This window comes from Trichoderma evansii (assembly GCF_050947405.1).
Source record: "Trichoderma evansii strain SZMC 28006 chromosome Unknown GGI43scaffold_7, whole genome shotgun sequence".
Classification (NCBI taxonomy): domain Eukaryota; kingdom Fungi; phylum Ascomycota; class Sordariomycetes; order Hypocreales; family Hypocreaceae; genus Trichoderma; species Trichoderma evansii.
This window is the reverse complement of record NW_028145199.1, coordinates 1-120,470: the sequence shown is the minus strand read 5'-3', so window position 1 is coordinate 120,470 and position 120,470 is coordinate 1. Positions and strand designations below refer to the sequence as shown.

Sequence of the window (120,470 nt, the reverse complement as noted above, 5' to 3'; positions counted from 1 at the left end):
GCGTCGCCCTCGGCCGCAAGCCTCGAGCCTACGTCTAGCAAGAATAGCCGACTCGCCCTCAAAGACTCAGCAGGCTGTGTCGCATCGTATAGTTGCCTCGCAGCTTCGCGCGCTTTGCCCGTCCTTCCTGCAGTACCTCCAAGACATAGGCCTGGGGCCAGTACCCAAAGCAGCGACTTGCATACGATACAATTCTGCCACCTCACAGCCTGTCGCGACCTGGCATTGCCTGACCAGGTCAGATCGGCCCCCTAGTCTACGCCTTTGACGCTCCGAGCCACCCTTGACAACGGCCCACCGGACACTGACGCCAGCGTCTGCAGCAGCTGCAAACCCAGGACGTGTGTGTAGAAGGCAATTCGCCTATACTCAACGGCCGCCTTTGCCCTCGACCCTACCAGTTTAATGGTACATTTCTTCGTACCTGTACGCCCTCCTTCATTCACCCCTAGTCAGGACACAATCAGCAAGGGCACTGCGCGGATCTACCTGCTTAGACCTCTTTTTTCACCACCCCCCGCAATCCCGTCCCCAGATCGCTACAATATGCATACCGGCTCAGCTCAAGGCTTATAAGGGTCAATCCACCGACTAAAACCTCGAGGCTTGCCTCTGCCATGAGTTTGCTATTCACCTACATACCATCTCGATCATGATTAGCAGCAACACAGATTCAACTCGCTCCTCTACACCTCAAGCATTGGGCTCTAGTAGCACCATGCCTTCACCATCCAACAAGTCCCAGCGTCCAAACCCTAGCCACGTCCAGACAGCCTTCCACGCGCAGGGTCCCGAGGCAGCTCCCGCATCTGCCATCAGCGCGTCCTCTGGAGCTTCCAATTCACAGCATGGATCTCCAATCATGTCTCCGGGACCTACAATTCTCACCTCCAATTCCTCCATCCAGGCCTCACCCGAGTCCATGCGCTCCCAAGATCCAGACCAGGGCCCTTCAGAGGTCTTCCAGCTCCCTGAGTCCGTCATCTCACAAAAAGCCAGCATAACTTCACTAGAGCCCAGCGTGACAGGAAGCCCGAGCACTACTTCCGAGGCCGTCTTCAGTGTCAATACAGCACCTATTACCACTGCGTCGATAACTACAAACAATAGCAACAGCAGCACCGTCGGTACTTCTAAAAGCAGCATTATCCGAAACCTATCCAACCGAGCATCAAGGCGGCTATCCAAAGGGAGGCGACAATCCTCGGCCGCTTCCTCAAGCCGCGAGACTAGCGTTGGTCCCTGCTTGTGGCGGAGGCGCAGTGACAGCAATTCAACTGCCCCCCCTGAGTATGGCCTTACCGACAGTGATTCTGGGTCCGAAATAGCTATTGAAGATAACAATTCCTACCGCCAGCCCTACGTTTATCCCAGCCAAATTTCACCACCGAGGAGCGCGTCGGGCTCCATCAGCAGCGGCTCCAACACCACGGTTGGGCCTGTGGTACCATTACAGCTACGACAGGGAACGCCTCTCAAAAAGGTGTCCAAAAAGAACCGTTCCAAGCGTATACAGCTTATTTATGACCCAGCGACCAACAAAGTGAAGTGGGATGCAAATCGTCCCCAAAAGTTTCTCCATGTTGATGAAATAAGAGAGATTCGGACTGGTTCCGATATCCAGCAGTACGCTCGTGATTTTGGCGTTTCAGAATCAGTCGAGCAGTCAAAATGGTTCACCATCATCTACGCCGTGCCAGAGAAGTCCAAATTAAAGTTCCTCCACCTTGTAGCTGATAATGGCGAGACCTACCAAGTATGGGTCACGTTTCTCGAGGCTATGCTGAAGCATCGCCAAGAGGTTATGGCTTCCTTGATGACTTTTGATGAGAGGGCTATTGCCCAGTACTGGCAGACAGAGATGATGAAGCACAATTCCGAAGATCAGGAAGAGCTTGACATCACTGGCGTCATGCGAGTGTGTCAAAATCTACATATTTACAGCTCTCAGTCGACTCTTCAGTCTAATTTTCGACTCGCCGACGCTCGGCGAAACGAAAAGCTAAACTACGACGAATTTCTCGAATTTGTTCGCCTCATGAGACAAAGACAAGAAGTCCACCGTCTTATGCAAAGCCTTGCTGCAAGGCCCGATGTTGGCCTTACATTTGAGGAATTCTTCAACTTTCTTCGTGACGTTCAAAAAGAAGACGTTAGCGATCGGGCCATGTGGGAGAGAACCTACAACTCGCTTGTCCGTAAACATAGAAACGACAACATGAGTGCTACAGTCTCTGCTGATGAGCTAAACACCCTGTCAGAGACGGCATTTACCGGATTCCTGAGCTCTAGACAATTTAACATGCCCACCATAGACGAGCAGCGCGAGTTTACGCTAGATCGACCCATGAACGAATACTTCATCTCCAGCTCGCACAACACCTACCTCCTTGGACGCCAAGTTGCGGGCCAATCTAGCATCGAAGGGTACATTTCCGCCCTTGTACGAGGCTGCCGCTGTGTTGAGGTTGACTGTTGGGACGGCGCTGACGGCCATCCCTTGGTCGTCCATGGACACACGCTCACCAGTTCAATTGGCTTCCTTGAAGTCATGAAGACCATCAACAAGTATGCATTTGTGAAATCAAAGTTTCCGCTTTGGATTTCCCTCGAGGTCCACTGCAGCCCTGCGCAACAGGCTATCATGGCCGAAGTAATCAGGGAGATATTTGGCGACAAACTTGTTACCGAAGCTCTGGATCCAGAGTCTTCCAAGCTGCCCTCTCCCTCTGAGCTCATGGAGCGCATTCTTATCAAAGTCAAACAGCCACGAATGGCGGCCAGGAATGAGACTATGAGCAGCGATAGTCTAATGGGAATGCGGAAGCGCGGAAATAGCGTCGGCTCTCCATTAGCAAGATCGGCTACTGCCGAGTCCAACACAGCTGCCACCACCCAGTCTCTTCCTCAGAGCCCTATGATGGCGCCTGTCAACGGTAGCCGCAAATTTACGGGTAGCAGCCAAAAGATCAATACCATCAATGAAGGTCAGGTGCAAGAGCTGCTGGGAAACAATAGCGACTCAGATAGCGGAAGTGAAAACGGCTCGACCAAAGGACTCAGCAACATTATTCCTGATCTAGGCAAGCTGGGAGTATACTGCGCGGGCCTCAAGTTTTCCGGGTTTGAATCGCCACCAGCCAAGAAATTCAACCACATCTTTTCTTTCATGGAAAGCAGTTTTGCAAAGAATTCCAAGACTAAGGAAGACAAGATGCAATTGAACATTCACAACATGCGATACCTTATGCGTGTTTACCCTGACGGCACACGGTTGACTTCAAGCAACTTTGACCCGCTCACGTACTGGCGCCGCGGCGTCCAGATGGCTGCTTTGAACTGGCAAACCTTTGACATGGGTATGCAAGTCAACCAAGCCATGTTTGAGGGTGGCACCGATTCATCTGGATACGTCCTCAAGCCCCAGGAACTTCGTGACATTCAAGTTCTCCCAAACAACGAGAATGTCATTGCAGCTATTGCACAGGGCAAAAAGGAGCGGTCCGTCGTGTCATTCGGCATTGATGTTGTCTCTGCTCAACAGCTGATGCGACCCACCAATCTGGCTGCCAATAAATCCATGGACTTTTACGTTGACGTCGACGTGTTTCACGCAAACGACAAGCGAAACAAGAAGGACAAAGACCTTGAGCTGAGCCACGAGCCCGACTCGCCCCTACGATGTTCTACTGAAGTGATTCGTGAGAACGGCTTCAATCCCATGTTCACCAATGGCCAGTTCCGCTTCAAGGTTACAACTAAACACCCGGAGCTGATCTTTGTTCGCTGGTCCGTCAGGCAATCTAGCGATGCCAAAGATAAGCCTCCAATGGCTAGCTACACGGCTAAGCTCACCAATCTCAAGAATGGATATCGCACACTGCCTCTCCTCAACAATGCTGGCGAACAGTACCTGTTTTCCAGCCTGTTTTGCAAGATTGACATTGATCCTATTGAAAAGAAATTCATCGATGTCCCCCGCCCCGTTCAGGAAGGAGGTAGCAAACTAAACCTCTTGGGCGGCATTTTTGGGCGAAGCAATACCAGCCCTCGAAGCACCATTGAGAGGAGCAGCATGGAGAAGCGCAGTTTTGATAGCAACTAAGAGCTGAGCTGTCTTGTTGCCTAACTCTTACAATACAATTATGAAGGCTTCTCCTTGGGCAACAATACACACAGCCTTTTTTCATAACTTGATACGAGGCTTTGTTACGAAAATATCCCCGCTCTTACCTGACCCCATTCCCAAAATCAACGCCTATCTAATGCTGGCGCATTTCAACGCTGAGATTTTCAAAGGGGGGGTGAAGATTCTTTTTCTTTCTATTCTTCTAGTCAGGTCTGGGCTGGTCACTACCCGCTGACGCTTACTTTTTTGGCGATTTTATTTCAAATGGCGGCAGAAAAAATTCTTTGGTGACTTTATGCAAAGCTCACACGCCATCTGTCTTCTTTTCATCACTATTTTTGGACTTTTTTCTTTTTGTATTTTCCTTTTTCATGGGCAGCATGGCGCGCGGAACTAAAAAGCGAAACTGAATACCCACCCATTATCGACTTGGTGGAACATGAATAACACTTGTACACTTTCTTCTTTTTCGCTTTTTCTCTTTCTATTTACTTTTCTACGTTTGTTTTTATGATGGAATGCAAAGGACTACAACAGTGTCCGAGGGAATGCATACACCACTTCTTGTTATCTGGCTATGCACAGATAAAGCATTTGCATAAGGAAAGGGCACACATGAAAGGCATAACATAGACGGGACAGGCAAAGGGAGTCACTAGCTTTTTCTTTTTTTCTTCTTTTTTTTTCTATTATCTTGATTTATTTTTATGTTTTTTTGTGTCATCAAGTAAGACAAGGGTCATATTACTGGTCAGGAGAGAAACAATTTGGTTTTGTACAAACAGATGATACATGTGAAGAAAGCGTTCAGGGATTAAGTGTGAAAATGGATATGTTCATCAACGCTGATGCATACTACTGTCTTGTGTTGTGTTGGGCCATTTAGCGTTGGCGTTGCACTTTGTTGCACTTTATGATGTACTTTTTTCTTTTTCTTTTCTTTTTGGAACATCGGGAAGTCCGATCTGATGATACACGGGCAAACGGGGTGGGCGGAAGGAAAGGCACAGAGCACAATATGGTCAAGGTGGAAAGGGGGCATTTTTGGGAATGATGACAAGAGAGGGTCTGTATGAGTACCTATCTATGGAGGAGAGATGATTATGAGGGCATTTTTCAAGGCCAGTCAGTCTACTTTGGCGACAGGGCACATTTTTACGAAAGGGGGGTATGTATTGTTATTATTAGTATTGAAACGAGAGCGACAGCACGTGCATTGTTGCTGCGATTGCATGAAACAGCGGATTGGGGCGCATTACTGCGATGAGGACGAATTACTTGGCATATTTTGGAATATATAGCGAAATGTGGATCCAGCTCGTGTCTGAAAGAGGCCTCTTTTTTTGCTTGTGCTTTTTTATTTTGTAAAGTGACGTGAGAAGTTGTACTACCTATTGAGGCAGGACAATTTTTATGCAGCCGTCAAGCCAATAGTGTGACTTGCAGCGTATGCACTTTTGGCGTGCCGCACACGGGGCAGCAGATGATCATAATAACCCAGTTTGGCAAATCAGCATTTATTTCGAGCCGCTAACGGAGACGGGAAATCAGCTCAGCAGCTGTCATACAACTCCGAGTATAACGTGAAACAGAGAGAGAAGAGGATGGTAATAACATGACATGCCAAGTCCGTTGGCTACGTGGTACGTGTCATGGCTATGGGGAGTAGGCTGTCTTGGGGGCTTTCGGGGGATCCCACCAGCTGAGATATGTAGTAAGGAGACTGGGTGAGTTATTCATTGAGCAAGTGGGAAGAGAGATGATGTGATTTGTCGAGGCTGGAGTCGAATGATTTTGAGTTTCTGATCAAGTAGTTTAGTAGTGTGGTTTCGAGATTTACAACTACAAGTAGATACCAACTGGGTACCAAAATACAGTGGCTATCACTCTACTCTACAGTATCTATTTGCTCTACTTGCTCTATAGCTGAGTCTCTGTACTCTAGCCATCAACGTTTCTCTTTTACTAACAAGGGGAGTGAGGTGGTGGCGTGCAAGTCGCAATGGTGGCTTTGTGCTATTTAGGCGGCCCTGTATATCTCTAAAAAGAGGCATATACAATAAAGTAAGGGAAACGGAATGGGGACTCCGCTCCGCTATGGAGATTGAGAGGGCCGAGTTTTGAAGATTTGCACTCTTTGGAAAATATACGCACTACCAAAACAAGACGTATGGACTGATGGAATTAGGGGAGGGGCAAAGAGGGTAATACTCCCGTGGGTCTTCTGTATGTGGTGCCGTAGTGCGTGGCTTGGCACTTGGATGATGCTGTTTTACAAGGGAATTTTTGGTTTTTTAATTCCTTGATGCGTATTTTTCGCAAAAGGAATGTACCATCCGGGGAGATGTGCAGAAATGACGTAGGTCTGTTTTTTTTCGCATTGCGATTTTAAAAAGGAGAGAAGAGGGGTTGTTTTTTGGTGACATTTCCCCCCTCTGTGGATGGGCAATTTTATCGGCATTTCGATGGGCAAGGGAGAAATAGATTTGCGGAGGATTGGCGGTTTATCAGCGAGTGAGTGATGTGCAAAATCGAAACCAGATGTTTCATTAACATTAACATGGGGAGCCTAAGTCATGACATGCTTAGCTAATCGAGAGCAAATCTTCAACAGTCTACATTGGGTAATGCAAGAGAAAAAAAAAGTGTGTGTGTGGGAAGAGACAGTAGCAATGGGAAGGGAAAGAAAAAAAGGGAGAGTGGGTTTGCCTGGGGGTGTGTATTTAGAACAAGCCAGAAGAGGAAGAAGAGAGAGAAAGCACAAGTGCTGCTACCGCGAGTTTGAAGTTGCTTCGGTTATTACCACGTTTGGTTAAGGGGACACGAAGCCGTTTGAAACGGCAGCTTCAGCGGCTCTAGCGGAAAGTTTGCGAGCGCGGTGGGGAGAGAAGAAGGTTGAGAGGTGATTGGTGTGTGCGTATGGACGGAAGCTACACCAAAATGCATATACAATTCGCTTTCTACGCTTGTCTCAGCTGTCACTATGGATAATATCATGGTTGATGGGACTTTACAGGGCTCATTTTGAGCAATTTTCGATGGATTTTTTAGGGCTGTTTGAAACAAGACGAAATAACCTACTCAGAGACGTCACTTTTGTATTTTAACGTTGCATACGAGGGCGATACGAAGCGAGATTCCCGCCAAGGGGGAGCCAAAGCTTGTTAGCAGCCCAGTCTTATGCCAGTGTTGATTCTCTTATGCTGCGAGTGCTGTATTCGGGCTATGCTCCGAAAGCAAGAAACCATGTAAGCACTTAATAGCATTTACCCTTTTTCTTTGCCTTCTTCGTACTGTATCTTACCTTGTGTGTATGAGTGTGTGTATAACGCATGAATATACACGGCCAGGCTTTAAACCCGGCTGGTATTAGTCCTTTGTGATGTCAAAACTGCCAAAAGGAATGGAAACAGGACTAAAGTCTCCGGGATGCCGGCTGTGCTCCAATACTATTTTTTGTGCTTTTTGTGTCGTTTTTAAGGTTGGTAGCTTTGAGCTTTTTTTTTTTCTAATAGCTGGTCCGAGATACTTTCTTCGCGAGGAATCGCGGTCCGCGTTTTCTCTATTCCTCCGTGGCTTGGCTCTAAGCCCACTTCACTGCGCCGGGCCAATTCTTTCAAAAAGAGGGGGGAAGGAAATACGCTTAATAATGTCCGTTTTTTGTCTTTGAGCTCTTTTTTTTTTTCTACTACGCCGTGGAGAAAAAAACGGAGCATTTGGGAAATACGGAGAAGCTGCTCGAAAGGCATTACTTTGCGCAGTTTAGGCTGCCTAAACTCTAGGCAGAAGGGGACATTCTGTCATCCGTGGATGGTTACTAGGTATGAATCTTTTATGAGGGGGATCTACAGTGCAGAACGCCTTTGTGTCAGTCAATTTCAGTGGCAGAAACACAAAAATGACAGAAAACACCAAACGAAATTATAAAGTCAATAGTGATAAAGTCAAATAAATAAACAAACAACGTTTTCGACATGGGTTGACCTTACGTTTGAATCCCGAGCCGCCACCGTCTGGAGTCGCGAGACTGAGGGTTACGGAGTATCACCACTTGGTAGGTGCGAGAAAGAGAAACCAGGGAGCAGAGAGAGAAAAGGGCGTGTAGAATAAAAACGAGTTAAACCAGAAAGAGAAGAGAGAAATCGAGAGAGAAGAGGTACAAGATGGACCAAAGCCTGACAAGTACCTTTTCCACAGCAGTACTTGCTCTCTAGTACAGCATCAACAATGTGCTGGCAGCTGTTTAGCTTCCCCTAGCAGTATCTAGAGCTTCGTTTTAGCTCGGGCCTGTTAGCACATCCCGTCTGAAGTTTTTTCCCTCTTGGAACCAACCTGCTAATAAACGTGTCGTGCTAAGGGTTCGCTGCTATTTACTGGGGAAACCGTCTTTAGCAGAGGCAAAAAAGGTGGTGTGTGTGTAAACTTTTTTTTCCTTCTTCCTTTTTGCTGCGCGCGCTGGGGGTTTTTGGTTTTTGGGTGCACGATCCTTCCTGGGGCCCCATAGCGATAAAACACGCCAAGGCCGCTGGGAAAGCCTTACTTTTCTCAGCTCAGATGGCCACCCCGGGTTGATTTCATGGTGAAGAGGGTGAGGGTGATGGTGAGGGTGAGGGGGCCAATTTATTTTGCTAATACGATATATGGATGGTACATACTGCGAAGGCTGCTATACGCATTCATTCAACAAAAATCGTAATAATTCAGAAAAATACATAGGCAATGCAGATGCACACCCCTCTTCCAAAACAGACAAGTCCATCATCATATGTATTTTTAAAATCCTTGTATACTTGTCATGCGCGCAGTTCGCAGTGCTGAATCCACCGGACACAGACTGCTTCAAGGCGAGATCACCATGTCCCCAAAATTGCTATACATAGTACAAGTCATGTACATACACGACGTAGTAAAGAATCCTCGCATACCAGTCAGGAAAACAAAAAAAAAAAAGTGACAAGGGGGGGGGCGTATTATGAAGCTGAGCTGAGCTGAGCTGAGAGCAAAGTTCAAGTCAGAGCGCGGAAACGACGGGGGAAACAAATTTACATAGTACAATACAAGATTTAATTGCGTGAGCGCAAATGACGACGTTATTCGAGCATCATTACAGCACGTTGTGGTTGTGAAACAAAGGGGTGTGGGGAAGTACTTTCCAGCTTTTAGTTCGTTCGTAGCCAGGCTTTGTACCTTTTTTTTTACTTGCTTGCCCTGGCCCTGAGCCCAAACTAACGGTTAACGGTTTCCGTGGCTCCGGCTTCTGCTTCTCCCCCTGTTAATAGCAAAAGCAGCACAGCACAGTAGACTTCATCTCTTCCACTAAGCAGCAAACATGGTTCATCCATGTTGGAACCAAGTTTCTTTTCTTTTGCTGCGTACTAAAACTGCTACTACTTCTCTACTAGCAGTTTCGCCGCGTGTTCGAATCAGCCTTCCTGCGAATTCCCTCTAAAGGAAACCACTTCGGACCACACGCCCCCCTTAACCCCCCTTTTCTTGTCCACTATACGAGTAGTGCTGCCTATTAAACCATCTCCCCCGCAAATTGAGTTCTTTTCCATTGTGTTGAAGATGAAGAGTCATCTGATTTGTAGTTTACTTTTACAGTCAGCGTGTATCGGTCGGTGGTCGGCGCCGAAATAGCGTCCGCGTCGCGCATGAGGAAAACACGCGAAACTGGAGAAATCGTAGAAACGGCGCGAGAGCGGGGGGTGTGCGTGATGTGAGACTGGATGAGGGCTAACGGTGCCGAACAAGCGTGAGCTTTTATAACTGAAGCAACAGTTCGACGGCACTAGAGCCTCAAATTACAGCCATAGTAAGTGAGAGTCACCAACAAATAGTGAGGACATCAAGGTCGCTCGTGTTGCTCCTCTCGTAAGAAAAAGGGGGAGGAATCCGTCTCAGCTCATCTCACCATCCTCTAATAGAACAACATCATACTAGCTTCGTATATTACCCATACATTATCAGTTAACTCATATCAACGCTATATATCTGGTGCTCTAGTAATGATGCAGACATCCGTTCTCATCAAAAAGCATAGGTTGAGTGGTGTCAAAAAAACAACTTAGTCCTCCCTCGTTCCCCGTTTTTCATTCTTCCCATCTCCATCTCAGCTGTGTATTCCATATAAAATAGGCCCATTCTTTCTTTTCCATGTCTCTGGGACGTAATGATTAGGATCCTCCTCAAATCTTCTAACTTCCTTCCCCTTCCCCTTTTCTCATTTGCCGCTGTAATGTAAAAGCTGTAATAAGACAAGATGGCAAAATACAGAAAGAACAAGACGATTAAACAATTAAACCAAATTTTTCGAATAAATTACTCGCCGTGTAGAAAAACATGGGCATGATTTATCGAACAAGAACAGAACATATTAAAAAAGATCCAAATCAAATAAAATATTAGCAGAGGGGAAAGAAGATGCGACTTCAATCCACTCCATCGTCATTCAGCTCGGCGCTCGGAGTCACCACCGGGCTGCTGTGGCCGCTGCCTCCACCGCTCTGCTGGCTGCCCTGGCGTAGCATTCCGCTCGCGCCGCCGCGTCCCCACGGCCGTGTATTGGTCACCACGCTCATAGCCACCCGCTCCGCCTCGAGCCGGCTGGCCGCTGTTTGCTGGTGCTTGTTGCCAGTGTTCAGCTCCTCGTCGTCCGTGTCCAGCAAATCATCGTCGTGTGGCGCCGCATGGCCTCGCGGGCTAAGTCTTCGCAGGGGCACATCCTGCGACGCATCGGCGTACAGGTTCGGGTCTCTGCCCAGAATGCGGTCCGCCTTGCTCTGAGGCCTTCTCACGCCGCCATTTCTCGCGCCGCCGTTGGCTCCCACAAGAGGTGCGCGGCCGTGGTAGTTGCCCGTGACATCCGCAGTCGCAGATGGAATGTCCTCGCCGTGTCCCCAGCCTGCGTTAATCTCTCGCTGTCGCTGTTGTTCGCGTTCATTCCTCAGCCTCTCGCGCTCTGAAACCCATCGGGGGTTAGCCTCCCAACTCCAGCCATCGCCAGTCGTGTTGCAGATAGGGAAGAACCACAGGAGTGGGCTGGGTCCAAAGAGGTGCAGCAGGTTTCGCTTCCAGCCAAGGTCAAAAGCATTGGGCAGCTTCTCCGAATCCTGTTCGTCAAGGTACTCCTCATAACGCTTGCGGCTCTGGTATCGTTCCAGCTCCTCATACGACATCTGGACGCGAGGGGGCTCTTGCATCGATCGTCGCTCTTCGCCCTCTTCGCGGGTTGTGATGCCAGGAAGTGCGGTCGCATGGAAATCTACAAACTGTCTCGCTTGCGGGATTCCGTTGGCGAGACCCTGCGCCTGGTGAAGCGTCCTCTTGACCGTTGAAAGATATCTCGTCTTCTCCAGGCATTCAATCGTTGTCTGGTTCCTGCGCGCGAGGATAATGTGCCATGTTGTGAATGCGCCCACGACGAGGCCAATAATGCCACTCATGACTGCCAACATGATGAAGTTGACTGGCAGCAGCGTATCTAAATACTTGGAATCGTCCATCACCTCCACCCAAAACCATGTACCGCTGACCGCAAAGGAGTAAAAGGAAAACACCGTGGTATAAATCAAGAAGAGCAGAAAAGGCTTGTAGTTGCGCAGCCCGATACACGTCGCTAGCCAAGGGCAGTGGTGGTCCATCTTGAGAACGCATCGGCGGCATGTCGAGCAGTGGTGCGTGCGATCCGGCTTTCGCGCCTGGCACTTTTTGCAGAATCGAATTTCGCCATTGCTCTTAACTGTAAAGGACGTTGCTGCGCGATTCTGGCCAGCGCTTGTAGGCAGAAGACCATAGCCGTCTTCGTTAATTGTTGATCCGGGATCTGTAAAGACGGCTGTCGTGTAGGACCAGTTGAGCAGTAGATAGAGCGCGACACCAAAGAAGGAAGATGTTGAGCCTATGTCAACGCCAAAGCTTTGTGTCAGCAGTTTTCCCTCTTTTTCCCTCCTTCTTGTAAACTGATAGTTTACGTACCTATCCAGCGGCTCTTCTCAGTCTCCTTCCCAATCCTCACCACCACCCAACATGCCCACGACGTCAAGCTGTAGACAAACGCCAGAGGCAAGTATCTGGCGGTGGTGCAGCACGCCCGCTCGATTCTGCGCGCCCAACGGAACGCCATACTAGGGTTGTCGCTTAAGGACTCGTCTTCCATTAAAAATAGCCGGCAACCCGACGTCTCCGCTTGCGCTCGCTCGCGTCTGTAACGCTGGTTGTTGCTCCTATTCCCCCCGGTGCTGTAGCTGTGCGCTCAGGATATCGTGATATTGGAGTCGCCCGTGTCGATCGTCGCTGACCCCGTCTCTTGTGCGTCCAAAAGTCAGCCTCGAAATGGATTCTCAACCATTCGGCTCGGCGGGGGAGATTAGCTGCAATGTGTCAACTCGCACATTTGACGCCGGGGCTGTGCGATTGATTGCGTCCGTAATCAATCTGACTGGTAATCCTAGGGAGAAGCTCAATTCGTACACCTTGATATGCTTAGGTCATCCAGGGGCGCAGTTTGAATTTCGGGAATTGTCCCGAGTCGCCGGCTGAGCCGCTTTACCCTGTAGGGCTGCCAACACCCGCTAGGCGCTGTAGCTGTTATCGACTACAGAGACGGTAGAATACCCTGCAGCATTGTATACGATTCCCCAGTTGCTTTACAAAACAATAATAAGAACCAATAATATACTGCTCTGAAAGAAAGACGAATCTTTTCCATAATACCATTAAAATTAAACTTTTATTTATCAGATTCTTTAAAATGTTTTTGTTTAATGCTATTAATTCTGATGGCCGTTCTTGAGCGCCATTGTCTGGCGCCATAATAAACTTTAAATATCAGCTGAAAGATCTAGCCAGTTTTCATGTCCTCAAAACAAAAAAATAATAAAAAGAAAGTCTCTACGGAAAAGCAGAAAAATGCAGACATCTTCTACCAGTAGTCATCCTTATCATCAATAGTAACCACGGGATTCTTATTCTTCTCCTTCATGGGTTTACCACGGAGCTTCTGCTTCATCTGCTCCGAAGTCTTGTAAATGATGCTTCCGCCCTGGTACCGAGTTCTTTTTATATCGACAATGCCTGCCGTCAATTGGTCCATAAACGTCTCATACTGAGCAGTGTCCTGAATAGGGCACTTGGAGCCCTTAGCTTCAGCGTGCGAAGTGATGCCTGTCAAACTCTTGAATATCTTGAGGCAGCTTGGGCACCTGTATTTCCTATTTCCATGAAAAGGTGATTTGAGGTGGCCAATAAGACCGCCTGCCGTCTTGAATGTTTTCCTACGTAATATCATTAGCTACACACTATCAGACTTGTACCACTAGGTGATGCATTCTTACCCGCATAGTCGCTTTGGGCAGTTGAATCTCTCGGTGATGGAGCAGTAGCAGCTAGCCGCACTGAAAGATGGGTTATTAGGATCATCAGGATCCATACCTGCGACGACAGTGGTCACGCCAGACTTGAAAGCTGGTCGAGTAGAAGCTTGAGTCGAATTTTGTAATGGTCGAGCGGAAGCTTGAGTCGAGTTTTGCAGTGGTTGAGTAGAAGCTTGACTTGAGCTTTGTGGTCCATCTTTGGCATTGCGCTTGCTATCACTGAGCAGTCGCAAAGGAAGTTCAATTTGAGGTTGGGCTTTATGCTTGGTATCAATGTCCATTGTATCAACTCGTTTCACGGCCTGCTGAACAGGAGGTTGAAACGAAAATGGCTGTTTGTCCTTTTCATCGTTAGTCTCATCGCGGTGAATATTTAATTTGTTGGACGCAGCAGCTTTCGTAGGTTCAGTGCGAGTATCCTCTGTAGTTACTAGAGCTGGAAATTCCTCTTGGACCATCTCAAAAGCTTCTGGCTCCTTATCAACGTGCCATGCCGAGACTATGCTGTTTGCGGCAGCCGATGGCATATAACTCATATAGTTTCCCTTGACCTTCTCTCGAGTCAATTGCTCCAAGCGTCGGGGGAACTCAAGCTTCTCTTCTCGAAGTTGATCAAGAACGGCGGTGTCGAGACGAGGACAAAAGCCTCGCTCGATGTGGTCAATTAAGCTGCTCAGGCGTGTAAATGGGCCGCGGCCACAGCCGGGACACTCGAGATTTTGTTCAAGAGGATGGTCCTATAGAAGCGTTAGAGGAGTGTCTTTTCGGAAATAGCTATTGTCTGTTCTCATATTGACTTACCACTTGCATGTGTTGCATTTCTCCTGCCAGCGTCTTGAAATCACGCGCACAGATTTTGCAGTGGATATGATCTTCATTTTTGTCATTTCGTCTCTGCTGTTTGTGTCTCAACAGATCTTCCCATTGTTCGAATGGTTTATGGCAATGGTAGCAGAACAATGGGTCGTTGGAGAGAGGATCAATGCTTGAATCCATGTTGCTGAATATGCCCTTGAGGTGACAGTGCTATTCCGCGAGAGGATATACTTGACACAGTGGTCCAAATGAGATCAATAGATCAAATTTGCTTAGCCTTATTGGTCTTGAGAAGCTCGAGAGCTTTGATTGGAAAGAGGCGAAACAATAAGAGTGAGATATTGAATTGGAAGAAGATGGAAAAATCAGGATTATCTTTAGTATGGTGCTTTATAGAAGAGAGATTCTGCCCGGAAATGATGATAACGCCTAAGGCATCGGTGTGAACAAGGCGGTGACGAAGATGGCAGGCGCTTGGTGAATCGGCAGATGAAAATTTAGGCCTCAGTGCTATAAAGAAGGTACTATTGGCAAACCTATTGAAAGCGAATGCACAATAGAATGCCACGTGCGTGAATAGAAGCTTTAGAACAGATGAAACACCCCAACTTTGACATTTCGTTTCAGCATAGACAGAGTGTCTGCCCGTTTGCAAACTCGGGGTTAGAGTAATCAGTATAAGAGACCTGGCGTGTGAGTATGGCGAGATTCACCTTTGGTAGATTTCAGCTAAGATATGTTCTACTACTTATGCCTGCTATATCTACCCCTTCTACTAGCTGGTATGTCTACTATCGTACTACCAGCCACCATCTCTACTATAGCTACTATCAGCTACTGTCTCTACGTGTTCAGTGTTCTCCTTCTACTGCATGATATTAGGTACCCAGCAGGTACCTGTTAATAAACAAGAGATACTGTTCCTTTTCTTCTTCTTCTTCTTCTTCTTCTTCTTCTTCTTCTTCTTCTTCTTCTTCTATGGTATGGTATCCGTTTATGACATCTGCCAATACAGAATATTCTACAATGGACATCCACGTTCAAGAAATTGATCTTCGCAGCCTTGCTGATGCATTCCGCACACTCAGCGTCGCGGTAGAGGCCAACGGTGAACGCTCAAGGACTTTCCAACGTATGGCCAACGTTATCATTTTGACCGACATTGGTACTAATGAATAGCATAGAGGATCTCGAAAGCATTTCTGCCAAGATTGAACAACTTTCACAAAGCATAGACCGCCGTTTTACAGAAGTGCAAGCCAATATCGATGCATTAAGTGCCCGAATTTTATCAGTGTAAGCCAAGCACTCTCATGAGTTGATGGTTTGTTAATATTTTTTTTTTTTTCTTACTTAGAGATAAGAATGCCACAGCGAGAACCACAATTATACCGCTACGTGTGACCCGGCGGAGCTAGATCCCCTGTTCAGCCTGGAAACTGGCCAGCCTCTTGTTGGCTTCCCACGCACTGTGGGTGACATTGCTCAGCTAGACTGTATGTTTATTGCTCTACTACATGAAGATATTCACTAATGTTATATATATAGCTGACACCGTGAACAATCATCTTGAGCATCTACACATTGTGCCAGAAGGGGACATATCTGCGCGGCAACGACAATTGAGGATTGCCTATGGGTGCATCATACAGGGTATACAATGGCCAGGCTTTGATAGCTCTGATAGCTCTGATTGCTCTGATTCGTGAATTATGTATTCTATATTGAAGTTTGGTTTCAACTGAGGTATGTTTTACTAGCTCTAGTATCTCTGCTCGATAGTATGTCTGCTCGATAGTTCTATCTCTACTATTGCCACCGGCTACAATTTCTACAAGTTACTCTTCATGTTCCATCTCACCATACCCATCTTCGTCGCCTTCACCCCTTTCAAAGGCAGTTGAGCTGCCCGAGATATGGCCAAACCAACCAGTACGAGATGTGTGGGAACGAGTCTATAGGTAGGTAGCTACTAGATACTATCATCTACTACGGATACTCCAGCTACTGTCTCTACGTGTTCGGTGCTTTCTTTCTACGCTGTGGAGTAGAACAGAAGGTTCTTACCACCTCTAACTAGTATTTTCCCTTTTTAATTCATCATCATCATTATTATTTTATTATTTATTTTTACTGTTTAATTATTATTCAGTCTTTATTTCAGTTCAACTTCCCCTTATGTGCAGTCACTGCCATACACGCTCATCTGCCTGTCATTCAAGAACTTTTAATTTGGAGAACTCGACTGCGCGCAGCAGACATAGAACTCAAGTCCTTGAGATTCACATGACGCATCATTAATCACACCGTTCTTGCAGACTGACGGCGCTGATGACCTGCCAGATAGCTCACAATTACCGCCGGCCATTTCACAAGACGACGTGGCATCAGATTCTGCCATACATCCTGCCATATGATTAATATATAGCTAGTAAATTATAGCGACATTCTGATAGCCACAAACCATAGATTGAAAAACTGTTGATGTCAGTATTATGAATTAATAGTAACGGGCTGTGAGCTTACCCGAAGGCGGTAATAAAGGCCAAAGAGCGCATTATAAAGATTATAACAACTTACTTTAATAGAAGTTTGAAGATTTAGAAAGTTTGATGAATTTTCTGGCATATCTGAGGTAAACAATATGTAATTTATAGATGAAAATCTAATGGTTATTTGCGGGGCATCATTCCAAAGACTTCATGTATTTACGAGAGATAAGTGACATTGATTCAGACAAAACTTCTTAATATGACGTAGCTCTGATGTCTCTATAAGAAGAAGATCTACTGGCTTACTCTCGACATACTATCTGATGTCTCGGTAAGAATGATATCTGTTGGCTTACTATCCATATATTTGTTGGCCTAGAGCGAATGGGATATGAGTGTTACATATAGTATTTTGAAGATAGTTTGTGTCTTAGACATGTCGCATATCTGTCAATTATATATCATGTAATATGCAAGGCCTGCATTATGGCAACATGATATATGCGCCGTGGAATAAAATCGAAGGCTCTTGCTACCTCTGATGTTTCACTTTTTTTTTTTACGCCGCTTAAAGTCCAACTCCCTCCTATGTGCCGTCAATGCTATACACACTCATCTGCCTGTGATTCAAGTTTTAATGTGGAGTAGTCAACGGCGCGCAGCAGACATGTTCACCATCTCCTAGTGAGGGACATGGGTCACCAATGAAAAAATTGATTACACCGTACTTGCAGACTGGCCCCTCGCTCGCTCGCTCGCAGCTACCGCCGGCTTCTTGACATAGATTTCGCGGCTTGGCATTAGGTGTTGCCATGCATACTGTGAAATAATTAGCATATAGCGAGTAGACCATAACGGCATTCCGATAGCCACAAACCGTAGATTGAAAGACTGGTGATGTTAGTATCATTTGTTGATATGCGTGTAACTGGCTGTGAGCTTACCTGAGGGCGGTAATAAAGGATAAAGAGCGCATGGTAAAGATTATGTTGAGGCTTGGTGAAATATTAATAACTTGCTTCAATAGAAGTTTGATGGTTTGGAAAGGTTAATCGGTTTAATGGTAGCATCTGGGGAACTAACAAGCAATTTATAGACAAAAATCCAATGGCTGTTTGAAAAGGGCATTTGTGTCTTAGACATGTCTCACACTTGTCAATTATATCACGTAATATGCAAGGCCTGCATTATGGTAAGACGATATATGCTCTATGTTAATGCTGAAACGAAAGACTTATTCCTCGTTGTAGCACAAATTAATTTCTTTCATAAATGTTTCATTGCGAGCCATGGGGCTTTTATGACGAATGACATAGCATGATGCTTTTTTACTGATGCTAGTTCTACTCGATAGTCCCATCTCTACTATTGTCACTGGCTATAACTTCTACCATCTACTCTTCATCTTCCATCTCGCCATACCCATCTTCGTCTTCCTCATCCCTTTCAAAGGCAGTATGGCCCATCCTATCTTCTTCCTCTGAGCCGTTGTCGTTCTCGTCATCATCATTGTCACCGTCGCTACCAGCTTCAGAATCTTCACTATGGGAATCCATTCTGCCAAGGATACTGGCGGCTTCTGCTTCTGCATCGACATCTGCCTCTGCATCGGCATCGTGAGATGTAACAACAGACTGCTCTTCTGCATCGATATCTGGCCTCCTAGCACGGGGACGAACCCTAACATTATACACCTGGCTCTTCTTCTTTGATGGTTCTCGACCTCGAAGCTGTGTGAGCTCTTCGTTTGTTAGATGTAAATTAGGCAATGGCAGGTGAAACGTGGCCGAAGTAGACCGAACAGGAGTTTGATCTCCACATTGCAGCGTTGGTGCAAAGTCCTCCTTGGTGAGCTGTCGGCCAAACTGGATCGCCACTAGTTTCGTCTTCATGATGGCCTTGACTTTTGCCCACAAGCCTCCGTGATACCATCCGCTGCTGACATCCCACGTAGGACGCACCTCCGCATTATCCAAAAGCTCGCGAAGCAAGGGATCCGTGATATCGCACACCTGCCATACTTTACCATCGGTGTGATACGTCTCTCCGTCGAATGTGTGACTGGCTGATAACTCTTCTACAAACTCCTTCGTTCGGCCCATCTGGGCTCTGCGTAAAGACTGCCAGGTTTGGTCTTTACGAGCACGCTTCTGCTTCGGAAGCTTGAACATGAGGGTTTGATAGATGCGATATTTGGGATCAGTTCTGGGGTCAATTCCGTAGGGAACAACCCCGTCTCTCCACGGACCACCCTTGAACTGATAAGCCGCGTAATTTAGATACTTTTTCAGCTCGTTCCAGTTTCGAAGCTTGCCAGCAAGGTGATTCAGTAGAGATCGACGAGTCCATACGGGGCGATGTTCAAATGCTTCTTCGAGCTGTGCAATAACCTCCACCATGCGTGGATCTGTCATGTCTGGGGGAATTTGGGGACCGGCAGGAGCAGGATCTTCTGTCCCTATGAAGTGACCAACTTGTTTGACCGCCGTCGTATTGACGGTCCCGCCATCTTCCGTCAGACGGACATAGGGATTTTGCGAGTAAAAGTAGTTGAATGGCAAACTCATGTGTGTAAAGATGGGAGGCGGGATAATGTCCACATTCGAGCCTTGGTCAATGCCAGGGGTGAATTTGAAGTCTTTTATCTTTTCAACTGCGATACCAGTCAATATCAAATTATAAAGTGGGAGAATGGGAGATTCAAAATACCATCTCCGGGGAGCACTTGATCGACAAATCTCTGCGCAAATGATGATTTGTCCATGTCCCAGTAAAAGTCAGCCAAGCCCCTGAAGCGATGGGTGTGCTTGATCAAGCCCGCCGCCTCGACGTGGTATTTGCCGACATTGTCTTCCAGTTTGCGCCTTAGAAGTCTTGGATCATCATGACGACCAATGGAAAGAACATTGTCTGATGCTGGGGCTGAAGGGTCGATGCCTTGGAACTCTACGTCTCCTTGCCAGGGCTCATTTGTCCCGCGTTTGCGCTTCCTCCCAGTTCTTTTGGGGACTGTGACTTTGAGTACGATATTGTGAGACCTGGCATTGTGTGACATGATTGGTGGGCAAAAGGGCTCCTCTGGATTTATATACAATGGTACCGAGTTTCGCAGAGGATCTAGAACCTGTAATAAGAGCATTGTTTATGAGCAACTAGACACTCTCGTATGAGTCGCGGTTCAACACTTACATGCCTAAGCGAAGGCACCCTCCCAAATGCTCTTACAGCTCGGTCGATATTTTCAACTACCGCTGGGATCTCAACGGCAGTGAGCTCTCTTCGCGGAATGCCATATCGAGGGGCGCCATCCTCTGCGTCTCTCGCGATGCCTTGTGAGCCGGCGCCTTCTCCGGCCTCTTGACGAGAATCCATCCCAAAGAATTTCTCTTTTTTTCTCTATTTATTTGTCTTCCTCTGTATTTTTTGGCAAGATGATATATCCCTGTCAGAGTCGAAGCTTAGCTTAACAGGCAGATGGATTGCATGGCCGCAGATTTTGTCCTGGGCGCTGAACAAGACCCCTGCACCCGCTGCTGAAAAAGCTCAAGCTCAAGCTGCACGAAACGGTTTCAATCAACAACGGGAGCTGGAATGGGGTGGGATACAGTACGCGGCCGGGCCATGACGCACCGTATTGCTGCAACCGCTAAAATGAGGCCCCAGGTTAGGAGGTACGTAATTTACGCATCACGCGCTTGCTGGGGCGGTGCTTGAAACCTGGAGCTCTGCGCTTCCGATTGGCCAGCGGTAGTGCGCATCCTGACCTCTGCTGCAGCGGCATTACCGTGCCCAGCAGCAAAGGACACTGTACGAGGCCCTGTCCGCCGGCCTGGGAGCTTGGGCAATACAGAATGCCCAGGCCCCGGAGAGCAGCGTGGGCTGGATCACAATTCAGAAAGGTGTCCTGCCCATTGAGTTTGATTTGCACGCCTTGAGCTGACCATCGTCTGTTTTCTGAGTTGTGCTGGTTCCTTTTTGGCGCTGATTTCAATCGCCCCAGCTGCTCTCCATCCTCCTTCGCCTAGGTACAGCAAGCAGCTCCACTGCTACAGGTAGACCAGTTTAGTGAGCGGGTTACAGGTAGATGACACTGCCCCTACGGCTACCGGATCGCTGAATAGATACCCGCAGGACCCTAACAGCGTCCAGAGCCTTGGAGCCTCCTCGTGCGCTCAACCACGACCAGCAACTCCCCCGCGTCAACGCCTCGACGGCTAAACCTCCCAAGCTGCTGCGCCGTCCGTCTCTTAGCTCTGATCCAATCTGAGCCCGCCACTGACGCTTTGCAGTCTCTCTCTCTCTATCAGCATCTCTACATCACCTCGGTCGGTCTCTCCCTTGCTCTCTTTTGGCCGACATCGACGGTCCACGGCCACCACAGCATCAATCATCGTCTCTCGACACCGGCCCTGCGCGCCCATTCGACAATTGGCTCCTCTTGCTGAGCGCAGCTGGACCGCCCCCAATCCTGATTCCTGGTGGTTGAAGCGTGTCCACCACTTTGAGCCCCCCTGCCTCTTCCTCCTCGACCAGCTCCCTGCGACCCGCGTTCCTGCATCCAGCGTCCAGCGTCCAACTCGGCCTCGTCCAAGTCGAAATCGCCTCTCCCTACACCGACGTCGAGATCCAGCGGCCCGTCGCCTCTATCGACACGCGCCTTGCGGCTTGACGACGCCGTTCTCCCTCTCCGGCATAGCTGGCGTTGCCCCCCTTCGCCCGCCCAGCCTCGCCTCACCTCCGCTCCGCATCCCGACTGTGTTGCCTCGCCTACCCCACTGCGGCTACGGAGCTGGCTGGACGGCTTCCGGTTCTTCGATATAGTTATTCCTTGAGCGAGACTGAGAGACAGCTTCACACGCCATGATGAAGCGATTCAGCCAGAGAGTGAGTCCCAGTCCACCCCCCTGACGCCCGTCGCGCGCACATCGGCTGATGCAGGTCAATCATGATTAGCTCTCGCGAGGCAAAGATGCCGCAAAGTCCTCCAAGAAGAGTAAGGATTCCAAGGATGGGACTTCGTCTCCCTCGTCTCGAGATTCCAACCAGTCCCCAGTCCTGACCCCGTCGTCTTCGACATCGACCCTTAACGATCCTCGCAACAAGCCGCTGCCCCCCAACTCTGCCCTTGGTGATCATGGTGCCAACCAGCCCTCGGGCCTTGCTGGTCAGCAGGGCATTGATCGATTTGGACCGATGGGCAGCGCGTCCAGCCCCAACGGTGCCAGTGCTGGCGGCAGAGGCCCCCCAACTGTCGTCATCAGCCCGACTCCAGGCGTGAGTATTGCCACACACCAAGTAATGATGGAGAGTTCAAGGTTCTGATGCTAATTCATCTTCTTCATCCTAGCATATCCCTCCACCTGGGGCCACCGAAACAATGCCTCACGAATTGGCGCCCCCAAAGGCCGGCCAGAAATCCCTAATGATCAATCGTATGGATAACCGTGATGCTATCCCAGAGGGCCTGCGGACACCGAAGCGACAGCACTCATCCCGATTCGACATTTCCGCCCATCGTGAGCTGGAGAAGCTTCCAGGCTTCCATGAGGTACCGCCTAACAGGCGCCAGGAGCTCTTCATGCAAAAGATTGATCAGTGCAATGTCATCTTTGACTTTAACGATGCTAGCGGTGACATGAAAGCCAAGGAGATCAAGCGACTTGCTCTTCATGAGCTGCTGGATTACGTTGCCAACAACAGACAGGTCATCACTGAGCCTATGTATCCCAGAGTTGTCGAGATGTTCAGCAAGAATCTGTTTCGACCAATCCCGCCCCCATTGAACCCCCAAGGCGAGGCATTCGATCCGGAGGAGGATGAGCCCGTCTTGGAGGTCGCTTGGCCGCACATCCAGGTCGTCTACGAGTTTTTCCTGCGCTTCATCGAAAGCCAGGACTTCAACACCAACATTGCCAAGGCATATATTGACCACAGCTTCGTGCTTCAGCTGCTAGATCTCTTTGACTCCGAGGATCCCCGTGAGCGCGACTTCTTGAAGACGACTCTCCACCGCATCTACGGCAAGTTCCTCAACCTACGATCATTCATCCGACGATCCATCAACAACGTCTTCTTCCAATTCACATATGAAACGGAGAGATTCAACGGCATTGCGGAGCTTCTGGAAATTCTGGGCTCCATTATCAACGGCTTTGCCCTGCCTTTGAAGGAGGAGCACAAGATCTTCTTGACCCGAGTTTTGCTTCCCCTTCACAAGCCCAAGAGCTTGAGCATGTACCACCCTCAGCTCGCTTATTGTATTGTCCAGTTCCTGGAAAAGGATGCATCCCTCACAGAAGATGTAAGAAGACACATATACCCACCTCCTCAACTTGTAAAACTCTAGACCAAAATACTGACGTTAAAATTGATAGGTGGTCCTCGGATTGTTGCGATACTGGCCCAAGGTTAACAGTACAAAGGAGGTCATGTTCTTGAATGAGGTTGAAGACATTTTTGAAGTAATGGATCCTGCCGAATTCGCCAAGGTCCAGGAGCCTCTGTTCCACCAGCTTGCCAAATCTGTGGCCAGCCCCCATTTCCAGGTCGCCGAGCGTGCGTTGTACTTCTGGAACAACGAATACTTCTGCAATCTCGTAAGCGATAACGTGGAAATTATTCTCCCCATCATGTTTGCTCCTCTCTACGAAAACTCTAAGGGCCACTGGAATAGGTACGTTTGCCACTAAACTACCAGGCTATAATTGTGTTACATGGACTAACATACAGAAGGACAATCCACGGCATGGTTTACAACGCTATGAAGTTGTTCATGGAGATCAATCCTCAGCTCTTTGACGATTGCTCTCATGAATACACGGAGCAGCAGAACAGCGCCGCGGCCCGAGAAGCGCTGCGAGAGCGAAAGTGGGCTGCTCTATCCCAGCAAGCTGACGAGCGAAGAGCGTCACTGGGACTGGCCACTGTTGAGGACCCCGGCAGGGCTCGCGGAGGAAGCCTCCCACGGGTTGACGAAGTTGACCCTGCCGAGGACAACCAGAAGCGCCTCGATTCACTGAAGCTTCAAGACGCTTCCGGACGACAGAATACCCATGAGCGACAAGGTTCCGTGGGATCCAATCGAAGCAGATAGCCTCGTTGTGTGATAAACAGGTCCTTTTATCCTCGCGGTTTAGCCTTTGTTCGTCTTTTTTGATTCAGTCTATCCAGGATCTTCATTCTCGCCTCTTTCTCTATTCTTAGTGAAAATTTGCCTCAACAAAAAGCCTCTACTATATGGGCCCTTAGAAGTACTAATACATTGGTGCTGGGGATATTAAACTGCTTCACATACATGGAGGCACTTTGGATGGCGGATCAACGTCAAAGCTGGTTACTAAGGGAAACTGCCTAATGCTATACAAAAGGGAGCTGTAACCTGAAGTAATGTTGATGATTCTTCTCTTTTTTCTCTTTTTTCTCTTTTTCTCATGGTCACTTGCATTCATTTGCAGGCTTTTGCAAAAAAAACACCGATATTGAGCAGCATTCGTGTACGACAGAGGGTCGATACAATAATATTTGTTTTACTACTCTTTTTATTTCTCCCTTCTTCACAAGAGGGAGATACCAAAACATTGGGGAAAAGAGAAGAAATCCTACAACATTACCTTTCTTTCATTCTTGAAAATGGAAACAGACCAGAGATGAGGTACAAAAAAAAGTTGCGTTTGGGCTATAGAAAATGCCAGGTATGTTGACAAGGGGGAGAGGATGTGGAGGAGAGAAAAGGGGAGGAGGGAGCATACGCTAGCGAACAGCGGTTGCATTTGTTTCTTTCCATATTCTGGAAGGAAAGGAAAAGAGTGGAGAGAGAGAGCTTGGGACTTTGCTTATTTTTTCTTTTGTTGCCTTCGTTTCGACGTGATGGATTTCGGTTGGCTGGGGTGGCTGTTGTGGGAGAGGGAGAGGAAACATACGTGTTTTTTATTTCTTGTGCGCGTGTGTACTTGATTGTACTTGACTCGGATAGACTACTTGCCTTTTTATCTCTTTTATAGTTGAATTCTTATTTTTATAAGGCTTTCTTTTGTAATACGTGATGCATATTGTTCTCCCAAGGAGCCGTGAAGGCGGGATGGAGAACCACTACCAGTTACTTTAACTTTCATTAGAATCAGTTGATATAAAATCCGTTTCTAGTGCTTAGTGGCTCAATAGCCAAGATCATCCCATAATTCAACCAGGCAATACTACAAGTCATTACAAAATTTCAAAGGCAACTCTATTGCCAGGTCCCGGAACGCCCTGCGTCGCAAACTGACATCTCCAACACAGACATGAATATTACTAATATTGTCCTCTGTAGCCGCCACGGCCATATCCGCCTCTTCCTCGGCCCCTATAACCACCATTGCCGCGTCCGAATTGGTTGTTGTGCTGAGGTTGTTGCGGTGGTGGCGGTGGTGGTATAGGCCCACCGGGGAACTGGTTCATGCTCATGAAGTGAGCAATCATCTCAGGAGGGATCGGGGGTGGTGGAAATCCCGGCAGAGGGGGAGGCGGGAAGGGGAATCCCATAGCGTTGGGTGGTGGTGGAAATGGCATAAGCGGCATATTAGGCGGTGGCTGAGGCTGAGAAGAGCGGTCATCGTACTGACGTGATGTCGACCGATACCTAGAATCGGACCCGTCGTTGCTGCCATATCTTCCACGGCTTCGGCTTCGACTGCGGCTGTGGCGCCCGCGGCTGCGGCTGTCATCTCGACGACGGCTATGGCTATGACTCCGACTGCGACTGCGGCTATAGCTGCGGCTACGGCTGCGACTTCGACTCCTATCGCGTGCTGAAAGCCGAGGTCGCTTGAACGAAGGCGGGGACGAACTTCGAGATCGATCTCTGGAGAAGCTGCTTGATCTTGATCTCGGCCGTGATCTCGATGCGGACTGTGAGCGTTCTCCGGATGCTTTTGCAGACTTCTTCTGTCTGTCTCTCATGCGCTCGCAGAATTGGCGAGACCAGCCGTAGTAACTCTCTCCTCCAATTACTTCGCCCGTAATTTCGTCTAGGATAATGCGTTCGCCGAGTTCACTGAAGCCCGTCTGTAGGTCATCGCTTGGCTCGCTTTCCTTTGCGTAGATGTAGTCTGCGTCTTTCAGCAGCATCTTTACGGCATCCACGACTCGTTTCTCCGCACGCCCTGCCGCAAGCTGAATGGGACGGATTTGGTCGGGGACCATGGGCCTGGAAGAGTTTGGTGTGATGTGAGGCAACCAGGTACCCGCGGGAAGATCGTACCATGGGATGGAAGCATCGCCATGGAAAGAGGGTAGAATATATGGGGCGTCCTTGGCGAGTTTAAGGGAGCTCTCCGATAGCTCAAGATTGACAGCGGTAATCTCAGCAGAGCCGTTGGCGAGAGCCGTGCGGAGCTGCGTAACCACCTCTGGTGTGAAATACCCCTTCTCCTCCCACAAATCAATCAGACCTTTGAGCTTTGTCTTGTGCTTTGGGCAGTTGTCGAAAGCCGCTGCATTCCCAACCATGGCGGGCAAGACCCCAGCCCATGTCTCTCCAAGCTTGCGGTTGCTCTGGCGCACAATCTCGTGGTAGAGGACATCATTGACAATGTAGAGGAGATGCAGCCTCCGTCTCTTGGCGCTGCGGCGCTTCCCGTCATTCTCCACGGCTAGATTCTTTGACAGGACGGCCCAGAACTTGCCCAGGGCTGTGCAGCGCGCGGCGGATGGGACAACGTTCTCGACTATCCAAGCCTTGCATTTCTACCCAAGGAGGAGTTTAGCAAATTTGAGCGCGGATCGTGACAAAATGCTTGCGAGCAATGAGTCAGTCAAACCTGAACGTTCTGGCGGGAGCACTGGATGATGGCGTCGTCTAGCAGCGTGAACAAGGTGTCGACCGCGGCGCGGTTCAGCGAGGTCGGGTCCGCGCGAAAGAGTGTGGCAGACAGCGTCGCCTTGGTAATGGCCAGCTCGGGAGAAGCCATCGTGGCTAAGGGGAGAATGAGGCGCGACCCAGAAAGGGATGCGGAGAGTCTGCTCTCGCAAGGCCTTGAAGGGATAAAGAAAAGAGGTCTGGTTGGTCTGGATGAAGCGAGAGAGGCGAGCTGGAAATTATTCTTGGAGCCTCGGAGTGTCGCAAATGGCGGGAAAACTACGGAAGTGCTCCCCACCAAGACCTCGAGGGAGCTCCGAAGCTGCGGTAAGGACGAGCTAATTGATGCAAGCTCGTTTATGAGAGAGAGGTAAAAATGCATGTGATGGGAGCTTTTCCAGATGGTATTAGCCTTGATAGGTGCAGAAAGCAAGCTATTTTTGCTAGGTATCGGCAGATGATATCTGGCATTCAACCCTGGACAACCCCCGGATAGTGGGCATGAGAAAAAAAAAAAGATTGCGTCAGGCCTCTAATGTTGCCTCCCACCACATGTTTTTCTCTTTGTTGCTCTCACAATTGCATATGAAATTCTTATTTTGAGCGGTAAAGGTATTTCAATCTATTAAATCGAGCTTCAAAAACAGACTTATCCGGGTTCCCGATGTGTGGCGCGAAAACTATAGACATACAGCCCAGCAAAGGGCATTATTTTACACCATGATAGAATACAGCGGCGAGCTCAATGTCTCCTCAAAACTCTCCCAAGACCAGCTGCCCAACTCTCTCTCTCGTCTCCCATGACTTCCCGTTCTCTGCTTTTTCTAACTGAAACGGTCCCCTCTACGGGTACGAAGCGGTACAGCACTCTCGTATTTGCTCTTCTCGGTTACCTGATCGGACTCTGTCGCTGGCGCATGTCTTGTTGCCGCGGGATCGCTACTTGCTTCCTGACTCGGCGAGCCGGTATTGTCGGTTCTTGCGGGGCCACCGTTGCCGGAAGATACTGGCTCCCCATATTCCATGGCCCTGTTGGCTGCTTGCTTCTCACGATGTGCTTTGAGTTTGGCTACGCGCTGTTCCTTGACGTTCTGCTTAGCGAAGTAGTAGGCGCCGCCTCCGGCTGTAAAGGACATTTCATGTCAGCTGCAAGTATTGGTAACAAAGAAAGCACTTCGTCTGCCTACCGACAAAGAGGGAGCCCCATCCAAGCCTAAAAATAAAAAACCGTTAGCAATCGAAGGACTTATGTAGGCAGTGACAAGCCGGAATAAGCGGGCTGCTAGTAGTACCAGAAAGATCGAACCTAGAGGAATAGAAGTCAGCAAATGCTGCGCCAATGCCGGGGCCGAAAGGTACCTACGTTGTTCATCGTGGCGATTGAAAGTTTTGCGGTGATTCCAGGAGTCTGTCAAATCTCGTGGGCGGTGGAGACGGCAAGTTGCGAGCTGCGCTGATGCGATGCTAGAAGAAAGCCAAGTCGTTCGATCGAAAGCTTAGCAAGGCGGTGATGCACCTAATGGGCGCAAACTGGGCCAAGAGCCGGCCTGGCGCATCGGCAGCTTCAGCTGGTGGCGGCACCGGCTGTCAATGCTACAGGGCAGCCCTGAGGGCCAATTTTAGCGCTCAGGCGCCCCCGTGGTGGCCCGTGGTGGGGGGCCCGTGGACGCTATAACTCACACTGTACAGGGGCTACCTTACCGAGATCCAATTTACAGTGCCAAATTAAGAGTCCGGTTTCTGGATATGACATAGATCGTCATTTGGGGCGTTTCCTAAAGACACGCAAGCACCTCAGCAAAACTTGAAAGCTTTCCATTTCACAGCCAGGACAGCGACAGGAGATTTCCCCCCTTTTCTCGTGCGCTTCTCGTCGTGCATTTGAAGCGTCTTGATGCTCTTCTTGTTGATCCGCAAATCTTTCTGCATACCCAACAAGGCTGCATAGCCGGAACTCAGACTCGTCACCGCGATCCAATCGGCCCCTCGAAAATCCTCACCTCACTCCACCCCTTTAGACTGCAGCATTTCCCACGCCCGTCTATACAGGAATCCGAACACGTCCTTTTACAACGTCTTACTCTTGCGTCCTGCGAAGTACTTGTCCAAAATCTTGGAGCGCGTATGATCCATTAGGAGACCAAGCTGTGGGTGTAATGGGTAGTTTTGCCCAGAACCCCACCGTCCAGAAACCATGTCTTCCCCCAACATAGACCAAACAGAAGGCAACGGGCCTGATGGCTCTTCCCTCGTGAGTTCTTCTCCTCCTATGGCCAGATGCCATGATTCTAATAACCATGTTCGCTCTACCAGAGGCCCGTCTCGTCGCTCCTCGCCCGATTCGAGAACATGAATGTCAACCCTCCGTCGCAAACACAGCCTACCTCTGCTCCAGCACCTCCCCAGCCGCGAAAACTCTCCCCGGGGCCAAAGCCAGACAGATTAAAGACCCTCAAGACGGGGCAAGATTCTACATACGGTCCTCCTTCCCCGATCACTCCCGCCAAGCCGTCAAACCTGAAGGACCGCGCTTTTGCTACGGCGTCTCCTGTAAGCCGCGATAGAGGGGCACCGATCCCACCGCCTCCCCTGTCTACACGGCCGGCGCCGCCTGTTGCGTTGAAGCCTCAAGTGCTGCCTCACCCACCGGCAGTTACAGTTCAACCTCCTCTGTCACCCCCCAAGGGAAGCGCGTTGAACAGCGCTCCTGGTGAACGGTCACCGTTCCTAGGTCCGGCTGCGATTTCTACTTCCGCCACGCCTAGCCGATCTCCTACGCCGCTCAGGATACCGAGCCGACCGCATAGTCCCACCAGCAACGGTGGTGGTAGTGGTACCGCAACGCCGCGATCTCCAAGGCAAGGAATTTCGAAAGCTCCGTCGCCGCCGCCTCCCAGACGATCTGCCGAGTTAAAGCGCGAGAAGGAACGAGAAAGAGAATGGAAGCCTGCGCCGCCGCCGCCGCCGCCGCCCGCGTCACGATCAGAGAAGATGTTGATGAGAGCGGCTACTGGGATAGAGGTTAGAGGTAGGCCTGCTGTTCAAAGGTCCAATCGCTCTCAGGAGTCGTCTCCTGTTGGCAGCGCCTCGCGAAGCTCAGAACCCAGGGCAGAAAGCAATCCTCCAGAGCTGCCCTTGCGACCGAGGCCACAGCAACTGAATGATGCGCCGAGTAGGACGAAGCAGATCGCTGGAGCATTTGAGCAGCCTACCCAGCCTACCATCCGTCCATCCTTGTCTGTGCGGAAACCAACACGTGAAGGAGAGCCGAATGGCTTGGGTATTGTCAGGGCCCCAATTACTCCTCAGCTTACTGGGGGTGTTCGCCCTGCTTTGCCCGCACGACCTCAGACTACTGATATTCCCCCACAGCAACCAATGCCGAATAACGTGATAAAGGCGCCTCCAAAACCTCCGCGACCATCTGCTCCGAACCACGCGCAGGTTACTACTCCTTCCACTGCTCTTCCGCCACCTCCACCGTCTGCCGCAAACCGAGTCGTTTCCAACCCTGTTACCCAGCAACTACCCGCAAAGGCACATGGGCGGTCTATGACGGTAGACGTGCCGGCAGCAGGTCATGCTACTGCCGATGTCCGTGCGCCCCCGGCACCTGTGGCTACTGCCGTAGTGAGGCAGACGCCGGCACCTGCTGCGAACGAAGCGATCATTCCGAACTCCGACCCCCCTGCCCAGATTACGGCATACCCCGATGGCTCGAGTACTAACCGCCGGCCTCCATTCATCAAGAAGGGATGTTATGAGATTCAACCAAAGTACGATCCTCGCATCTTTGATGTTTGTGGGCAATATGTCTGCACTACTGGCCCTCTGACTCGGGTGTGGAGCATGCTGGATGGAGAACAAATTGTCAGCTTTGCACACACAGAAGGCGTGAAGGCCACAGCTGTATCGTTCAAGGCCTGCGCGGACCCCGACCAAGAAGGCTCCAAAGTTTGGATTGGCACTAATCTTGGAGAGATTATGGAAGTTGAAGTTGCGACGCAGCGCATAATAATGAGCAAACCGGGTATCCATGGAAAGTCGGAAGTTACCAAGATATACCGACACCTAAACGAGATGTGGACTGTTGACGAAGGCGGAAATTTCCACGTCTGGGGTCCCGATGGCGATGGAGAGCCTAACGTGACTAACTATCCTCATCAGTCTTTCAAGATTCCCAAGGGAGAGAATTTCTCAATAGTGGTTGGGGATGAGCTTTGGCAAGCGACTGGCAAACAATTACGGATATTTGCTCCTACTCAAGATAATTCCAGGCCATTTCAGGTTCTGACAAGACCAATTACAATAGATGGAGCGGGAGATATAACGTCAGGAACGCTGATGAAGAGCTATCCCGGCAAAGTCTTCTTGGGACACGCTGATGGGAAAATCAGCATTTGGTCTACATCCGATTATTCTTGCAAGACAATTGTGAATGTCACCACATGGAAAATCAATACACTATCGGGTGTTGGTCAGTACATTTGGGCAGGATATAACACAGGAAAAGTTTGTGTCTACGACATTGCTCAAACACCGTGGGTTGTTTTGAAGGAGTGGCAGGCACATGACAATACCATCTTAGGGATGAAGGTGGATTTTGCCAGCTCTTATCAACTGGATCAATTACAAGTTGTTTCTCTAGGCGCAGATAGCCGAATCAAGGTATGGGACGGCATGTTGCAAGACGACTGGCTGGAAGACGAGATGAAATCCAAGGATACGACATATTGCGACTTTGACGAGATTAAAACTCTGATATTCACATGGAATGCGGGCGCTTCGACCCCTCATAGTCTTCGGTACTCTAACGGCGATGCCACATTCTTCCAAGATCTTTTACAAGCGAGCGGCTCTCCGGACATCTTGGTCTTTGGATTTCAGGAACTCGTTGACTTGGAAGATAAAAAGGCGACAGCAAAGCGGCTGCTCAAGTCGAAAAAGAAGGAGGGTACAGACCAGGAACGAATGAGCCACCAATATCGAGACTGGCGTGACTTTCTACTCAAAACTTTGGACGACTACATGCCGGCCGATCATTTGTACCATCTTCTGCACACCGCACCCATGGTGGGTCTCTTTACCTGCATTTTTGTCAAAGCTTCGTTGAGGGAAAGGATCACGCATCTGAGCGGTGCTGAAGTGAAGCGAGGCATGGGAGGTCTTCATGGAAATAAGGGAGCAGTTGCCGTTAGATTCCAAATCGACGACTCGTCTCTCTGTTTCGTGAACTGTCACTTGGCAGCGGGCCAAACCCAGGCTAATTCCCGTCATAACGATGCGGCGGCGATTCTCGAAGCCAGCCTATTCCCTGTTGAACGAGATACCGAAACTCGGATTGACACCTTCAGTGGCGGTGGAGATGGCTCCATGGTTCTTGATCACGAACTTTGCATTCTTAATGGTGACCTTAACTACCGTATAGACACAATGTCGCGAGATACAGTAGTGAAAGCTGTGGAGCAAAACAACCTGGCAAAGCTCCTTGAGCGTGACCAACTGCTTGTCGCGCGTCGCCGCAACCCGGCCCTTCGCTTACGAGCATTCGAAGAACTACCAATTACGTTTGCACCAACCTACAAATACGATGTAGGAACAGACACATACGATACTAGCGAGAAACGAAGAAGCCCCGCCTGGTGTGATCGACTTTTGTTCCGAGGACGCGGTCGTGTGCAGCAATTAGACTATAGGCGGCATGAAGTAAGAGTGAGCGATCACCGACCGGTTACAGGAGATTTTCGACTTTGGGTAAAGAAGATTAGACCGAAGGATCGAGCAGCCGCCTGGATGCAATGCCAGCAGGGATTTGAAGACGTTAGGCAGAAGGAGTTGGCGGAAGATAAGTAAGCTTATTCTGAATGATTCTTTAACAAAGAAGTTCAAGTTGAGCATCGTTTACTAATCGGAGATGAATAGGCTATACTATCTAACGAATATTTGTGGTTTCGACGCAGCAACAAGCCATCGGCTAATAAAAGAGAGAGCATCGCGCAAACCGCATAGGAGCCCCAGCAGAAGCAGGGCAGCGTACTAATTTGGATTTTTATTCATCTGTCTAATGTATCGTGTGCTTCAGAGGGAAGCATGTACGACGGCGCTCGTGGGTTGGCGAATAATAGGCCGGCATTTAATACATATGAAAGACTGGGCATTTGCAATGATACAAAGGGAAATGGAGACTGGCCCAATGTTTTCTGGTGTCAGAGGCGCAAGAAAAAGATAAAAAAGCGAGATTTGATGAAAGGTTATGAATTGTTCTTATAGAAAGTCGTGCATATATAATTTTCTAGCGACTGGAGCGTTTCGGGAGAGAGCAAATAAGGGCGGGCTGGTCGAATCTAAGTTGGAGGGTTTTACAGTTTTGAGGGTACAGAGTAGACTAGACAATGGCTATATTTCTTGATTTCACATTAACAAAGAAGGGCTGAAGTGAAGAGCTGTATACTGGATTGATTTATTTGTGTTGGTCCGAAGTCTGTAACGAGGTATGTGCGGGGAGACTATCAAAATGCATACAATGGAAAATTCCAATTTAGGCGTGTCTTACAAAGACAAGATGAAAATGAGTTCAAGTGAAGGATGAGACGAGAGTGAGAGATAGAGAGAATATAAACAAAAAGAGGGCAACAATGCTATGAAAACTACCGCACAAGTTCAGCTATACGGTAGGCAGCTTTACAGGAAAACGAATACGAAAAGCGAATAGTGGCGTGGCCCGGGAGACGTCGAGGCCGAGAAAGATCGGAAAGACGCAGGGGGTCTGGAAATTAAAGAGAAGTCCGGCGGTCGGTCCGGGGGCTTCCGGGTATCCAAATTACTGAATTGGCCAGCAGTGTTAAATTAGCCTCTGTGCTGCCTTTTTTTTTTTGATATATCTGTGTCTTGAAATCAATTTGTTTTTGTTTTTCTTTCAATCAACTTATAATAAGAGCAGAAATACCATTCTTCTCGTCTGTCTACTTTCCGGTTCTCATTTGAATTTGGGCTGCATTTGAAAAGAAGTGAGAATCTTCTTGGCAACCCAACTACCGCGAGAGAGAAATTAGGGGGAATTTGTAAAAAGCCACCAAAAGGGGTGCTAGATGAGAATAGACCAGTGAATCTCTTATCGCCAATCGCATATACACACGGTCGTCTCACACCTCCTTTCACCGACCGGCAGTGAAGCTCTCACTTTTGCAACAACACATATACACGTATCATACAAAACAAAAGAAAAATGGCTACCGCAGCAACATCATCATCACAGGGGCCGAGGAAAACGCCCATCTCGGCACCAACTCCAGAGAGCAAGCCAGTGCTGCGACCAGACCTCACGGCAGAGCAGCAGACAAAGTACGAGGCGCTGCTGGAAAAGGCAAAGGCCTTTGACGAGATCAAGTGCGACAAGGAAAAGGACAAGTCGGGCCCCCTGACGGAGCGCGACCTCTCGTGGCTCACGCGGGACTGCCTGCTGCGCTACCTGCGGGCGACCAAGTGGTCGGTCGACGATGCGGCCAAGCGGCTGCTGTCGACGCTGGCATGGCGCCGCGAGTACGGCATCGACGACTTCACGCCCGACTACATCTCGCCCGAGCAGGAGACGGGCAAGCAGATCATCTTGGGGTTTGATCGCCAGGGGCGGCCGTGCCAGTACCTCAACCCGGGCCGCCAGAACACAGACAGCAGCCCGAGGCAGATCCATCACCTGTTTTACATGGTGGAGCGGGTGATCGACATGATGCCCCCCAACGTGGAGATGCTGAGCCTGATGATCAACTTCAAGCCCAGCAAGCAGAGACAGAACACCAGCGTGCCGATATCGACGGCTAGGGAGGTGCTGCACATTCTGCAGAACCACTATCCCGAGAGGTTGGGCAAGGCACTCATCATCAACGGTAGGTTATGAGCTACATGAGAAAGAAGAAAAAAAAAAAAAAAAACTAGAGCTAACATTGTCTGATAGTGCCTTGGATTGTTAATGGATTCTTCAAAATCATCACCCCCTTCATTGATCCCGTGACCCGGGAGAAGCTCAAGTTCAACGAGGATATGAAGCAGTACGTCCCCACGGAGCAGCTGTGGAACTCCGACTGGAACGGCGACCTGGACTTTGAGTACGATCACGAGACGTACTGGCCTGCCCTCAACGAGATGTGCAAGCAGAAGCGGGAGCAGAGACTGGAGCGATGGATGGCCGCAGGAAAGGCTGTTGGCGAGTCTGAGGAGTATCTCTCTGGCGGTACGGATGTGAGCATCACGGGATTCAAGTACGCAGCCGGAGAAAAGAAGGAGGAACCAAAGGCAGAGACAAAGGCAGAGGCAGAGGCGGAGACGAATGTGCTGGCGGAGAAGCTGGAAGCGGCAAAGCTCGAGGAGACAGTTGAGGCTCAAGCTTGAAGAAAACTAACGGGAAACATTTTTCGGTGAGACTAGCAGTAAGCATTGGTCGGATAGAGGAGTAATCAGTCGGGTTAGACAGAGGACTGTGGGTTAGACATGGTATAGAACGTTTGTCCTTTTTCCCCCCAATCGTCTATAGAACCAAAAAGACTGCCCGCTGTTGGCAGCCAATCTTTGGGATTGTTATACCTTATTAGCAGCAGTAATACACATGACTGCATAATAGATGGATACATAAGACACATAGAGAAAGCATTATATGCCGTGTTACAAGGGCACACACACACATCATCAGGTATGATTCGTCCAATAGCCAAGGCAGTCTGGGAGAGGAGCTGGACTGGGGCCAACAAAGCCAGAATTATGCCTCGGGCGTGAAGACGAGAAATCTGGAGACGGTAAGAACATGCCATCGACTTACATGCATGCTAAAGACGTATTAGCAGTACAAATACTCCTCTCTTGGAGCGTAGATGGAGCCCGGAGGATGCATATAAGATGCTCCATTAGCATTACTAGTAATCACATTCCCTATGACATGTCAAGTTTATAAGACGTCGTTGGGAGCGCATCATCCATCGCGCATGCACCCTGATTTGTCGATCCAGCCCATCGGAATTGCTATCCCCTTTAGAGGCGATCATCAAAGGTGAGCGCCCTATTGCTCAGCAGCATACGAGAAGTACATAAATAGCTGGCGCCCAACCTGAAAAAGCTCCTACGGATCAGCTTCCAACCTCGCTTAGCGGTGTCCGCAACTGAGCCGCACTGCCCCAGGGTGAGATATGCACGTTGGCTGGACCGTTTTCGAGGACCTCCGTTGGCCAGCTCACAATGGGACGCCAAAGAAAGAAGTATTGGCCGCGGCCTTAGGACCCGATAACGTTTCAGTCGTACACAAAAAAAGGTCTGCACACAAAATGTACCCTTTTTTGCGCACTTACACGGGCGGGCAGCGTCGCACTGAGCTGGCCTTGATGCGTTGGGCAATACCGAAGCGTTTCGAATCCATCAATCAAAGGTGCTTTAAAAGGCCACCGCACGACGCAGTCTTCAGTCCGTTTTGCATTGCATGAGAGGGAAAATCCATCCCGTGCCACTCTGACAGGTTCTTGCTGTCTGCTGCAAACTGCAAAAGCAAAGAAGCCCAACCAAGCGGCAGGTGATGCGATTTCGTTACAAGGTCAAGGGGCAATGGAAAAATAGGGACCGCAAGACGAAAATGCACTCACAATGGAGAATAAAACGCTAAAATGGCCAAAACCTCTCGCTACGGTAGAAGCAGTAGATGTAGTAAAGGCAACAGAGGCTGGAGAGGCGGTATAGCACCAACCTTTTCTAACCAGCTTAGGCCACCCTGCCCGCTGGTTGGCCGAGCACATGCGGATTATGGGTTAAAAGGATCCAGCGCTGAAGATAATCTAGGCGGGCTAGAGAGAGGCAAGAATGATGACGACGCGCTATTCCGAAGCCAGTGGCGCTATTACCCGCCGGCGGTTGAAAAGGTGGTGTACTTCGTATGCATCAGCTCGGAATCCGTCGCAGGGCTAACTCGTCTGAATCTATGCATCTAATTGCTCGAGTAAACGCCTTATTCAGCCGCGGGTTGCGTACCATAGTCTCGCGGCCTACTCAAAGGATGAGTTCGTCTGTATTATTTTCGCCACCCAGGAGCAGCACGGGACTGGCTCCCAACACTGTGGATAGATGTATATGCTCTGGTCTTGTGCTTGGACTCAAGTCTGGTTTTCAAAACGAAACATAAAACAGAAAAGAGGGGAGGAAGAGTCTCCGGGGTCAGGCATTTATTTGGGTATGGCTGGGCAGAACCGCATTCGTTGGGTCTAGTGAGAGGCCGCAGCTGTGATTCCCATAGGTAGTTTGATGTTGTAGCATCTATCATGCACATGAAACTGATAACCTCTCTGGGTGGCGTTGGGCCTAGCAAAGTTCCAGGCACGTCGTAAAGAAGGTAAACATCGGTCATCGGTGTCCGAGGACGTGGATCGAGTAACCGCCGTAGCTCGTCTTTAGCTTGCTCTCGGTTCCTGCTGAAAGTAGTATATATGTGCCTAAAGCCACCAGGATGACGTGTTGAGCTGGAAGCTGAGATCCAGCTTACTTTTTCTTTTATTCAAATAGTCAGCCTCCTGCCTTTCGTTGAGCCTCAATATTGGTTCACGCCTCTCAGCACTCATCATGACCCTAGTGTCTATCGTCAGCTCCTTTAGCAGGATGAGCCTCCCTCCCATCTTTAGCACACCCGTAGCAAACACATCATCATTCAATGCTTCATCTTTCACTACCACTATCAGAGGGGAGAATGCTGCGGAAGCAGGTAGCAGCTCGAACATTCCTTTCGGTGCTGGCGGCATGGTAGATACCATTCTCACAACGACTGGTCACGCGTCGCCTCTCGCACAACTTGTTCTCTTTATTTATCGACTTCTGGGCACACAGTTCGGTCTGGATCCGTCAATGGTACTGGCTATTTTAGGATTCGTATGGGGCGCATTGAAGATTGGTTCACAGATCTATGACTCTGTCCAGCGGTTTGTTGACGATTATCTCATGTGCGCCATGTACGTTTCTGAAGATGACCACATATATATGCATCTGATGAAATGGTTATCCCATCACCCCAGTATTAAAAACAACCAATATCTCATGGCTCAAACCGTCTGGAAAAGCGCTTGGGAAGAAGAAGATGAACTGGAAGATGCACTATTCTGGACAAACGGTGGCGAAGCTGATGGTGGCGATAAGATGTACCTGAATTTTTCTAACCAAGCAGCCAAATCGGTACGTATTTGTTAGTGAATAACTTTAGAAACAGTGTAAGCTGACGAAAATGCCTATAGAGTCCTAGATTTGTCCCTGCTATGGGTTCAACAGCATTTTGGCATAAGGGGACATATTTTAGAGTCCATCGAAAAAAGGAGTCGTTTGTCAATACTCATTCGTGGGGAGGTCCAATGAAAGATCTCGAAGAGGTTAAGATCTCGTGCTTCGGACGCTCAATAGGTCAGTGTGCTAAGTCCTTCCTCCCGAATCAGTCACTAACTGTTGTGAAGATCCTATCAAGCAGCTGCTATCAGATGCGAAAGGCCTGTACTATAACGATACTCGTCAGAAAACAACCATCTATCGCCCAAGGGTCAAGGAGCAACGGCGAGATCATAACATGTGGCAGCAAGTGGCACGGCGCCCTGTAAGACCCATGTCAACAGTTGTGCTCGACTCTTGCGAAAAACACGATGTTTTGTCCGACATTAACGAGTATCTGCACCCTTCGACACCACGATGGTACGCATCTCGCGGAATTCCGTTGAGGCGAGGTTATCTCTTCCATGGACCACCAGGTACCGGAAAGACCAGTTTTTCCTTTGCACTGGCAGGCGTATTTGGCATCGACATTTATGTCATTAGTCTGCAGGACGCCGGTGTGAACGAAGAAGATTTGGCGACACTATTCACTAAACTGCCACGAAGATGCATAGTCCTTCTAGAAGATATTGATACCGCAGGGCTACGACGAGATCTTAGCACCGAAAGCGAGGATAAAACAGAAGATAGTAAAAGCGAAGATAAGGAGAAGAAAGATAGAAAGAAGAAGAAGCGAAAGGCCGATACCAGCGACAGCGAGTCGGAGAGCGAACCTGAAAGAAAGCCGAGGAAACGAGGCTCTAGAAAGAAGGATTTCGGCAAAAGTAACACTGTGGCAGTGGAAGGTATATCTTTATCCGGACTTTTGAATGCCATTGATGGCGTCGCATCTCACGAAGGCCGAATTCTCATCATGACCACCAATAAGCCCGAGGCTCTCGACGAGGCATTGATTCGTCCTGGAAGAGTAGACGTTCAAGTAAATTTCAGCAATGCTAGCAGCGTCCAGGCTGGTGAGTTGTTCCATCGAATGTATGAGGCGTCACGCCTGAAGGAAACAACCAAGACGGTAAATGGCAAAGAAAGAGTGGAAGAGCTGGCAGAAAAGACGAATGAGCAGCCAACAGCCAGGAACTCTATTGATGAATTAGACTCCGTCACACCTGAAGAGATGAAAGAGATATCAGAAGAATTCGGCCGAAGAATCCCAGAAGGCATCTTCTCTCCTGCGGAGATTCAGGGATTCCTCCTCAAGCGCAAAAAGTTCCCGCGCCGAGCGCTGGATGAGGTATCAGAGTGGGTAGAAGCTTCATTGCGACAGAAGGAGGCGAATTCCAAAGTCTTGACTGTGCAGTGAAGTCTTTAAGCCCTTGAATCTGATTATAGTATATGGATTCCATCATTGATTGATGGATGGACGAAGTAGTTTGTAGTATCACACAGCTTCTGGTTCTCTCATAATATAGATGTTACGGGGATTCCGGTATTGGTGTTGGGGCTGTAATTGTCTTTTCTTGTCTTTGCACAGGCCATTTTCGGTATATTTTATTGTTTGGCCATAATTGTTATAATAACGACATTCTTGTTGAATTTGTCCAAATATGTGTAAATGTGATGAAGATGCAGAAAGTGACTTGTAATCGTTGCCCTTCCAGGCAGTCGCTCTTGAGCGGGCAGGAGGTACGTACAGCCAAGTACAGTCAGCCCCACGTCCTGAATCTCTCACAAGGTACAAGCTACATGCAAGTGCCACCGTCCCTCACATTAAATCATCGCCGCCGCATCTCGTTCGTTTCACCCACTTGAACACCCTGATATCGCAAGGACGGCAATGCGCCGCTATTCCGCCCGGTAATCGCTAGCTTCAGGATGTCGTCACTACCCTCAAGCGCCTCCACGGGCAAAGATTCCGGTCTTCGCGTGCCCAGCAATGGCAAAACCATCTACCACCGCCCGCTCAATCGCACCAAGACCTCCGAGCTCAGCCAGGCCAGCTTTGCCTTTCTGTTCTCCGAGATGGTAGCATATGCGCAGAAGCGCGTAAAGGGTATCCAAGAGCTGGAACACAGGTATGTCTCTTTGGTTCACCTACACCTCCTGATATCCCCTCCCGAATCAAGACTCCCAGCCAAGGCAATGATGGAAACTAATGTTGCCATGCGACACTCTAGACTCAACGTCCAGGGCCATTCTATAGGCATCAAGCTCCTCGATCTCCTCCTCTACCGTGAGCCTGTTCGGACCCAGCTGCGACCTCAGAACGTAGTTGCTCTCCTCCACTTCATCAAGCAGAACGTATGGCAACACCTCTTCGGCAGACAAGCGGACAGACTAGAAAAGTCGACGGACGCAGAGAAACCGGATGAGTACATGATTATCGACAACGAGCCGCTTGTCAACCAATACATTAGCGTACCCCGCGAAATGAGCCAGTTAAACTGCGCCGCCTTCGTCGCTGGCGTGGTAGAGGGGGTATGTGACGGCGCAGACTTCCCCGCAAGGGTGACGGCACACACCGTCGGAGAGGGCGATATGTGGCCTGGAAAGACTGTTTTCCTGGTCAAGTTTAGAAGCGAAGTGGTGGAGAGAGAGGCTTTCTTGGCGAAGAGTTGATTTTAAACGATTTGATATGGTTCAAGACTAGAAAGACGGAGTTTGAAAGAAGGGCACAATGGGACGGAGTTTTGGAGTTGATGGCATGGTCAGCAATCGTCTGCTTTGATTGATACGTCGGTTCAAGGCTACTGCAGGCTGTAGACGGATTCGATAATTTAATGTAGCTTGTTTGCACGATGTAGAATTGATGAGATGAAAAATCGATTTATAACCATAGCTTCCTAGCCATTCGTAACGCCATGCCAATCCCTAAACCTGTAGTTTCTACTCCCGCTTACTTAATTGAAAAATTACAAAGCCCCATCATTCTGCCTCACAAATTGAAATCCCTTCACCGCGGCAGTGCCTTTGACGCCTTGCTCGGCCCAGCAGCCTTGCTCTCTGAACTGGGTCCCTTTCTCATCAAGTCTGATAGGCCGAGGTCCTTCCACGAGGGCTCCTTGACGCGCTGCGTCGCGCGCTGGATACCAAAGGCGGCGTGCTGATCCGGAACAACATCATCCTCGTCTTCTGGGTTGATGGGCCGGTACTGAGGCGGGACGTAAATCTCGTCATCGGGGAGCTTATCCTTGCAGAAGTCCTCAAAGAGATCCGCGTCGCCGGAGCGATGCATGTGCACGTAGTTGAAGCACGAGTCTTTGTTCTAGGTTATACGTGTTAGTTATTCAGTGAGAGTGTGGTACTAGGTTTAATTAAGCGTACCATGGTGACAATATGTGAAATGTTAATGAAGCTTTGATGATGTTATTATCTCAGTAGTGGATGGAGGAATCCAGTATGAACCCAAAGCTCACTGAGCCAAGGGACTTTAATGTGGGGCAATGTTGTGAACACAGGGCCTACGAATGAACCAGCGATGGCTTCGACAGAGCTTCAATGTTGACATTAAGTCTAATGTAATATGAGTATATGCCTTTTTCTTTATATCACTAGAGGGCATAGTATCTCTTACAATGTTGTAAAAAAAAGTTTCATTTGTCAATTTTCATTTGCCAGCTTCTCTCTTCTAATATCATATATCCACCTTACACCTATCGTACAATATCTACGTCTTCTCGACCTTACAAATACTTCTCATGCACACGAATCGTTTTCTTGTTAACAAACTCATGGAATCCAAGCTCACCCAGCTCTCTACCAAAACCAGAATTCTTGACGCCTCCAAATGCAAGGCCGGGGTGGCCATTGAGTGCTGAATTGATAAACACCATGCCAGCATCAATCTGTGCAGCAACTTGCTGAGCGCGCTCGATGTTGGCGGAGGCGACTGCACCACCTAGGCCAAATGTGGTTGCATTGGCCAGCTCGATAGCCTCTTTTTCTGTGTCAACAATGTACAGAGAAGCCACAGGTCCAAAGGTTTCTTCCAAAAACAGTGGGTTCTGTCTTGAGATGTCTGTAATGAGCGTGGGCTCGAAATAGGCACCGGAACGGTCAATTCTCTTTCCACCGACTACAATCGTAGCGCCAGCGGCCTTGGCATCTTCAACTTGCTTCTGAAGTCTTTCTGCGCCGATCTCAGCGAAGAGAGGCCCGATGGTGGTAGACCTATCTCGAGGATCGCCGGCCTTCATGCCCTTGACGAGCTTGGCGAAGCCTTCCTTGTACTTTTCGCCTCGCTCACGACCAACAACGATGTGGCGCTTAAGAGCTACGCATACTTGGCCCATACCCTCCATTCTGCCCTCGAATCCAATACGAATGGCCTCATCGAGATCTGCGTCTTCGAGGACAACAAAGGGATCCGAACCACCAAGCTCAAGAACAGCCTTTTTCAGATTTCTGCCAGCTCGTTCTGAAACTGCCCTGCCAGCCCTCTCACTGCCCGTCATAGCTACTCCTCTGACACGGAAATCATCAATGAGAGTGTGAATTTGAGGGATGGTGGCGAGAATAACTTGGAACACGCCAGCCGGAGCTCCTGCCTGAAGGAAGAGTTTCTCCAAGAACAAAGCTGACCCCGCGACGCTGTTAGCCGGCTTGACCAGCACTGTATTACCAGCGGCGAGCTGAACGGCGGCCACACGAATGACTTGATAGTAAGGGAGATTCCAAGGCTCAATAGCCAAGATTACTCCAAGAGGCTCGGTGACTACCTCCATACCAGGAACGTGTCTGTCGGCAACAGGCTTACTGAACTCTTCGGAATTGTTGGCGTAATACTCTATGATTGAGATGACGAAATCAATTTCACCCTCCATTTGTGCAATTAGCTTGCCCATTTCCGTAACACCAATTTCTGTCATTTCCTTCTTGTTTTGGCGGATCAAATCTGCTAGTTTGGAGAGAATCTTGGCCCGCTCGGTCACAGGGGTGGATCGCCAGACTTTGGTGTAGGCATTGTGTGCCTTGTCGAGAGCAGCAGAGATCTCTGCGTCTGTTGCTGTAGAGAATGTCTTGACGGGTTGGCCATTGCTTGGATCAATTGACTTGAATTCGTCTGCTGTGGCTGACATTTTGCTGTTGCTTTATATGTGGATATGGTTGTCGTTATGAAACTGTATGTTGAAGGAGGGATATATGTGGGTTTTATAGCGTTTGAAGTTGGCAACTATTTATTTTTATACACTTGTTTTCTTGTTTTGTTGTTCTCGATATTGATAGTGGAAATAGAGTCGAATATCCCTCTGGTCCCTGTCTTATATAGGTAGACAAGCTTCTCTACACCAAAGAATGCCTTCCATTTCGTAATTCCGATAGTAACCTCCGCGCCACATACGCTCTCAATGAACTTTAATAATGCAGAAAAGAAGATCTAATCTGTCGGAGATGTCACCCTTGTATAATCCGGGGCTAAGATACTGGAATTGCAAAATAAAGTAAATCTTTACGGTGTAGGCGAGATACACGAGCTCCTGGCACCAAAGACGGCACTTGCCGGGCCCACCGCGGAGGAAGCCATGCGCAGCTGACTATCTTTATCGACATTCTCCAGACCCGGCACGATGCCGGAATTGATAATTACCCCAGACTCTCGCTCGGACTATACATATACAGCTAGCATGATTAGATTTTAAGCTGACCAACTTCGGAGTTAGGCGATTTTGAAGCAGCTTGTGAAACATGGTGCACTCGGATATACTATGCGTTACCTGTTGAGATGCCAAGCGTCATTGGTCATGTCATCTATCCGAACGTCTCCGTGAGTTGTTCTAGACTACCTATGGTGATGGTTTTATAACTGTCGTCTGTAGTAATAGGCTCAATTAAAATTTTAGCTGGGCGTTTTGACTCTATCCAAATGGGGCCAGGGATAGAGTTTTACATTAGCTAGAAACAGCCCGCCATCTTGTCGAATTAAAACGCAAAAAGAACAACTCCCAACCTTTATTTGTGCTTTCTTTAATTAAATGCCTTAATCTGTGTCCATGTCGGTTGCGTTGAAACCTTGCAAGATATCTCAGCATTGTATTATCGAAGTAGCATATATGATATCCCATTCCATGCTATAGATATTTTGTTCTATTCTTTTATCATTCTTTTTATTATTGCCATTGGAGTTATTGAGCTCGTTCTATAATACGTATATTATGCTTCAACAAATATGGCCATCCCTCATTCTGTTACGTCACTTCCGGCGGGCATGTTTCTAAGCAAGTTACTATATGCCTTGGCTACTACATTATAGCACTACATATATCTAGCTAAGTAATAAAACATCATTTGAGCTGATATCCTCGGTACACGTTATAGAGATGAGACGATTCGTTCTGTGTGTGCGACCGCCAAAAGAGGTAAACGCATAGAGACAGCGCTGTCTCATTACTAACGGCAGCTGTGGTGGGGCAGCGCCTGCTGTCTGGTTTGGTGACGTTTACAGGGCCTTTTTCCCTCCGCGAAGCTGCCACCCCGCCTGCCTGGAGCTTGACCCCACTAAGCAGCCTAATCCTCGAGCCTTCGAACTTGAACTTCGAACCTCGATGCTACTCACACTCCTGCCTCATATCACCAAACGGCTTCTATCTCGTGAGAAGCCCTCGCCTCGGCTTCAGCATTAAACGACTACAAGCTGCTGGTAGATGCACTGATCGGCACCACTCTACCTTCTGAAGACAGCGAGGAGCAGCCTCCGTCAGCTCACAATGGCCTCCATCGCCGCCTCTGCCGCCACGCCCCAGGCCGTCATAGGCCATGTCCAGAAGCTAGGCGATGCCGATCCCGACTTTCGTTTCATGTCCCTCAACGACTTGCTCCAGCTGCTCACGACTGCGAGAGATGATTTCCTTCAGCACGATTACAACATTGCCGCGAGAACGGTCGATGGCATCATCAAGACGTTGGACGATCAGAATGGAGAGGTCCAAAACTTGGCAATTAAGTGGTCTGTTCAGCCTCCTGGCCTACATCTTTTTACACTGAAGTTACTAACGCTTTATCAACTTGTAGTCTTGGACCACTTGTTGGCAAAGTCCCGACTCCCATTATTGCCCCCATGATCGATAAGCTCTCATCGTTGAAGCTCAAGAATTCTGTTGATACCGCTGTGCCAGCGTTAGCTCTACGAGCCGTTATAACCGCGCTTCCTCGACCTATCCCAGGCATTCCAAGCAGTTCTAGTGTTCAAGAGGCATACAACGCCATCAGCCGTGTGCTAATTCCCAGACTCATTGGACCCGGACCTTTGACACGAACCCCACAAGCGCCGAGAATCAATCTGCCTGCTGTCCCGACCGGGCTTTTGCAGGATGAGAATGGAGTCAACGCTGAAGCTGTCGATGTCCTAGTAGAAGTTGTGCGATGTTTCGGTCCCTTGCTGCAGCAGGTCGAGGTGGAGGCGATGCAAGAAGTCGTCTTGCTACTACTGCAAGGGGACAAGGCTTCTTCTGTGGTCAAGAAGAGGGCAGTAGTTGCTATATCTATGCTTGCCGTCTACCTATCCGACGCTCATCTGGCAGATGTCATTAATAGAATTACCACTGACCTGTCCAAGTCCAATGTCTCTCCAGTCACCCGCCGTCTCTATATTTCAATAATGGGCAGCATGGCCCGGTCAATTCCTCCCCGATTCGGCGTGCATCTTCAAAAGACAACTCCTTTCATTCTTGCCGCCTTGTCTGAAGCGGAGCTCGAAGAGCATACTGAAAAGATTAGTGATGGTGACGACTTGGGCCCAGAATTCAACGAAATTCGAGAGACTGCTTTGGTCGCGCTTGAGGCATTCTTGGCTTCTTGCCCTCAGGAGATGCGGCCTTTCACAGACGATGCTCTTACCTCTTGCTTACGGTATCTGAAATATGATCCCAATTATGCCGTGGATGACGACGAAGACATGGACGTAGATGAAGAGGAAGAGGAAGATCAAGATGACGAGTTCGAGGACGACGATGGCTTTGAGGATGACGATGATGATGCAAGCTGGAAAGTCCGTCGATGTGCTGCGAAAGCCATATACACTCTCATTTCCACCCGTGGCAGCGGCGATCTTCTAGACAACGGCATCCTGTACAACCAGGCTGCTCCACATCTTGTGAAGCGCATTGAGGAGAGAGAGGAAAACGTTCGTCTCGAGGTCATCTCTGCTCTGTCGCTGCTTATCCGCAAGACAGGCGAAGGCCTTCATACGGTAGATCTCACTCGAGACGAGTACGAGCCTGAAATGGTCTCTCAGATCCCCGTCAACCGTAAGAGGAGAAGGCAAAGCAGTGCTGGGGGCTCAAGCGCTGCCAAGTTTATGGCGGGCTCTGGTATCACCTCACCTGGCGCAGCGAAGATTCCTGCTCAAGGCCCACGAGCAGATCTCTCCAAGTTAACGCCAAGCATCGTCAAGGCCGCAACTAAGCAGCTGAAGGGAAAGACTGTGCCCACGAAGCAAGCTATTATTAGTATGCTGGATGACCTGGTATCTGTTCAACACGGTGGCCTTGTCGACTTTTTCCCTGAAGTCATCGGACCCATCGTTGATGCCATCAAGACTACTAGCACCAGCTCGATCTCGTCTTCTCTTGCCGCCGCAGGAGGCTCCGCATCTGCAACTCCAAGCACTCTGCGCGTCGCCTCATTGAAGCTTATAAGTGATATTGCCAAAACACATTCATCTTCAGTGCTTCAGCCATACCTGAGCAAGGTTGTTGCTGGAGTCGCGTCGGCCGTTCATGACCGCTTTTACAAAATCTCAAGCGAGGCAATTCGCACATCAGAAGAGCTTGTTAAGGCCATCACTCCTCCACGAGCTCGCGGTTCTGGGTCAAAATTCAAAGACGACTTGGACAAGCTCTACGAAGTTATTGTGGATCGTGGCTCTGCAAATGATGCTGATGCGGAGGTCCGACAACGTGCTATTCATGCTCTAGGAATTCTCATTTCCAGGACCTCTAGCGCAGAAGGAGCTGGCCTCTTGTCGGCTGAGAAACGAACTGTCGCTTTGAATATCCTCCAGGAGAGAATGAAGAATGAGACAACCCGTCTGGCTGCGGTTCGCGCCGTGGATAATGTTGCAGCATTTGCTGTCTCTCCGGACCAGTTAGAGCAATCGTGGATCCAAGACGTCGCCCTGGAGCTCTCGGCTCAGCTACGAAAGGCAAACCGATCTCTGCGAGGTTCTAGCGTCCAGGCTCTCAAGCACCTCGTGCTCTCAGCGGCTACTCAAGGCAAGCTAGAACCAGCTACTATCCAGGGAATTGTCTCCGCTCTGCTGCCCACCATCAAGAACAGCGACACACACCTCCTCGGCCCTACTTTGATCATTCTTGGCAACATGGTAAAGGATCATTCAGACCTGATTATCAACGAAGAGATGATTGGCGCGCTTTGCCAGCTACTGAAATCTCACTTTGCAAGTATCGTCCTCGACCAGCTGCTTGACCTGATCAGCCGCGTTGGCCAGAGTGGTGCCGGTGAACCGCTTATGCAAGGTCTTCTAAAGGACGTAAGCGTTCAGGGTGACCCGGGTGTTGTCGGCAAGGTTATAGGAACCCTTCTGGTGACTGGCGGTACCTCAGCTGGCGTTTCTCTTGATAGCTTCGTTACGGAGCTTCACGGAAGTACAGAACGTGGCGATGAAGCCGGCGTGAGCCTTGCCCTTGCTGTTCTAGGAGAATCGGGGATGAGACTCGGAGACAAGTCACCTCTCAAGCCTCAATTATTCCTGGACCAATTCCATTCAGAACCAGACAAAGTGTCGCTGGCCGCTGCCGTTGCGCTTGGCCGGGCTGGCTCTGGAAACATTCCCGAGTATCTCCCAATCATTCTCAAAACCATGGAGAGTGGAGGTAATACGCAGTACCTGCTCATCCAGTCGATTAAAGAGATCCTGCAGTCAATCTCATCGCAGTCTGCCGATCTTCGGGGCTACGCTACTCCCATCTGGGATCAGCTCCTAGCAGCTTCATCGAATGCTGACAACAAGATCATCTGCGCTGAGTGTGTCGGCCGCCTCGCCACCCTGGATCCTGCCACTTTTATGCCTAAATTACAGGTAAGTTACTTCTGGAGGAGCATATATTGTACAAAGCATTACAAGTATACAAGACATTGATGTTATTTTACGTAGACACTCTTGAAAGATCATTCATCAGGAATCCGAGGCATGGCAGTCCAGGCAGTCAGATATACACTTCCAGAGAGTGACGAGACATTCGATGCCATGCTTCGTAATGTCCTTATCGAAATGCTTCTGGTTATGCTGCAAGATTCAGATATGGAAATTCGGCGACTGGCCATGACGACGCTGAATTCAGCCGCTCACAACAAGCCAGACCTCATTCTACCACACCTAGGCGAGCTGCTACCTTTCGTTCTTAGCGAATCGGTGATCAAGAAGGAGCTTATTCGTGAGGTTATGCTTGGTCCATTCAAGCACAAGGTCGACGACGGCCTGGAAGTGCGCAAGGTGAGTAGATTTTACCATTCCCCAAGTATTTCTGCATGTCGCTGACATCAGTTTCAATACAGAGCGCGTACGAGACCCTCTATGCACTCATGGAGACGGCTTTCACGCGAATCAACAACATTGACTTTTATGACCGAGTGATCGCGGGTCTTAAGGATGACAACGACATTCGTCAACTTTGCAATCTCATGGTTACCAAGCTCATCGTGATCGACCCTGATGAGACAGCAAGACGGCTGGACTCGATCGCCGAGGCCTACCGTGGAGTCCTATCGATTAAGCTCAAGGATAACGCTGTCAAGCAGGATGTTGAGAAGCAAGAAGAAACTAACAAGAGCATACTGAGAGTAACTCTTCTTCTTGGTGATAAGATGAAGGCAATGACTGGAAACGCTGGCGCAGCAACTAGCAACACGGCGGCGGCAGGTGTCTGGACAGGTTACTGGGAATGGGCCAACAAGGAATTTGAAAAGCAGCTTAAAGGCCTTCGGGAGGAAAGCAGCCAGCTCCACACGAGAACCCTTTGAGCAAAATGGGTGCAGTATTAAGCAGTAGTTAGGCCATAATGGATTGACATGAACACACAGACAGCGATACAATGTAACTATAGCATTATGCTTTATAGGCACACGCAATCTTGTGCTCCCACCGAAATGTTACCACTATTATATGTCGCACTACTGCTCTCTCCCAAGAGAAAAATAGAAAAGTCTCATTGTAGGGATGTCATCACCAAATCCAGGCCCTCGGTATTGCGTGGACCCGAGTTTGTCTCTGACCAGTTACCCCATAATGCAAATGCGACGGCTCCGGGCTGGATAAATCCGCTGGGTGAGTCAAGGCGCCATCAGAATGTATCATCACAACTTGGCATACATTTTGTCTGACTTATTCTCCTACGTGCATGAGCAACGTCTCAGAAGATGTTATTATTATATAATAGGTGTTGGTAGGTAGGCGTCGTAAACTAAAAAAGGGTATTACTCAGGATGGCAAGGGTCCAGCTTATCTCTGCTAGGGACGGGCGGATTGCTCGGCAGGCTAAACTAGCTTCCTCATACTTGACGAGCGAGTGAGCGAGCAGTCATATATCGATAATATGCCTCTTCTTATAAACAAGGTTTTTGGCAAGTAGACATGGATTAGATTCTCAATAGTTGAACAGGGTATTACTTCGAGCCCAACCATTTTGACGTACATGTTCGTCAGCAAAATGCGGAGAGAGAGACTCAGCCCACTTGGTAAGGTAGGTAGAAGGAAATATACTGCGAATGCGACTGCTACTGCTTGCTACTGCTACTGCTACTGCTACTGCTACTGCTACTGTTACCACTACCACATGCTTTTGAAACTTGTAGTCTTACACGCCGATCAAAAAACGACCTTCTGTGCCGTGTAAATCCTTGAGTGCTACTTTAACAATTAAGGATTTTCTTAATTCAGGATTATTTCCTCCGGTAAAATCTGCAAGGTGGTCGTATTGCATATATGAACGCGGGAGCCTTATACAAAGTATTAACGCACGGGCATCGGGACCGCATCCTGGCTTGTGCGGACTTCCTAATCTAGCGATTGTCTCTACAGCCAGCGATTGTCTCTCAAACAGGCATTTTCAGGCAGCTCAGCCCTTTTCGTAGAGTAGGCTAGTAAGGGTATGAGTTATTAATCAGGGTAAGACAGCAGCGATCGTTGCCAGGTATTGTGCCAGGTATTTGGCACTATAAGTGCCCAGGTGATACAAAGTGAGGGGAAGGAAGAGAGACACCAAAAGGGAGAGCCTTGTCTCTAGGCGTATATGTCGGTAATCGATGATAGGTCGTCTTAGAATTACCCGAAAAGCGTAAAGATGCCACTTATGGAGGATGAACTAGTGTGAGCAGGGACCGCCATTGGACGTGTGTGGGGGCGAGGGTGTTACGAGATAGCAAGACTTTGAGGATGCTTGGATGCATCCTCCAAGGCGCCAACATGGTCTCAGGCAGAGAGGCGTTGTGGCTTGCACATGGTCGCCCGCGTGAGCGTCCTTTAGTGCGGCTGCACCGGGCGAGCCCATTGCGAGTATAAAGAATGAGGCGGCCGCTCTGTGGAATGTTGTCTTCATTGTCCTGTTTCACACGCAACCAGCAATAGACAACCGCTTATACATACCACATACCTGTTGCACCAAGCAAGATAAAAGAGCCCACGTCCACCCAACCTCTATAACTTATCACATCCACCCTCTCACACAGACGGTGCCCATACAAGACAAACAAAAGGAAAAATGGCTCGACGAAGCATCTACCTCGACCCTTACGGTGACAACGCCCCTCGAGGTGTCACTGGCGAGTCCAGTACCATCTACACATTCTTCCAGGGCGTTGTGCGTGAGGCTCAGACTTGGGTCTCACGTAGCAGACCTGGCGTCAAGGCGCCTACAATCGAGAAGCATACATCTTAAGAGGAACACGTCTCGCCTCGCATGAAGCGCTTCGCACGATCTTTATTGTCTTTCATTTATTTGATATCCATCGATGACTGGATGATTGGCCATCTCGCATTGACGACCAAGGCTGGTGTACCTGGTCCAAAATGTAGTACACATGTGCGGCGATAACAACCAGAGTTAGTCGCCTCTGTGAAACCAATGGCGTTCTTCTTTTCTCGCTCTCTTTCCCTCTTGTTTTCTTTCTTTTGTTTCGTCCATATTGGTTAGGAGTTTTATGGCGCATGTTTCGGAAGTTGGAGGGCAATTTTCTTGCATCATGATGTCCCAGGTTTATTGCCATGTTGATATCATTTTCGGCTGGTGCAGGAAGCTCCAGGCGTTGGAATCCGCTTGAATAAGAAAAAAAAAATGAACTTGGACAGTACGACGGCTTTGGGTATATCGTTCGAATATATCTTTATGCAATGCTCAGATGGGCAATGATATGAATCAAATTGAATCATCATATGTGTTTGTCATATTTAAGAATGAATTCTATCTCTCAATTGCACCGTGAAGCAGCAGGTTGGGATTCACCTTACCCACGCCACCACGGCTTAAAGACTTGGTGGATAGAAAGTAATCACCATCATGGAGGGTGAGGGTTAGGTACGGATTATCCGTATACAACCCCAAGATATACATGACACCACTGGTTTCCCCTGCCGGCGTATCAAAGCTGCGACGTGTCAAGTTGCAAATATCAAGGTTACATCGGGATCTGAAGATGCTTCAGCATCGGAGGGAGTATTTGAGGTATCGTCAACCGGTACAAGCGCAAGCCTCTTTTTCTTTTTCATAACACGCTTGTGACCAGCACTCTTAATGTGCCTATGCCAAGCCTGCTCTGTCAAGCAGACTGTTTGACATATGTCGCATGTCTTCTTACAAGGAATCGCTTTCGGCGGTGGCTCACTCGCTCGCGTGAGCACTTCACGAGCCAGGTCTGATAGCTCGGTGGGATTTGGCTGAGGTTCCCCAGAAAGAAACTTTGCAGTTATCTCAGCAGCAGGTTCTACAACTTTGGTCTTGAACTGAGAGACATCGGTACTGTCGACCAAGTACAAGCTTTCAAAAGCCTTGGGAACTTGCTCCTTGAGGCGTGGGATCTGCTTCAACCTGATCCACCGAGTCTGGGAGTTGGCATATCGGCGTGTCGCCGCCTTCATATCTTCCAATGCGTTGAACTTCAGTTTTTCAAGATCAGCTAGATCTTTTCCCTCTTCTTTCGCAGACATGTAAGGCTCAAACTGCTTGTAGCCAATGGATTGCCATATACCCTTTGTCATGTTCACAATCTGACCTTCGGCAGTCTTCTTCTTGTTCATGTCAAAAAGCTCTTGAACCTCGTCCAATAATCCAGCATCGAGCATTTTGTCTACTCGGCTGTCCAAGCGCTCAACAAGAGTTTCACGTTCCGAGTAGACCCAGAAAAGCAACTTCTCCCAGGGCTGGTTGGTCTCTGGTTCTTGAGCAGCCGCAGCTTTGCGCTTCTCTTGTTCTGCATATAACTCGGATGCAGGTCTGCCTGTATGTAAATATATTTCCAGTGATCGCTGGATCTTGCGCCTGTCATTCGGATGCCATCTCTCCGCCATTATCGGATCGACCTTCTTCAGCTCTTCAAGCAATACATCTGTAGGCTCTTCCAGCATCGGAAACGATGAAGAAGGATCAAACTCAATATCGTCAAGGATGACATCTTTAAAGAGGAGTGGGTCAACATAATATTGAGTCCCTCCAACAAGAATGGGCAGATTACCCCGACTGCGGATTTCACGAATGATTTTGGCGGCTTCTGACTTGTAGTCTTCTACATCCCATGGAGCGTGGTCAAGCGGAATATGGCCCAAAAGGTGATGCGGAATACCGCGGCGCTCCTCCACGCTGATTTTGTTTGTTATAATGGGTAGGCCATCATATAGCTGCATAGCATCAGAATTGATGATTTCGCCTTTGAATCGAGTTGCTAGTTCTACGGCTAACTGTATAAAGTATCAGAGCAATGAATCAACGCACGTTGTAGTGAGACCAGAGACGCCTACCTCTGATTTACCTGTGCCTGTAGAGCCCAAGACAACCAGCAACGGTTCGGCTGGAGCTGTATGAGTGGCCATCATAGATACATGGCGCCGCAGCGTTAAACCCTGGCGACCAAGCATTCGACAACAGACCAAATCAGGGTCCCATGCCCACCAAAAAGGCGCCAACCGATAGTAATTAGTGGCCAAACGGATCCTGCAATGTGTCTTTAATGGCGCGATTCCAGAGAAGCTTCCTTTTCCAGCGAAACGGCAGCCTGTCAGTTGATTCAAGCAGCACCAGAAAAATAATAGAACAAATTCGAAACGGAACAGTCATCCACCCCACTTCAGGCTCGTTGATCTAGCGAATCTCACGCTCTGGAGTGGCTCGAACTGGTTGGCTCCGCAGACCCCTTGCTGCGGTCGAGGCCAGCTTTCTTCTAGCCAGCGGCCGGTCACGTGCAACCCCATTCGTTTCGGGCCACATCAACATTTCGGCTTGAAGCCAGATCGCAACCTTCTCTCCAGCTCCCTTCATCTCTCTCTCCATTGATTAACCTTTTCTTCTTCCCCCGAGCTCATCCCAGCTCGACTTTTTCTTCCTTTTTTCTTTCATTGGATGAATTAGTTTTTTCTTTCTCGGGCTCCCCCCTCTGTCGCCGCCATGAGTTCTCGTGAGTTGCATCTTCATCTTCCCCCGCCAAGCTTCCGGCCAGCTTGCGTCGCGCGCGCACACGATCCGCCAGAAACGCGCAATTGATTGTCAATGGCACGCCGCTAACACGGGCAATGCCTCTGCAGTACGTTTTCTCGACCTGGTCAAGCCGTTCGTGCCGTTCCTCCCCGAGGTTCAGCAGCCGGAAACCAAGATTCCCTTCAACCAAAAGTTGATGTGGACGGCCTTGACGCTCCTCATCTTCTTGGTCATGAGCCAAATGCCGCTGTACGGCATTGTCTCCTCCGACAATTCGGATCCCCTATACTGGCTGCGAATGGTCATGGCGAGTAACCGTGGTACTCTGATGGAACTGGGTATTACCCCCATCATTTCTTCTGGCATGGTTTTCCAGCTCCTTGCTGGCACCCACCTCATTGACGTCAACCTCGACCTCAAGTCGGATCGCGAGCTCTACCAGACTGCCCAGAAGCTCTTTGCTTTCATTTTGTCTGCCGGTACCGCTACCGTCTACGTCTTCACCGGCCTCTACGGCACTCCCTCCGACCTCGGTGCCGGTATTGTTTTCCTGCTTATCCTCCAGTTGGTTGTCGCCGGTATGATTGTTATCCTGCTCGACGAGCTCCTGCAAAAGGGCTACGGTCTTGGCAGCGGTATCTCTCTGTTCATTGCCACCAACATTTGCGAGTCCATCATGTGGAAGGCCTTCTCTCCTACCACCATCAACACTGGCCGTGGCCCCGAGTTTGAGGGTGCTGTTATCGCTCTCTTCCACCTCTTGATGACCTGGCCCAACAAGCAGCGTGCTCTCCAGGAGGCTTTCTACAGACAGAACCTCCCCAACATCATGAACCTGTTGGCCACCATCCTGGTCTTTGTTGCCATCATCTACCTCCAGGGTTTCCGAGTTGAGATCCCCGTCAAGTCTAACCGCCAGCGTGGTGCCCGCGGCTCATACCCCGTCCGTCTGTTCTACACCTCCAACATGCCCATCATGCTGCAGTCCGCTCTCTCTTCCAACGTCTTCTTGATCAGCCAGATGCTCTTCTCTCGCTTCTCCGAGAACCTGCTGGTCCGCCTCTTTGGTGTCTGGGAAGCCAAGGACGGTACTTCTCAGCTCCACGCCGTTTCCGGTCTTGTCTACTACATGTCTCCTCCTCTCAACTTCAAGGAGGCTCTTCTCGACCCTATCCACACCGCTGTCTACATCGTCTACATGCTCGGAGCTTGTGCTCTTTTCTCCAAGACTTGGATTGAGGTTTCCGGCTCCAGCCCCCGTGATGTTGCCAAGCAGCTCAAGGATCAGGGTCTTGTTATGGCTGGACACCGTGACCAGAGCATGTACAAGGAACTCAAGCGCATCATTCCTACTGCTGCTGCCTTTGGCGGTGCCTGCATTGGTGCTCTCTCCGTCTTGAGCGACCTCATGGGTGCTCTTGGCTCTGGTACTGGTACTCTTCTCGCTGTTACGTAAGTCTCTTTAATATTCCAGAAAAATCAAAGTATAATCAAGCTAACATTACCTAGCATTATCTACGGCTACTTTGAGATCGCTGCCAAGGAGGGTGATCTTTCCGGTATGAAGGGCATGATCATGGGTTAGTTGAACCCATGTGGGAGAGCGAGAGGAGGTTTGATTCTCTAATAAAATCACTTTATATCCGTTATCAAGGGATATCCTTGATTGCATGGGAATATTAGTTATGTACCAATAGGGGAATATCATTTATAGGGGCTAAGGAGTATGAAACAAAATATAAAATGGAATGTACGATTGTTTTTCTTAATAGCGACCGAGTCGATAGCCTGAGCTGAGTTTCAGATCGGATGTTTGACAAGGATGTACGAGTACGGCGCCACGATTAGCGACTAGTTCACATGGGATAATAGCTAATATCATTGTTTATCCTATCTGAGACCTTTGTAAAATACCATGGACTATGTGAGCACAGATATGGGAGCCCCAGCCCAGTTTTCTATAGCTTTGGGGTATTAGCGGGGAAAGCTCGTGGCGTTTGTTGCTTTCTTGGAGAAATACCCGTGGTGATGGCGCTAACATGGAAACGGCACTTAGCAGCTGGGGCTAGAACCCGCTAACTTGTTTTATATGTTGTCATGCAACAACAAACTCGCCATGTTGCAGAAAGCCTGTCGTCATCGGCTCTCAGCTCCCGATTGTTTTTTTAGTGATCTCAATTGGCATTCGAGACATATCCATGCTTCCAATGGACTGCTTACCATAACTTGCAGACGGCCTCTGAAACCTGACGACTGGGAATAAGTGCTGCAGCGGACCCTACTATAGAGTTCGCGACAGGCAGCCTGCCGAGACACAAAGAAAATGCCAGCCAGGAACAAGCGTTTTTTTACGCGAGAACCATTCCGCAATGACGATCGATTGACGCTGCAACACGCCGAAGGGCCTTTTGGTTTTCTCAACCCGACAAGAGCCCATTTCAACCACTCGAAATTAGCTGCTGGCTCGGCGTCTAACAAGATAGCAACGCCACAGGAGAGCGGCGACGATGCAGAAGCCAGACCCAAGCCGCCAAAGCAAGGCGTCGATTCTAACGTCCCCGCCAGAAATATCAGGTTCCTGTGGCGATCGCGAGACAATCGAAAAGGTCGACATGCTTTGCTTGTCCAAAGACCGGCTGCTGGAGAGGATGCGCCTTTCGCGACACCGAGACGAACGTCACATCCCAAGGAGATTTTAAAAACGGTCATCAAGACCTTTACGCATTATCCAATCTGGGACATCTCGTGGCTGGTAGCGTTTATATTCACGTGGGGAAGCGCAGTTTGGGTCATAAACGTATGTTTGTCATTGGCCTTTTGAGCGCAGGTCATGAGCTGACGCAGTAAATAGGCCTTCTTCGTGTGGCTGCCCGTGGTAGCCCCCTCCACCGAATTCGACGGCGAAGTCTACTATGGCGGCGGTATAACGGCCTTTATCGGCGCAATCATCTTTTTCGAATTTGGCTCCATCTTGCTCATCTTTGAGGCGATAAACGCGAACAATTCGGGTTGCTTTGGCTGGGCCGTTGAACAATTGATCGATAGTGAGAGAAATGGCAGTCCGCAGCTACGAGTAGTCGCAGCTCGTAGGCATTGCCACCATCATCACCAGAATCGACGAAACTTTGTTGGCAAACCTTCGACGGCCACCTTAGCGGAAGCGCGTCCGGATTCCAATAGCGATGATGGGAAAAAGAAATGGCAGTGGTTTCCTTCCTGGCACGACCTGCGCACGCACTACCTCCACGAATTGGGCTTCCTCGCTGGAGCTTCACAGCTCTTTGGTGCTACTGTGTTCGGCGTCTCTGGATTCACCGCACTGCCAGGCGTCAATAACCACCTCACGCCACAATGGCGGCTCAATGCTGCATACTGGATCCCCCAGGTCATTGGTGGCAGTGGCTTTATTGTCAGCAGCTCAATGTATATGCTAGAAACGCAGCAGAAATGGTGGAAGCCCGCACCACATCTTTTGGGATGGCATATTGCCTTCTGGAACCTCGTGGGCGCGTTTGGATTTACACTCAGCGGCGCGCTGGGGATGGCATACAATAATTCTGGGGCCCAATTCCAGGCTGGATTGGCTACATTCTGGTAAGATTTTTATAATATGTCGACTTTAATCTTAGAGTTTATTTGCTGATTCATTGGCTTTTACTTTTTAGGGGCTCCTGGGCTTTCTTGATTGGCAGCTACTTGCAGCTTTACGAAAGTTTGAATAAGCATCCCGTGGAAGAAGTGACATCGATGAAAGATTTTACAACCGTAAATGGGTAGAGCGTTGCGCATTCGAGATGCCTAATGTGAAAGCTGTTTGGTTATGAAAGCAGACAGCATTAATGAAGTTATATCAGATTATTACATAAGTCACTAGTACTAGTTTGAAAACTCCTTCGTCAGCTACACTGCTCGTTTCGTAAATTGATGATTCAGACGTTATGCCCTGCATATGAACACAGTCGGTATGAGTAAGTTCAATCCAGGGTATCACTCGATGGACCCTATTTGTCAGCGCCAGAATAGTCAGAAAGACGGTGAGCCCCCAGCGTAGCAATGAGACTTTTGTCATGAACTTACGTGGGTAATACTCACTCTGTGCTCTGTGCTAATACTATCAATGAGGCTGAGGTGACAGCTGGCAATGCGAGGGCGGACAACATTGCAGGATGTAGTTTATCTTATTTTGCCGTTATTTCTCGTCAGTCAGGCTGACTACCCGGTAACCTACATCATCTGAGGCTTCCAAGATCTGATACCCAGTATCTGCACCTACGCTTAAACGGACCAACCATCGTGAGCGTTTACTCATAAATTGGGTGCCTTTATCACAAGGTCTCATGATGCACACCTCGCAGTGCTAGGGGCATTTGCGGGGTTATTGCCCGGGTCAATATTTCGAGATGATTACAGCAGCTATTACTAGTACTACTTTTGGACGATAACGCTTTGTAATACTAATCTTCTCTACGCTACATGTCAAGCATTTTGAAAAAGAGACCAATCGGATAATTCCAAACAGTGCTGGCTATGGCGGCGAAGCGAAAATGAATTGAGACATTACTTGATAGCACTACATCAGACATGGTGATACTACTACTTACCACTTGCAGTACGGGAAGCGGCTAATCCATGCACCAGAGATGCCTGCTGCTTTCCTATCTGAGCTGTATGACGCTGATCATGCTTCCGACGTACATACATAACCTTACCGCTGTAAAGATAGCCGAAAAGGCTTTTCTTTTTAGCCAAATTTCTTGAGCGGAATCCAAGCCGGTGTCTTATAGAGAGGATGATGAAACAAAGCTCCAAGTTCGGATGAACCCTTCGCGGAGCTTGGGCCCCCTCCAGCAGCAAACCGAGGCCATGTGGAGAGTGGCGTGCGTGCCGGGGTCTGCCATGCAGGGATCAATGTGCATGCTGTTGGCTGCATGTAGCTCGTGGCTGCCGCTTTTCGTGCCAAATGAATCGAGGCGAGCCGTGAAAGGTGTGGTGTTGTTGATTATACTGCAAATCACAAAGTTGCAGCAGCTAGCTTTCGAAAATTGGCGCTTTCGGTATTGCTTGCTGCATCCTGTAGGATTAAGACACCATCTTGGTTTCCGCGCACGCACACTCACAAAGGAATATATCCTAGCCAGACGTTACTACCTGTACTAGTAGTACAGAATATGTAGACCGGATGAGGCGCCGCCATAGCGGTGAGTCACTTCGGAAAACGAGACGGTAAGCAGAGAGAGGAGATGGAGGCTTGTGCTGGTAGATAGTCAAGCATACTTAAGGGGAAGGTGGAGATCAAGAGGTGGACTGGGCTCTTTGTTAGCGCTAGCGAAAAGAGTGTAATAAGAGGCGAAGAAAAGAAAAAGTAGATGAAGAGATGGATATACCAAGTAGAAGATTTGAATTGGAAGGGCGAGGGCGGTCGATTGGGCGGCAGGTATGCGGTATGATGGATTATTGCATTGCGGAATACCAGTGCTCGAGGCCATCTGATGGACTAGGCAAAACTGCATTCGTGTTCGATTTAGAGGACAGGGAGGGTATGTGGCGCCCTGGAATAACAAGAACTGGGGTAGAAGGGGAACGTTTGTCGAGCCAAGCACATCGCGTACAATCTGGTGACTCAATGGCTGAGCGAGTGAGTCGACGCTATTAGAAGATGATCTATGACTGGGAATGCAGGAGATGCAGCAGCGCAGATGCAGGTGATGATCGGCCTGCGAGATTGGTCACAGTTAGAGATAGAGCAGCAAACATATGATAGGTATGATGTGAGAGGTACCTCTGAAGTACTTTTGCGGCCCTTTTTAAGCTTCTGGCGCTAGTGGCTGCGGCCAATGCACGGACGGCGGATGAAGAGTACCGAGTATTTACTTTGTATCTCCAAGCAATCATGCGTATTAGACGCGAGACCAGTGGCCAGAGACAGCGCTCGAGGTTCGTGATCCAGTGGTCCAGCAGCACTTCTCACGAAAGTTTCACTTTTGCTGGCCTCGATTCCTGCGTGGATGTACCGCTGCCAGCATGTAATGGCATCACTGCTAGCAATCAAGAAGTCAGAATCTATCGTTAAGCGTACGGGATACGGAGTACAACCCTACCTGAGCTCTAGCGGGAGCATAACCTGGCTCCAGCGCCCCGAATCAGCCTAGCATGTGCTCTCGCGACTGCGCCGGATCTGCCTGTATATGAGTTCGTTCATGTGGCACTAAACCGCCAGCTACAATCACCTTATATGCCCAATAGAATCATCATGTGCTGGTGTGGTCGAATGCGTCTGGCACTAATGCACCTGCTGCCGTGTGACTCTTTCTGCGCGGCTCTCATCGAATTGTCTCTGAAATTGATCATCATCTCGGGTCGACAGATTGCCAGTGAGCGGGCGGGAGGAAGGATAGATATCAATGGCCGCTATGCCGTTAGTAAATTAAGCCTCGACTGATGTCTCGTTCGAATTTCCAGGATCCAGCATGTTGCTTTCTCGTTCGTCTTACTGCTTCACATTTATACTCTTGGCAAGCTTCTCCTAGAAGCATCGAACCTTGCTACAGCACTAGGCCACTATACTTTGTCTGGCTCGCCGGTGGCTGTACGAGGTGCTCCGCAAGTTTAAAGGTCGAATACAGGGTGCATCGCCCGTTGTCTTAGGTAAGGGCCGCTGCAGAATTCCCCGGTGGAACCGCTACCGCCACTGGGAGGAAATAAAGAAAAAAAATTAAAAAGTGCCTCCCTGTGGCTTCATGTGTTTTCCATCGTTCCCCACCATATCGCGCGCAAAGCTTCCAGTTCCCTGTCCGCCTTTTCCCCACTGATAAGTGCTCCATGCCCTATTAGTCTGGCGGCTTTTACGGCGTGCAGCCCGCTGGGACCCAGTGGCCTCGGTGCCTGCGCTGCACTACAGTCTGCGGCATGCCTGTGCGTGCGTCCGCGCTGTGTTCCCTACCCACAGGCGGTATTGTCGCTAGCGCTAGCAGTGCTAGTAGCTCCACATTGCTGTCGTCTTTTTGACGTCCCATCACGGCCTTTCTTTCTCTTCTTCCCCTTCCTTTGTTACTGGCCCTCTTGCTCTCCTTTCTTTTGTTCGCGCATTCGTTGACACTATGAGTGTATAGAGCGGCAGGAGGAACGCGCTGGGAAACGGAGACAAGTCGCACTGGCAACTGCAGTCTCTTTTTCCTTTTTTTACTTCTTTTTTCCCCTTCTTACACCGCCGACGTCTGCCCCGCGACATTCCCGGATTTGCCAGCTTCGGCGCCGCTCTGTCGCCGCCAGGATCGCCAAACCTTCCTACCTTGTCCTGGGGAGCTACCAGCTGTTTCGAAACAAATATATTCGCTAGTATCGTTACGGCTTTCTATCATAAAACAACACTGGGCAGCTTTACCCTTCCAAATCTGAACCAACCATGGGCTTTGCTCAGTGCTCGTGGCCGCCGTGGCAGGTCGATGACCTCACCCAGTGCTTCCAAAGAGAGTAGGTTCTTGATGCGCGCGCTGCCGTCCTGCTCTGGACTTTATGATTTCTGGATAATTTAGCTAATGGGCAAATCAACAGCTACCTCAGCGTCCTCTTCCCGTTAATAATCATCGGTATTTCTTTATTGCGCCTCTCATGGTCTAGCATTGGCCGTGTCGTGCGCAGCGGCAAGAATAAGGGTTATAGCTCTGTTTCTGCCTCTGAAGCCACGCCAAACCACACCGATATCCCTCCCCTCGACGACGAATCTGAAGACAGCGATGACGACGATCTCGAGATCAACGGTGGCCGCTTGGCTCTGGCCAAAGTAACTTCTAGGGGCTCAATTGTCCAAGCCGATACTCCTACTGCTCAGCGCTTCTCGCAATTCATCGAAGAGCTTGCTCTTGTTGGCCTCGTCGCCGTCAATGCAATTGCTCTCATCACTGGTGACTTTGGACCGGGCGGCCGTCTCGCTGCCATTGCTGGGCTTACAACTTGGATATACACCCTGATTCTTGCCACGCTACGTGTTGTGCTAGGTACCTCCAAATATCGAATCCCTTACATCTGGAACCACACCGCTACTATCTACGGCTGCAAATGGACACTAGCACTCTTCATCTTCCGCTCTGCCATTATTCACCCTTACACGAAGCTTTCTCAGACTCTCATCATTATCGAATTCGCTCTCAACACCTTACTATTCGGTATTGCTGCCACTACTAGGAAGGGCAACAAGACTGTCGTGTTGGAATGGGAGGATGGAATCGAGCCCTCGCGAGAGCCCCTCGCAAGTCTTTTCTCAATCGCCACCTTCTCGTGGGTTGATGCCATCGTCTGGCAAGGTTGGAAGAAACCCCTAGAATTGGAAGATGTCTGGAATCTCCTGCCCAAGGATAAATCCACTGCCATCATTGCCGACTATAGGCTCATGAAGAAGACGACCGCTCTTTCGTGGCACTTGCTCAAGTATTTCCGCAGTCTGCTATTCATGCAATGTGCAATGGCGGCCGTCGCTGGTCTCTTTACCTTTGCTCCTACCCTGCTGCTCAAGGCCATCCTTCAGTATGTAGAACGCCCCGATGACGCGCCTGTCAGCGTTCTCTGGCTCCTTGTAATTGGTCTCCCAATCCTTGATACTATTCGTTCGTACTGCGATGGCATGGCCCTGTGGATCGGCCGCAAGATCTGTATTCGCGTCCGTGCTATCATTGTCGGTGACATCTACGCCAAGGCGCTGCGCCGGAAGGCTGCCGCTGGCAAAGACAAAGTTTTGCTCGGCGACAACACCAAATCTACCAAGGATCAAGACGAAGAGTCCGACAACCAAGGTGCCATCAGTAAAATCAAGCGTGCTCTCGGCTTTGGCGGCAAGAAACAGAAAAAGGCCGCCAGCACCGATGACGCTGAAGGTGGTGCTAGCCCTGTCAAGGCCGCTGAGGGTGAAGATGAGCAGGCCAACCTGGGAACTATTATCAACCTCATGTCAGTCGACAGCTTTAAAATCGCTGAAATCACTGCCTACCTGCATTTCCTCTGCGCTTCAGCTCCCACTCAGCTGGTCATCTCCATCTTCTTGCTGTGGCAGGTCATGGGCCTCAGCGCCATTCCCGGCATCGTTGTCATGGTCTTCCTTTTGCCCGTGAATTACATGCTGGCTCGCGGCTTCAACATCACTTCAAAGAACATTATGGCTGCTACTGACAAGCGCATCAATGTGACAAACGAGATCCTCCAGAACATTCGTATTATCAAATACTTTGCCTGGGAACGTCGATTCGGCAAGATCGTGGATGAGAAGCGTCAGGCCGAACTCAAGGCTCTTCGCTCCCGATTCATGCTCTGGGCTCTCGCGGTTGCCATTTGGAACTCGGTTCCTGTGCTCATCACGTTTTTCTCTTTCCTGGTTTACACACTCATTGAGAAGAAGCCGTTGTATCCCTCTGTTGCATTCACGGCTATTTCTCTCTTTATGCTTCTCCGTGTTCCTCTTGATCTCCTCGGTGACATGTTCGCCCACGTCCAAGAAGCTAAGGTCTCCATTGATCGAGTTGAGGAATACCTTATGGAGGAGGAAACGGAAAAGTATAAGCAGCTCGGTCTGGATAACGTGGATGAAGAGGGCAAGAAGCACATTGGCTTCAGAGACGCAACTCTCATCTGGGGCGGCAAAGACAGCGTTGCTGAAGATGGCTCCAGGGCATTCCGACTGCTTGATCTTGATGTCGACTTCCAGATTGGCAAGCTGAACATCATTGCTGGTCCCACTGGCTCTGGTAAAACATCTATGCTTATGGGTCTTCTCGGTGAGATGACTCTTGTAGAGGGCAGAGTGTTCTGTCCTGGTGGACGCAGCCGAGAGGATGTTCGCCCTGATCCCGAGACTGGTCTTGCTGATACTGTTGCATACGTCGCTCAAGCTGCTTGGTTGGTCAACGCCAACATCAAAGACAACATCATCTTTGCCGCACCTTTTGATGAACAGAGATATAAGGACGTTATCGTGGCCTGTGCTCTTGAACGAGATCTCGAAATTCTGGATCACGGTGATCAGACCTTGGTTGGTGAGAAGGGCATCACACTCTCTGGTGGCCAGAAACAACGAATCTCCCTAGCTCGTGCTCTCTATTCAAACTCGGCTCACATTCTCTTGGATGACTGCCTCAGCGCTGTTGATTCGCACACGGCTCAATGGATCTTCACCAACTGCATCAACGGTCCCCTGATGAAGGGACGTACCTGCATTCTCGTCACTCACAACATCCAGCTCTGTGTGCCCTCATCCGATTACGTCGTCCTGCTTGATAACGGAAGAGTCACTGCCCAGGGACCTTCACAAGAAGTCATTGCTTCCGGCAAGCTCGGTGAAGAAATCCAGCGGTCTCGACCTGCTTCTCATAATGCATCTCGTATTCCGTCTCGTGTCCCATCGAGCGTTGGCGACGAGGAGACCATGGTTAATAGCAACGGTGATGCATCCGATGCCGCAAGTACCTCTAAGAAAGACAAGAAGAAGGAACAACCTCCACCACAGGAGGAAACAAAGGCAACTGGATCCGTCAAATGGTCTGTCCTCAGGATCTACCTCTCGTCCATGGGACCTTGGTGGTTCTGGCTTGTCGCTTTCATGGTTTTTGGCATGCAGCAACTCTCGACCGTTGCCACAAATGTTTGGGTCAGAGAATGGGCTAACCAATACATCGAAGAGGAGAACGTCAAAGTTGTTTTCGGCTCCATGTCAGCTACTTACGGCACTGAATCCTTCTCCAAGGGTTCTTGGGCATCTGTTGCCAACCTTGGCAGAGGACATCCTCCTCAGAGTGAGCCAAGTCTGCGTGTACCAGATAGCCAGATTGCGCTCGGTGCAACTGCCATGCCAGAAGTCAATGTTGCCTACTATCTTGGTGGACTTGCTATTATTGGTGCACTCGGCGCGGCGGCTGCCCTGATTCGAGACGTTTGGATCTTCTTTGGTTCTTTGACTGCTTCCAGGCGAATCCACGATCGTCTCATCACCTCCGTGACCCGAGCCAAATTCAAGTTCTTCGATGTCACCCCTCTCGGCCAACTCATGAACCGTTTTAGCAAAGATCTCGAAGCCGTTGATCAAGACATCGCACCCACAGCTATTGGCGTGATGACCTGTGCTCTCTCTCTTATCGTGACTATTGCCCTCATTACATTCATCACTCCAGGTTTCCTTATCGCTGCCTTCCTCATCGCGCTTCTTTTCTACGTTGTCGCCGCTTTCTATCTCCGTGCATCTCGCGACCTTAAGCGTCTGGAATCAGTTCAACGCAGCCCGCTCTTCCAGCAGTTTGGCGAAACTCTTAGTGGTATGACCACGATTAGAGCTTACGGTGACGAACGACGTTTCATCCGTGATAATTTGGCCAAGATCAATGCGCAGAGCCGACCGTTTATCTACCTTTGGGCCTGTAACAGATGGCTCGCATTCCGAGCTGATTTGCTGGGCAACTTTGTATCTTTCTTCGCAGGTGTCTTCATCATTATCAACCTGGGCAAGATCGATGCCGGTGCAGCTGGTATCTCGCTGAGCTATGCGATGAACTTTACGGAGAATGTTTTGTGGCTGGTTCGCCAGTATGGTATGAATGAGCAAAACATGAACTCCATGGAACGTGTCAAGGAATATCTGGACGTCGAGCAAGAAGCAGATGCTATCATCGAGGATAGCCGACCGCCAAAGAACTGGCCCGCTACTGGAGGTGTCGAGTTTGTCAAGTACTCTACTCGTTATCGTGCCGAGCTGGATCCGGTTCTCAGAGGTATCTCTCTCAAGATCAACCCCAGAGAGAAGGTTGGTATCGTTGGTCGAACTGGTGCTGGCAAGAGTTCATTGACTCTGGCCATCTTCCGTGCGCTGGAAGCTGATTCAGGAAACATTATTATTGATGGCATTGATATCAGCAAGATTGGTCTCCAGGATCTCAGAGAAAACATCACCATTGTGCCTCAGGATCCTACACTTTTCATGGGCACGATCCGAACTAACCTTGATCCTTTTGATCAATATACCGACGAAGAAGTATTCGAAGCTCTGCGACGTGTGCAGCTGATCGGACTTGATGAAGCCACTACTCCTACGACTCCTACGACTCCCGCTATTCAAGTCACCGCCGAAGGAGAGAACGCCGAAGGCTCATCTGGTTCAAGGACACCGTCAATCGCCACCAACAAGAATGTCTTCCTCGACTTGTCATCTCCTGTAACCGAATCCGGCTCCAATCTTTCTCAGGGTCAACGACAACTCCTGTGTCTGGCACGAGCCATGCTGAAGAAGCCAACCGTTATGGTCATGGACGAGGCTACCGCATCCATCGACTACAACACAGACTCCAAGATCCAGGAAACCATCCGGGAACTTACTGGAACTGTCATCACAATTGCTCACCGTCTCCAGACCATTGTCGACTATGACAAGGTCCTGGTTCTCGACAAGGGTGAGGTCGTCGAATTCGACCACCCCTGGGAGCTGATTAACCGAAAGGATGGAACCTTCCGAAGCATGTGTGAGACAAGCGGCGACATGGACGTCCTGGTCAAAGCAGCCAAGAAGAAGTGGGAAGAGACCCAGCTGATAAACGTTGGAGAGTAAACGAGCTTATAAAAAAAAAAGCCAAGCAGGGGATGAAAATAATTATTTCAATTGTTTAAAAGAAAAGAAGAAGCGTCTCAATTAGAGGTATATTAGCTCTGTATATGCAGTGTTGAGTGCATCAATGGGAGGAAGAAAAAAAAGTGATGTTCTAGAAATAGGAGAAGAAAGGGGGCCCGGGTTATAACAGATGACCGGATGAGGCCACCCTCGGAAAGCATATACAGGCGGCTCAAGCAGTTTTTTTTTATTACCGAGGAGTTGGATTCCTCGGATGCATGCTCTTAATTTCATTTTTATTATTCTCTCCATTGGAATACATGTGAGAGTGGGTAAGAGACACAAAACATTATGTATGAGCATGAATAGTATTTATATATTTCAAATTATCAATATTACATGAATGTATTATTGGAACAAAATCTTTTTTTGAGTCTGTCAGTGATGTTTGGTTTCATGATTTATTCATTAGAATACTAGCCCTGCTAAGGATTCACTCATTATGAACCCAAATTAAACCTCTGCCCTTTCCCGGCATGAATAGTATCCAAATTTAAAGATTTATGCTTGGGCATGCCCTTTTACCAATTTTGCGATCTACCCCCGCTATTTTTACGTCCAACGCCAATAGCTGGCTGGGTGTTCTTATCGTTCAATGTATACCCTGGACCATATTTACCATCGGGGGATATATCTCTTCGTAGTGGACCCGGAGCGTATTGAGCCGCCCGATCCATGGACAGTTGCTGCAAAGACGCATCTGTCATAGATCCTAGCCACTGTACCGAATAGTTTCCCGCCTTTATATTCTTGGCGTTGAGGAGGTCTCCCACGGTCGATACAATGAGCTGGTGGGCATTATCCTCGGCGGTAACGTCGCCAAAGACGTGGACTCTCTGCCTGGAGGCTTGGTCGGCCGCCATGTTACATACCTCGAGGCATTGCTTGGCAGTATCAATATCCTTGAGGATTCGAGCTTGATCCTGCTCGAATTCATGGGAACGTAATGATACCTCTGTATTTAATGACTTCGCCGATAAGTCGACGAGCCTTTTCTGCAAGTCTGTGATCATGCGCACCATCCTGTCTCTGGCTTCGCTGAGCGCGACGGCAGTCTGGAGACGATCCTGGTTCGACTCTGCATCCAGAGGCTGCATATTATCTTGCAAGCCCTGGATATGATTCTGCATTTGAGATCTAGCACTCTCGCAGATGAGAAGACACTGTTGAGCACTTTGCCTTTCCTCCTCCATCCGCTTGACGTCCAATTCAGTAGCGGCGCCAGGTCCGGAACGCGACTGGTTAGCAATGGCTTCTAGTTTGTCGTCCATGCTCTGAAGATGAGCCTGGAGATCGGCTGTTGTTTCTCGAATCATCTCATTGTACTGGTCCAATGCGTCGCGAGTCATTTTGACGTTTTTCCTGTTCAAGTAGTGTGAGATTTATATAAAAAAGAATAACCATCTGGACATTCATGATGGCAAATAATAGACTGATAGTAACTACAAGGAGCGACTAACATATTGAGGCTGCCAAGAGCAATAGCAATGGTAGATTTATAGCTAGATAGCGTGTCTTTGAAATCTCTGATATCGCCGCCCAAGTATCTGATCTGAGCCCAATCTCTGAAGCTCGTTCGTGAGCTATCAGTCGTATGTTTGGTGGACTTTATGATGATAGCATTAAACTCCTGGCATGTCTGGTGGCAACACAGCACCGGAAGCTTCAGCATAGAGACAATGGGCCCTTCGTCAGTAACGACGGCCTTGAGAGACTCAAGAACCTGTATAAGCGACTCGAGCTCAGAGCGTAGGTCTCGTATCGTCCGCTCATAATTTCGAAAGGACTGAATCGTCTCATGTAGAGTTTTGCCAGCTTGGATTGCGCTCGTTAGAAGCGCCAATACGCCGGACGACATGTTTAGAGGATCCATGCTCTCTGGCAAGTGCGGCGTTTGAGTCGTTTAAGAAAATAACAAATGTTCACTTCAAGAAAGCGATTTTGATATCTCGAGAGATAGGTCAACAGGACATGCAAGGGTATATATATGCTGGATCGTGAGATTGACGCCTGTTCCAACTCGCCAACCCTATTATCCAGTTGTGGGGTAAGGCAGCCTGGCGCGCGCGAAATCATACACCGAAGTGTGTAATGGAGCCACCTATGTGCCGCTGTATCATTATTGGACCAATCACTATCATGGACACATCTTCAGCGCCTGATAGCGGCCTCCCATCCTCGCACGTAGCAGTTGTTGGTTGTGTTGGTAATAAGAATAGCAATGCTGCTAATCGCAGACTTGGATCTCATCCGGGAATGGCATGGTGAGGTAGTGATGGCAGTGGGGTACGTTGAAGGATGCCCAATAGCCGGCGACGAGCTCTGCTTCAGAAGCTCAGTGAGTAAGCTCTTAGCAGAGACATCAGAATATTAATCCACGGAGCTTTTTTTGGCCTTTGTAGTCTGTCAAGGGTCGTATTTGCGTGAATCATTGTTTGTATGAGTATGTTTCGACTAATCTCGGTAGCCCATGCTGCTTATTGCCAGCTGCTCCGAACTCGGCTTAAGCGCACTTGCAACGTGATCCATGTTTCAAGCGGCCTTCTCTCGTCTCGCTTCGTCTCATGCTTCGTCGTTTCGACAGCAAACCCGGCCATTTCTAAATAGGGAATCATGCCACGAACGAGTGGAGGTGGAGGCGGAGGCGACGTAAGCTGCTGGGCTTTGCACATACAATGTGTCCTGCACTTGTTCTTTCATAGCGCCATTCAGCCGCAGTGGTGGACGCTATTAGTACTAGCCGGATATTAGCAGGCTTTGATGTCGACACACTTGTGCATCTTCACGCATCCACCGCCGTAAGGTACTTGCGCTTGGTCCCATCTTGGGCCTGGTGACTGGCTCTTTGCGTGTCTGCCCAGCCAAGCCGCCTAAGGGGCGGAGAGTAATAAGAAATAAAGCCACCCGCCAAGGCCAGGCAGTGTTTCTCTTCTTCTTTTCAACCGTTTTATCGTTAATCGAGATCCGTCGACTCTGGGGTTGAAAAGCGCTGATTGAAGAGCGCGAGTGCGAAAAAGAGAAGAAGAAAAGAGACCAAAGGTAGAAGGCAGCCAGGCATCGGCAAGCGTACCCACGCGCGTACGTTGTACCTTCCACCGACTTTAAGCTTCTTTTTGCTTATCGATTTCACGAAACTTATTTCTTCAGCGCCGATCTACTTTTTCTTATTTATTCCTGTGTACTTGGTTTTCTATTTACTTTCTAGTCTCACGACCAACATCTCCAGCATCATGGGCAAGCAGGATTTCCTTCCTCCTGCGTCTCCAGCCAATGGACCTGTAACTCCATTGGCCGAGTCTACAAGCTCCATCTCTCTCAATCCAACCTCTTCCACATATTCTGCCTCCAATCTCGGGAACCATCGCCAGACATATTTCGACGATGATCCTGCCGAAATCGCCGCCGACGATCTCCCTCCTCTTTATGACGAGCACCAGAACGATGCCATTCCCTTCATCGATCCTCTAGTCCCTACTGCTGGTCCTGCAGCTACCGGCCTGACCATTGAGCCATTCAAGCGTGATGCTCGCTCAGATACGGTCTATTATATGGACTCGCGCCTCGACTCCGATCCCAAGTTCCTCAACGAGACTCTTATCCACCTCTCACAATTACCTCCTCGGCCTTTTGCCCAAATCCGCGGCACTCACACCGAGACTCGTCGAAAGTCGGATGACAAGACTGAGCAGGTCACAGTAGTTGATTTTGATATTGAGATCGAGCTCACACATCTGCTTTACACCAACATTCAAGACCCTACAAATGGGGCTTGGCGGGAAATGCATTCCGTTGGCAACCTCGAGAAGGTTCGCCGTGGTACCATCTTCCCAACTCGTGCTCCCGGTTTCGGTGGCAGCGGTGGCATTATTGAGGATGGCGAGCCCACCGTCGAAGAATGGTGCCACCGCTTCTGCGCCAGCCGAGCTGGCCTCAAGAACATGGCCTTTGAGCGCCGTGTTACCGGCTGGGACTGGGACTACTTGAAGAAGCACCTGGAGCGCCTGGTCAAGGATACCAACTACCGCGGCCATACCAGCATCACTTTCCCAGTGAGAAATTCGCGCGTGCAGATTTACAATTCCTGCCGCGTGAACCAGATGCGCTTAACCAAGTGGATCGAGGTCATGTTTATGCTGACGCTCATGTTCCTTTTTGCATGGCCCTATCTGTTCTTCCGCACCAAGCGCTGGGAAACTGTCTATACTGAGTGGTCTATGAGCCGTCAGGAGCCAGATGGCACGGGCTGCATGGAACGTCGATATGCTTCAATGAGCGAGGCACAATGGTATCACATGTGGGCGAGGGCTATCCAGAAAGCCGTATTGGAACGCAGGCAGGGACACCTTGATCAGGGAGACGTCGAGAGGGCTGACCAGCCGGCCGACCAAGCCGGTGGCTTTGCTGGCATGGTGCAAGCTGGTGTTGAGGCCATGGGGGTTGTAAACAGATCATTTGGATGGGGAGGTGATAGCGGCAGTGCTGGGGGCTCACGCTTCAAGTTTGGAAGGCGTTGATTTAGCTATTGTTTCTATAGCTGCGGTGAAAAAGCAGAGGATGATGATAGACTGAAGGTGCGCCTTTTCATTGGATACTTGGATACTGGACTCCTCTCCTCCCTCAGTTCTCTATACAACAACTTTGTTTTCATTGGGTCACTCTGGAGTTATAGGGTAGCATGATGCTTCCAAAGTGGTAAAGCAAACGGTCAACTATTGTACAATCCTTTTTAGCTTATTATTTCCTTTTGTTTATTATATATAAACTACTGTCTAAGTACATTCTAAATTTATCCATCTATACATTTCTAATCGTTCTCTCATCTGTGTTCTATTCTCGTAAGTGGAAGATCAGAGCTATCGAGATGCGAGCCCCACTCGGTCCCTCTGGCCAATAACTTTGCCCCGCCGCTGTACTAATCTGCTTAAACGTGGCTGACATGCTATCACTAAGCAAACCGCCTTTCAGTTATCATCATATTTGCATCTCCCTCTCTGCCTTATATATCTGCTCTCAACTCACAAGAATACACATTCTAACATTTCTATCACCGAATTACGTCAGTGTATCATTGAATATCATAAAAAAAGGTCCAGAACCCTGAGTTACCCCCCTTAAAAACTACTTTTGGTCTCCACATCGCAGAGAAGATTCGGAAGGGGTGGGCAAGAAAGAATGGAAATCTCTAATCCGAGGAGGATTCTGGCTGTCAGCCTGGAAGGTTCAGAATCGCATCTGAGCCGTGTTCTCAAAGGTACCTTTATTATGCTTTCCCTTCTATGTTTCATGCCCTGTTCTTAAAAGAATGCGTCTTTTATTAGGCGAGGTCTGTTTCAGAGGAGAATATGAATTTTTGGCATCATTCATCATCAGCTCCCCTTTCTCTTAAAAGATCTCACATATTATCCATGGAACTCATATTTCGTCAATGCTAGATTAGACGAATTGCGTTTTTCTTGCAAGAGCCAGGCTAATTTCATCTCAAGATCTCACGGGCGCATCTCCTGAATCCTCATCAGCCTCACTAGCGGGCATCACACACGATCTGGAGCTCAAAACTTCATATTACACAGCTTCCATCCCAATCTGGCTGGACATTATTGCCTCACCTTCAGAATGGGCCTCGTCGTTTCTATCCGAAGAGGCCCGCGAGGTCCTTGCCGTTTTGGGCGGCCTCGTCCTTGTTTTTGCGATACCGAATGAGAAGCCCGCTGCTTTGACTGGAGATGATCAAGCTCCCAGTCTGATTCGACATGTGGGTAGTGTCGCTCAGAAAGGTCTTGGTGGATGGGAATGGGATGGAGTGCGGCTAGCTATTGGTATTGGAGAGGGCGACGCCGATGAGTGGGATGACCTATGTGCGGAAGCTGGACTGGAGTTTGTACAGCTGAAAAGCGGACAGATGGAAAAGAACGAATTTGGAGGTATGATTGATACTTTCTCACATCCATCCTTCTACTGTGTGTGCCTGCCAAGTACGGCACGGCTACTGATAGCAACGTCTCACTAACTGCAAAACGCACCAACAGAAAAGACAGGCATCCCTCGTGTCAGGGAAGCCCTTGAGTCAAACGATTGGGACCAACTAGATGGCGGTGATCCGCTATCCGACTTTGACGAGGCGCATTCTGACAAGTCTGATGGCGCCGAAGATTTCGACCCAGAGAGCTTAGACTTTGGCGTCGACCGTTCTGATTTCGAAGGCCTGCGTATGGCGATATGGGAGACGAGTCGTCGCGAAACAGGTGATTCCGAAATTGCCGAGCCAGCTAAAGCTACGCCGGATCAACCAAAAGCTACGGATGCAGCGGGAGGCTCCGCCGCCGACACAAAGGATGAAGGCCATGAACTTGGCGACGAGGACATTGCCAAGGTAGAAAAGATGATGAGAAAGCTTCAAGCGGCTAGGGACATGGGAGAGGGCATGAGTGAGGCGCAAAGAAAGCGGCTGGCAGCTAGGGCAGTGGAGGAGGTGATGCGAGAGCTTTGAAAGCTGCTGAGCTGATACATTTTTTCTTTTCTTCTCCGACTTACAGACTAATAAATGTTTCAGTTGCCGGAGATCCATAACCCCATCTTGGTTTTGATGCTGAATTAGCGGTGAAGTTTCATGGCATAATATGCACCAGCACGTGGGCAATGCTGTAGTACTCTGTTTACTTGGCGTGTGTTGGGCCTTTCCACGGATCATCGTGCTGTGTAGTTGTTATAGACTACCGGCATATCTCGCCAAGCCCAAGACACCTCTACACTCTTTACGGAATTTAGTAATACGGCTTACTACATCAAATACGGTTGGAGTGTAAATATTACTATGATAGCCGTGGCCAGCTGCAAGGGGCTCCCATCAAGCATCATGCCAAAGCGTGACAAGCGAGACATGCGCACGCCGTGCATTAGCCACAGCAAGGAAGGCTCTCGGTGACTTTCCTCCACATCTTGTAAGCATGTCTTGGCCGCTGGCCTAAAACGGTGAGAGACGCAAGGGGTCTGACTTGAAAGATCCAGCTGCCAAAGTTATTAAAGAGTAGCATCTTGTTTTTGCTGCATTGGTAGCGTCTCGAGGCTTGCGAGTCAGGCTTCTCTACCTCAGAAAGAGAGCTAAGGCTGGGGTTTGAAGTAAAATCATCCATCTTCAGTGCCAGCGTCATCGTGGTTTAGATTCTTCGTGGACAAAGCGGAGTGGGATTTGCCGTGCCCATTGCTTAGACTTGTTTCTCTAACGGGTCGAGGTCTTAGTCAAGGTGAGACAGACAGCACGCTGGTGGGTGACACTGTACACAAAAATGTTCCGTTGGCAGGAGTGGCAAAAAGGGAGGGAGGAAAAAAAAGACCAGATAGCTAGGTGAGGATTGAGGTAGTATGAAACATCATACGATGTTGAATGCAAAGTGGATCGCTCATGATCTCTGCACTTTTCACAATATTGTAGATGCGATTCTGTAATATATATAGTCGATCTCTGTTGCTAGAGAACAGATCGGTCTGCACTCTATATCGATTTCGTATACTTGAGTCAGTGAAGCTGTAGTTATTGCTGATACGCATGGCCGTTTCTTTCAAAAGAGAGAGATATGGCTTGACTCCACCACTTGTAAGTGCTGATATCCTAACCGGATTGTTCGTGGCTCAATTATGTAACTCCAATTGGAGGGATCCAGTTTGCCAAATGCTCGAGTCAAGCCGAAAGGTATTAATAGAAATCAAATCCGATAGTATATGCTCCGTAATCGATTGCAAACGGACCTGTAGTTTTTTTTTTTCCATGTTAAGGAGAAAAAAGACGGCTTAGGTTCGTACGCCTTAGCGGCCATTCCGACAATCGCAGTAGTCAGGCGCATATCGTGAATTTTTCTTGCCCCTACTCCGCGAAAATCCGAATGTGGCAAAAAAGTTCAAGCATCCTGCGACACTATCGGTCTCATCGCCTTCAGTAGCTTTGCCTTTTGTCTACTATGTAGGCATATAGAGTCTTGGCCGACGGCTAAAATGGCCCGTCCGCCGAGAGTTTGCGCAGGGGGAATTGGAGCTTCTTCTGGTACGAATGACTACTGTAGAATCTTTTGAAAACTGGGCGGGCGTAGCTTTGCAACTTCTGCCACCCAGACTTTCATAGCAATCGTTAAGCTGCTGCCTGCCAGTCAATGCCAAGGGAGACAACATGATCTTGTCAGCATGTATTTTTTTTGATATTGTTGAGCCTAAAGAAGATTGATAAACATGTAGGGCAAAAATGGTGATGTTTATTATTTACTTGGGCTCCGTCCCATGGCAGAGCCAGAAACTTGTAGTCAGTCAAGCCGACGGCAAGGTCTCGTCCCGACCAGCCGCGAGACACAAGCACGAAAGAGTACAAGCACACTGTTAGTGCTAGGACTTCGAGTAGTAGTACTAGCAGCGTACCTGTTGTAAGGGAGACAGCTGGGATCATGTGGAGAAGGATAAAAAGCCGTGCTTGTGATGGATCGATCGGACGTGGAAAGACTCGAAATAGGATGGAATGGGAGCCAGGGCACATGGAGCTTCAGTCGCGCTAGAGCTCTCTCTGGTTGCAAGCACTCTGCGCTTCGAACTTGCATGTGCATGAGCATGAGCACGTCGCGTTTGCTCGATGCTACTCGCACTTGCAACGATCTCTCCCTATGATTGTTTAGGTTTAGGACAAAGTCAAGACGGGCGGTTGGGCGGAGCGCCTCCCGACTACTGGTTGGCCGTGGCTGACGCTGAACGCCGCCAAGCGACAGGGTCCCAGAATCCTGGTCTGTCCTAGTCAGGGGTAAGGAGGCTGTGGAGCAGCTCAAGCTTTCTCCGAGACCATTGAGCAAGCTGCGCTGTGTTTCGGTTCGTACTGTGTGCCGTCTGGGCAGTCGTTGGACCATCGTATTTGAAATGGCGATATCTAAGTTTTCTTCAAAATGCCGGGCGGATAGACATACTTCCTTAGTAGCAGCACATTCACAGAGCATGCTCCCACGTGCGTCGTATCGATCACGTATCGGCTGTACTGTAGGCCACTTGGCTTTGGTGAAGGCTCCAGGAATAGGGATAGGGATATCCTGGCCTTCTCTGCGGTCTTGCCGTTGAGTTTCGTCATCTCTCACAGGCAGATGGTGCCACTGATGACTACTGTAGCAGTGCTCCGTCGTTACATGCGCCTCTCGTATGTATCGGCAGCCGGACGACCTGGTATGATGCCACCAGCAGATACTGGAGCCCGGTGCTCCGTCCTTGATGCTTGGCAGGCACTCCGACTCCCACACTTGATACCATCCTGCCGCGATCATCGGCGGCGAACGAGCAAGCGAGGCGGCGGGCATGTGTCAAAAGGGGGAGGGCTTTTGTTTGAGGTGCCCTCAACAACAGGCCCCTCGCCTGGCCTGGCTGGAGAGCATTACTAGTGCCCGCCGTGATGGAGCGGTTAAGGGGCGCACTGTACGCAGACGCAGACCCGCTCCGTGACCGCATCGGACGCTTCTGCAGGAACACACTTTTTCTGGGCTGTTCGTCCTGAGGTGTTATCGGCCTTTCTCTCAACTGGCACTTATCCCCAATTGCCATTAACCACAAAGAGCACCTGGGCTCGCATCTACACTAACACCCTTGTGGGATGAATCGCCGGATCTGTGATTCGGCCGCGGGTTGGATCATGTTCGCATGCCATGGACGAGTAAAGAGCAGTATTACTACCTCCTCAGGTAGCAATTCAGCTATTCTCCGCAGCTATACCACTAGTATGGCACTAAATGATGCTCCGTAGTAAACAAAGCTGGTGGTGAAAGCGCCTTTCGCCGGTCACCAACAGCTCGCCATGATGTCACCCCACTACAGCTCGAAAGTCATTACTGGATTGTGGCTTAGGGTTGAATGTTTGAATCGAGCCATGGCGGGCGAGAGCCACAAACTCTCGCACAGACGCACGAGTAGCGCCATGCATGCGTTAGGGCAACCAAGTGTGGTATGGGGTTAGAGCTGGGATTTGTCTCCCCATCTACCTGCTAATACCTGTTCCCGCACCGAACGTCTGCGAATGCTGTGCAACTTCGTATACTATTCGTGGATTGTACATAGTGTTGCTCGGTATGGAGAAGAGCTATTCGTACCGTCACTAGTCGTAGCGCTAGTAGGCATTTGTACAGCACTGCAGCTGGTAGCTAGCCACTAGCACGATAGTAAACTGAGCCGAAAAAGATATTCATCCGTGCGCCTGTCTCACTCGTTACAAGTCGTGTCTAGGTTGAGCTGCCGAGGTGAATGGCAGATGTAAATGGCAGATGGGTGATGGTAGAAGGATGCTAGATCGAGTAGCATTGGATGGCAGGCTTGTTAGGCGCTAAGCATGCACGGCGTGAGCCCACGAAAGATCCTGCCTGTTTCGCACCTCGGAAACGACTGATAGGATGCCGCAGATGGATGCGCCAGAGAGAGACTGAGAATGCAGGCTGACGCCTGGCTACTATAGGCTGCTAGGCCGTACAGTAGATAAGAATATCCTGTACCGAGAGTGTAAGCAACAACAGCAAATTCCTGCCAGCTGCTTGGCTAAGGATCGTGAAGCCAAGCTGTGCGTGCCTGTGTTCGTGTACGCTGTTGGCTTCAACGCTCGCATACTCCTTATAGGTACGACTTAGTGTACCGCGGTAGGACACGGGACTGTGCTGGGCAATGGCTTCTGATACAGGTACAATTATGTACTTGTGTTGCATCGTGGTCTTGGATTACCCCGGCTGATACGCTGTTGACCTCCGACTCGGTCGCTGGTCAAGCTGTGGGGGCATTAGGTCAAGCGAGGCTCAAGGTGACGATCTCTGGGGGCTAGACTGACTAGAGCTGCCACCTAGTCGTGCTACAAGCTCGAACAAATGCAGTAGCGCAGGCTGATCTGGATGCTCAAGCTCTCTTTTGCTTAGTTTGGAAAGCGACGGAGAAAAGGCCGACAAGCACAAGCACAAGCACATTGCGCGCCTGGTTAAGGTGAGTGGCCGCGCTGGCTAAGAGGGCGAGCTGGTTACTTCGTATACATACGAATAGTACAGAGTAGCAGTACTTGTGGTATCCATATCTGGCAGACGACAATGGCGGCCCATTGTCTCGCCGAAGGCACGCATATCCTCGCCCTTACGACAAACGCGTGAGAAGTTGAACTGGCGACGAAAGGGGAACAGAGGGAAAGGGGACAGACATGGAGGCCAGCCAGTGGAACACCAGATCGCCAGCGTACTGTACGGTAACGTGCGAATAGGCAGCGTGCACGTGCCCGTATCTGCTGCACTGTACGGCACTGTGCATGTACTGAGCAGTCTCGAACACCAAGCCAACCGGCGACAGCGAGCTTTGCATTCATTCTGCTGCGCAACAGCTGCTCGAAAGGGTTATGCATATACCGGCAATACCTCCACCAGCATGAACTGGCGGCGCAAAAGAAAAGCACTGGCTACTTGGGTACCTGGGTACAGGATCTGAGACGATGTACTTCGTGTTGCTGCGTACGGAGGTGCAGGTACCCTGGTGACGCTTCCAAGGCTCACATCTCCTTTTTTGTCCCTTTTTGCTCCGTCGTCTGGTGGGCAAAACCTCACCCGAATCGCTCCGTCTGGAGCTTGTGCCTGGAGCTACAGAGTCTTAGGGCGCTGCATACCCCGTACTTGTAGTATCAACTGCTCCAAGTATGCGCTCATCACAGACTAATCAGATGGATCCATCCGGGATAAGACCTACAGGTATCGCTAGCCGCGATTATGGCTGCTTTGGTGAAGATGCATGAGAACCAAGCAATAGTAGTCGTTGCAGCCGACGCCCGCTCTATGCCCAACGCCTTAGTTCGAGCAGTAGCCGGTACTTGTAGATATACTAACTCGAAGAGACGAAGCACGGCGGGTATAGGTTGCGATGGAGTGGAAAGGAGACGAGGACGACATGAGTCTTGTCAATTGCCGTGCTCTCACGGGCTCGCGGGATCTGCAGGCACGTCATTACGTGAAAGATCAGAAGAATAGACGAGTCTTGCCCATTGAATAGCCGATAAGACGGCGCGACGGGATAGTCTGGTGTATTAACCATACGAGGGTGTGGCTGACGAGAGCGCGAGCGGACGGATAATATCATTCTCGTGCATGTACGAAGCGCTGGCTGCAGACCGAGCAAACGCTCGCCACCTCAGGTACGACGTTGGTTGGACTGTGCGTTTGCTACTGCTCAACTGGTTCAATGTTGTAGCACTAAATGCTCGTGCATGTATACTACCTATCTGTAGGTACAGTAAGCCCGCGTCTTGGACAGCTCGCACTCGTGCAAGCTGGGCACTCGCAGCTTGCAGGCTTCACTTCAAGTGCGATCTCTGGGAAGCATGCGATGCGATGCAATGCATGCAAGGCAAGGCAATGCAGGTACCGTACGTAGAATCAACAGGAGGAGCTGCTGCATGCAAGGTACAAGTACTTGCATGGCGCTGGGCTGCACGGCGCTCGCCTCTGGGGACTGGACCTTTTGGAGAGCGCGCCACCTCGCCCAAACACCGACAACTGAGCTTGCACTGCTGCACTGTAGCGGCACTGTCAGATAGTTAGCAGCCACTAGCAGCGCTGGCCCAGATGCTGCTCTGAGAGGAACCGATGCGCTAAAGGAAGACAGGGTTGACAGGCCGACAGGGTTGCGATGGGTGCGCCAGTGGCTGGTCAACTGGCCAGAAGGGCACTTGGAGGAGCGGAACAGACGACCAGACGCTATCTGGGTACCTGCGCGGGTACATGCAAGCTCGCCTTCTTGGCGCCGTCAACTGCTGCTCAGCTCCAGAGCTCCTTGTTCCCCGCTGGTACCCCCTCCAGGGCCCTGTCGCCATCGGATGTCTAGAGCAGGAAAAAGCTCTGACCAGCCCGGCCATTGGCGCTGCGACCGGCGGATGCAGGGCCCGTTGGCCTATGCTGCCAGGGTCCGGCCGGGACAGTGTGGACGGGACTGTGAGTAGCGCTGCTGGCTGCCCGTGCCTGTGCCTGTGCCTGTGCCTGAGCTGGTGCCTGTGCCTGGCCATGGCTGCCGCACCCGAGGCCCTCGCTCGCGGAAAAAAAGACTGGCAGAGCGGCGACAGAGGCAGGCAGGTACCTGGCAGGTGCCTCGCCCAGCGCCTGTGCAGCAGCGTGCGGCGCCACCCGGTACCTGGGCGGTACGTGCGGGTGGCCTCAAAGTGTTTGCTAGTGGGAATAGCCCGCAGCGTGCCTGTACAGCCTGCAGAGCCTGCAGCGCAAGTGGCTGCCATCCCCCCCTCGCTGGCAGCAGCTGTAGCCAGTGGCAGCGCTCTGTTCTGCCCCCAGGCGCCAGGGGACCCCCCCTCCCCCAAACCCACCGCCGGCTCGCCTTTTTCTTCTCCCAAGTCTCCTGTCCCCCGTTCCCTCCTCCGTCTTCCCCATCACCATCCTCGCGGCCATTGTCTCCTCCTTTTTTTTTCTTTCCCTTTCTCTCGTGCGTCTTTCTTTTCACGTCACTCTCTTAATCTTCGGCCATTTCGGTTACCGTCACTCTTTCCGGGACCATTCCATTCTTTCGGCTTTCATATCCAAGGCCTGTCAATCTTTTTGCTGGGTAGACTCCGCTATTTGTATTGAGCATCAGCTTTGTTCCTTGCAAGGATCCCAGACCACATTCTTTTTTTTCTAGAACTCAACTCTGTTTTCTTTTTTGGCTATTACTCCCTGTCTTTGCCTACTACTCGCAGTATCAACTCCATATACGAACCCTTCGAGCGCCCATCGTCGCCTCTTTTCTCACCTGATTCCTTTGAATCTATATTCAAACCTTACTTCTCTGGGAGGTTCTGACAGTTGTGCTATTGCGACTCGTCTGATTGGGATAAAGCCCAAGAACCTTCCACACTATAACAACCCAAACACGCCATCGACTCTCGACCACGAACGGTAATACGACCTTGACGCGTCTCATCGCCATGGCTACCGAGATAGAGCAGCCGCTGGCTTTGACGGCCGGAGTGGTTACGCCAACTGCTCCTATCAGCCCGACTGGATCTATGATTCACCACTCGGCAACATCCTCAGACGGCACCCCTGGATCTGCCTCTAGACCTCTTCCTTCTCCCACCAGCGCCAATGGCCAGGCCAATGCGGCTCGCCGCCCACCGCGCAAAAGCACCCTCACCCAGCAGCAGAAGAACCAGAAGAGACAGAGGGCCACACAAGACCAATTGACGACTCTGGAGATGGAGTTTAACAAAAACCCAACTCCCACGGCTAGCGTCCGCGACAGAATAGCCGAGGAGATTAATATGACTGAGCGATCTGTTCAGATCTGGTTCCAGAACAGGTATTCATCACTGCGTAACGATTGGGTATTGCTCAACGGTAATGGGGCTAACATTTCTACAGACGAGCTAAGATTAAGATGCTGGCCAAGAAGAGCCTCGAAACTGGTGAAGACATTGATTCTATCCCTGAGTCTATGCGGCAATATCTTGCGATGCAGGCAATGGAGTCAGGAAAGGGGTTTGCTGGAAGTTACATGGGCCGCACTGGCCTGATTCCTTTTGGCGGTGGCAACATGCTCTTTGGCGGCGACCAAAGCGCGCAAGGCAAAGTTTGTAAGTCTATCGCGATCTTTCTTCTTTTCTCTAGCATCAACAATTCCCGGTCTGTCGCGCGCAACCAGCGGTACTAATTGTCCTCCAGTGATCCATCACCTTACTTGTCGCTCTCTGAGCATCGGCAAATGGACGCGAGTTGGACAAAACACCATGGACCTCATCATCTTCTACTCGCCGGACAAGTGCACCATGACATACTACATCAACAACGAGCAAGCTGGATACAAAATCGAATATCCCTTCTCTCACATCAAGAACATTTGGCTCGAGAACGCGGACAATGACATGAACAAGCTGGCTGGCATCTTCATTGAGCTCAACCAGCCGCCTTATTTCATGATGGACGCGACTTCATCAACGACGGGCTTTGATTATGTCAGTGATTTTACCGAGGACCAACAGGCGTCTCAGTGCTTGCTTCACCACCTTGGAGGCAACCCCAAGGTCTTGGCTAACCAGTTGGCTAAGCTGGTGTCTCTGGAGTCTTTTATGAACCGCCACAACCCTCACATGCGACAGGTTCATCCATTTGCTGATCCCCAGGCAATTTCTGCTTCAGCTCCTGTATCTCCCACATTAGCTCGACCCTCGTCACAGCCGAGCTTCGGTGCACCACCTATGGCCATGCCTCAGCAGCAATGGGGCATGGCTAATATGCACTCTGCCGCTGGTATGAGGCCCCCAGGCCACAAGCGACAGCGCAGCCGCTCTGTTCCAGGACCTATTGATTTTGCCATGTTTCAAAACCAGCCCATGCCTTCCTTCTATATCCAACCTCCTGGTGATATGGGCGCTCAGCACAATCCCAACATTTACGCTCCGGTGCCACAACAGCCCAACGCTGCCCACAACTTGAGGATTGACACACAAGCAGGCTTTGGCTTGGATATGCGGCAATACCCCATGTCAGCAACAACTGCTTCGCCATCTGAGTTCCCTCCAAGCCCAGGCTTCTTCACCCCTGGCCCTGAAGCTGGCGGTCCCCTGGCTCCGTCAAACTACAGCACTCCATATGGTAACGCGTTCCTATCACCAATGGTTAGCGCTGAAGCCAACATGCCCACAGCCGTCTCTCCCCTGCCATTCAATGGCCCTACCGAGCCTTCAATTGTCGAGCACTCTCCTCCCATGTCCATGATGGGCCGCCCAGGTTCCTCAGAAATGTACATGGGCCAAGACGGCTCATGTGCGGTGTCGGATGACGGCGTTAGTTTGAATGAGATGTACTCCAAGCACTCGATCAACATGCCGATGCACGAGTCAATGCACGAGCAATTGCATGAACAAATGCACGAGCCTTCACCAGGAAGCTATGTACAGCATTCACAAGGAGACATCGATATGGACCAGCTGGTTCATTTCGATGCCGTTGACCCATCCAGTCTATCACCAGAGGCGATGCATTCCATGCCTCGGTAATCTTGACGAATAATGGTGGCATTGCTGGCTTCGCGCTTCATTTGATCTTTTGTTGCCCTTGGCGTTGTTTGGATATATCATTACAACGCATGGAAGGGCGTTATTCGGTAAACCTATACCAATTGGAAACTGCATCGTGTCTCCCTGCGAGACATCCCAGGAGCTCATCTCGCCTCATAAAATTTTGTTCACCCCATACCTTTTTTTTTTTTGTTAGCTGCCTACCGGTGGTATAATATGTTTGGCTTGACCTACCTAACCTGCCATCGCAAAATGCGGCCATGATGAATCTGCATGACGGTATCATTCTTTAACATCGGTCATGCGTGTCCGGTACAGCGATCGTACGAGTTACTTCTGCGCGTGGAGATTTTACTCAGCCATACTCTTTTTTTATCTACCGCCTGCGCATTTATCTCTTGTTTGCTTGGTGATCTTAGTTGCTGGATGTATCACATTCACACACTCCATTATATCTGCTTCTCCTTTTTCTTCTTCCTTTTCTACTTCTTCATCTTTTTACCAATCTCCCCTTGGCTACCCGATGCGTAATTGCCTAGGGGAGCACACAGTTGTCTCGCATCCCATGGGGCTTAATTTTCTTTTTGGCGCACATCATTAGTTCGGGGAGTTATCATTTTTGCTTTGTTTTGTGCTCTCGTGCTTGTGGTTCTATTTGGTTTGCAGCCCCGGAGGTTGTGACTGAATGAAACTGAATTTTATTGTATCTTGGATTTTTATTAATGGAAAAACCGATAGGGAAAAGGAATATATGGTGCAAGAGGTGGAAAGACTTTTTTGTTAAAAGTATAGCAGTGCATGTGTGTATGTGAGGATGTTGTGTATGTGAGCGAGTGAGAAGCGAGGAGTCTGCATCTCCTCAAAGTCGATGGCGATGGAGAAAGCATCGCACTTTTGTTTGTAACTATTGGGTAACTTTAGAGTTACGGGGAATATGGCGGTCTTATTGGCGGCCAACTGTGAGCCTTTGCAATAGTACTTTTGACGTTCAAAGCTTCCATTCGCCTTTTACGTGAATTACCTTGTGTATATTTAAGCATACCTCGTAGTTTCAACGAATCTACGGTACTACTGCCTATACAGTTAACCTTGTATCATCTTATTGGACCCTTTCAACTTGGTTTTGACTTGAGACTGCAAAACCGGCCAATAAGAGCAAAATACTGTTTTGTGTTAACTGACATACTGGGCTCTAGTCCTATCATTAGCGTGGGAATGAATGAAGCTGGATGAAGCCAACTAGTTGCATACTTGTCAACTACTACTAGCAAAGCTTCAGGCGGTTAACATTGCACAGACTAGTTGAGAGATTTCTACAACTTCGATTTATTTGTTTGAGAATGTATATGCAACTTGTTTACAACCCACATTAAAGGCCATTGCCGTTGATGCTAATTGTGACTACATACATCTTTTATTCAATGACTTTTACTCGATATCATAACCATCTTTCTGAAAGCCACAATGGGTAGAGGCCAAATGGCGGTATGGTTTTAAACTTTGTTTAAAAATAGAATAGAGTTTCTGTGTTAAACGGCTTCCATTGTGACCCAAAGTACGTATCTTTGTCGTATTTGTATAGCACCTTAGGTAAGTCTTATGTGTGGGGGATTTTAATTTAGTATGGGTGCTAAAAGCGGCACAGTTGAGATCTAGCTAAGATCAAGCCCTCTAGCACTGCCGATGGTGCCCAACCACTGGGCTTGGGAGAGCATCGCCTCCTACACGTAATGCGGGTGCGTCATTAGGACACGCCTCGTTTCAGAGCCCGAATCAGGTCGCAGGGAGAAGCGAACAGCCCATTTTACAGGCTCAAGCGATGAGGCGCTGCTGGTCCTTCGTGCGTACAGCGCACCAGCGTGACATCCTGCCAAGTTGGTTCAAGCCTTCTGGCGGCGTTGCACCAGCGTCTCTGTTCTCTGTGGCTGACAACTCGCCAACCCTCCGGCATAACTCCCACCCTCGTCCTCTTCTGTGCATCTGGTCTATCTAAAGCGTTGCATCCTCATCAAATTGATCACAAATACAGTATTCGATATCTCTTTACCTTGGCATGCCTTTAGTCTTTATGCTGAGGCCGTGCTGCCATGCTGTGACCACCGGCACCTAACGTCAGCACTAACGTCATCAACAATGGATCGCCGGCACCAGCCGCTGTCTCAGCCCGGCGACCAGCACAGCCACGGAGAAGACACCGAGGGCAGCGCAGAAGAAGCGAACCATGTAGATCAGGATCAGGATGGCACTGAGCCCGGCCCACCGCTGCTGGCTGAGGGCACTTTGTCGCCAGCAGCTGGCCCTAGACGTTCTCAGACAGAACCTACAGCAACATTATCGCCAATCCCGCAGACTACAAACAGGCCATTGACTGGATATTCATCGAGACCACGGTTCTACGAGCATGTTGACTCGGGTCAAAGCCCATCTGAAGGGAAAATGGCCCAAGACACATTGCTGAGAGAAGCGCTGTTGGACGCCAGACCAAAGGACGCCGCCAATAAGACGAAATCACCCTTCTCTCTCGCTGCCAAGAAGTATGGTTATAGTAAGATAGCGAAGGGGAAGAAGGGAGATCGGAAGCCCGGATCTGGGTGGAAAGCTCAGGCTGAAGCATTTATTCAAAGTCTTTACCAGAGAGTTATTTTGGAAACCATTCTTCGTCGAAAACCACTACTGCCCTCCAAAGAGGGGCGCCATATTCCTCTTAACCCATCGGGCGTCAATCCCGGTGGTTTGATAGATGAGCGCCGTAACCAGCCTTATATTAGCAACTTCATTCGTTCCAGCCGCTACACTGTCTACGATTTTGTCCCGAAGCAGCTTGTCTTTCAGTTCAGCAAGCTTGGAAATTTTTACCTCCTTGTTATGGGCATCCTTCAGGTAATTCCTGGCCTGAGCACTGTTGGAAGATGGACGACAATTGCTCCACTAGCTGGCTTCGTAGCCTTTAGCATGGCCAAAGAAGGTTATGATGACTACCGGCGATATCAACTCGATAAGGCGGAGAATCGCAGCATGACCTGGATTTTGGCCCATGGTGTAAGAGAAGGGAAGGAGAGGCCACGGATGTCAGTATGGAAGAATGTAATGAGGAGAAAGCGAAAAGGCAATAAAAAACGACTTGGAGCAGACGAGGAGGATGTTATTCTGCAAGACATTGAAGAAGGAACCCTTGCCAGGTTGGACGAGACAAACGACTGGATGTATGTGCAGTGGCAACATGTCCAAGTAGGAGACATTGTACGCCTCCGTCGCGACGAACCGGTGCCTGCCGATATGGTCTTGCTTCATGCTACCGGGCCCAACGGCGTCGCATATATCGAGACAATGGCATTGGATGGCGAAACTAACCTCAAAGCTAAACAGGCTTGTCCTCTGCTTGCAGATAGATGTGATACAGTGGACGCGCTTCGTTCGGCTCATGCCACAGTGGTATCCGAAGATCCCAATCTCGACTTATACAACTATGTTGGAAGGGTCACCATCGACAACGGCGAAACCGTACCATTATCATTGAATAATGTCATCTATCGAGGTTCAATACTACGAAATACTACAATGGCCTTTGGACTTGTGATCAACTCGGGCGAAGAATGCAAAATTCGCATGAACGCGAACAAGCATGTACATGCCAAAAAACCGGCAATGCAGTCTACTATTAACAAAATGGTCCTTGCTCAGATTTCCATTGTCATCTCTCTCGCCATTGGATTGACTATTGGATATTACAGATGGCACAACGACACAGAAGAGAAATCCTTCTATCTCATCAATATTCCCGTATACGACGCGAGCGTACCGTTTAAGCAAATTTTCTTTGGGTTCTTGATTATGTTCAACACTTTGATTCCGCTATCGCTGTACATCAGTTTGGAGATTATCAAGATTGGACAGCTCTTCTTGCTGCAGGACGTGGATTTGTACGATCCGGTCACGGATACTCCCATGATAGCCAATACTACGACTATTATGGAGAATCTCGGCCAGGTGAGCTATGTGTTTACGGACAAGACGGGAACTTTAACAGAGAATTTGATGCGCTTTCGGAAATTGAGCGTTGCTGGCGTTGTTTGTCTTCACGATATGAATACTCAGGATGATGAGACGGCCAAGCATAACGCAACTCCAGACATGAAGACCGAAGAACTACTCGACTACATTCGTCGGCGGCCCAACACCCTCTTTTCTCAAAAGGCCAAACAGTTTTTGCTTTGCATAGCTCTCTGCCATACTTGTCTACCGGAGACTAATGAAACCGGAGATATCGAATACCAGGCCGCATCCCCTGACGAGCTGGCCCTTATCGAGGCAGCACGGGACTTGGGATACATGCTCATCGACCGATCGACCCAGACTATTAAATTGCAGATGCAAGGTACGGATGGGACGCTACAGACAGAAACGTATCAAGTGTTGGACGTGATTGAGTTTAGCAGCAAAAGAAAGCGAATGTCAATCATTGTTAGGATGCCTGACAACCGAATCTGTGTTTTTTCCAAAGGCGCGGATAACGTTATAATGTCTCGTCTCAGACTTAACCAGGTGGCTGCACAAAAGGCCAAAGACGTCAATCGCCGAGCAAGCGTGAGGAAAACGTTTGAACAGGACAAGGCAATTAAACGTATGAGCACTCAAATTTTAAGAAAGACTTCCGTCCGCAACAGCTTTGGTCTAGCCCGAAGTAAATCAAGCGCTGGGCTCGAAGGTCTAAGAAGAAGCATGAGCATGCGGTCCACAGATCTCAATCGGCACTCACAGGCCGAAGGAGTCGCCTCGTGGCTGCATAGACGGAATACAGAAGAAATGGTGTCCTCTCGGCCCTCGGCTGATGTGCTACGGAGCCCGAGACAGAGCTTGGGACGTATGCCATCATTCGACTATAGAGATTATGCCGGCGAAGATGATAACAGAATAGACGAATTAGTGGCCGTTGATGAAGCGATGATCTTTGAGAGGTGTTTTCAACACGTGGACGACTTTGCCGCAGACGGTTTACGAACGCTCTTATATGCCTATCGATATATCGATGAAGAAACTTATACACAGTGGAAAAACCAATACAAAGAGGCAGAGACGAGCTTAATAGACCGCCAGGAACGCATTGAAATAGCAGGCGAGAAAATCGAAGAGCAGTTCGAGCTTGCTGGAGCAACAGCCATCGAAGACAAGCTCCAAGAAGGAGTTCCAGAAACGATAGACAAGCTGATGCGTGCGAACATTAAAGTCTGGATGCTCACGGGCGATAAGAGAGAAACTGCCATAAATATTGGACATTCAGCACGAGTTTGTAAACCGTTTTCGGAGATTTACATCTTGGACGCCTCCAAAGGGAAAATACATGATGCCATAACGACGACGCTTACTGAAGTCGGACGTGGCATGGTACCTCACTCGGTTATTGTTGTAGATGGACAGACGTTGGCCGTGATTGACGCCGATGAGAATCTTGCCGCCTTGTTTTACGACTTGATTGTACGAGTTGATTCTGTCATTTGCTGCAGGGCGTCACCTTCTCAGAAAGCTAATCTGGTCAAATCAATACGACGGTTTGTGCCCGAGAGTATGACTCTGGCAATTGGCGACGGAGCAAACGATATTGGCATGATTCAGGCTTCGCACGTGGGCATAGGAATCTCTGGGCGCGAAGGGCTGCAGGCAGCGAGGATCTCCGATTATTCGATAGCACAGTTCCGGTTCCTTCAGAAGCTGCTCTTTGTGCACGGTCGATGGAACTACATCCGGACGGGCAAGTATGTCTTGGCCACGTTTTGGAAAGAGACCTTCTTCTACCTCATACAGGCGCAATTTCAGCGGTACAACGGCTACACGGGCACTTCCTTGTACGAATCGTGGAGTCTCACGGTTTTCAACAGCGCCTTCACCTCCCTGCCTGTAATTTTGCTGGGTATTTTCGACAGAGACTTGCAGGCGTCGACGCTGCTATCTGTGCCGGAGCTGTATACTTTTGGACAGCAGAAGCAAGGATTCAACTTGATGCAGTATCTGGGCTGGATGATCCTGGCTGTTGCGGAGAGCATTGTGACGTTCTACTTCATGTTGGAGGCGTTTGAGAGCATTCTGTTCACGGAAGATAATGCCCTCTATGCGATGGGATCGATAAGTTTCTGCGCTGGTGTGATTTTCATCAATGTGAAGCTGCTGTAAGTGATTTTGAAATGCGCCATTTGCAGAGGGTTTATATTAACTTAATTCGTTCTTACAGGCTTCTAGAATTTCACAGTAAAACGTTGATTCCGCTTATTGGTCTCGCTGTAGAAGTCGCTGGATGGTTTGTCTGGAATATATTCTTGTCCGCCATATACCCGAAAACAATCAGTCCTATATCGGTGAGGGATGCGTTTCTGCATGCTTTCGGGGACCGGCTTTCCTGGTGGACGACGCTACTCCTCGCATTAGCCACTCTCATAGTCATAGAATTGGCTGTACAGGCTGTTCGCCGAGTATACTGGCCAACAGATCAAGATCTGATGCAGCGCATAGAGAAGGATACCAACTCGAAGCAAATATTGAGACAGTATGCCGCGGATGGAGCTGGAGACCTCGAGAGGGGGAAAGCTCAAGCCCAGGGTATAGAATTGGAAGAGATTGGGCTGCAGACTGATCTTCAGCGGGAGGAAGGGATTACATTACTGGCGGAACGTGTGGAGAGAAGCCAGAGCCCTCAGCCTATCAGCGCAGTCCCGAGGAGAAGCCTCCAGGACTTGGGTCCGAGAAGGTCGGTCAGGATGAGCCACGACGACTATCGGCCGCCGAACTTTACGCCGCTCCCTGAAGAGAGGGAAACCCCATATGAAGACGTTGAGGAGACAAGAGGCGGTGCGTGAGAGACTTTTGAAGAAGATAAGAGAGCCGAGAGATACAGGGGGAGTGATACCATTCTTTTGTGATTTGGCGACAGTGACATACGTACGTTACATTTTTAGAACCTTTGATACAGGCGGTTCTCATTGGTAGGGGGGGTTACAGTGGTTTCTTTGTTTCAAAATTCATGGTTAAGAGTTTGGTGGTTGATACAGTATGAGATATGATAGCATGATTATATTGTTAGGTACTATAGTAGAATAACGAATTATGATTTACACGCACAACAGATTCGGGTATCATGCTTGATATTTAACGAGCAGTGGAGAGTCTGCCAAGAGATAAACAAATGAGAACGAGCAACCAAGCAGAAAAGGCAATGACTCGCTTGACATGAACGAGAGTCTTAAAATCTTTACACGAACACGAACACGAAAGCATCATCCTTCTAGCACTCATCGTCACCCACCGTTTCATCCACTCTAACTAATATCTTACCGCTTGCATGCAGCCCAGCGAGCTTGGCATATGCCTCCTTGACGTCCTCGAAGCGCCAGACGCTGTCCCTAACCACGCGTATCTGGCCGTTTCCCAGCATCTCGGCAATGTGCTCGCGATCCTCCAGCGTTGGTTCCATCATCGAGACGCCCCGCCAGAGACGGCCGACGCCGCCCAATCGGCAGCTCACGGGCCACCACTCGTTGAGCTTCATCTGCCATACGGCGCGGAGGAAGTTGAGGATGGAGAAGTCTGGGGGCTTGATGCCAACGGAGGAGTATACGCCTGAGGGGGCGAGGTAGACATGTGAGTGGACGTAGAGGGATTGATGGCCCAGGGTGTCGATGATGGCGTTGAATGGGTTGTGTTGGAAGCGTGGGGCGATATACGCTGGGACGTTGCTGTTGCCGTCGTAGTCTTTGCATGTGGTGTAGTCAATGACGATGTCTGCCCCGAGGCTCGCAACGAGATCGAGGTTCTTGGTACTGCATATGCCGACGACGTAGCCCTCCGGACCAACGACTTGGCGAACCATCTGGACGGCCATGGTGCCGATGCCGCCACTGGCGGCGTTGATGAGGACGCGGTCGCCGGGCTTGATGCCAGCTTCGACGATCTGCTTGTGGGCAGTCATGCCGGTGAGGAGGCAGCCGGCTGCGTCGGCGAAGGAGGCTTGGGGGGGCTTGTGGACGGCGAAGCGGGCGGGTAGGGCGACGTATTCGGCCAGGGCGCCGGAGCCGGTAGGGAGGGTGTGGCTGGCGGGGATCATGGCGATGATTTTGTCGCCTTTGCGAAAACGAGTGCTGGTAGTAGTGCTATTATTGGACTCGGCACGGGGATGCCAGACATCCTGGACGGTGCCGGAGAGGTCCATCTCGGGTATGCACGTCTTGTTTCGCAAAAAGGCTGGGATAAGGGACATTTGGAACAAGGTGCCGACATTGAGGGCTGCGAAGGCGACTTTGATGAGGATCCATTCTTCTGAGCGAGGGGTTTCGGGGGGAGGGAATGTTGGTATGGGGCGAGAGGTTGTTAGAGAGAGGATGTCTGTGGGGGAGCCGCGCTGGGAGAATGTCCAGGCTCGTGATGTTGCCATGGTGTTGATGTTTGTTGGCTCTCTTATCGTTGAATTTTACGAGCGAGAATCACAGAGTTCACCATTTACTACCAGGGATTTCAGTATGGCGAAAGATGGAATGGGAGATGAGAAGACTTCTTCTGGGTGGTAATAACTGCTCTGTTGGCCTGGCTCTGGCTTGGCTTGGGCTGGGCCGAAGCTGAATTAAAGCTTCCCTAGAAGAGCATTATTTGCCTAGTTTTTGGTATGAGATTCTGCAAAGAGAGAGATCTGGCCAAAAAGCATCTTCCCCCTCTTCCAGCTTCAGCTGCAGCTGCAGCACATGAGCATAGAGCAGATGTAAGTTGAGTCCATTGGCCAAAATGCCATTAACTGTCTTGGATTTGGCTTGGCGGGTTGCCGTAAGGGGGGCTGTACACGCCACAAAGCAAAGTTGCTAGCGAAAGGAAACGTTGCTACAAGAAGCCACTCGGAGAGATGAACCCAAATGGCTTAGCAAGGGGTTTAGATACAGAAATAGTGCTGCCTATAGTAAATAACAATAGGAGTTCGTAGGGATGGCCCGCGGTGGGTTGTTACAGGTAAGCTTAAACGATACGCCGTGGAACAAGAAACATCGAGATTTTGCGAGTACCCGGTCAGAGCGATCGGTGCTCTAGGCAGGGAGGCGAGCAGGACAATGCAGAGCATCCATCTGAGTTGTACGCGAACTAGCTGCCGCACAAGCGATCGGCTTTCTGTGGGTCGCCCGTTGTTTAATCTGCGTGCCTGGATGTGTTTAATCAATCGGCTGGAGAAATTGATGGCTGCCTTGTCGCCTTGTCGCCTTGTCGCCTCGTCACCTCACGACTGAAACATTGAAACACTGCAGATTGCATCATGAATTGTGTTGCCTGTCAGGCTGCCTTATTACGAACTGCGGATCGCATTATTGTCCGCCAGGCACTAAGATTGATAAGTCCGGAGGCCTGGAATCTTTCCTAGCAATGCTGTGCAATATCCCGCTTTCACGGCTGAGCTACGAGTGCGTGAAAGTTGTAACATTGATCCAAGTGCGCGCGCTTGTCTGAAACTCCGCCGCAATGCCCGACAAGGCAAGTCATGTATCAAGCGGCTTCATCCGCGGGGCTAGAAACGGGAACACCATGAGTAATACGCGAACTCCGTGCACAGGTACGGCGTATGAATCTTCTGGAACACTGGTCTTCCAGGGGTTTGGGATGGTATTCCCAGTTAGATCCGGCAGCTGAGGAGTCATGCCGGGAACGTTGTGGACTAAAAAAAGACCAAGCAATTTCGGCTGCACGTCCCCCATCGAGGCCTCTATCACAATACGCGATGCTCGAGCTGTCATAAACGTCATCGAGTTATATCAGCATGCTCAGGGTCTAGGGTCGGCCGGTGGGATTTGCATGTGCTCAGCACTTGGCTACGGGATTTGGGGCAGCCGTGTGTAAGTCTACACGTATTGACGCAGCATATCATCAACATCAGCACATCTAGAGTTGCACATGATACATGTCTGGTGCTAGTAATACGTATCAGTAGCCAGCTGCAAATACTTAGACGTCAACTGCTCATCGTCTTGACTGGATCTGGATCAACTCTTTGATATGCCGACCATGTCTTCTGATTGACTCACGCCCCTCCGAAGGCCCTGAGGACCGGGGTGCGGACTTCCGAGGCGGATTCGGGTGGGTTTATCCGGCTTTCTCGGGCGACGGCAAGGCCCCGAACCCCGGGGAGGCCAGATTTGATCATTGACGTCCCATTATGGGGCAGCCTGAAGCTTGGCATGGCTCTTTATTCTGAAGGAACCGCGCCGGCGCAACGCCGCTTTCTGAGAGGCGTCGGATGGAAGATGGAGGGGTGGGAATTGGCGGGAAACAGAGACCAAGAGACGCAGCGGGCGAGACGCTGGCAAGCTGGGCTGGCTGGAGGCGTTCAACACGAGGAGAGCGATGCTGCCAGACGCCATGGCTGTCGAGATGGCCAATCGGCATCGCCTTCGATGGTCGATTCGCTTTAGAGCTTTAGAGTTGCAGACGGCACCAGACAAGAGTCATCCCGCGCTGATCTCGGGCTTTGTCCCCAACATTCTGTGAGCGCTTTGTCTCGGGCGCGAGGAACAAGAGCCGTCTGTAGCGTAGAGTCACGCAGGTCACACGCCAGCAATATTCGGGACCGTGAGGCTACGAGCTGCCCAGTGCCGGACTTTTGGCCTAGTTTTTTTGATATTTCGGATCCGATCCGGCTCCTGAAGATTCCGATGCAAGCGTTGTTCCCCCCATAAACGAGATGAGCGAAGGGAAACAAAGCGCAGCGGCCAAATATTCCGCAACGGGGTTAATTGGAGGCCTTGCTGGAAATGAGAATCATCCTCTTATCCCTTTCGAGGCTGTGGTTTGATATAATCGAGACAGCGGCCGCGTATGCCGTCCAGTCATAGTGCTTGGTAGCGCCAGCAGAGACGAAGCTCCATACGCGGCCTCGACTAAATCATACCTGTATCAAGAGTTCGCGGCAGCCATCGCCGGTGCCTGTAGCTGCTAGCACATATTCGTTTAATTCGTTTAGACCGTAAACTTCCCAGATTGGATGGCCGTTTTTAATACCGCGACTGAGTCATCAGTGGTGTAGCCTAGCTTCAAAGCCGTTGCGCACTGCCACGCCTCAGGTTTGGCCAATCCTCTATGTTGCCGTCTCCCCTGTAGAGCTGGGCTCGGGACCTGTTTTCGAGGTAGGATGATAATTTCTCGGGTGAGTTAAGAGCGATACGTCAGAAATGGTGAGCACAAGAGAAATGAGCCATGACGAAGCCAGGATTTAGACTTTTGCGACTTTTACGTATTCCCTGCTTCCTCTTTGGTGCTTTTTCTCTCTCTCTTGGCCAGGCTCAGCTGGCTGGAGAAAACAGACTCAAAGAGGTTTGGTCGCGTCACCCACGCACCACAAAAGAGCTCCACAGCCTCCTGCTATCGAATAATACGGGAGAATGATTACCAAAGTGCGGATTCGCTATCTCGAATGAGGCACATGTACCTGAACAAGGGAGGTTATATGGAGCAGTACGGGTGAGTCCGTTGCTTGTCGATACCACCACCAATAGGCAGCATGTATATAGTAGTCGCTTGATCCATATTACCCGCTGATTATTGTTTTAGTGATGGGATTGAAAAAAAAAGTTGAGTTGGAGCTATAATATATGTAAGGCTTAGAGAAGGAAAGAACTAAACGCCCAAGGAGCGCTTCCTTCCATCCTGAATCTTTAGCTGCTGAGCTGACAATTTATTATGCTTTAGTGTCTGCACAACTCTCTTTTATCTCTTCTTCTTTTACTCTTTTCCTCTTCATCTTCTCTCCTTTATTCCTACTTTCTTCAAGCTCCAAGGCCTCTCAATTGGTTTCAGTAAGTTCCATCTCATCTCTTGCGTTCCCCGCTGCGCAAGTTCCGCTGACCAACCAGCTCCAAGCTAAGAAGCTCCTTTGGAATTTTCCCTCCGCGGCCTCCGTCCATTCGATAGCGGATGCGATAGCCGAGTACGCGAACCTTGATTATACCTGGATAAGCTGAGAGATTGATCCCATTGATTGATTGATCCTATCCTACATAATACCACTAATTCTGCCACTGTCCGGCAGCAACCAGCCACTGCAGGAAATCGCACCACCCTGCACCAGCCGAGCGCTGAGAGGCCCCTGGCTTGCAGCTAAATAAGGCCAAGGGCCACTGACACACGCGATCACACGCACACACTGCCGCTTCCCACTTGCTCGGTATAATACATCATACACCCACTGTGCTGGATTATAAATTTGCAGTCGGTACCTGGCGCTGCAAAAACCGCTAGGTCGCGCTGTCGGGCACATTTCGACGGAATAACGGACATAGTCGACCGACGTCATTTTAGGGCTCTGCCTAGAGCTCTCAACCCGGCCAGACATCCCAGCCCTGCATCTCAAGTCTCCAGACGGGAACCAACTAGAGACTTTCCTCCGCAATTGACGGCGTCCAAGGGCTGCGGAATAGTCCAGAAGACGGCGGAAAGAAGCTTAAAGGAGAGGGTCTGCCCAGTGAGGACGCGGTAAAAAGGGTCCACGACCTGCGGAAAGCTTGGATAAGAAGCTGAGCTCTTCCGTCGCAGCCGTCTCCGCCGCGCCGCCAAGCACGGCCGCTCTATCTCTCCAACTAATACTACTACTATCTACTTGTCCGTCTACTAGGTATTATTACTTACCTCCACGGCATCCTTCTCTCCGGCAGCAACGCATCCGGGATCCCACTGGCCGTCATTTCATTTCTCGGTCCTAACAGCATCTCCACCGCTGCCCTCTTGAATACGCGTATCTGGAACGGCCACATTTGCCCGTTTCTCTGCCTCCCTGGCTCGACCGGACACAAGAGAAGTCTCCGGCATAGCTCCAGGCCCTGTAGGACTTGGTGGTTCTAGGTGTTTTGTCGCCCCCCCAGATAGCCCACTACTTTCAATTCTCACAGAGGACTGCGCCGTCAGCTTTTTATTCTTCGTCAATTACAGCAACTCCGTCGCCCGAGCTGCTGCACGCACACACAACCACTTGCCCCTGTCTCGCGAGAAAGCAGCTGGGTCAGGCAATATCATTTCTTCTTGCCTGCTTATGAATATCTGTTCACGCGCCATTAGAAAATCTCCCTGATTTTCTCTCTGGTTCATCTGTGCCTGGTGCACTTTGATTCGTATTTGCCACTTTTGGATTCTTTTTTTTTCTTTCTGCCCTGCTTCTTTTGTCCTGGTGGATTTGCTTTGCTTGTCACGCGTGTTTTCTCTTCTTTTACCGCTCTCAGTCACCCCAGTTTCGGGGTTTGACAGTGACCCGGCTTTATTATTTACACCCCACGTTCTCCCCGCTGGTGACATGTGAAATTGCCCGCGCAGACTTGGCCATGTCGTCCAAAGCTTCACCCGTCTCTCACAAGCAGCCTAGAATATTGGCTTGTGTGCTGTGCCAGCATCGCAAGATCAAATGCGACAGGAATTCACCATGTTCCAACTGCATCAAGGTGCGCGATACACTTCTCTCTGACTCGGCCCGCTAGCTTCAAGGTTTCATTCACGTGTTGCTCCATCATCTGCTCTATTCTTCAGTCCCCGGGTTTAAACTCCCACCCGCTAAGAGCATGCCCGGGACGAAAAGAGAAGAGGGAATGGACCCTTCCAGCTCTCTGTCCGCCCTTTGATTCGAAAACAAGCTTACATTGCCTCAGGCCAATGTCACCTGCACTCCTAGTACGCCAGCGCCAGCTCGCAAACGCCGCCGCCCGAATCAAGATCTCCAGGAACGCCTTGCTCGATGTGAGGAACTGCTCAAGCAGTATGCCAATGGCTCTGTGCCGATACCTGGTCCTCCTCTTCCTCCTCCTCCTCCTCCCGCTCAGCGCCCGCTACCAGCCTTTCCGGCAACCCCCTCCAACTCAATCGCACCAGCATCCGAGGCACCCGTCGCTACACCGGCCAGCATTGACTCAACTGTGTCGCGGAAACCAAGTACTCTCATAGTCAGAGAAGATGGCAATGTCCGATTTATGGATAGTTACATTTGGACCAGTGTATATGAGGAGGTGAGTGGAAGTCATGGCACACGTCCGGGCCTACCCAAGCCCTCGAATTTCAGTTAATCACGATTACACTACAATTTTCTTTTTCTTTTTCTTTCCTCTTCAAATTGTTTGTATACAAAGCCCACTAACATGAAGAGAATACTATAGCTCCAAAAGATGCGAGAAATCGTAGAGACCGATGACCCAGAAGACTCCAGTCTCCTTGGCTCAGATGAACTCACCCCTGACAATGTCGCGGATCTGGTTCTTTCAGCAGATATGTTTAATTCGAGTACTGAAGATCTACAACCCGACCCCATTCATATCTTCCGTCTCTGGCAGCTGTATCTCGATCGCGTCAACCCTCTTTTCAAAGTCATCCACGTACCGACCACTCAGCCTTTTGTAATGGAAGCAGCTACTAATATGACTAACCTACCGCTACATTACCAAGCCCTCATGTTCTCCATCTTTGCCATGGCTAGCGTGTCCATGACTTCTGCCGAGTGCATACAGACGATTGGCATCTCTCGCGAAGCTGCCATTCAAAGGTTCAATACCGGCACCAAATCGGCCCTGATCAAATACAGTTTTCTCAAAAATCATAACATGACTGCGCTGCAAGCTGTGGTTCTTTATTTGGTAAGCTCTACACTGGATATCCCTTTCTACTTTTCATTTGTAAATTTTGTCATTAACGCATCGTTACAGCTTTCATTGGAAGGACGCTATGACAGACATGCCCAGTGGGTTATCAGCGGAGCCATCGTGCGAATAGCGCAAAAAATGGGCTACCATCGGGACGGATCGCAGCTTGGCCTGAACCCCTTTGAAACCGAGATGCGCAGGCGCATTTGGTGGCATATCATGATGCTCGATGCCAAATGTGCCATGATATCTGGTCTGAGTTCGACATGGCTGACCAACAACTGGGACACTAAGAAGCCTCGGAATGTGAATGATGCGGACCTATATCCCGGCTCGGCTGAACCCGTTGCAGAGCGTGATGGCCCAACAGAAATGGCGTTTGTTATGGTTATTACGACAATGTTCGGCTTTAAAATCGAGGCGGATAGTTCAAACGAATCTCGTGCTTTCGAGGCTGCCATGATGGGGCAGACGCTTGATGAAAGCGATCCGGAAAGCAATACCAGAGCCATCTTTGAAAAATTCCGGAATAAGGCTGCAGAACTGGAAGAGAAACTGAAGTTTATCGAAAAGAATTACGTCGACATAAGAGCTGGAAACGCTCACGCTGCAGCCATTGCTATCCGGCCAATGCTCACAAATAGATTGTCAGAGATGCTCGTCCCCATGGAGGAGCAAGCAGAGTGGGGGACTGAGATATTTGGGCCTAAAGATAACTTCTTCAAGGTTTTGTTGATGATGATGGAGCACAAGACAGACGCACATGAGCAAATGGTCGCTGCCGGCTTCCAATGGTTCATGCGCCAACATTTCCAGCTTGATGTGTTTGCGGTTTTCACAGGGCTACTCCACGACCGCCCGATGGGGAGTCTTTCTGATCGTGCCTGGACCGTCATGGATAAAATTTATCTCGACCACCCTGACTTTACAGATATGACGATTAAGCAGCATGCTGCACAAGCCCAATTTGTGCTTAAAGCCTGGCGGGCTCGGGAGACTGCTTACGCCCAATCCGGCCAGAGGATTGATGTTCCCGATTTCATAAGTCGACTTCGAGACCTGGTACCTGTCGGCGACTCCAAATCGTCAGGCCAGGGATCCGTGACGTCCCCTGCAATAGCTACACCTCAGCAGCAGCCCATGGCGGGATTCAATCAATTCTTAGGCGGTTATCTTGACGTTTCCACGGTAAACTGGGAAATGTTTGGAGAATTCCTACCAAACAGCGGAGAACAGCTCTCCACTGCCATGTTCGATGGATACCCAATGGATAACCTTAATATGGGCCATTTGGGCTAGAGCTGATGATATATCTCTAATACAAGCTCTCCCGATGTGTCATGTGACGTTGAAGAAAAGCTGGAAACCCCATACGCATGTGCTTGTGGGGAGTGCGAGCTGGCTGAAATGCAGAGTGTACGATTGATTGGAGGACAATTTTAGTTGAGCTAGAGTTGTCGGATTTCTCTACATTAGAGGCAGCTTCAAATTCTCCTATATGTCTCTTTTTCTATTTTGCTCAATTTTTTTTTTCTTTCTCTATCTTCATCTCCTCTATTTTGCTTTTTGCACGGGGCGTTCAGGTCGACATAGAGTTGGTCTCCTCTCTGCATGGACATACAAAACATAATCATTCTTCTTCATGGTGTCGGGTATAGAAGATTTCCAACACGATATCATGTACGATTGAAACGGAACCACTCCTACGTTTATTTTGTTTGCTATTTTACCTATTGCACATTTTCCGCCACTGGGCGACATATCGTGTGTACTTGGATGAGCTTTCGAGTATGCAGTGGGGGAAAGATTGGTCACAGGATGTGATTATGTACAACATGGAAGGCGCTCGCATGATGTGTGTGTATATATATATTTATATATTCAATCGGTATATACTCGTGGCATTTTGTGCACATTAATCTACCTAGCTTAGTCACTGAAGCCGAATTTGATTCTTTGTTCCATCTAACTGTGTGTTTCTTTTTGCAATCGATACGTAGATAACTTGTAAGCGTTATTTTGATCGATTATTGATGTGATGTCGGTGTATCGTAGCGGCGGCTTCGTGGTAATACTTGGATGGTAACATTCTTCACCTGGATACGATAAATTAGTAAGGGCTTTGCAAGAGAGCAATTATGTTTCTACCAATCTGGCATATATACTATGGCTGGCGGGAGGTGATGGTGACTGCTAAAGAGAAAGTAATGATGCTCTGCTTGTAGTTCACTAACTCATGCCTTGCACACGTTCGGCATATTCTATTTCAACGGTAGGCTCTATGGAATCGGCAAAGAGGCGGGATTAGAAGAGTTGGATAGCGTTGCGTAAGAGTTTATTTGTGGCGGTGGCCGAGGAGCGTATGTGAGAGAGGAAGAGGGAGCAGTTTCAGAGAGACGAAGAAGAGGGAAGAGACGAGGTTTGATAGTGAGGATGTTTTGGCGACTAGACAAAATAATCACCAAGGAAATCTGGAGATAATTTTGGTCTGATCTTATGCGCCTTCGTCTTGAGTAGGTTGCGGGCTGGAGGTGTGGTGGAGGCTTGGATAGCTTTGAGACGGAACAATATTTTTGGAGTCCAGAGAGAAGGCAGATGGAGATGGTATGTAAAATGGTAGAATACCGGTTGTCTTCGAGATTTGGGTTATGTCGTAGTTGAATAAAAAAATGAACAGCTGGTGTTGGGAGAACTTGGTGTCAATGGCAACAAAAAATAGTGGGCTAAAATCAAAACAAAGGAAACCAACTTTAGCAAAGTAGCAGCAATTAGCACAAAGACGAATTTATTGTTTTCTACAATGTCACAATCAAAATAGAAACTACATCAAAGAAAACATGTCAAAGCGATATAAGTTATGTAATGAATAAGGGTGCATTTATTCCATAAAATTCTCACGAAGATGATGATAGTTAATCCTACACCCTATGAAAAACATGACGTTCCGTAATCTGGTATCCCTTTTCAAAACCAGTAATAAACCCATTTCCTTGTTAACCCTTTGCTAAAGCCAAAGTATCCTTGTCAAATATTCATCATCAAATGCTCGTGAGAAAGTGTGGATTTCGCCGCTGGCTACTTAGGCTTGGTCCTCTTTGATGAGGAGTTGCTGCTGCTCTTTAGCAGGGGCAGGCACAGCCTCTGGGGCGTCTTGGAACTCTTCAACGACCTTTTGCTCGTCTTGGAGCTGGGCGGCAGCCTCAGGGAGATCCTCTTGGGGGCGACCAGGAAGCTCGACCTGAACGTTCTCGGGGAGCTGCTGCTGTTGCTGCTCGACGAGGACGGTCTGGAGCTGAGCGTACATGGGGGCCTTGCCTTTACCCTCGTACTGAGGCTCGCGGACATCGTCAAGATTTTTATAATGCTCCTCTTGCTGGGCGGTAAGCGTGGCGGCATCCTCTTCTTGGTTGGCAGTGAGCTGAGCCGTGAGTTGATCAGCGCTATCAAGTTCCTGGACTCCGTCCTGAGGTTCACGATATCCAGAAGATTCACCAACTTCGTCGACGTGATAGATGGCAGAGTCGAAGGGGAAAGGACCATAGATGAGATAATCGGTATCGCTATCGCACTCATCATCGTCGCCTTCTTCAGCCAAGGCGTCACGACGCTCCTGACGCTTTTCACGGCAGCGAGCGACGAACATGGCGATCAAGCAGGGGACGAAGAGCATCAAGAAGAGGCCGACGAGGCAGCCTGCAATGGCTGCGTAGAAGGCATTGTTGTTTTTGGTGGGTTTGGTGGTTTCCGTCATGATGAATGATGGAAGGGGTTGATGATAGTGACTTGATAGCTTTTTGGGGGGGAAAGAGAGGAAATTTTAGCTGGGGATATGCTGGAAGAGAGAGGAGAGGAGGAGATGGATGTGTTTGACATACCTTTTGCTTGATTTTCTTTTCAGAAGAAAAGAAGATGATATTGATGGAAGCTTCGCGTGAAGATGCGTTGAAGCGTGATGGCTAGCGATGGAATAACGAGTGAAGCTCCGGAAGGGGGGAGTGGAGGTGGAAAGAAGAGACCTGTAAAGGTTGGGGGAGCTTTGCAGATTTTGAAAAAGAATTTCAGAACGGGGAGGATTTTCTGACACTTTGGGTAGAGAGAGTGATTAGGGGGGAGAAGGCGAGTGATTACTGCAAGTGTTGGCAGCTGGTTATGGCCTGTCCCCCCGGAGGGTGTTGCCTCCCCCCTATTTTTCTGTGCAGTTACTGAAGAGGAACTGCAATGTGAAAGAAGGGATGCTGAAAGTGAGATATTTCTGATGGCACGAGAAGTACTTGATGAAGGAAAAGAAAAAAGTATGCTCGGTGATGGTGGACAGTTGCTGTGGATGTTGTTGGTTTGGTGTTTGCTTGTCGAGGTAGGTTCATTATGGCAGCTGGGTTTACTAACGGGATGCCACTCAAATATCACAACAGAGCCAATGATTCACTTCAAATACGATAAGATCAAGCATATTGTTGTTTGTCAAATGGAAGAAGCTTGCGTGTATTACTTTGCACGTGAAAATATCTTGGCAGCTTCGTTGATCTGATAACCATCGATGGCTGCAAGCTGGGAGGAGGTACTGCAAAGTATTTTTTCCCTCCAGCAGCTGTTGGAAAAAATAATCAGGCCATTATTTTCTATCGTTACCTTTCATTACTTGTTTTGCAGCAGAGTGCTCCTGTGTTGACATCAGCAACGGGGATTATCTACTTTTATGGCGTGCCAAATTCGGCTATTGATATAGCCAGCTAAATTTTGCCATTTCCATCCCGGCTATTTTCCCTCTGATAATACGTCATTGCTGCAGGCACGTTTCCTTTACTGTTATCTGTCAGATTATGGATAGATCCTCCGCATTCTTACTACTCTCAGATGGGTAAGTTGAAAGATCCTTTCGGGATATTAGAAGCTTAGTGTCGCCTTGTCCATGGAAGCTGTGATTGCCAGTAAAAGTTTCTATTCCATCTGCTGGGGTCCTTTTCATTCTTTTGTTTATGCCGAAGATGAATCAATTATGCTAATCTTAGTTTACTCTGGCAGAACAAAACCTGTAAAATAATTTGCAATGGGCGCAACAGAACGCGTACACGACACGCTACCCTGTTATACGATGCACAGATTTAAATATCATTACGGTTTTACAACTACGATTTCATCATATACACCAAGTAAAGCCTTGTAGAATCTTGAAAGTATTCAAGATAAAGAAATACGCGAGCAATACCGAAATTCAGGAGAAGACATCGAACGTTACCCAAATCATGAAACCAAGGCAGCGCTCTACTTATCTTTTGAAAATCGAGATCGGGCTACACAGTAGGCAAAGAATTTCACGTTGTGGTATATATATTTCTTATTAATATTGGTTATCTAATTGTTCAACACCAGATTCTTTGCCTTCTCCACCAGGCCGTTTCCATTCACGCCCTTCTCGTTCTCAAGTCGCGCAGCTCTCTCAGACAAGGTCTCGCTGTTTTCGGGATCGAAGAACGGTCGCTCTCCAAAGACGGCAGTACGCTTTCCTTCTCGAGATTCGGTGTCGTAGCCGCCGGGAACGGCCTTGTGGGCGATGATGCGGTTATCCCAGAAGGCAACCGCGCCGGGAGTCCACTTCCAGCGAGCGGTCACGTCGTCTGCGTTGGAGAGGTGCTCACGGAGCAAGGCGAGGATGTGGTGGGACTCCTGGGCGTTGAGCTCCTGGATGCGCTCGAGGAAGGTTGGGTTGTAGAAGAGAGACTTGAGGCGGGTGACGGGGTGTGTTCGGACCAGGGGATGGGCTGTGGAGATGGGGAGTCTGTGTGGTGTTCCGCCACCGTTGATGGAGCCGAGATAAGCTCTCTGTATCATTCTTGGTTAGCTTTCACGACTGCTGACTGATTCGTCATGGGCAGAGGGGTAATAGAGAACATTGTATACGTACATCTGAAGAGTGAACTCCGTGGAGACCCTCGATGGCCTTCTGGAAAGCGGGACTGAGCTTATCAAACAGCGCAGTTTGGCTGGTGAAGATGGTGTCGCCGCCGGTAGGAGGCGTCTTGAGCAGACGAAGGAGGGTATATGAAGGCGGGTTCACCTCGTAGGAGTGGTCACCGTGCCATTCTCCAGAGAAGTTGCCATGGTTTCGGATGTTTCTAAAACAAGTTGGTCAGAAAGCTCACGGTCAGTAGGTTTTTATAGCTGATTAAAACACTTACCCGCCACGGCCGATGATGGTTACGTGCCTGGGGTCTTGCTGGTTGGGATCTCTGTCTTGCTATAGCGTACGTTAAAGATGTGTTGGTATGAATCATCATAATGCAGCTACGTACAATGCCATAGTATGATGCAAGCTCGTGCTGCTGGTCAAGAGTGATATCTTGATCACGGAAGAAGACGACGCCTCTCTATATTTTGACTGTCAGTTAGCACTTGTTACAAAATACCGCTTCTAATTTTAAGCACCACGATTCATTCTTCTTTTTCTCTTCTTTCTTTTCATCCCCGTTTCTTTTTCTTCTTCTTTCAAAATTCAAATGCGTACCTCCGCTACCAGCAGTGCCAGTTCATCCTTTTGCTGGTCAGTCAGCTTGCTTAGCTGGACACCCTTGAGCTCGGTTCCGATTAATGGAGTGACATCTTCAATGGCCGTCGCCAAACCCAGTAGTGATTCTTTGGCTGGGTCGGCGAAAAAAGCTCGATCGCGGGCTGGGGTGAACTCCTTGAGCGCCTCGTGAGGAGGCTTATACGCCAACACAGCGGGAGTGATGGCGGTGCCGACGATGACACTTGGGGTGAGAACGTTGGCCATGTTGGAAATGAATTTTTTGAGAATATATCTTGTTTTTCTTTGATTTTTTAGGCGCTTTAACTTTTTCTATCCTTGTCCCTTGTCTTTTTCCAAGATCCCTTTCGCTGATCTCTTTTGCCCCTTCGCCTTTTTATACGCCCAGGGCCCTCAGCTCGGATTAAAAAGCAACTGATCAATTATTTAAAGATTACGACGGCTAATAGTTTACAACAAGCCAATCGGCTCATTGCCCCGATGGGTTCGTATCTTCGGAGTTGTCAATTCTGCGGGCGGGAGGCTATCGCCATGGCCATTCAAGATGACGACAGCGGGCCAACACCAATAACGCGAGCTGTTAACCCCGCGAATTCGTGCATCCAAGCATCCAGCACGCAGTTGGTAGCCATGCCGACGATCTTGCATGCAATGCACAAGTGATGCATCCCGCGGGGAAGCTAAACTCGAAGCTCTCGTGTATGGAATCAAATGTCTGGATTCGTACATTGCTGGTTGTTTAGGGCCGGACCAGGGCCATGATACCATTATTAGGTTGCAAACGTCATCAACCTGATAGGTCTAAATTTGATGGCAAATCGCAAGGCTAGCAAGGGGGGAGCTTTATATGTTTCTATCGATATTTCACGGTTTTGCGCGCCTGCTGCGCTTGGAGATGCGTTCAGACACATCATATATGATACCATTTCCATATCGAAGACGTGATTTTTCAGCCATGCAGCCTCACCTCAAAGGCGTGCGCAACGTGATATTTCACTAGCTTGATCCTTCAACGTTGTTTGAAATGTGCCGAGAGCTGAAAAGAGATGGAGACTGGATGCAAATTTATATATACTTTAGCATTTGTTTTGGAAATTTAATTAAAAATCCATTTGGGAAGATTACTATTTCATTTCCTTTGTATCTTCTTTGACTCATATTCTGGACGATCTGTTATGTAATTGCAACAATGGCGATTGAACCAACAGAAACAACAATTCCATCCGAGGTGCTTGAGAAGGAAAAGCCCATTGATGCTACAAGCTCAAGCTCCAACAAGAGCGAGGTGCCCGACAATAACGAGAAGTCCGCCGTTGTAGTCGACTCTCACTATGAGCCTTCTTCCAGTTCCAACAGCGATGTGTTTGACATCAAGGCCATTGACCCCGTCTTGGCACGGAAAATGGCGCTTGTGAACAATGCAATTGATGAGATTGGCATGACCAGCTTCCAGTGGAAGCTTTTTTGGCTCAATGGATTCGGATATGCAGTTGACTCGGTATGGAGTGCATGACTCTCAACTTGTTGATTAATAGTGCTTTTGTAAACTGACATTTGCGAGTTTTAATTCACATGTAGCTTCTAGTTGTCTGCCAGTCTATTGCAAATCCAGCTGTTCAGCAGGAGTATGGTCTGCCGAGTGCTCACATATCCGGTATCCCTCTGGCTTCACAGGTTGGCCTCTTAGTGGGAGCTGGCATCTGGGGCTTCTCCGCCGATATCATTGGTCGGAAGCTCGCCTTTAACACAAGTCTGCTCTCTTGCGCCGTGTTTGTGCTTATTGCGGGTGGCATGCCGTCATATATCTCTTTCTCTGCCATGTAAGTTTCTCAGCTAAACTCTTAGTCGAGATTGACAGAAACTAATGTTTATAGCGTGGCCATTTACTCGGCTGGTGCCGGCGGCAACTACATTCTCGATGCCACCAACTTCCTCGAGTTCCTCCCCACTAGCTACGCATGGCTCGTCACGTTCATGGCCGTCTGGTGGGCCGTCGGATATACCATCACGGGTCTCCTTGCGTGGGCCTTTATGAGCAACTTTAGCTGCGCACCCGACGCAGTGGTGTGCACTCGAGCGGATAACATGGGCTGGCGATATCTTCACTTCACTTGCGGCGCTCTTGTCTTGGTCATGGCCTTTGCTCGTCTGGCTTTTGTGCGCATGGTGCAGACGCCGAGGTGGCTCATTGCGCAGAATCGCGACGAGGAGGTCGTTAAGATCCTAAACGACCTTTCTACAAGATCAGGGAAATCACACAGCTTGACTCTGGAGCAGTTACAGGCAGAAGGCGTGGTTCTTCACACTGAGGAATCCGTCTGGTCTACTCTCCGGCTCAAGATGCACTTCAAGGGCCTCTTCCAGACGCGAAAGCTGGCCTGGTCCACCACCGTCATCTTGGCCAACTGGTTCGTCATCGGAATGGTCTCTCCGCTGTACAGCGTCTTCTTGCCGTTCTATCTGCAATCTCGGGGTGCTGTCGTTGGCGACGACTCCAATTATACTACATGGAGGGACTACGCCATTAACCAAGTTGCCGGACTTGTCGGCCCAGTAGTTGCGGCAGTGCTGATTGAGACCAAGTTCTTTGGGCGAAGGGGTACTCTTGCTGTTGGCGCGCTCATCACCATGGTGCTGCAGTTTGGCTATACGCAGATTAAGACGCCGGCGCAGAATCTTGGTGTTTCGGCTGCCATTTCAGCGGCATCGTAAGTTGCGACTTATATAATACCCCACTCATTGATTTCGATGACAAAAGCTAACAGTTTCGACTTTTGTAGGAACATCTACTATGGCACGATATATGCGTATACGCCTGAGATTTTGCCATCTGCGCATCGTGCGACGGGCTATGGTCTCTGTGTCGTCCTGAACAGAGTCGGTGGTATTCTTGGCGTTTTGGTGGGAAGCTATGCGAACGTAGAGACGACGGCTCCCTTGTTTGTTTGCGCGGCCTTGTTTGGGCTGCTTGTTATTTTGAGTTTAATACTTCCCTTTGAGTCCAGGGGAAAGCGAAGTCAATAAAAGATGGCTTTGGCCCCTTCTCTGATATAAGATCTTTCATGTATGATTGAGATGAAGATGAGATGCGTTGCATATTTGCCGTTACAGCCGCGGTGGAGATGCTGCTGCTTAAAGTATCAGCCGTGATTGTTGCCAAATTGGGGAACTTGTGTAATCTTTCTTCCGATTCAGCATCGTAACGGCGATCCACGACTAATTATATATATCATGCCACTGGCTACTGTCGGAGAAGCATCTGGAAGTCCCCCGGAACCGGTTTCACTCACTGTGTGTGAACCGGCACAGCGCAATATGCCGGACAGCCCCCCGGGCGTATCTCTCCCGGCGTAGCATCTGCCGGCTTCTCGAATATGGAGAATGCGGGGATGGCACAGGAACAAGAACCTGGCCCTGACTCGGGACGTGACGAGATTCGGCGGTCCAGCCTCCGGCCCGGCCACCGGAGATGGACGAAGGCTTCTCCACGCTTTGCGACTTGATAGGCTTGAGATTAAGTGACAGGTCCTCATGCCATTTGCGAGAGAGTTCTAGAACTAGTTTGGAGATTCTGGGGTCTAGTGCGCGAATTTGTTTGATGCCCGCATGATCAAAGTATTACGTGGTGGCAAATTTCCCCACACATAGCGAAGTGAATCTGTAGTGTAATAGCAGTAAGATTTTGCTATCTCGGCTGACGTAGAGAAGATGTGGAGTTGGGATGATAAGGGATGGAGAACCGCGTTGGCCACACGTGGAAGGGGGAAAAATTGATCTAGCTGGCTATCAAGGGCGGCGTCAAGGGCGGCGTCAAGGATGTCAAAATGATGGATGATTATTAAGGCGTATTTTCAAAACCGAGATGGAAGAAAGGATACATGAACAAAGGATACATGCATTATGTATTATGCCGTTGAACTATGTCTTTTTACTTGACATCACACGTAAGGAGAACATTGACAAGGTAATTAATTTTTAAATGGTATATTTCTTTTTCCACTTGATCCAATTTTCTAAAGCCATATGATGCGCGCCAAATCCAGATAGTTTATACAGTTAACTCAAATACAATGATTAAAAAATGGCTTCTCCTATGAATCAACGCCTTTTTCGCTACCCAAGCTTTTTCTTCTCTATGCAGATCCGAGGGCCTTGTCCAGGGACTCAATCAGGTAAGGGACTGTAAAAAAAAAATTGTTAGTTTAGCTGAAAATACAAGTTTGTTCTAGTTTGGGGGCTAGACTCACTGTGAGCCTCCTCAAAGACAAGCATGGGGCGAAGTCGCACGGTTCGGACACCGCAAGTGCCAATGTTGACGCCAAGGGTCTTCATCTTCTTGACAAGAGCGGCAGAGTCCTTGGTGTCGAAGGCAATGTAGGTTCTGATGAGAGGCGTTAGTTTTGCTGCTATTCGATTCATTCAATTGGCTGGAATGCCACTCACCCTCGGTCCTTGCCACGAAGGTTCTCAACCAGCTGTGGGTACTTCTCAGCGAGGCGCTCCATCTCCTTGTAGAGTGCCGCACCAACGCGAGCCTAAAAAAAAAAGTTAGCTGTTTGATACTAACGAGGAAAAAATAATTTTCTGTTCTTCAGCTATACTTACAGTCTGGTTGCAGAGGTCCTTGGACAGAATCTCCTCGACGACGGCCTTGGCCATGACAACACGGGCTGGGTCACCGATCCAGCTATTTTCTTAATTAGCACATGTACACTAAAAAAAAATCTCCATCATATAGAGGGGCAACTAACGTGTTGAACTGGCGGTAAGCCTTGTCAGGCACCAGCTTAGGGTTGCCAAAGAAGTAGCCCGCAGTGTTGGCCTTCTTGGAGAAGGTCACAATATCGGGGGGCGAAGTAAGGTTCCAGTGCTCGTGGCCCCAGAACTTGCCGGTGGCGCCGAATCCTACACACGGTGCATTAGCGACTTTTTTCAATATGGCGAACCTGAAAGATAGTTTGACATACCAGTCTGGACCTCGTCGACAATCATGGTGACGCCGTGCTTCTGGGTAATGTCACGAAGGCCCTGGAAGAAGGCGGCAGAGGCGTGGTTGTCACCACCCTCGGACTGGATGGGCTCGACGATGAGACCAGCGACGGGGAACACCCAGGTCTTGATGAGCTCCTCAACCTTGTCGAGGCATCGCTTCTCCTCAGCGGCGTTCTCAGCAGCGTACTTCTCAAGGGGGTACTTGAGAGCAGGGAAGGGAGCCTGAGGCCAGTTGAATGAGGGGATGTCGAGCTTGTGGACAGCCTTTGAGCGGGTGGTGGACAAGCTACCGAATCCTCGTCCGTGGAAGGAGTTGGCAAAGCTGAGGATGGCCAGGTCGGGGGAACCAGGCTTGGCGTTGTTGAGGCAAGAGGCAATCTCCTCCTCGGTCCACTCAACACCCTCACCACGCTGCTTTCGTCGGTAGAGCATCATGGCGGCCTTGTAGGCCAGCTCGTTGGCCTCGGAACCAGACTGGGCGGTGAAGATCTGGTCGAGTCCCTTGGGGGCGGCCCTGAGGAGACCATTCTTCAGGACATCGTGCCACTGGCTGGAGGGGAAGTTACCCAGAGCAGGGCGGTTGACCAGGGCGGAGATGAGCTCAGGGGACTGAGCGGCCTTGATCAGAGTTGGGTTGTTGTAACCAACAGGGATGGAGGCAATCTGAGAGTAGCTGTGTTGAAAATGTTAGATACAAAGCCTAAAGCATAAGATTTATATGCAGCCATATAAGTCTATTAAACATACACATCAAGGTACTGGTTGCCGTCAACATCGACAATGCTTTACATATAAGTTAGCTTCAAACTTCCTTTAAACTCATGAGATATAAGTATAACATACTAGTTGCCAAAGGACTTGTCATAATCGGCAACAAAGTAGAAAGCTCGGTTATCAAAGAAAGCACCCAGCTTCTCGGCCTCAGCCTTGGACTTGGGGCCGGGGATCTCAGTGGCCACCTTGACTTCGCGAACAGCAGACATTTTTGCGGAAGTAAAATGAACTTGAATGATTGAAAAAAGATTAAAGTTCAAGATTGCTCTGCTATAACAAAACAAAGAACAAGATATCTCCTTTTATAAACTCAAGGTAGCGCATACTCTGTTCTTTATACTTTGGATCTTGTAAGTGCCCCGGCAATGGCCTTGCCGGCTAACGACGGTGGCGGACGTGGGGATGGGGTTTAGCGTCGACGACCGGGCCGGTTCCGGCTGCGCTGCCGGGTCCACGTGAACAGCTTCCGGGTGCTTTCTGGAGATGCCGGTCGTGGAAGATTGAAGAATGGCAAGACGATATCGGAATTGGCGGCGTGGGAATGAATCGTGGATGGGATGCAATTTGGTAATGCGATGGATTGATAATGGGTTCGGAATCCATCCGGATGCTGCCTTGCAGCCGGTTCTATAAGAAGAGGCGGGGAGGACTACAAGGAGCCCGTTTGTCATATATATCAGACAAAAATACATAAAAATATTTTGAACTTGTTTCCCTATCACATTTAGAAAATTAAAGAGTCACGATAAGTTTGAGAATACATCAGGACAAAATGTCTGCTGCTGCTGCATCGCTGCTCAAGGACGCATCGCTGCTGAAGACGAAGTCTTACGTCAACGGCGAATGGGTCGACGCCAAGTCAGGAAAACAGTTCACTGTTGACAGTAAGTTAAAACCACCAAGGATATGAAAGACAAACATGTCTTTTTTGTCTATATAGATGGAATTTCCTAACATTGATATCCAGATCCTGCTACTGGAGAGGAGGTTGCCAAATGCCCTGAATTTGACGCCGAGGACACTGAGAATGCCATCAAGGCGGCCAACGATGCCTTCCAGACATTCCGCAAGGTGCCCCCTCAGGAGCGCTCCCGTCTTCTACGCCGCTGGTACGACCTCATGGTCGAAAATGCCGAGGACATTGCCAAGATCATCACCCTAGAGAACGGCAAGGCCCTGCCTGATGCCAGAGGCGAGGCCGCCTACGCCGCCAACTTCTTCAAGTGGTTCTCCGAGGAGGCGCCCCGAATCTACGGCGATGTCATCCAGCCCAGTGCCCCCAACTGCCGCGTCGTCACCCTCAAGGAGCCCATTGGTGTTTGCGGTCTGATTGCTCCCTGGAACTTCCCTGCTGCCATGATTACCCGCAAGGTTGGCCCTGCTTTGGCTGCGGGCTGCACGGTTGTTGTCAAGGCTCCTACTGAGACGCCTTTGACTGCGCTTGCTTTGGCTGAGCTGGCTCACCGAGCTGGTATTCCTAAGGGTGTTGTCAACGTCATCACCGCTTTCGACAACACCCCTCTTGTTGGCAAGGTCCTCACCACAAACCCCATTGTCAAGAAGGTGTCCTTCACTGGTTCCACCCCCGTTGGCAAGATCCTCATGAACCAGAGCTCCTCCACTCTCAAGAAGCTCTCTTTTGAGCTGGGCGGCAACGCGCCCTTCATCGTCTTCGAGGACGCCGACCTGGAAAAGGCAGTGCAGAACTTGATCGGATGCAAGTTCCGAGTCGCCGGCCAGACATGCGTCTGCGCCAACCGCATCTTTGTCCACAGCAGCATCTACGAGGAGTTTGTCAAGCGCGTCGTCGACATTGTCAAGACCTTCAAGGTCGGCAACGGCCTCGACGAGAAGACCACACACGGCCCCCTGATCCACAGCAGAGCGGTGGCCAAGGTCGACGAGCACGTCCAGGATGCCATTTCCAAGGGCGCTCGTCTGCTCCACGGCGGCAAGAGACTTCCTCTGGGCCCCAACTTTTACGATCTGACTGTTCTTGCGGACGTCACTCCCAACATGCAAGTCTTCCGCGAGGAGACCTTCGGACCTGTTGCCGCGTTCTTCAAGTTCGATACCGAGGAGGAGGTCGTTGCGCTTGCCAACGATGCCGATGTTGGTCTGGCAGGATACTTCTTCAGCAAGGACAACAGCCGATGCTGGCGCGTTGCTGAGGCGCTGCAGGTTGGCATGATTGGTGTCAATGTTGGAGCCATCAGCGACGTTGCCATTCCCTTTGGAGGTGTCAAGGAGAGTGGATTCGGACGCGAGGGTAGCAAGTACGGTGTTGATGAATACCTCACCACCAAGATGATTATGACTGGTATTTAAGCGCGGGTTCGAGAAAAGAGAAGGAAAGAAAGAAAGAAACAACGGAACATCTCCGAAAAGAGCGAATAGCTCCATGTTAATATTTGGCTTAGCGATTGCATTAATGGATCAGAATTCTTAGAGTTAGTTATTAGAAAGGTATAGGAAAAAAAAAGATAAAAGCTTACCTCTTCAATATCCCATTCTCTCGTCTTCATGTCACTTGTTGTTGTCAGGAAACCCGGCGTAGCGAATGCTTTAAATAGTTGTATAGGCGTCGATTATCTATATACTATAGCTCAAATCGGCTATTTGGCGCCTCAAGAAGTAAAAAATATGCCCAAGATGGCTGACAGTCATCCAGTATCTGCTCGAATCTCAAAAATGATCCGTAGAATGAAGGCTAATCCCACCCAAATCATAACAATCTGATATCCCATAATAACCATCCTGTACTCCAATCCGTTGACCAATAACAACATTTCGCTCCCAAGAATTAAATCAGTATGCCGGCCTGCGGTAATGAGCGCACATCATGGACCTATTCAACCAGATGCCACTCTCCATAATTTGACCACTCGCCCAGTTATCCCTCAATCCGTGAGGTGTTAAATAGTTCTTTATAACCAAAGATGAGATATTAGCCCTTTCTTTCTTTCCGCCTCTGCAGCTCGATGCATCCTCTTCGTATATATATCAGGAGCCAGAGTCGTTTATAGAAACTGCATCACGATACATCTTCCATATCTTTCTCATCATCTCGCCATGATTGCTCGCAGGCGATCGCGTCTTCTTTGCTTTTGCGCACGAGGCGGTTCTATGCCGTACGCCGCCAATTCGAACGGATCAGACGCATCTTCGAGTTTTTCGAGCTTTTTCCGCCTCAGGTGTAGCCAAAATAGAACTAACAGTACGGATCCGAGGAGAAGCAAACTGGAGTAAACAAGGCCAAGGTCAGCAAGTTTGCATCTTTAGACATTATAAGCTGAAGGCAAGGAGAGAGCATACGCTGTAGAGATGATTACTGCGATAAGAACATGCGTTTGAGACAAGGGCTTTTCGCATGTGTTACTCTCCTGAGTTTCTGTGCAGCGCGCCAACAGGCGATTGGAAACGCTGGTTAGCTGCTCAATTGAGCGGCTGAGTATGCTTCCTGACATCTCGCGCACCATGATGACGCCGTTGTCACCTTCCATTACTGCAATAGAGAAAATAATGAGGGCGGTAGGGTAGTAAATGTGTGTGTAAGAGAGCGTTTTTGCAGAAAGCAAAACAAAACACCATCCCTTCAGTCACAATCAGAGGCCGCCATGAGCTCGTATATAACGCTCACCTTGTCACTCTCGTGTCTCTAGTCAGCCCCCAATACGAGACTCACTAACTGCCAACCCATGTTTTGACTATTGAATGGCATCAACCATTCCGCACGGCCAAAAAGAGGGCTGTGCAGCGGAGGTTTCAGATGTGCATTCCCCACAACCCTGGGAAATGAAACAGAAGGGGCCAGGCCAATGGAGGCGCCGTTGTACCTGGTTTCACCCCGCGCGGCCGACGCTTTTGGAGTAGCTTGGCGCTGGTGGCTGATCGTTCTGGTATGACGATGCAAGCGCAGGATCGCCGTGACGCCAGTGAGACGCTATATACCCGCGTTCTTCCAAGGCATATCCATCTTCAAACAGCCTGCGCAATGCCGGAGGGGGAACACGTTTTGTCGCATCGCGTCTCTCTAAAGGGACTTGCGCTGCTAGCAACTGCTTTGCGCATGTCCACATCTTGTATGATAAAGTGTTATGAAATACTACTGCGAATAATAGGAGGCGTTGGAGCAGAGATAACAGACAATACGAACCCCGAGATGAATTGTGATATACGAAACAACTAAAAACTTACAGGGAATTAATAGTCCCAATCCGTCTTTGTAGAACCGTCACATCACGCAAAAGCGGCATCAACCTGCCATTTCCAGCCACGCAGCCAAGCAGCAGGGGTCCGCCCAGATCTACGTATCTCAACCCTCGGCTTCTCCATAATTTGAAGCTTTGACAATAACCCACGATGACACTCGCATATTTTCAAGAACCATGATGTCAGAAGTGATATCATATTAATACATACATAATGATCTCCGAAACTATTATCCATCTTTGCTAGATCAGCGGCGCGACCTATCTCTTGTTGTTATGTTTAATTATAAGCTGGCGAGCCCCAGCCTTGCTCATTGTCTTATAATAGTGGCGGCTTGTACAAGGCTTTTAGGCCAGCCGCCACGTCAGCACGCTCTCCCTTCAGACACCCAGCCTTATGCAAAAGCTGGCGTGGTAGTTGTGTTGCAGGCCCTGCAGCAGGGGTGCTCACTGTTCTGGTCGACCACTGTAATCATCATCCAGCCCTGTTCTCTGTCGTGTTACAAGTATAGGCGACTTGACGTGAGGCAGCTTCGATATCTTGTTAGGTTGAATTCATTTCTTTATCGTCGACGTTTTTCATCCATGTCCTGAATCGATATTATTGCCAAATTCATTCCCAAAGAATGCCGAGAAATCATCTAGACTTTGCGGAAATGATGCAAAATGTCCGTCTACGCCAAAGAATGGAGTGCCTGTTGGCATCATCGCGGGTTCTTCCTTCGGAGCCTCTCCCATATGCCTCGGCTGCTCCATCACTGGCGGTACCATCGGCACTGGCTTGCTCTCAACGCCTCTCTCAGCCATTTCTGCTATGGGCGCGTCGCTCTTCCATAGTTGCTCCCATTTTTTGAATTTTGCATATTCAGACTCGCTCACCATAGAGCTAGCCGTCAGCTCTTGTGCGTTCATGTTGGCTATAGCTTGTTCGAATGCCTCTATTAGCGATGTTTCGGAGTGTGCGGATTGACTGCCAGTTGACATTTCCTTGAGCATAGATAGCCCATCTCGTAAAGCCTGTCGGAACATGTATGTCTTTTGAGAAAGGCATTGCGTAGTAATGACTAAAAGAGCTGCCCGACAAGAGCTGAATTCAGTATACGACGCACGAGCAAGGCCAATACTGTTACGCAGAGAGCGACACGTGTCTATAATTGCCAGTGCAGCCTCAGTACAGTCTGCAACCAAGGTCGAGCGAGTACCCTTCCTGCTTAGCGACGCACTGGAGGGCCCGTTTGCAGATGTAGCCGGACTGCTGCCGTCTTTAAATCCAGCCTCGGGGAAGATAAAAACGCGGCCAACATACATGCGTACAAGGCAGAATTCCAGGTGCAGATGCATATGTTGGCGAGAAATTGCCGACTGAGATGTAAACTCTTTGCAGAAAATGTCGTTTGGTAAAGATTCCCACCAGCTTTTAAGTTCACGGTGTAGCCCCAAGAGCCTCTTTAGGCCTTCTGGAACGTCGTGTTTGGGTAGAGACCGTAGGACAGTTCTAGATAACATCATTAGCAACTTAGCTTGATATACGATAGCGTAGGATCTCACATCTCTTGGGACATTCTGCTTAGCTTTTGATTTAGTTCAAAAGTCGCTAGGAGATGTGCAGTATCGACTGGCGTGGTTGACGACCAAAGGTCGGGGAGATGAATGGGATAGTCGGCGTCCACATCAGTAGCTAAAATAGATGTTGGCCTTCCATGGAAGATTCCGACACGCCTATTCAGTTATTAGCAAAGTTGCAATTTTATACTCTTATCCTCTTGCCATAAGACATACTTTTCAATCGTGTATACACTCCACCACACCCGGTTTCTGGTTTCGACAATGCGCACATCCCGATTTTCGACAGGATATTTCCTATGCATGCCGTTTTGTATCGCAAGCTTAAGGGCAAGATTGAGATAGATGTAGGCCAATCCAGATGCATCCACTGGCAGAGTGTATATACCTAGCAATAGGACGGCCTGCACGCTCTCCAACGAGGATACTGTAATAACATCTGGAAGCAGTCTGCACGCCTGCTGATAGAACAGTATTCCAACTGCATCCTCTGAAAACGCGCCCGCCCCTTTCTCTGTGGGGTTCTCGGCGCCCTCAACCAACGATTCGAGGTAAGCAAATTGCGTTCCAATGGCGAGAGTGGCAAAAATAATGCCAATTATTCCTACATCTCTCCGAGAGAAAGATGCAGGATTCTCGTAAGCAAGATTTAATTTGGCCTTGAGCCAGTTTTGTTCAACAAAGAAATAGTTGGTCTGCGCATGCTTGAAAAAGGAATAAACGAGGAAGTCGGCGATAGGTCTCGGTGGTAATAATGATAGTGATCCCAGAATTTCAGAGTTTGACTGGAGCTCCTCGGCGCGGTAGTATTCCTTGAATGCCGTCGCAGACTTGGATGAGTGCTACATAAGCTGGTCAGCCTCGATGTGAAGGGCAGAGAGAGCATGCTGTATTCACATTTAAAGAATCATTTGTGACTGTTTGGTCGATCCACTTCTTTATACGCATGGAAAAGTTCCAGTGTGAAAATTCTCCGGAATAATCTATTGGCTCGAGTTAGTTTCCGGCGCGTGGCAAAAGGGGCAAGATGAAGCATTATACGTGTAACATTGCCGTGGAGAGGTCGCATCTCAAATTTTTCGTCCACGCCATCGAATTCAGAGCTCTGGGATGAGATATCAGCCGGTCGAGAGGAGCCTCGGCGCTTGTCTGTGGCCTCGGCCAGGTCTTTGAGAGCGTCGAGGTCAAGCGCATCTTTGCTGCCGAGGTAGCCCTGGACAATCTTTTCCAGGTACTCGAGGCGTTTGGCCTGATCAGCCGCGCTCTCGGCTGGTCGGGGTCTTTGGTGGTTGTCAGAACGGTTCCGCCTTATGATATTGAGCATGGACAATCAAAACAGCATCGTGGATAATAAGGTCTACCTTGCTATTGTTCCCGGGCGCACGCCTGAGCCGGCCTGGGACTCGGTATCGGCAGCCCTCGCTGTGAAGTCGCACGGGCGGCCTAGCCGGAAGCACCTCCGACACGGCACACCTCCATCGCACCTCTCCTTCTGGCGGCGACAGCCATCGCACCTACATTCGCCGCGTCAGATAAGATTCCTTCTGATTTCAGCTTGCTCAGCTCCTGGGACAACGTACGCTCGAGCCGCTCGTTTCCTCTCTCTATCTAGGTGACGACTGGACTTTGACGGCGGCGGCTGGATGTCCATGGGGGTCACAGCGATGACATCAATGCAGGGACAGTCCGAGAAGCCGCAGATTTTTTGATTCCGGGTGATGAAGCCCCATTCCCGTATGAAGCAGAAGAGTGGAGATTGAAGATTAGTGTTGGTCACTGTCGCAAACCCCCAGAGGAAGATATGGCTGCTGCTAGGCCGCGATGACTAAGCACGCAGCTAAACGGCAGCCTGGCCGAGGTCGGGATATTAGATACTGTGGTAAGCCCAGCCCCCAAGCTTGATGCTAGCAGTAGCTATTTGCTGCTATTTTATTACATAGTGGCAAGCCAGGCGGTGGGTACCCGCAGCAGTGGTTGGCATTGGCATTCACAGAGTCGAGATGCGATGCGGGGGCTAGCCCAAGAACCGGAACGCCGGTACTCTGTCGAATCTTCCATCCATCTCTTCTAATACATGTTGGTTGGCAGCCAGAGCCTCAGCTGTTCATGGGCGCAGCGTGTGTGGGGCAGCCCATCTTGCATATAGCAGCGTATAATCTGCCCATTGGCTGCATCTTTGTATTCTGTACATTAATAACAGGTACAATTTCACCCAGTGAGCAGAGAGGTATATATAAGTGCCTGAATTACAAATTAGTGCACCTATCCATGCCCTTTGCTGTATTTGCCACAGTCGCCTCTATAGAGTCATACACAAGACGACGAAGACACTAACTGCGGTCTATTTGAAATGTCAATTTTTTGCACCTGTTGAAGAGACGTCAAACTACCTCGTACAGGGCAAGCAAATAAACCATCAATAAATTACCATCTACTTCGCACGTTATGACATGTAAATGAAAGTCACTATGTCAGCGTAATGACCAAAGAATGATGTCTCACGCTGCAATAACTTGCTGGTTACGAAATTGCTCGTAAGCAAACAGTTACAAGCGACTCGTGTTTTAGTGGCACGCTCCATAGTATTGAGAATCTAGAATACTGCGCGTACTGGTATCCTGGGTTCGGTGATTCGGCATCCTTCTCAAATAGGATTTTTCAATATGCACCTATGCAGCTCACGCCGAAATGTACATTGTTTAATTAATTTGTGTGAATGGTAAAATCTCTAGTATCTTTAACAGATAAAGATGGCAATTTGTACTCACACTTGTCTCTTGAGCTACCTACCTTGCATCCCGTGTATCCCGGGCAATCTGCCAGGGCATATAATAACTTCCAGCAATCACTATTCCCTTTTTGCGATTTTACGAATTTCGAGCATTGGTAATATTGCAGTGACAGCTCCACGTTATATCCGATACTGAAATTTGGGTGACAAGGCTGCTGATGATAACAAGCTCCTTGAGCACAAGGTTCTCCCACGTGTATCGGCCGCGATAGCTTCTAGGAGTTTTAACCCCTTTGAACCGATGATTAATAGATATGATTATACTCCCACATTACAATGACAAAGTTGACAGAACGTTGTATCTGTTTATAACATTACTACAGACTCTGTAAGCTATTGCCAAGCTTCAGCCCCCTGTAGCTACAGGTATGTTAGCCTGTGCATCAACTGTCATATGATAAGCACAGCCGCGCCTGCATTTCTAACCTAATGCGGCCAACACATGAAATAAAGGAGCGAGAACAGCGAGTGTTAATATATACAAGCCACATTAGGAACAAGTGTCGCCGTGGCTTGTATAGCCTGGAATTGTGCATACGTCGGAGTTTTTGTCCATGCCCTAAACTCAATCTGAAATTATGAATAGTAATCACGGCTATTGCCCCTCGGGTCGCGCTTCCACGCATTTCCAAGTCGACTGGGAATATATTAGTTAAAGGACGAATTGCAACACCGCTCCCCAAAATGATTGCCCGTGGACTAGTCCTCAAAGGCTCAATTTTTACATGTCTTAATTCTTAATCCTTGACCAACCCACTTCTTCTTCAGCTTCAGTATCCGCTTTCCACCATAGTTGCTCCATCTACGGGCGACATGCCGCAGTCGTTCTCCTTTGTCAATTTCGACGGGCCGAACCTCGTCCCCGATGCGCAGGTTCGGCGGCGCATCCGGCAGCAGGCGATGAGAGACACTGCCGTGGCCCGGAAGCAGAGGGGTGACTATGGCAAGCATAACATGAGGCAGTATCCAGTCTTTGTAAACCCGCCCTCCAGTTCTGAGGCTGCGAGAGATGGCCCAGACTCAAATGAAGTACAGCGCATTCGCCAATCTATAGATCTCTACGTACCATTTCCCTTCCAGGATCCGAACATGCCCAAGCAGTTTTCTGTGCTTCTTAATCTCATGCCATTGACCGGCCTTCGTCTTGGCGTCGGCACCCTTTCTCACTATCTCTACGAGCCAACCCAACCCAAAGATTCCATCATAGCAGCACAAACTTCGAGTCAGAGGCTTCTATCTTTCATCCCAAGTCGGTATGGACACGTGCAGCTTCTTCGCCACGCAACAGACTGTGTCATTGCAAAGCTTCAGTATCTTTCGCAACCAGAAGAAGACAGATCGCCCAAGGGGGATTTAAAAGCGTTAATGCATTATCAGAAAGCACTTAAAGCGCTTCAAGAGGCACTGCTAGATGAGCGCGAGTGGGCCAAGCCGGAAACTCTCTGTGCGACACAGCTTCTAGGAATTTTCGAGGTGAATATAACATTGCATATACAATGCCTTCTCAGCCTATAATATACAATTAACCAAAGAATTTTTACAGGCCCTTAATGGAAATGAGAAAGATTCCTGGATGCAACACGTCGGGGGTGCGGCTAGACTTGTAGAGGCTCGAGGGGCTCACATGTTCAAGTCGGAGTTTGAGAAAGCCCTATTCCTATCACATATTGGGCCAACGGTAAGAATATCCAGACCCCAAAGTTTGAAACTACAAAGAAGGCTCATTGTTTCTCCACCCAGGTCATGTCAGCATTTCTAAGCAATACGCCCTGCTTTTTGGAACAGTCACAGTGGCAAGTCGTTATCCGAGAGGCGGTCAACGAAGATGCGACTCTTTTAAATGATAAAGAATTTGTCATTGCGTTATGGGGCGGTCTTATTGATCTACCAAGGCTCTTCAAAGACACAACGGCACTTCTGATGGCGTCTTGTCCGCCTTCAAAAAAGGTGGTTGATGATCTCACAGAGCGCTTATTGGCAAAACGTAAAAACCTCATGATATGGCTTTCTCTGATAAGAAAGAACCCCATAATCAAAGACGGAGGACTAATGGATGATGAAAACGGCGTTCTCGTTTTTTCTCCAGATTTTGACTATAAGGCTCTGGGACCTTGGTGTCTAACACGCATGGCATTGCGAGGAACCTATGCAGTGTGTCGAATGGTTAAGTCACGACTTTTGTACGCTATATCTCCTGAAAAGTTCCAGCCTTTGGAGGCTGAAGCGCAAGATATTGCCCGCCGTCTTCTTAGTTTACAGGATGAAATGGCTGCCGCTAAAAACTCAGCTTTGGTCTATAATCAGTTTATGGCGCAGGGAAGCTGGATTGCGAAAGGGATTCTCGAAACAAAAGATATATGGAGCGAGAAGCGGGACAGGGATGAAGGTATGCTTGAGAAGTGGAAATTTGAGAAGTGGAACAAGGTTATAGGGAGGAAAATCTCTTAGCTATATAGTTTCCCCTCTTGCTGGTTTTTTTTTTTTTTTTGGTATTGTTTTCTCTATCAGAATCAGTGCTTGCCTGATAGCATGTCATCTAGCGATTGTTTTCAATATAACTCTCTTCTCATCAAATTTAAAGGGAATTGTTATTCAACACCCCAGTTTCGTTATCCAGCATCCCCCGTTGTAATTGAATGACCAGTCAGTTCACTCATATATATACATTTAAGAAATATACAACACTTAGAAGCAGTAGAGATAGTAGAGATAGTAGAGATAGTAGAGATAGTAGAGATAGTAGAGATAGTAGAGATAGTAGAGATAGTAGAGATAGTAGAGATAGTAG

At 49.3% G+C, this 120,470-nt stretch overlaps 37 protein-coding genes across 37 annotated transcripts; 21 read left to right on the top strand and 16 right to left on the bottom strand.

Moving 5' to 3' along the window:
• Window positions 1-219: 219 nt before the first annotated feature.
• On the top strand, window positions 220-4,524 carry GGI43DRAFT_339754 (uncharacterized protein). Its single transcript, XM_083202109.1, has one exon. The coding sequence runs from the start codon at window positions 653-655 to the stop codon at window positions 4,103-4,105; it is 3,453 nt and encodes a 1,150-aa protein (XP_083061504.1). The 5' UTR covers window positions 220-652; the 3' UTR covers window positions 4,106-4,524.
• Window positions 4,525-5,380: 856 nt separating this feature from the next.
• Window positions 5,381-6,384, top strand: GGI43DRAFT_401930 (uncharacterized protein). The gene is made up of 2 exons (XM_083205638.1): window positions 5,381-5,856; window positions 5,949-6,384. The coding sequence occupies exons 1-2, from the start codon at window positions 5,750-5,752 to the stop codon at window positions 6,151-6,153; spliced, it is 312 nt and encodes a 103-aa protein (XP_083061503.1). The 5' UTR covers window positions 5,381-5,749; the 3' UTR covers window positions 6,154-6,384.
• Window positions 6,385-10,045: 3,661 nt separating this feature from the next.
• GGI43DRAFT_401917 (Palmitoyltransferase PFA3) lies at window positions 10,046-12,744 on the bottom strand. The gene is made up of 2 exons (XM_083205637.1): window positions 12,107-12,744; window positions 10,046-12,029 (listed from the first exon to the last, which is right to left on the bottom strand). The coding sequence occupies exons 1-2, from the start codon at window positions 12,285-12,287 to the stop codon at window positions 10,561-10,563; spliced, it is 1,650 nt and encodes a 549-aa protein (XP_083061502.1). The 5' UTR covers window positions 12,288-12,744; the 3' UTR covers window positions 10,046-10,560.
• Window positions 12,745-13,052: 308 nt separating this feature from the next.
• On the bottom strand, window positions 13,053-14,499 carry GGI43DRAFT_382633 (uncharacterized protein; the record flags this gene model as incomplete). Its single annotated transcript, XM_083203262.1, has 3 exons — window positions 13,053-13,404; window positions 13,465-14,240; window positions 14,305-14,499. 3 exons carry the CDS (start codon window positions 14,497-14,499, stop codon window positions 13,053-13,055), a joined length of 1,323 nt encoding a protein of 440 aa, XP_083061501.1.
• An 846-nt stretch (window positions 14,500-15,345) lies between these two features.
• Window positions 15,346-16,028, top strand: GGI43DRAFT_382632 (uncharacterized protein; the record flags this gene model as incomplete). Its single annotated transcript, XM_083203261.1, has 4 exons — window positions 15,346-15,451; window positions 15,504-15,615; window positions 15,694-15,815; window positions 15,868-16,028. The coding sequence occupies 4 exons, from the start codon at window positions 15,346-15,348 to the stop codon at window positions 16,026-16,028; spliced, it is 501 nt and encodes a 166-aa protein (XP_083061500.1).
• A 1,995-nt stretch (window positions 16,029-18,023) lies between these two features.
• On the bottom strand, window positions 18,024-20,354 carry GGI43DRAFT_401911 (transcription factor TFIIIC subunit TFC1). Its single transcript, XM_083205636.1, has 3 exons — window positions 20,001-20,354; window positions 19,521-19,935; window positions 18,024-19,464 (listed from the first exon to the last, which is right to left on the bottom strand). The coding sequence occupies exons 1-3, from the start codon at window positions 20,181-20,183 to the stop codon at window positions 18,206-18,208; spliced, it is 1,857 nt and encodes a 618-aa protein (XP_083061499.1). The 5' UTR covers window positions 20,184-20,354; the 3' UTR covers window positions 18,024-18,205.
• A 1,317-nt stretch (window positions 20,355-21,671) lies between these two features.
• Window positions 21,672-23,904, top strand: GGI43DRAFT_382630 (protein phosphatase 2A regulatory subunit RTS1; the record flags this gene model as incomplete). The annotated part of the gene is made up of 5 exons (XM_083203260.1): window positions 21,672-21,695; window positions 21,765-22,085; window positions 22,159-23,112; window positions 23,186-23,484; window positions 23,544-23,904. The coding sequence occupies 5 exons, from the start codon at window positions 21,672-21,674 to the stop codon at window positions 23,902-23,904; spliced, it is 1,959 nt and encodes a 652-aa protein (XP_083061498.1).
• A 1,196-nt stretch (window positions 23,905-25,100) lies between these two features.
• Window positions 25,101-26,758, bottom strand: GGI43DRAFT_382629 (RNA polymerase II-binding domain-containing protein; the record flags this gene model as incomplete). Its single annotated transcript, XM_083203259.1, has 2 exons — window positions 25,101-26,534; window positions 26,609-26,758. 2 exons carry the CDS (start codon window positions 26,756-26,758, stop codon window positions 25,101-25,103), a joined length of 1,584 nt encoding a protein of 527 aa, XP_083061497.1.
• Window positions 26,759-27,218: 460 nt separating this feature from the next.
• On the bottom strand, window positions 27,219-28,227 carry GGI43DRAFT_339351 (DUF4748 domain-containing protein). The gene is made up of 4 exons (XM_083202104.1): window positions 28,010-28,227; window positions 27,939-27,952; window positions 27,834-27,859; window positions 27,219-27,769 (listed from the first exon to the last, which is right to left on the bottom strand). Exons 1-4 carry the CDS (start codon window positions 28,016-28,018, stop codon window positions 27,471-27,473), a joined length of 348 nt encoding a protein of 115 aa, XP_083061496.1. The 5' UTR covers window positions 28,019-28,227; the 3' UTR covers window positions 27,219-27,470.
• Window positions 28,228-28,383: 156 nt separating this feature from the next.
• GGI43DRAFT_401896 (Endonuclease/exonuclease/phosphatase) lies at window positions 28,384-33,071 on the top strand. Its single transcript, XM_083205635.1, has 3 exons — window positions 28,384-28,897; window positions 28,960-32,495; window positions 32,569-33,071. Exons 1-3 carry the CDS (start codon window positions 28,841-28,843, stop codon window positions 32,684-32,686), a joined length of 3,711 nt encoding a protein of 1,236 aa, XP_083061495.1. The 5' UTR covers window positions 28,384-28,840; the 3' UTR covers window positions 32,687-33,071.
• Window positions 33,072-33,549: 478 nt separating this feature from the next.
• Window positions 33,550-35,068, top strand: GGI43DRAFT_339365 (CRAL-TRIO domain-containing protein). The gene is made up of 2 exons (XM_083202105.1): window positions 33,550-34,529; window positions 34,598-35,068. The coding sequence occupies exons 1-2, from the start codon at window positions 33,872-33,874 to the stop codon at window positions 35,029-35,031; spliced, it is 1,092 nt and encodes a 363-aa protein (XP_083061494.1). The 5' UTR covers window positions 33,550-33,871; the 3' UTR covers window positions 35,032-35,068.
• Window positions 35,069-37,127: 2,059 nt separating this feature from the next.
• On the top strand, window positions 37,128-39,533 carry GGI43DRAFT_339370 (BCS1 N terminal-domain-containing protein). The gene is made up of 3 exons (XM_083202106.1): window positions 37,128-37,836; window positions 37,896-38,058; window positions 38,109-39,533. The coding sequence occupies exons 1-3, from the start codon at window positions 37,234-37,236 to the stop codon at window positions 39,275-39,277; spliced, it is 1,935 nt and encodes a 644-aa protein (XP_083061493.1). The 5' UTR covers window positions 37,128-37,233; the 3' UTR covers window positions 39,278-39,533.
• On the top strand, window positions 39,532-40,720 carry GGI43DRAFT_401890 (TRAPP subunit TRS31). The gene is made up of 2 exons (XM_083205634.1): window positions 39,532-39,989; window positions 40,092-40,720. The coding sequence occupies exons 1-2, from the start codon at window positions 39,790-39,792 to the stop codon at window positions 40,531-40,533; spliced, it is 642 nt and encodes a 213-aa protein (XP_083061492.1). The 5' UTR covers window positions 39,532-39,789; the 3' UTR covers window positions 40,534-40,720.
• Window positions 40,721-41,288, bottom strand: GGI43DRAFT_401889 (Apc13p protein-domain-containing protein). Its single transcript, XM_083205633.1, has 2 exons — window positions 41,239-41,288; window positions 40,721-41,179 (listed from the first exon to the last, which is right to left on the bottom strand). The coding sequence occupies exons 1-2, from the start codon at window positions 41,239-41,241 to the stop codon at window positions 40,868-40,870; spliced, it is 315 nt and encodes a 104-aa protein (XP_083061491.1). The 5' UTR covers window positions 41,242-41,288; the 3' UTR covers window positions 40,721-40,867.
• Window positions 41,289-43,384, bottom strand: GGI43DRAFT_401887 (aldehyde dehydrogenase). Its single transcript, XM_083205632.1, has one exon. The coding sequence runs from the start codon at window positions 42,990-42,992 to the stop codon at window positions 41,598-41,600; it is 1,395 nt and encodes a 464-aa protein (XP_083061490.1). The 5' UTR covers window positions 42,993-43,384; the 3' UTR covers window positions 41,289-41,597.
• Window positions 43,385-44,369: 985 nt separating this feature from the next.
• GGI43DRAFT_401884 (armadillo-type protein) lies at window positions 44,370-49,600 on the top strand. The gene is made up of 4 exons (XM_083205631.1): window positions 44,370-44,857; window positions 44,923-47,950; window positions 48,026-48,364; window positions 48,427-49,600. The coding sequence occupies exons 1-4, from the start codon at window positions 44,619-44,621 to the stop codon at window positions 48,889-48,891; spliced, it is 4,071 nt and encodes a 1,356-aa protein (XP_083061489.1). The 5' UTR covers window positions 44,370-44,618; the 3' UTR covers window positions 48,892-49,600.
• A 1,920-nt stretch (window positions 49,601-51,520) lies between these two features.
• GGI43DRAFT_422133 (tRNA dimethylallyltransferase) lies at window positions 51,521-52,948 on the bottom strand (the record flags this gene model as incomplete). Its single annotated transcript, XM_083208058.1, has 2 exons — window positions 51,521-52,816; window positions 52,877-52,948. 2 exons carry the CDS (start codon window positions 52,946-52,948, stop codon window positions 51,521-51,523), a joined length of 1,368 nt encoding a protein of 455 aa, XP_083061488.1.
• Window positions 52,949-53,575: 627 nt separating this feature from the next.
• On the top strand, window positions 53,576-55,481 carry GGI43DRAFT_339207 (translocon subunit SEC61). Its single transcript, XM_083202103.1, has 2 exons — window positions 53,576-55,001; window positions 55,059-55,481. The coding sequence occupies exons 1-2, from the start codon at window positions 53,746-53,748 to the stop codon at window positions 55,132-55,134; spliced, it is 1,332 nt and encodes a 443-aa protein (XP_083061487.1). The 5' UTR covers window positions 53,576-53,745; the 3' UTR covers window positions 55,135-55,481.
• A 269-nt stretch (window positions 55,482-55,750) lies between these two features.
• GGI43DRAFT_339038 (uncharacterized protein) lies at window positions 55,751-57,363 on the top strand. The gene is made up of 3 exons (XM_083202101.1): window positions 55,751-56,346; window positions 56,401-57,143; window positions 57,215-57,363. The coding sequence occupies exons 1-3, from the start codon at window positions 55,873-55,875 to the stop codon at window positions 57,324-57,326; spliced, it is 1,329 nt and encodes a 442-aa protein (XP_083061486.1). The 5' UTR covers window positions 55,751-55,872; the 3' UTR covers window positions 57,327-57,363.
• Window positions 57,364-60,951: 3,588 nt separating this feature from the next.
• On the top strand, window positions 60,952-66,123 carry GGI43DRAFT_382619 (uncharacterized protein; the record flags this gene model as incomplete). The annotated part of the gene is made up of 2 exons (XM_083203258.1): window positions 60,952-61,019; window positions 61,101-66,123. 2 exons carry the CDS (start codon window positions 60,952-60,954, stop codon window positions 66,121-66,123), a joined length of 5,091 nt encoding a protein of 1,696 aa, XP_083061485.1.
• Window positions 66,124-66,595: 472 nt separating this feature from the next.
• On the bottom strand, window positions 66,596-68,358 carry GGI43DRAFT_339033 (uncharacterized protein). Its single transcript, XM_083202100.1, has 2 exons — window positions 67,644-68,358; window positions 66,596-67,545 (listed from the first exon to the last, which is right to left on the bottom strand). Exons 1-2 carry the CDS (start codon window positions 68,054-68,056, stop codon window positions 66,705-66,707), a joined length of 1,254 nt encoding a protein of 417 aa, XP_083061484.1. The 5' UTR covers window positions 68,057-68,358; the 3' UTR covers window positions 66,596-66,704.
• Window positions 68,359-68,734: 376 nt separating this feature from the next.
• GGI43DRAFT_339066 (uncharacterized protein) lies at window positions 68,735-71,004 on the top strand. Its single transcript, XM_083202102.1, has one exon. It carries the CDS (start codon window positions 69,414-69,416, stop codon window positions 70,695-70,697), a length of 1,284 nt encoding a protein of 427 aa, XP_083061483.1. The 5' UTR covers window positions 68,735-69,413; the 3' UTR covers window positions 70,698-71,004.
• A 1-nt stretch (window position 71,005) lies between these two features.
• Window positions 71,006-72,873, top strand: GGI43DRAFT_339023 (adaptin-binding domain-containing protein). The gene is made up of 3 exons (XM_083202099.1): window positions 71,006-71,434; window positions 71,667-72,104; window positions 72,210-72,873. The coding sequence occupies exons 1-3, from the start codon at window positions 71,356-71,358 to the stop codon at window positions 72,668-72,670; spliced, it is 978 nt and encodes a 325-aa protein (XP_083061482.1). The 5' UTR covers window positions 71,006-71,355; the 3' UTR covers window positions 72,671-72,873.
• A 7,097-nt stretch (window positions 72,874-79,970) lies between these two features.
• On the top strand, window positions 79,971-82,344 carry GGI43DRAFT_338980 (homeobox domain-containing protein). Its single transcript, XM_083202097.1, has 3 exons — window positions 79,971-80,487; window positions 80,550-80,761; window positions 80,850-82,344. Exons 1-3 carry the CDS (start codon window positions 80,114-80,116, stop codon window positions 82,181-82,183), a joined length of 1,920 nt encoding a protein of 639 aa, XP_083061481.1. The 5' UTR covers window positions 79,971-80,113; the 3' UTR covers window positions 82,184-82,344.
• GGI43DRAFT_338981 (uncharacterized protein) lies at window positions 82,345-82,864 on the top strand. Its single transcript, XM_083202098.1, has one exon. The coding sequence runs from the start codon at window positions 82,506-82,508 to the stop codon at window positions 82,803-82,805; it is 300 nt and encodes a 99-aa protein (XP_083061480.1). The 5' UTR covers window positions 82,345-82,505; the 3' UTR covers window positions 82,806-82,864.
• Window positions 82,865-83,887: 1,023 nt separating this feature from the next.
• Window positions 83,888-89,262, top strand: GGI43DRAFT_338800 (uncharacterized protein). Its single transcript, XM_083202094.1, has 2 exons — window positions 83,888-88,365; window positions 88,428-89,262. The coding sequence occupies exons 1-2, from the start codon at window positions 84,338-84,340 to the stop codon at window positions 89,047-89,049; spliced, it is 4,650 nt and encodes a 1,549-aa protein (XP_083061479.1). The 5' UTR covers window positions 83,888-84,337; the 3' UTR covers window positions 89,050-89,262.
• A 61-nt stretch (window positions 89,263-89,323) lies between these two features.
• GGI43DRAFT_338895 (NAD(P)-dependent alcohol dehydrogenase) lies at window positions 89,324-91,160 on the bottom strand. The gene has a single exon (XM_083202095.1). It carries the CDS (start codon window positions 90,618-90,620, stop codon window positions 89,475-89,477), a length of 1,146 nt encoding a protein of 381 aa, XP_083061478.1. The 5' UTR covers window positions 90,621-91,160; the 3' UTR covers window positions 89,324-89,474.
• A 4,470-nt stretch (window positions 91,161-95,630) lies between these two features.
• GGI43DRAFT_338931 (transcription factor domain-containing protein) lies at window positions 95,631-98,283 on the top strand. Its single transcript, XM_083202096.1, has 4 exons — window positions 95,631-95,784; window positions 95,848-96,201; window positions 96,349-96,822; window positions 96,892-98,283. The coding sequence occupies exons 1-4, from the start codon at window positions 95,761-95,763 to the stop codon at window positions 98,125-98,127; spliced, it is 2,088 nt and encodes a 695-aa protein (XP_083061477.1). The 5' UTR covers window positions 95,631-95,760; the 3' UTR covers window positions 98,128-98,283.
• Window positions 98,284-99,907: 1,624 nt separating this feature from the next.
• GGI43DRAFT_433399 (uncharacterized protein) lies at window positions 99,908-100,579 on the bottom strand (the record flags this gene model as incomplete). Its single annotated transcript, XM_083209744.1, has 1 exon — window positions 99,908-100,579. The coding sequence occupies one exon, from the start codon at window positions 100,577-100,579 to the stop codon at window positions 99,908-99,910; it is 672 nt and encodes a 223-aa protein (XP_083061476.1).
• A 1,570-nt stretch (window positions 100,580-102,149) lies between these two features.
• On the bottom strand, window positions 102,150-103,699 carry GGI43DRAFT_338713 (TauD/TfdA dioxygenase family protein). The gene is made up of 5 exons (XM_083202093.1): window positions 103,331-103,699; window positions 103,119-103,193; window positions 103,005-103,063; window positions 102,731-102,941; window positions 102,150-102,648 (listed from the first exon to the last, which is right to left on the bottom strand). Exons 1-5 carry the CDS (start codon window positions 103,595-103,597, stop codon window positions 102,181-102,183), a joined length of 1,080 nt encoding a protein of 359 aa, XP_083061475.1. The 5' UTR covers window positions 103,598-103,699; the 3' UTR covers window positions 102,150-102,180.
• A 1,054-nt stretch (window positions 103,700-104,753) lies between these two features.
• Window positions 104,754-106,375, top strand: GGI43DRAFT_422123 (major facilitator superfamily domain-containing protein; the record flags this gene model as incomplete). The annotated part of the gene is made up of 4 exons (XM_083208057.1): window positions 104,754-104,849; window positions 104,930-105,171; window positions 105,226-106,059; window positions 106,132-106,375. The coding sequence occupies 4 exons, from the start codon at window positions 104,754-104,756 to the stop codon at window positions 106,373-106,375; spliced, it is 1,416 nt and encodes a 471-aa protein (XP_083061474.1).
• A 915-nt stretch (window positions 106,376-107,290) lies between these two features.
• GGI43DRAFT_338708 (aminotransferase class-III) lies at window positions 107,291-109,799 on the bottom strand. Its single transcript, XM_083202092.1, has 8 exons — window positions 109,187-109,799; window positions 109,091-109,126; window positions 108,319-109,016; window positions 108,103-108,256; window positions 107,957-108,038; window positions 107,795-107,886; window positions 107,599-107,732; window positions 107,291-107,531 (listed from the first exon to the last, which is right to left on the bottom strand). Exons 1-8 carry the CDS (start codon window positions 109,324-109,326, stop codon window positions 107,485-107,487), a joined length of 1,383 nt encoding a protein of 460 aa, XP_083061473.1. The 5' UTR covers window positions 109,327-109,799; the 3' UTR covers window positions 107,291-107,484.
• GGI43DRAFT_401817 (uncharacterized protein) lies at window positions 109,232-109,801 on the bottom strand. The gene has a single exon (XM_083205630.1). It carries the CDS (start codon window positions 109,786-109,788, stop codon window positions 109,420-109,422), a length of 369 nt encoding a protein of 122 aa, XP_083061472.1. The 5' UTR covers window positions 109,789-109,801; the 3' UTR covers window positions 109,232-109,419.
• On the top strand, window positions 109,802-111,574 carry GGI43DRAFT_401816 (succinate-semialdehyde dehydrogenase (NAD(P)(+))). The gene is made up of 2 exons (XM_083205629.1): window positions 109,802-110,001; window positions 110,085-111,574. Exons 1-2 carry the CDS (start codon window positions 109,890-109,892, stop codon window positions 111,443-111,445), a joined length of 1,473 nt encoding a protein of 490 aa, XP_083061471.1. The 5' UTR covers window positions 109,802-109,889; the 3' UTR covers window positions 111,446-111,574.
• Window positions 111,575-111,678: 104 nt separating this feature from the next.
• Window positions 111,679-113,043, bottom strand: GGI43DRAFT_401814 (uncharacterized protein). Its single transcript, XM_083205628.1, has 2 exons — window positions 112,433-113,043; window positions 111,679-112,357 (listed from the first exon to the last, which is right to left on the bottom strand). The coding sequence occupies exons 1-2, from the start codon at window positions 112,618-112,620 to the stop codon at window positions 112,180-112,182; spliced, it is 366 nt and encodes a 121-aa protein (XP_083061470.1). The 5' UTR covers window positions 112,621-113,043; the 3' UTR covers window positions 111,679-112,179.
• A 693-nt stretch (window positions 113,044-113,736) lies between these two features.
• Window positions 113,737-116,769, bottom strand: GGI43DRAFT_338662 (transcription factor domain-containing protein). The gene is made up of 7 exons (XM_083202091.1): window positions 116,472-116,769; window positions 116,253-116,405; window positions 115,933-116,198; window positions 115,789-115,874; window positions 115,108-115,721; window positions 114,877-115,047; window positions 113,737-114,823 (listed from the first exon to the last, which is right to left on the bottom strand). Exons 1-7 carry the CDS (start codon window positions 116,540-116,542, stop codon window positions 113,908-113,910), a joined length of 2,277 nt encoding a protein of 758 aa, XP_083061469.1. The 5' UTR covers window positions 116,543-116,769; the 3' UTR covers window positions 113,737-113,907.
• A 1,443-nt stretch (window positions 116,770-118,212) lies between these two features.
• On the top strand, window positions 118,213-120,256 carry GGI43DRAFT_401806 (uncharacterized protein). Its single transcript, XM_083205627.1, has 3 exons — window positions 118,213-119,155; window positions 119,226-119,360; window positions 119,423-120,256. The coding sequence occupies exons 1-3, from the start codon at window positions 118,496-118,498 to the stop codon at window positions 120,128-120,130; spliced, it is 1,503 nt and encodes a 500-aa protein (XP_083061468.1). The 5' UTR covers window positions 118,213-118,495; the 3' UTR covers window positions 120,131-120,256.
• Window positions 120,257-120,470: the final 214 nt, after the last annotated feature.

Excerpts from the sequence above, each read along its gene's own strand:
- GGI43DRAFT_339207 (XM_083202103.1), top strand. The coding sequence starts at position 53,746 with ATGTGGACGGCCTTGACGCTCCTCATCTTCTTGGTCATGAGCCAAATG. Across the intron at positions 55,002-55,058 it reads GGTACTCTTCTCGCTGTTAC|CATTATCTACGGCTACTTTG; the intron begins GTAAGTCTCTTT and ends AACATTACCTAG.
- GGI43DRAFT_401896 (XM_083205635.1), top strand. The coding sequence starts at position 28,841 with ATGTCTTCCCCCAACATAGACCAAACAGAAGGCAACGGGCCTGATGGC. Across the intron at positions 28,898-28,959 it reads GGCCTGATGGCTCTTCCCTC|AGGCCCGTCTCGTCGCTCCT; the intron begins GTGAGTTCTTCT and ends TCGCTCTACCAG. Across the intron at positions 32,496-32,568 it reads AAGGAGTTGGCGGAAGATAA|GCTATACTATCTAACGAATA; the intron begins GTAAGCTTATTC and ends GGAGATGAATAG.
- GGI43DRAFT_401890 (XM_083205634.1), top strand. The coding sequence starts at position 39,790 with ATGTCGTCACTACCCTCAAGCGCCTCCACGGGCAAAGATTCCGGTCTT. Across the intron at positions 39,990-40,091 it reads ATCCAAGAGCTGGAACACAG|ACTCAACGTCCAGGGCCATT; the intron begins GTATGTCTCTTT and ends GCGACACTCTAG.
- GGI43DRAFT_338931 (XM_083202096.1), top strand. The coding sequence starts at position 95,761 with ATGCCCGGGACGAAAAGAGAAGAG. Across the intron at positions 95,785-95,847 it reads CCGGGACGAAAAGAGAAGAG|GCCAATGTCACCTGCACTCC; the intron begins GGAATGGACCCT and ends ACATTGCCTCAG. Across the intron at positions 96,823-96,891 it reads AAGCTGTGGTTCTTTATTTG|CTTTCATTGGAAGGACGCTA; the intron begins GTAAGCTCTACA and ends GCATCGTTACAG.
- GGI43DRAFT_338981 (XM_083202098.1), top strand. The coding sequence starts at position 82,506 with ATGCGTGTCCGGTACAGCGATCGTACGAGTTACTTCTGCGCGTGGAGA.
- GGI43DRAFT_339351 (XM_083202104.1), bottom strand. Across the intron at positions 27,770-27,833 it reads ATGGGGCTCCCTCTTTGTCG|CCGGAGGCGGCGCCTACTAC; the intron begins GTAGGCAGACGA and ends TGTCCTTTACAG.
- GGI43DRAFT_339033 (XM_083202100.1), bottom strand. The coding sequence starts at position 68,056 with ATGGATCCTCTAAACATGTCGTCCGGCGTATTGGCGCTTCTAACGAGC. Across the intron at positions 67,546-67,643 it reads GCTCTTGGCAGCCTCAATAT|GAAAAACGTCAAAATGACTC; the intron begins GTTAGTCGCTCC and ends CTACTTGAACAG.
- GGI43DRAFT_338895 (XM_083202095.1), bottom strand. The coding sequence starts at position 90,620 with ATGGCAACATCACGAGCCTGGACATTCTCCCAGCGCGGCTCCCCCACA.
- GGI43DRAFT_401814 (XM_083205628.1), bottom strand. The coding sequence starts at position 112,620 with ATGGAAGGTGACAACGGCGTCATCATGGTGCGCGAGATGTCAGGAAGC. Across the intron at positions 112,358-112,432 it reads GCAGTAATCATCTCTACAGC|TTTGCTTCTCCTCGGATCCG; the intron begins GTATGCTCTCTC and ends TGTTTACTCCAG.
- GGI43DRAFT_401816 (XM_083205629.1), top strand. The coding sequence starts at position 109,890 with ATGTCTGCTGCTGCTGCATCGCTGCTCAAGGACGCATCGCTGCTGAAG. Across the intron at positions 110,002-110,084 it reads AAAACAGTTCACTGTTGACA|ATCCTGCTACTGGAGAGGAG; the intron begins GTAAGTTAAAAC and ends ATTGATATCCAG.
- GGI43DRAFT_401806 (XM_083205627.1), top strand. The coding sequence starts at position 118,496 with ATGCCGCAGTCGTTCTCCTTTGTCAATTTCGACGGGCCGAACCTCGTC. Across the intron at positions 119,156-119,225 it reads AGCTTCTAGGAATTTTCGAG|GCCCTTAATGGAAATGAGAA; the intron begins GTGAATATAACA and ends GAATTTTTACAG. Across the intron at positions 119,361-119,422 it reads TATCACATATTGGGCCAACG|GTCATGTCAGCATTTCTAAG; the intron begins GTAAGAATATCC and ends TTCTCCACCCAG.
- GGI43DRAFT_338980 (XM_083202097.1), top strand. The coding sequence starts at position 80,114 with ATGGCTACCGAGATAGAGCAGCCGCTGGCTTTGACGGCCGGAGTGGTT. Across the intron at positions 80,488-80,549 it reads CAGATCTGGTTCCAGAACAG|ACGAGCTAAGATTAAGATGC; the intron begins GTATTCATCACT and ends ACATTTCTACAG. Across the intron at positions 80,762-80,849 it reads AAGCGCGCAAGGCAAAGTTT|TGATCCATCACCTTACTTGT; the intron begins GTAAGTCTATCG and ends ATTGTCCTCCAG.
- GGI43DRAFT_339038 (XM_083202101.1), top strand. The coding sequence starts at position 55,873 with ATGCCAGCCAGGAACAAGCGTTTTTTTACGCGAGAACCATTCCGCAAT. Across the intron at positions 56,347-56,400 it reads GCGCAGTTTGGGTCATAAAC|GCCTTCTTCGTGTGGCTGCC; the intron begins GTATGTTTGTCA and ends CGCAGTAAATAG. Across the intron at positions 57,144-57,214 it reads GCTGGATTGGCTACATTCTG|GGGCTCCTGGGCTTTCTTGA; the intron begins GTAAGATTTTTA and ends TTTACTTTTTAG.
- GGI43DRAFT_339754 (XM_083202109.1), top strand. The coding sequence starts at position 653 with ATGATTAGCAGCAACACAGATTCAACTCGCTCCTCTACACCTCAAGCA.
- GGI43DRAFT_339023 (XM_083202099.1), top strand. The coding sequence starts at position 71,356 with ATGGAAATCTCTAATCCGAGGAGGATTCTGGCTGTCAGCCTGGAAGGT. Across the intron at positions 71,435-71,666 it reads TCTGAGCCGTGTTCTCAAAG|ATCTCACGGGCGCATCTCCT; the intron begins GTACCTTTATTA and ends TTTCATCTCAAG. Across the intron at positions 72,105-72,209 it reads GGAAAAGAACGAATTTGGAG|AAAAGACAGGCATCCCTCGT; the intron begins GTATGATTGATA and ends ACGCACCAACAG.
- GGI43DRAFT_339066 (XM_083202102.1), top strand. The coding sequence starts at position 69,414 with ATGGGCAAGCAGGATTTCCTTCCTCCTGCGTCTCCAGCCAATGGACCT.
- GGI43DRAFT_339370 (XM_083202106.1), top strand. The coding sequence starts at position 37,234 with ATGACCCTAGTGTCTATCGTCAGCTCCTTTAGCAGGATGAGCCTCCCT. Across the intron at positions 37,837-37,895 it reads CTAACCAAGCAGCCAAATCG|AGTCCTAGATTTGTCCCTGC; the intron begins GTACGTATTTGT and ends AAATGCCTATAG. Across the intron at positions 38,059-38,108 it reads GTGCTTCGGACGCTCAATAG|ATCCTATCAAGCAGCTGCTA; the intron begins GTCAGTGTGCTA and ends ACTGTTGTGAAG.
- GGI43DRAFT_401930 (XM_083205638.1), top strand. The coding sequence starts at position 5,750 with ATGCCAAGTCCGTTGGCTACGTGGTACGTGTCATGGCTATGGGGAGTA. Across the intron at positions 5,857-5,948 it reads ATATGTAGTAAGGAGACTGG|TAGTGTGGTTTCGAGATTTA; the intron begins GTGAGTTATTCA and ends CAAGTAGTTTAG.
- GGI43DRAFT_338662 (XM_083202091.1), bottom strand. The coding sequence starts at position 116,542 with ATGGACATCCAGCCGCCGCCGTCAAAGTCCAGTCGTCACCTAGATAGA. Across the intron at positions 116,199-116,252 it reads CGCCCGGGAACAATAGCAAG|GCGGAACCGTTCTGACAACC; the intron begins GTAGACCTTATT and ends CAATATCATAAG. Across the intron at positions 114,824-114,876 it reads AGCAGAATGTCCCAAGAGAT|AACTGTCCTACGGTCTCTAC; the intron begins GTGAGATCCTAC and ends GATGTTATCTAG.
- GGI43DRAFT_338708 (XM_083202092.1), bottom strand. The coding sequence starts at position 109,326 with ATGTCTGCTGTTCGCGAAGTCAAGGTGGCCACTGAGATCCCCGGCCCC. Across the intron at positions 107,887-107,956 it reads AGGACCTCTGCAACCAGACT|GCTCGCGTTGGTGCGGCACT; the intron begins GTAAGTATAGCT and ends TTTTTTTTTTAG. Across the intron at positions 107,532-107,598 it reads TGTCTTTGAGGAGGCTCACA|TCCCTTACCTGATTGAGTCC; the intron begins GTGAGTCTAGCC and ends TTTTTTTTACAG.
- GGI43DRAFT_401917 (XM_083205637.1), bottom strand. The coding sequence starts at position 12,287 with ATGGAAGACGAGTCCTTAAGCGACAACCCTAGTATGGCGTTCCGTTGG. Across the intron at positions 12,030-12,106 it reads TGAGAAGAGCCGCTGGATAG|GCTCAACATCTTCCTTCTTT; the intron begins GTACGTAAACTA and ends GCGTTGACATAG.
- GGI43DRAFT_401911 (XM_083205636.1), bottom strand. The coding sequence starts at position 20,183 with ATGGATTCTCGTCAAGAGGCCGGAGAAGGCGCCGGCTCACAAGGCATC. Across the intron at positions 19,936-20,000 it reads GGGTGCCTTCGCTTAGGCAT|GTTCTAGATCCTCTGCGAAA; the intron begins GTAAGTGTTGAA and ends CTCTTATTACAG. Across the intron at positions 19,465-19,520 it reads TCAAGTGCTCCCCGGAGATG|TTGAAAAGATAAAAGACTTC; the intron begins GTATTTTGAATC and ends CTGGTATCGCAG.
- GGI43DRAFT_401884 (XM_083205631.1), top strand. The coding sequence starts at position 44,619 with ATGGCCTCCATCGCCGCCTCTGCCGCCACGCCCCAGGCCGTCATAGGC. Across the intron at positions 44,858-44,922 it reads CAAAACTTGGCAATTAAGTG|TCTTGGACCACTTGTTGGCA; the intron begins GTCTGTTCAGCC and ends ATCAACTTGTAG. Across the intron at positions 48,365-48,426 it reads ACGGCCTGGAAGTGCGCAAG|AGCGCGTACGAGACCCTCTA; the intron begins GTGAGTAGATTT and ends GTTTCAATACAG.
- GGI43DRAFT_338800 (XM_083202094.1), top strand. The coding sequence starts at position 84,338 with ATGGATCGCCGGCACCAGCCGCTGTCTCAGCCCGGCGACCAGCACAGC. Across the intron at positions 88,366-88,427 it reads TTCATCAATGTGAAGCTGCT|GCTTCTAGAATTTCACAGTA; the intron begins GTAAGTGATTTT and ends TCGTTCTTACAG.
- GGI43DRAFT_339365 (XM_083202105.1), top strand. The coding sequence starts at position 33,872 with ATGGCTACCGCAGCAACATCATCATCACAGGGGCCGAGGAAAACGCCC. Across the intron at positions 34,530-34,597 it reads CAAGGCACTCATCATCAACG|TGCCTTGGATTGTTAATGGA; the intron begins GTAGGTTATGAG and ends ATTGTCTGATAG.
- GGI43DRAFT_338713 (XM_083202093.1), bottom strand. The coding sequence starts at position 103,597 with ATGGCCAACGTTCTCACCCCAAGTGTCATCGTCGGCACCGCCATCACT. Across the intron at positions 102,942-103,004 it reads ACCATCATCGGCCGTGGCGG|AAACATCCGAAACCATGGCA; the intron begins GTAAGTGTTTTA and ends AACTTGTTTTAG. Across the intron at positions 102,649-102,730 it reads ACGGAGTTCACTCTTCAGAT|AGAGCTTATCTCGGCTCCAT; the intron begins GTACGTATACAA and ends AGAATGATACAG.
- GGI43DRAFT_401817 (XM_083205630.1), bottom strand. The coding sequence starts at position 109,788 with ATGACAAACGGGCTCCTTGTAGTCCTCCCCGCCTCTTCTTATAGAACC.
- GGI43DRAFT_401887 (XM_083205632.1), bottom strand. The coding sequence starts at position 42,992 with ATGTCAGCCACAGCAGACGAATTCAAGTCAATTGATCCAAGCAATGGC.